Source organism: Vanellus vanellus, assembly GCF_965231255.1.
Source record: "Vanellus vanellus genome assembly, chromosome: 1".
NCBI classification, from domain to species: Eukaryota; Metazoa; Chordata; class Aves; order Charadriiformes; family Charadriidae; genus Vanellus; species Vanellus vanellus.
The window spans coordinates 210,996,966-211,141,144 of record NC_138905.1 but is presented as its reverse complement, the minus strand read 5'-3'; the positions used below and the strand labels follow the sequence as shown (position 1 = coordinate 211,141,144).

Here is a 144,179-nt window from a genome sequence, read left to right as displayed (position 1 = left end):
CATTTGCAGCAGTTGCCTGTAAAAATCCTCCTTTTTCCTGAGAATGTAAGAAAATCGTAAAATTTAAATGTAGACTTAATGTCTTATTTTTCTTGGTATTCTTTAAATAAAGGACAAAAAAAATCCCCTGGTGGTGCATATTCTTCAGCAGGCAATAATGTTCTGGATCTTTCTGATGTAGTGGTATAGAGAAGCATTTCCTTTAAAAAGCCAACAGTTTAGTCCAGTTTAGTTAATTTAGTAATAATTCTGAGAATGTGTCCAACATTTTTAACCAGTCTTGCTTAGTTTGTATACCTAATAAAGTCCATACATAGAGAAAAACATGCTTTTCTTGCCTAGAGAATTACAGGAGTGACTAGTGTATCATAGGTGTGTAAAGAATTAATATTCGATGATTATAAATGAGCACACAAGAAGTTGGAAATTTGTAGAGTCCTCTAACTACTTGCCCTTAAATGTCCCAAGTATTCTGATTTAAAAAGTACTATCTGAAGTACAATCAGCCAGAAAAGAAACAAAAGTACTGAAAAGAAAGTACTGAAAATGATATGCTAAAATTTCTAAAATTCTACGTAACTCCCTAAGTTACGTAGTTAAATTTTATTCCAAAATCAGCTGTTATATTTTTACGCTTTGCAAATCTTGCTTGATCTATTTCTGCTTTGAGAATTAAATGGCATTAATAATTTAATTACATTAAATGGCATTAATAATTTAATTAAATTAAATAATTTAATTAAATAAAAATGACCCTTAGTCTCTTTTACAGCCCATATTTTCTTTGACATCTAATGTGCTCCAAAGGAGCGTCACCATAAGCAGTCTGACCCAAAGTCCCTCAAACACAATGGGAACCTTCCTACAACTTCAGTGAGTTTAGTGTCGGGCCCTAAATAGTGACAAAACCAAAAGACTAAAGTACTAATATGAATGTATCACTTCATTAATGAAGAATTTTATACTAACTTGAGCCCAATAATTTTTATAAATAGATCTATGAGTAAATATATGTAGAACTAATATTGTGAGCCAGTTAATTTAGCAGTAATTTCCTGCATTGCAACTAATGAGATCCCATTGGAATAAATATTATCATAGCTGATCCAAGGCAGAAGCGTAATCAAGCAAGTTTGGGAAAATAACATACTATCATCATAAATGCCAACCAGATTTGTTTAATAAATGATACTCCAGGCAGAGTCCCAAACAAAATATCCTTAGAGCCCAAAGATCCTTGAATCCAGTTTCCACTAATGAACGATCTGTAGCCCCTGCAGTAGTCAAAGGCCAGATCTAGGTCTCAGGACAAGACGCTGTTGGGAAAAAAATTAAGAGCATGTTAAACCATGGTATACTTTCCTTTTTCCACCGAAATCAGCTGTTCTTCTAGAAACTGAGTTCCTTTAGACACTGTGCTACAGTGGTGGCTGTGGTGTGACTGGTGCTGTGCTTGAGACAGAGTTTGAAGCGTTACGGGCAGCGAAGCCCCGGCTTATCTCTGGTAGTAGTTTTGTGTTGAGATTGATTTGAAAATAAAGGAGATCCTCACAGATTTCAGCCAATGAGAGTCTTTAGCGTGATGCCTACGCAAGGATAACACACAGCGATCATCAAGCTCATTTTCACGTCAAGCCCATTGAGTTTATATCCGAACCATACCACTTGTTACATGTTGAAGCCTAAGTGGTACATGATTTTCTAGTGATGATAATGGTTTTGTGCTGATGTGCAGTGTAAATACAGATAAGCAATACTATTGCCATTGAGAAGGAGGAAATATTTCACTGTTATACTCTATTAACCTAACTACCTCTAAACAATTAGCTCCAAAGACTTTTTAACTCCCTTTATGTCTATAAAGGTATTCTGGCCTTTGTCTTTGTCTTGGCTGCATTTTTGATTAATTCACATTACAATCTTGGCAATCACTGGTGGTGTTGACACAGGAGACTACTCTATTTTACCGGCATAAATAGTGAGATGCTCATAGGTCCATTGAGAGGAGTTTGGGAAGAAGATACACTTTCATGGTTTTCGGTTCCATTTTGTATAAGTGAGAAAAAAAAAAAATAACCAAACCAGCATCAGATGTTAAAGCTAGAGATTAGCAGACTGACAAGAAAGCAGAAATCTTGGAAACCTCTAGAAGCTGAGGCTTGGTGGCATTTCAAGTGATCCAGAGTTTGGGTAATATAGTGAAATATATTCCTTATAGAAGTGTGTTTTCCAGAACTGATTTTTATGTGAACTCAGCGTTATTAACTGCTGTTTCCGCTCAGAACCTGAGCGTCAGCTATTTTTCATATTTGTGTAGCATTTTGCAGGAAACCAGACCTCTGTTCCTGAGCACTGGCCCAACATCTTCACAGCCTCAAGTCAAGCTCTGGAAATCAAGTTTAAGTGAGCTCAAGATATCTACATAGACTCCAGATGTAATATAGCACAAGCCTGTGTAAGCAAGCCAGTGAGAAGGAGAAGCCATAAAACACCATTCTGGTTTCTGATGTAGAACAATTATTAAATCCTCTGTAGAGCTGAACCAGCTACTTTTGCTGTGTTGTAGAGATTTAGACTTTATCCATAAAAGATAGGACTTTGTGCCAAAACACAGCTGTCGTCTGTGCTGCTTGCAATTATGTCGTGGCAAACATAGGGTTAATAAGCAGTGTGTGACGAACAATGTCCATGCCCTTCTCGGTGCCTTCCTTCTGCTTGAAAAAGCCTTCTTCGGTTATACACATATTCTGCAAAGAACATCTCTGTATAGGAACTGTACACCTCTGGGTCTTGACCTGCTCCATCTCAAACTCGGGACAGTCAGACCAGTTGATATGGGTAGGCAATTAACCACCCTAATTAGCTGTATCCCTTCTAAAATATTAGAGAGAAATCATACAGAATTCATCATACAGAAAGATCCCTTTGCAACATCCGTGCATATCCATCCAGGTCATTTTAAGCAATGCTGAAAAAAAAACAAATTTTTTAGGCTTTGCCTGATCTTGGAAATAGTTTCCATTCAGCAATGAGTTGTCAGTTAAAACATATAAATGTGTCAGTAGTTATAGCTGTTCTTGGGCTTGTAAGACTTGGTTGTTTTACCATTTAGTAATCAGTAAAAGTGTCTTTATCTATTCCAGTGCATTGCTGGCCACAAAATATGGGGGCACTTATAAGCAGAGAGAAAAAAGCCTAAATTTTCCTAGATAGAGAGCACATGCCTAGATACTGTTTAGACACAGCAGGACAGGATAGTAACAGCACATGCTTTAATAGAAGCCAATAGTGATTCCAAAGCATGTGTTGGGGTACTTTTCTGGAAGACAGTTAGTTGGAGGTTCCAACGGCATTTGAGTGAGTGACGTTTGCTTAAATAAACATGTTTGCATTTATTTTGTGGTTACTAATTGCTTGTACTAATGATCAGCCATGGCTAGGCCAGTTGCTTCAGTGCTGTCTTAATGCTTTTAATCCCTACAGGATAAAGACGTCACCAAACAATAAACAGGGCTGTTTGGTCTTAGCTGCTACGGCTGCTTGGTAATGTTCTGCTCCTTGAGGAGTTCATGGTTAAGGAATAGTGCTAATGAAATACTGTAGTGGCTCCCATTATAGGACTTAAACAGGACAAATTAGAGTAAAATGGCAAAATGTTTCATGTGGAGGAAAACAGCTGCTAAGAGTACGGCTCTGTGGTACCATTCGGTGACAGCAGTAAGGGAATTGCTAAGGGACCGATTCTGTCATCAGTCGGCCCGTGTGATTGCAAGGGCATCATAAGCAGCAGTGCAAGTTTATCCCAAAGTACTAACGTGGTGCAGGTGGTGAACCCTGGCAAAACTGTTCACAAGTCAATAAAAAATGTTCGGTTTTATTTTTGCTGGATTTTTTTTTTTGTTTTTACAGACTACAGGACAGGGGACTCGGGGACATTTGGGCTGCCTGCAGTCATGGGATGGACTTCTCATTTAATGCCATTTGCAAACTCAGTGAGTTCAGTCGTAAACTAGTGAGATTTCTTCTCCTGCTGATTACTCCTGGAGGACTCCCCCCCCCCCCCCCCCCCCCCCCCCCCCCCCCGCTGCTAAGTGGGGAGAGTCAAAGTAATTGAAAGTCTACAGCTGAAACTGTATTTCTTTGATTAGCTTTTTACTGAATGCAGAGCACAGGTACACCAGCATTGCTGGTCCTGAAACACAAAACTAGGGAAACAGCAGGGGGGTATGGAACACTCAGCAACAGCCCCCAGGCAATTCACAGCCCTTGAAAGGCTGAGTCCCACAACACTCTGTTGAGATATTTTGATAGGGCTTTTTTACAGCTAAAGAACATCAGACCTTGGCAGGTCATGTGGTTTGCTCCAGCTCATAGAGTAGTGTTTCATTAAACTGTTGGGAAAGAACAGAGGAAAAAATTGAGTTGTGACATTAGACAACACTTTTTAGGGTAATGTTTTCTCTTCTTATGAAAAAAATGCTTCAGCTACCAAGAAAAAACTTCAGCTACCAAGAAAATCTTACTCTGTGTGGGAGGGCATGGAAGAGTCCCACCATAATTTAAGGATCTTCAGTAAAAGAATCTAATAAGATCCTCAGCTTTTCTGAGGATCTGACCCACAAATAAATAAATCACTGAAAGTAGCTGATCCCATAAGTCAATGACTTCAGCAGAAATAGATAAAGCAACATTATCCACAGTAATATAACAACACCTCATAGAATCATAGAATGGTTTAGGTTGGAATGGACCTTAAAGATCATCTGGTTCAAATCCCCCTGCCATGAGCAAGAACACCTTCCACTAGACCAGGTTGCTCAAAGCCCCATCCAACCTGACCTCGAGCACTTCCAGGGATGGGGCATCCACAGCTTCCATGCACAACCTGGGCCAGCGCCTCACCACCCTCGTAGTGAACAATTTCTCCCTAATATCTATTCTAAATCTCCCCTCTTCCAGTTTGAAGCCATTACCCCTCATCCTACCCCTACATGCACTTGTAAAAAGTCCCTCTCCAACTTTCTTGTAGGCCCTCTTCAGATACTGGAAAGCTGCTATAAGGTATCCCCAGTGTCTTCTCTTCTCCAGGCTGAACAACCCCAACTCTCTCAGCCCGTCATCATAGGAGAGGTGCTCCAGACCTCTGATCATCTTTATGGCCCTCTTCTGGACTCGTTCCAACAGGTCCATGTACTTCTTATGTTGCGGGCTCCAGAGCTGGATGCAATATTCCAGGTGGGGTCTCACCAGAGCAGAGGGGCAGAATCTTTGACCTGCTGACCACGCTTCTTTTGATGCAGCCCAGAATGCAGTTGGCCTTCTGGGCTACAGGCACACATTGCTGGCTCATGTTGAGCTTCTCATCAACCAACACCCTCAAGTCCTTCTCCTCAGGGCTGCTCTCAATCCATTCTCCGGCCAGCCTGTATTTGTGCATGGGATTGCCCCAGCCCACATGCAGGACCTTGCACTTGGCCTTGTTGAACTGCATGAGTTTTGCACAGGCCCACCTCTCCAGCCTGTCCAGGTCCCTCTGGATGGCATCCCTCCCCTACAGCGTGTTGACCATGCCACGCAGCTTGGTTTTGTTGGTAAACTTGCTGAGAGTGCACTCAATCCCAACACCCATGTCACAAAAATAAAATCTTATTGACAAAAGCCAACAGATGGCTAATATGGACGAATGGTGGAAATCAGCCAATAATGGCAATGTAATTTTCTTACCAGCTGTTCTTGGGGGCAATGCTCAAATTATTTCTCTAATTGACCCCCTTCAGAAAAAAAAATAAAAATCTTTTCCTGTCGACTGTTTATTGACCGTATTTGGAATGGGATATAACGAAATTATATTGACATAGGTTAGCCTGTAGGGTTTAATTAACACAGCTGAGGTCTGATGCCCAGAAGGCATAGCTCCTTTCATGTGGTGTGAGCTGGTAGAGCCAAAGCTGAGAGGAGAGCTCAATTGCCGATGATGAATTTTGCATAGGTCAGAGAAGGGCTGGTGGACACCTCCTGGAGTTAATCTGTAGGGTTATCACATGCTCCTTGCCAGAACATACTACATGGCCCACAACCTTGTAGGGTAAAGCATGGTGTTAGGATCAATGTGAAAACAACCAGGCAAGGGAATGTTTGTGAATCTGTTTTTCATCTTCTACAGAGGACAAGGGAGGGACTTCATTGTACATCATATATGCACAGGCTCATGAGAATCATCCATCCTCATCCTTCCTACTGCTTTGTTATCCAATCCCTGACTATAGTCCAAGTAACCCACCCAAGCCCATGGCCTGATTGCCAGCCAAGGACGTGTGAAGAGATAGCCCTGTGAGGTAGAGACGTGTGTGGTGGGTTGTACTGCTCCTTTCTAAGCAAACAAAGAATCGTGGTGGCCAGATCTTTCATTGCAAGAGTTTTGCAGGAGACGTTCAACAAAGTGGTTTCAGGTAAAGCACCAGAAGTGGTTTCAGGTAATAAAAAGAATAGCTGCTCCCTCCCTTCCAGAGATTCTTTCTTACCCTTAAATATTCTTTTTTTTTTTTTTTTTGCTTTCTTTGTCCTCACCTTAGGAGAGTACAAAACAGATGTAACGGGGTAACCTTTCCCCAGAGGTGGGTTACAATAACTGAAATAATACTGACAGCCAGGTGAAATTGCTTAAGCCCTTCCTTTGGAGCCCAGTTCTGACCAAGCCAGCTGAGGTTCCAAAGGCTGTTGAGCAGCCCTGTTTGGGTCTGCAGCAGGCAAAGAAAGCAGAGCAGACAGAGGAGGGACAGCAATGTGCAAGGGAAAAGGAAGAAAGGCTGGAAAAGCCTTGGCCACCAACCAGCACCCCTCGTAAGCTGCCTATAAAGTGTCTCTATGCCCGAGTTAAATTGATTGTGGAGGGTGTAATTTGTGCATGTGTATACTGGAGTGCTACTGTGTGGGAAGTTTTGGGGGTATACATCCCCTTTCTGAAGGAGTAATTTGCCACTGGAAGGCAGATTGCTGGTCTGAACGGAGCCCAAGCAGCACCCTGGTTTGTAAAGCAGGATGCTTACAGCTTATGCAAGGTGGCAAAAAAAAAGCTTCAGAAGAATTAAGGTAACAGTGGCTGAGGTGGATGCAGGTAGACTTTGTGGATATGCAAGTTTTCCAAACGTGATGATGGTGAAACAAGAGGCAAATGCCTCAGAAATTACAAACTGGCCATAGAAAAGAATTGTTAAAACAGCCTTTAAGCAAACTGTAAAAGCTGTATAACATTCCCATGGCCAGCTGGTCTGTGCTGCTGCATGGCCACGCCAGCGCATACAAGATCCACCACTCCTGATCCTATGTACGAAACATCTCCTAACTATCAACTGTCAGCAGAAGATGGCCCTATCTGACCATTTCTCCTTCTGCAGGAGGAGTTTACACTATTTGCAAGTGTCTCACCTATGTAGAGTTTGGTCAATTTTTCAGGAGGAACCACCTAAAGGAGTTTCTAGGATGGCCAGATCTTCCGCCCAGGATGTTAGTCAGCATACTGAAATGCGCTTATTGTGCCTGTGGATTGATCTAGACAAAGCAGGAGATATCACGGGGAATCTCCATGGCTGTTTGAAATTCCCACTTGGAGAGCTCTTGTGGCAATAAGCAAAATGCCACAATGCAGCGCTCCTTCGGCCTTTGGAAAGTGTCACCAGAGTCGTGACGCTGAAAGAACAGTTGGTGAGAGTATATCCCACATGCAGTTCCTTCTGCAGCTGAGGATGCTCTTCATCTTCTGCAGCTGAGGATGCTCTTCTTGTTCTGGTTGGTTAGGCCAGGAGTTCAGTCTCTGGTCCACAGTCTACTTCTTTCCACAGTCAGTCCATTGTCTCATCAATGCAGAGACCAGCTGGGATGCTCTTGGGCCATCCAGGGAGTGAAGGACTTCAGTGTACCATGTGTGTACGCAGGTACACTGCAATTTTTCACTATAGGACAAAGTCGACTTTCATCCTTGTATCTCCCTTGTAATTTAAATTCCATAGCTCTCACCACACTACTGCAACACAATTTTCTGTATTGACAGTAAGACAGAGTGTGGTTCCCCATGGTGGGGAGGCACCTTTCAGGTGTGGCAGTCTCCGTGGGCTCCTCTTGCAGGGGATGGGTACCAGTCCCATCCCCGGGGCTGCCACAAGCCCTGTCCCACCTGGCTGAGCTGGGGCAGCACTGAATCTTCATTTCTTGGTAGCCATGAGCAGCCTGGACTTCAGCCTAGCCCAAGTGGCTGCTGTTCTCTGGAGCCAGGAGCTGAAGGATATGGCTACCCCATATGTGGTGCTGGACATGGTCATCTCTGACTGTGTGCTGGAAGCTGTAAGGAGAGGCAGGAGGGTCAGCAGCACAGGCGGGAGAGGCCAGCGTGGTGCCCCAACCCTCCCAGGGTGGAAATGCTGCCAATCCCCCCATGCACATGCTGGCCATGTCCAGCCCCTGGCTCTAGTCTGGGGGAGCTGGGACCCACTGTGATGCCACAGAGGCACCCAAGGACAAAGGAGTGAGTGATCAGGGACATTGATGACTTACCCTGCTGCTTCTGCCTGCTCCCTGCCTCGTGTGTAATGGCACCAGCTGGTGTCATATTGGCTGTGCCTCTCATGGAGGTCTGTGAGGGCACCACCTGCCTCCCCTGCTGCATTTCTGCAGGTGAAGGAAAGGAAGATCAGGAGCCATAACACAGATCCTGAATCTCCATGCCATTCTGGCCCACCATATTTGTGACACCTGCAGCCTGGGGAAGTGGGTGAGGAAACCAGGAGGCATCACAGTCAGAACTGTGATCAGTTACCGGCTTCTCCGCTGAGGCAGTTCAGTTTCTCATGGCAGAACTGAAGTCCTATCAGCAGTAGTTGCTTCACTTATCAACGTTGACACCAGTTCTTTTGTTCAGATCCTTTGAACATCACAGCTTCTTTTAGCATGTAGCCTCCCACACCAGAGATTATTGCCGGCAGTCCCGTTAGCCTGCTTACCTGTAGCTGTGAAATGTCAGGTAGCTGTTCCACCACCCCACTCAGGGTGGTATCGCTTCCCACAGCCTCTTGCACTCACTGCTGGCTCACAGTCCTCTCTCTTCATCATCAACACGGTGTCAGAGACCTCAAAATAGCACTGCAAACATTTCTGCAAGCAGATAAAAATACCCACATTTATGTAACCAACTAGAAAGAGATTCAAGAGATCATCATGAGCAAAGGACAGATTACATTGAGGAAAAGCACCAACATGGTTATCCTGGTCAGCTTTAGACAAAACTGAATTTGTTTGAGCAAGTCTAATAGTCCAGCCTTACCTAAGGTTAACCATGCCACACATATGCCAAAAAGAAACAAAAATACCAAATATTCCTAGTATTTGTGTAATTATTCCCCATATTATGTCAAAACCCCATCTATAAAAACAAAGGGCATAAATAACGTATTCCTTCAGTAATAAACACGAATAGAATAGAACAGAACAGAACAGAATAGAAATTTCAGTTGGAAGGGACCTGCGATGATCATCTCGTCCAACTGCCTGACCACTTCAGGGCTGATCAGAAGTTAAAGCATGTTGTTAAGGGCATTGCCTAAATGCCCCCTAAACACTGACAGGCCTGGGGCATCGACCACCTCTCTGGGAAAAGAGATAATTCTTATCAGGTATTCAAAAATTCTGAAAGCACAGCAAATTTAATTTTGAATCGGAGACTGCTGGGTTATTTTATCTGAGTGGTTTTGGCAAATTTTCTATTTCAATACACTTCTGTTTAGAAGTATATTTTCCAGTAAATCAATTGAAAATTATTTGTATGCAATTTAGCATCATAAAAGCAAAATCAAAAGCAACACAGAGTCATCCAGTTGTTGTAAAATGGTCCTGGAGTCCTCCTAACTTGTTCTTACGGACTTTGAGTGAATGCAGTTTGCCAGCCCAGTATATTCTAGTGCTTCACCATCCTGACCACTAGAATGCTTCTTTTAATCTTCGATCTGAATCTTCCGTGCTCAAATTGCAAGTTTATTGCTTCTCGTCCTAGCAACCATTCCCTTGTTATTTATACTATACATAAAAAAGCATATTTTTATATGGCCTATACATATACAGTACGTATTTGTATGTATATAGTACATATTATATATGTGCTGTACACAATTTTATATATTATATACTATATTGTACATAATATAGATACCACACACTACAGAGATATATCATCTTGCTATTTGCAACTATCATGGCAAGAAACAGGTAGGAGGCATCTAAGAGCAGCTGAAAACCCAAAATACTTATCTGTGTTTTCAGGCATGTAAGAATCCTTTAAAATACGCATTGAGATTTAGGCTTCTGAACATGTAAAGCCTGTTGGAACCTGGAATTATTATAGGTTATAAAGTAAAGAAACTCTGCATAGCCCAAAAAGTGAAAGAAGTTTTGCTATAGTTTGTTTTTTCACTTGGGTTAGGCGAGGTGGGTCTACTGCTGCTGCTTCAGCAGGATGTCATCCAGGCGTGGACAACCACAAGCAGATATCGGGAATTTGACAGTGCCTAATGAGGGGACATTCCTCACTCAGAGACTGGATTTTGGCAGGTTGTTTGAAATATTGAAGTATTTGGGCCAGGCAGACAACAAAGAGCATTCCTAAGTTAAGGTGACACTACGCACCGAAGTTTTGAAAATTGAAGTGACAAGGTTTTCTTCTTTAAAACTTTTTTTCTTTAAAATTGTTAGCCTTTTTATTCTCCTAATTACCCTGGCAAACAGACTGAGTTTTGTGTTTACTTTTCTATTGAAAATCTTCCAGTATTAGTTCTGAAACAGGGTTAACTTGCAGATTTGTGGTGAAAGGCGTTGCCTGTCTGATTAACTGTGGAATTGGCAATGTGAAAGGAAATAGATGAAGTAATATTTTTCTGTGCAAATTTGCCCGGACCGGGCAAAACTTACTGGACTAAGTAATTAGTAGAAGATAAATGCAACAAAGATAGCTGCAATATTTCCAGATGGAAATGTGTTGTCAACTTAGTACTAAGAATAATAGTAATGAGACTCATCTAATATATAGTGAAGGTGTCTTTTTAATTATCACAGTTCTCTTTCCCTCATTTATTATCCTAACAAAACTGTTTAAGAAACTTCATTTTAAGACTGGAACCAAAACCAATACAGTTAGAAATATCAATTTCAACCTAAACTGAAGTCACTCCATTAGTTAATATAATTAATGGCAATTTTAAAATCAGTTCCCATTAGAATATGGTGGGACCTGACTCTCACAGGATCAATAACCATTTTCTGGTTTTTGGTAACCAGTGACTGGAATAACAAAAGGCAGAGGAAGTAAATAGATGCAGACATGATTTGAGGATTGGGGGTTTGGAATTCCCATAAAACATGTATTTGGATGTCAGAGTGGTCACATTGGGTACATATACCCAACCGGTGCTTTCAAAGCTTTGTACTTGTATGTCACCTTACACAAGGCCAGGCTTTCAAAATAACTTTTTTTATTAGGCGCAAAATACATGGCCAGATATTTTTGGGGTGCATTTCAGGTACTGAGGTTTTTTTGAAACCTTCTTTTCATGCCTTTCTTAGAGCTTGAAGCTTTCAAAGACATGGTTCTGATTATGGGGCTAATCCTGGTCTGCCAAAAACATCTGGAAAAATCCCAGATGGCTCTCTGCAAGGCAATACCCAAGTGTGATCTGGGAAGAGCTCATCCCTGGGACAGCTCCCGAAACATAGTATGAGTGGAGACCTCGGTCTCAGGTTTTGCCTCGGTCCTCCAGTGCTGTTGCAGAAAGACCAAACACCTCCCAGGTGCCCTCATGCCACATGTGAGGCCTGACAACGCGTACCTGCAGTTTCATGCTATGAAGACAACATGCCAGTAGGCTCAGAATCAGCTCTTACAACATTAAAGACACGCCAAAATGTGAATAAACAGGAGAGTAACCTCGTTGAAGGGCTACAGGGGCACCAAAAGGCATCCAGGGGAGACACATGCCCAACTGCAAAGCAGTGTGGATGCAGATAAGCAACTTGCCTTTAGCCATGTGGACTAGGCCAGGGGGTCAAGGAACACACTCGTTTAATCATGTAGACATGACGTCACCATACAGTCTGGATGGTAATGACTTATCCGTCTCAGGACTTCAGCTTTGTTCACAGCCTGAAGACACATTTGAGGTGCACTCTCTAGTTAGTACCAAAACTTGGAAAAATCCTGCAGGAGCAAGATCTGCAACAATTGAATCATAAAGCGTGATAAAACTGCTAAGTTAAGGTTGCGTCTTCAGTTTTGGAGTTTTGTGCAGTTTAACTACTTTTATTTTAAAACTTGCCCCTTGTTTAGATGGTGAAGCTCTCTACAGCAAAGAGAATTATCTTATGTTTGGAGCTCTACCAGGCTGTAAGCCCAGAAGTAATACTACATAATATTTATAGTAATTTTCAGTCAAAAGCTAGGTAGCAATCACCTCTCACCTTGCTTTCGGTTGAATTTAAAGGGTCAGATTCTCTGCCAATGCTACATTCATTCTACTGAAGTAACTGGACATAGTAATTTACACCAGCTGCTGCTTTGATCCATTTATAAAAGTACTGCATTTATTAGACACATCCATGGTCGATGGTACAGTTCTTTTATGAGCTAGCCCAGCTGGTACTATTTCTTCCGTATAACTTCTTATTTTTAGATCAATACAGTAAGTACCATTAAGTATTCTTTAATTTTAGGCTTTTATGCTCCATTATATTACTCTTAAATTGTCAGCCAGATGATATAACAGGTAACATGATGGACACATCCGGCACCAATTAAGACTTAAAAGCTAATAATGGTCTAAAAATATAGATGATTGGAATTACCCGAGAGTAATTTTATCAGAGCATCTTTAGACATGTGTAGGTCTTTTAATCTAGCGGCAAATGATCTTATCCTACGGCTTTCTTGCTCTCCACAGTGCAGCTGGAGATCAGAAGTATATTCCAGTTTTGAAAGTGGCAGAGACCAGCAGAGGGATCCTTGTTCTCTAGCTACAAGTAGGAGAAGAGTCCTTCTCAGCCATGTTAGTTGCACATTGATTGGTGACACTTTATATCACTTCTACAAGTGAAAAAACCCTAGAACTTGGAGCAGGTAGAAAGGAGACTGAGATGCACACTGAGACTTTCATCTTTTATGTCTAGTGGACTAATAAAGTTTAATTCCTCACAGAAAATCCAGACAATGAGGTTAGGACAAGTATCTATGAAGGAAGCCAAGTTTAATTGTGCTACAAAAAGTTTGTGCCAGTGTAAATTACTTCAGTTAAACAACTTCTGACTTACAATGGCGTGTGAGACCTAGATATTCTTGGAAATACATTATTTATATTTGATGTTTGGCTTCCAAACATGCATTTGTTTAACTCATCGGTGTTTTGATTTTTTCCCCATACTGTCTTCTCCAATTATTTTAACTCATGGGAAGGTGGGAAGATAGAAGATTTTTGGTTTGTTGGCCAAAATTTCGGTGGGATAAAGCTGCCTAGGAAGATGTCATCATTTTTTCTGCTTTTTTTTTTCTTTTTCTTTTCTGTAACTTTATGTTCTGTGTACTTGGAAAAGTTTAATTTCCCTCTTGCCAAGCTCTTCTGGTTTTTCTCAATTTAAAAAGTGCAAAAAATAAAACTGAAATCTGTTAAGATTGTTCATGCTATTACATCTAATGCCAGAAGAGGAGAAGAGGAGAAAGAAAATAGTATCCAAGCTATGAAAACTTTTTTTTTTTAAAGTTGAAAGAACAAGAGTTTGTTTCATTTTAAAGATCAATAGTAGTATGAATGAGGAGAGATAAAGCATCCTCAGTTGAAGGAATCCAGCTGAGAAATTAATTTCCATAATAAATTAGGCTGATACAGAGATTCTTTGCAGTAATTTTTTTTTCTCTGACCAGAATAATTTCTGTATTTTTTCTTGCTACTGTTATTCTGTACAGGACATTGCATGAGCAGAAGATACCCAGAAATGACCCAAAGAGTTGGGCATAAAAACCCTATAACAGCTGGATAAAAGAAATTTATCTCTCTCTATCTCTCTCTATTTTAGTCTCCAAAACTTCCAAGCTGTAACATAGGTGTTTCTCATATCTCTGTCACTATAAAGCAACTTCAAAAACTTTTTACTCCTATGAGGTGGAATTGGTAGATAATTAATAGCTCCTACATAGCTATAAGTAAGCGATAAAATAAGCGTTTAAGCTACTTAGGCTATTCCTAAAAAGAAAGGAAAAATAATTCTTTCCAGGAAAAAAGTCTACAGTAAGAGATTTCTCTGTGTCTCTGTGTGTGTGTGTGTGTATGTGTATGAAGAAGACTCTAGTCTGACAAGAAAATTACACACTTGGCAAAGAATGACTTAAAAATATAGGGCTTGCCTTGCTGGGTGGTTCTGAATGGCTGACTGTCATGTGTAATGTTTTGAAAGGTTTGAAATATCTAATTTTGTAAGACAGCGGGGCCTAGATCTTGCCCATCTCTGAGAAAACAGCCTAACAAAGCCCTGGGTTAAGAACTAGCAGTTGCCGTTATTCAGAATAACCCTCAATTTGCCTTGTTCTATCGCAGCAGGCGCTCGCTCCCTGAGCTACTGGGGGTACGGGGTCTGGATTTGGCTATGCATTAGGCAGTGGCGTTTCTGTTGCTGTCTTTACCACCTATTTACAGGTCACACTGAGCAACCGAGGAGGTAGAAAGTCTATCGGCATTTTATTCTAGAGCTGCTCTAGCAGCAAAGCTCAGAGCCCACATCTGACTGATAGTTTAAGATTGCGTCTTTTCTTACGCTATTTAGTACTTGTAATTCCCCAAGAGCAGTTCCTTCAAGTCCTTCCTAATTAAGTGACTAAACTGCACAAAACACTAGAGATAGATTAAGAAGTTTCCTGCCGTTTCATACAGATGTTCGGTGGTGGAGCAGCAGGCATCAGGGCTCATCGTGGTTTGTGGGGGTGGTCGCAATGAGTTGTAGGAACAGCTCTGATTACTCACCAACAAGTACCTGGAGAGTCTTTATACTGCATGTGGCACGAGGAGATGAGCGAAGAGGCTGAGAAGTTGTGCTGAAGCGCCATCATTCCCTGCTCCTGTTCGGCTTTACACTTCTCCATGGGCAAGGCTGTGTCATTCCCCAGGGAATACTTAGGACACCTCCTGCCAAACCAGAAGCAGAGAGAAAGTGAAATGCAGGTGGCTCAGTCCTCATCGCGGGTCTCAAAATAAGCTGCTCCTTAGCATTTGAAACTCATTTCCCAGGTAAAACGTCCCAATTGTGGCACTTGGCATTATTTGCTTCAGAAAACAAGGTGGAAAAATCTATCTCCAAAAGATGACTTATCATTAGGAAAGGGTCTCTGTGAGCAGATTTCCTCCTGTCTCCAGTGGAGGAACCCACATCCGTCTCATGTGGACTCATGAAGAACTCCGGCCGAGAGTCTTTGCCTTTGCTTTGTCACCGGGAAACTCAGCTCGGCAGGTTTTGCTCTCCCGGTGTCGTTCAGCTTTAGCGTTAGGTGAAGCGGGCAGCAAGGAAAGAAAGGTGGGAATGACACTGCAGAAAACACAGTGAGCTCTCATCCAAACCCCTGTGCACATCTCCACGCACCCCAGGCCAAGAAGGACAAATTCAGCTGAAACAGGTGCTTTAAAGGAGGGTTATTTCAGTCGGAGGAAGAGAAAATCTATTTTGTGAGATAGCTGGGATCGCTTAGTCTAACAAATCAAGAGCTGAGACATAGCTGGCTCGGAAAATTAGCAGCGAGCAGAAGAGATACTTAAGGTAAAGAAAAAACATGTAGCTATAACTGGTTATGAACGAGTTTTAGTCTTCAGATTGAAAGAATGTTTTTAAACTCTGACTGAGGTTGGAAAAAGCTTCAAAGAGGATTAATAAGGGAAGGAAAGGAAAATTAGTTTTAAGTTTTGCCAGTAACAAAAAGGATGATGTGTGATGGCTTTCTGTACCATGAGAACCTGGACTCACTGATGCAGAAAAGCCTTTCACAGTTCCTGAACCTCTTTATTTCTCTGCTGAATTTAAAAAAAAAAAAAAAAAACAAAACCAAAAACTCTCAAAATCTCTTGATATATTTTCAAAAATATCAAAAATATAAAGAACAATATGGGGTTCAAAAAACATGAGCGTTGTGGAAAAAAGCCGTTTGTTTTTTAATATTAGCTTTCTTTAGCTATTAGAAAAGTAGCATCTAACTAAAATGCCTTTGCAGATCACTCTCCAATTCATGCCACAATTTCAAACTTTTGTGAGTAAGAGTAATTGAAATCTGTCCACACCACTGGCTGTTACCCTATAATAATATCAAAGATAAATAGATGCCTAAATGAAGATACGGAAGGGTCTAATTAAATTAAAGTTTACAACGTTATATGAGGAGACTTAAAGCAGACTATACTAAGTGACAAAGGAAAGTTTTATTATATCAATCTTTCCATTTGAATAACAATCAAATGATACCCATGAAAAAGCTAAATGCCTTAATGCATAATTAAACATACAAAAATAGATTGATATTCACCAAGAAACAATAAATGTTCAGGTGAGAGCAACACTTTAATATAGCCAGCAGCATTAAATAATTATTTATACATAACAAACTAATCTGGCAAAAGAGCAAAGGAGAAAATAAATGCCTTTTCCAGTTGTTACCCTTTGGAACATGCCACCAATTTTCCTTTAGATCTGATCTTGTCTCACTGGCAATAGTGTTGTGTGTTTGTCAGAAAACTCAGTTGCTGTACAACCAACAGAGCTGCCTGATGAACACTGTATTTTGCGATCTAGAACTAAATTGAATGTTGCCCCATGAGAAGTTTCACAGAAGTTGTTACCAAGAAAGTTCATACTTTAAAAGCTAAATCTGGATCAAAGTTGCCTGCAACGGAGGGCTGTAAATGTTAGTGCGTGTGTAATAAATGTCCTAATAAATGGTTATTTCAGCCAATATAGATTTTTTTTTTTTGTGACTCCCTTAGGTGAACATGTCTTGTCCATGACCAGAAGCTATAAACACTTTTGATGAGCTTGTGCTTGATTTACAACTGTAATATATTTCTAATGATCGATAATGTATTAACCCTTTAATAAACCCTCCATGAGCAGTATCCGAAGACCCAGGCAAGTTTAAAGCTCTGACATTTTTGGCTGTGATAGTTGTGTCAGAGGCTTGTAACATATTCCCTGCATTCCCCAAAGACTAAAGTAAATTGTGATTCATAGAATTTTAAAAATGTGCTATGCACTACAGTCATACAATAATCTTAGGCCAAAAACCAGTGCATGTCAGTGTAGATGGTGGACAGATTTTCTCACACAGACACCACTATTCATAGCTCTGTCTCAAAGCAGTGAATAAGCAATTCAGAGTTAACACTGAGTAGTGCAACAGATACCTGCAGAGTGCAGAAGGTACTAAACCGCAAATATATGCTTCAGTAAATTTAAAAAAAAAAAAAAAGAAAGTAGTGAGACATCTTTGGAAGCAGTAATTTTAAAAAGGTTCAGAGAAAGAAAGCAAGCATCATTCTCTGTGCCTCGGCCCAGTGCGTCTGGCAGCTCCCTTGACCACTATCCCATCCCACATCTCATAAGCTGTCAAAGTCTCCATGAAGTTAGTCCTGCGCAGAACTTGAAGCGGGCAGGAACCCAAACAAAAGGAGAAGACGGAGTGAGATGTCCACTCTGTAGGGTCTTACTTCATTTCCCTGAGCTTTTGTCATGAAAAACAGATGAAGAACCTGAAAGAAAGTAACTCACAGTCTGGAATATTGCTGCTCTTCCTGCTCAGTCCTTCTACGGCCCCTGCAGTACACAAAACACCAGATTTCCAGTCTAAAGGCCTGCAATAAGTAGAGGTAAGACTGGACAAGGGATTGTATGTCCATCTGTTTACCTCTTTAATTCTTGTAAGAAATTCCTTTTTATTACAGCTTTGTTTTTCCAGAGTTTATGTGCTTTTGAAGGGACACGAGATGGTGGAGTGGCATATTGTATCCAGCTTCACAAAAAGCAAACACTTTCAAAAATTTACTTGACAGGGGAAGAGGTAGATGGGCTTTCTGGCAACTTCTGATTTTCTCCATCAGAACTTTTCTGCTCTGCTTTCCAAAAACCAGGCTGAACCAGCTGGCTGCGATTCCTCCAGAATCCATTAAACAGAGACGTCCAATGCAGCTGACATTTTGGCTCTTCAGTTTGCAAAGTGCATTTCTTTACAATGAGGAATAGTTTAAAAACTATTATTTATCCTGGCAGGAAAATGGAAAACAATTAAATAGCAACAGCAAACACTTCCAAGAAGATGAGAATGTTTCAGTCTCATTTTTATACTGGTGTCTCATGTGATTTGAAATATATATATATACACTATTTCTGTTAACGTAACCTTGGAACAAAGACAAAAATGAGAAGAGCAGCCTTCATTCCAGACCTTGCAATATGCCAGAAGAGTTCAACCAACCCCACAGTAAATGACGCAGCCGCCAGGTGACACGTGGCTCCTGAGCTGGAGATAGAGCTGAGAAAAGTTCAATCATCTCCTCGAGTTTACACCAAATAATGCTTGATCAGGCTCTTAGGAAACACCTGCAAATATAGACCTTATTAAAACACTGATTTGCCTACAGAGCAGCTGATTAACTTGCAGAAAATATTCGTTCTGTAACTATATGTCCTTTCTGTGCTTCCCTGTTTATTCTTTGAAATTCTTCTCTTTTAGTTTCTTCTGTGGGCACTTTCCTGAAAACAATAGTAAAGCTGACACCAAAAACTGGCTCAGCCTCAGGAATTACAAACTTCTGGCTGCTTTCTATTCACCACAGCAGACAAATTCAGCAGACAAATTCAGAAATCAGGCAAAATAAACCTAAAATCTGAAATATTTCCCCAAGCCATGTAACTTTTTTAAGAACATGGATTTGAATTAGAGTAAATCCGGTCTCATACGTCGTTTCTGTGGTGGAGATTTCAAGTCTTGAAAAAAAAAAACAAAACAAAAAAACACACTGTATTTGTGCCTCTCAGTTTAGGAAAAAGGCAGGAGGACTCCAGTGCTTGTAAGAGCCAGCCTCATCGCCGTTACATTCACGAACCAAAATATACTGAATATTCATTTCAAAAGCCAGCTTTTTGCTGGCGTCCTTTCCATTCCCCTGTCCATAATAAACGGGAAAACGGCTCACAGACCTGCCCGCGCCCCGTTGCTGTGGGCTCTGCTGCCATCAAGTGGAAACCAGCACAAGCACTAAGGACCCCAACTCAAACCCGGGGGCACTGGTGTATCAACGCCTCCGGTGTCGCCCAGAGGCCCCGGGGATGGACCACCCGCAGCAGAGCTTCAGTGGCAGCCGCCCTTAGTCACTGGTGGCAAAGTCGGCTCCTCCAAAATGCCGCGCTGAGGACTGTGCCTCAGGGCAACCGGTGAAGTAGTTGGGCAAGTCCGCTCTTTGTGAGAAATGAGCATCGCTCATCCTCATGGAAGTGTTCGAGTCAGCAGGGTCATTTCTGATACGTGTACATATATTTAAAACCACCTACAGATTGAGCTGTCCCTCCAGAGTGTTGGGCAGCGGTGGGGTGAGGGCGGGTGAGAGATGGGGGCGGAGGGTGACCATGAGTGCCCTTCCCCACATGGTGGTGTCCCACAGCGCCCAGCCAGAAGAGGAGAGCAGGGACAAGGACGAGGACCGGGGTCCATCACAGCCCAGGGATGGCCAGACCAGCCTGCGGCAATGGGCAGGTCTCCATCTGGTGGGAATTAAGTTCACAATTCTCACCAACCTGAGAAAACAGCACACCTCTAGGCTGGTCCCAGTGATGCCTTCCCATCACCGCTGGTGAAGCTGAGCTGCTTTGCAGGAAAGTGTGCACAAGCACTTGGGCAGCATGATGGGCTCCCCCTACTTCCTCTTCCTCTGGGCACACACCTTTCTCGTACATCATCTTTTTGGTGCAGAGAGCGACTTCTCTGTTTGTGCTATTCACAGCACATGGAGACTTACCTGGCTGGCTTCTGCGTGCTACAACATTTAGAATTACATTCACCCCACAGATGTGAATAAGAAAATACACTAAAAACCAAAATAGTAAAATAATTTCTGCCTTGTATACTTTTGGTGCTAGTAGGTATTGCATATAGCCACTAGTGAGGATGGGACATGTTTTCAAAGACTGAAAATGGTGTAGGAATCTTTTCTAGACATCATCCGAAGAGTGCCAGGAGAGCAGCAAACAGTAGGCGTTTAACTTCTCTGGCAGGAGCGACTCCATTTCCCTTTGACATCATGCACAAGGGTGGTCAGCACTCCAGCACAAATCACGCCATCATCGACAGTGACCATCCAAGCACCCTAAAACCGAAAATCACTGTTCAGCTGTTATCTCTCACAGCGATAATTCTGGGGGACCACCCGTGTCTCTGACAGCAGGTTTTTCCTGGGAGGTAAAGGCAGCTTCTAGGTTTTTTTCCTAAGCCAATTTATGGAAAACGTATCTGCAGACCAAACTACAATTCCAAAAGTTCAGGATTAATGTTGCCCACTGAGAGGTAGTTTGTTTTCAGTTTAGTGTAGACAATTTATATAGCAAAGCTCAACTTTCTTAGGAACGAGATTACATATCAGCTTCTCTGGTTCATGTTTACCCAGGATTCAATCCTCAAGGATTCAGTTCAGCATACAGATACATTTCAGAAAAATATTCATCCGTGCCAGTATTGACATGATGCGTGGCAGCAGTGCTGTGATCCTTTGACACATTTAATGCTGGATTTGTAGGAAATGTTCAGCACTGAGAGAAATGAACCCTTATACTTCTGTAAAGTGCGTATAAGGCACAAAACAGTCACAAAGTTCTGCTGTTTATCTCAGACAACTATATCATATAAATCTTTCATAAACTGATCGGGTTCCATCCTAAACTTACTCTTTTTTATCCTCTTTAGCCTCCATAAATTTGCTTCTCAGCTAAAAATTTTAGAATTTCCTAACTAAATTCTTTCACATGAGGTGGTTTGGGATTTTTTGTCAATTCTGTCTTTCAGTTTAAATCATCTTCACTCAGTGAGTATTTTCTCCTTTCCCTGGCATGTATTTATATGGAGCAGCTATATTTCTTGCTAACCTTTGGTTTGGAAGGTTAAGCAAGCCAAAGTCTTGCCAGATCTTTCTGCATTAGTACTGTCAAATCAGCATGTACTTGCCTTCCATTGCACAAATGTGTACAACCAAGTAAAAGAATGGCAATTGAAAATAAGGCCCAAAAATCTTGGGAGAAAGGGGAAGCCACTCCGAGCCCTGTAAATACGGATGGGAACACGACAGATGTCCCCGTTCCGCAGCCGTACTGAAAAATCACAGCAGTAATTTCGTCTGAATTGAAACATAACAACATTTCTATTCAAATGTTTCTACGAAGTAAATTAGGACAAATAGTTTTGGTTTAACTGGAAATCTCTTATTCAGTTCTAAATGAAGCATTTAATTTGGTTGTCTTTTTGATTATTTGGTCTTTTTGTAGGCCTTGTGCTCCACTTTCTTGTTTAGAAAAGAGGTCCTTTTTAGATGCCATTTAAGAATTCAGAACTTTGTATATTTCAGATAGATAATGTCAAAACAAACATTTCAGCAATACAGAATACTTCATTCTGAAAATGTCAAAATGAAATGTTTTGACATTTTCACAATTTATCCTCCTCTTTTGCAGTCTTAACTATTTATCAGATTTGACGTGACCACACAGTTTGCTTAACTGAAATGTCCGGTTTTGGTGAAATTACTACTCCTCAGAAAAGAAAATGGTCCCTATCTACCTACTGGTCTGCCTCATCTTACTTTTCATCCTGGGAAAAAAGGTGGTTGATAGCAGTATCAGCAAAATGATGAGTAAAACGGAGACGGTGAACAGGATTCAGTTGTGATCTGCTTCTCCCAATACAAAAGCTAAGAAATACCAAATGTAGGCAGCAGGTGACGGGTTGAAAAAAATTATTTTCACTGTAGAATTTCTTTGTACAGTATACTATGGAAACTAAAAAGTTTACATGGGCCGAAGGGATACATTTATGGAAAAGAAGCGTTAAAGGGTGACAAAAACCATAGACAACGCCTCTGGCTCAGGAAGTCGCCAAGCTGCTCTGTTGAAGGCTAAAAGAATACTTTGGTGAACGACTGTCATGTGCTTTCTCTGCTCCCTGTGGATGTACTTCTGGAAATTTTCTGAGGAAGGGTGCTGAGCCAGACAGACCTTTGATCTGACCCACTCTTCTGTTCTGAAGCGCGTTAGTGCAAATAACGCAAAGAACCAGAATTGATGAAAGAACCAAGCTTGGCCGCTCTGCCTGTTGAGCACAGCTGTGTTTCAATGGTACAAACCCTATTAAAAATGTCACATTTGATGTCTGCAACGCTTCTGAGTGCCTACTGAAAAGCGAACAGCTGTCCTTCTGGGAGGCTTTAACAACCCAGATATTATCTGTTTTATTTCCCCATTGGTACACTTACGATAGCTTGTCCTATCAAAGTGTTTACTGTACCATACTAGTCTACTTTATTTCTTCTTGTCTTATGCAGGGATTCAGATCTGTGGAAAACAGCAGTGTCAATAAATAAGCAGAAGGCAACCTGCTAAGATCTTAAAGCAAAAGAAGAGAAGTGGAGAGAGGAAAAAACAACATAACTTCATTTAGATGTTAACTCGATAGCTTTGAGCCCATCAAATACCAACACTTTAGATTTCCCTTCATTCTGCATAAACATTTAGCACAGCCTGGGGGTGAAGCTGTTCCTCAAAACCATCTCTCCCCACTCAATGCCGATTTCATTGCATCCTTCACAGAATGGGCTGGCAGCATTATTCTGCTTTCTCTTCTAAAACGAGCAGAGAGAAAATTAGACTGATTAAACATTTTTTTGAAGCCTCAGTCCTTTAGTTGGGTTCTTAAGCATCATGGTGACAGCTGTTGGTCTCACTTGAGTACATAGCCTTGAAAAAGTACTTGAAAATGCGCTCTGTGATACATAAGCACCACGTGGAAATCACTGTCAGTGGAATCCAAGAGGCAGTGTGTGGAGCACTGTGAGAAGAGTCAGCCTCAGCAGGGGAAATCCCTGTTTTTGTAACACCTGTAACAGGTTTCTCATTAATTGTTACTCAAAAGAATAATTCTTTTTACCACTTTCAGAAGCATACAGTCTTCCCAAAGAAAAATACGATAATGCTATAATAAGTGTTAAAAGTGAAAGAGGTTCTCAAGCCTTGGTTCATGGATCACTTCCTAGAAGTTTGTAGAGGTAAAATACAGTCGGTACCTTCTTCTGATTCCCAGCTGCATTAAAAACTGTAAATATTCAATATTGTCAAACTATTATTTTCTCTGCCAGCAGCTGCTGATTTTGTTACTGGAATGGTGCAATACTGTAATTTGGGAATTTATTGTCCATGAGGGTAAAGGGGGTGACAGAGTTCACAAGAAATTACATTAATTACACAGGAAAAAGCAAGGTAAGGTTGCAAGAGAAACATTATGCAATGACTCATTGCTTAAGGACTATGTTAATTAAATATTAATCAGGGCCTGAAGTGTCATATTGAGAGCTACTGAGCTCACTTAAATTTGAAGCGCAAATTACAGCTGCAAAACACTTGGAAATGTGCCCAATGAGACACAAAGCACACTGCTGAAGTACTTGGGCATCGTTCTTCAACTCAATGCATGCTACCGCATGAAGGGAGGGAAAATAGGAATGAAAATGAAGGTGGAGAAAAATGGTGGAGAATGACATGCAGCCATAAGCAGTTATGCCCCAGAAAGATGCTGCTGTTAGAGGAATAGTGAGAGGCAGTTGCCTCTACCCTAGTGCTCCCATGCAGTGCCAGCCACTTAGGCTGGACATCCCCCAGTAAGGTTGGGATTCGCTTTCATCCGAAAGAAGAGGTCTAAAATAAGTCAGGTGTTGGAGCAGCAACTGGGAAGCCGATCCTGGTGGTTTACTCCGAAGCGGTGGGTCGTACTGACGCAGCAGTGGCTTCCAGGTGGGTGTTCAGAAAGTCCCACCTGGGTCCCTTGTTTCATCAGGTGAAGGTCCCACATTTCATCTCTGTACCTCAACTCTCATTCTGTAAAATGAGAATAGCCGCCCTCCATCCTAAAGAACTTCGTGACAGTAAATAAATGCCTGGATATTCTGAAATGACTGCATGAAATGAAGAGGTATAAAAATCCATGTGGAAAATCTCAGGAGGAAATTAATAACATTTGTTTTCAGAGCAGGTTTTTAAAATTTTACAGCAATGAGGAATGGGGGTCATGCACTGAATGAGGGAAAAGCAAGACATTGTATAGCTGCTGATGAAAGAGGTCCTGCAGAGAAAGAAAAACATGTGGTAATATATGTGATAATTAAAAACTATGTAATAATGCAACTGGACAAGAAGTCTGACTGAGGATTGTGCAGTGTTTCATTTTTTAGTGCTATTTTTGCAATTTTAATAACATTCATTTACTTCTGACTGTGTAACACACATCAGAGAGATCTCAGATCACTAAATGATAGAGCATTCAGTCCTTAATTGATCTAAAATATGCAGCAGTAGGTCTTTGCATACAGTAAGATGCATTTTTTTGAAAGTACCTTTTTGTTGAGGTACTACCGAATACTTCAGAGACTTGTATCTCAGTGAACATATTGGGCATTGATATTACGGGTTGCTTCACTGCAGCTTTGTGCACCAGGTAGCTCACAAGTACAACGGTAGGGTTGATGAATCCAGCTAAGTTTTTCTCATGTGTACACACACATATACAAACAGACACACACAGATGCATGTACTTGCACACACACAGAGACACAAACACACACCCACACACACACCCCACCTCTGTCATTATAACTCTCTCTTTGCCCGAGCCTCTCTCATTGAGGGTATTTTAGAGTTTCGAAAGAACCTCAATGATGTTCTCCTGCACCATATTTCCCTTTAAAAACGTTTTCCTTTGCCATTCCTCCCCAGTTCAGTGGCCTCTGCAAATTTGACAAGAAGGCATACCGTGTCACCTCCTCCAAATTGTTGGCAGAGATGCTGAACGGGACGGGTTCCAGGACAGACCCCTGCGGCATCCTACTTGTTAATGGCCTCCAAGGTAGAGTGATACCCATTAAATGTGACCCTTCAAGCCCAATCATGCAACCAGTTTTTCCCCATTTAGTTTTACTCCCATCCAGATCATAGTGCCCTAACTTGCATCACGCTTTTTGTTATTAATTTTCCTGTACCCAGTCCTATGTAACCAATATCAAAAGTCTTGTGTAACAAAGGTGCATATAGGTGTATATAGGAATTTTTGTTCTTCTAGGGGACAAAGTAAGTTGCATCCTAAAAAATGTCCCTACAATAACAGTACGTAGTCTTATTAATGTGGTGATTTTGAGAGTGCTGCCAGACAGAAAAAAATCCAGGTTCACATGGCACAGGAACACAAGAGGACGACAGTCATTAGCAGAGGCATTGAAAGAAAAGAAGATGACTTAGAAAAAAGACAGTGAATGCTAATTCTCTGCTACCCGTCATTATTTCAGGGAAACTGGACACTTTCCAAAGCCAGGCACTTTGTGCATTGCTATGCTGCAATGAAAGAGCCATCTGGGGTCGGCGGTAACTGTAAAATAAATGGACAGCAAAGGAGTCCCTCATTACTCAGCCTGACTGGAGACAGAAGAATATTTGATGATCACTTTTATATTCTGTCCCTGAAGGTGACCACAATTAAGCCAAGCCAAAATGATGATGACTAATGGGATGCCACTGAGATTCAAACATTAAGTAGAATCCCACGGTATGTGGAGTCAGAGCCAGTAACACATTTCTGTGGTCTAATTAAAAACAATAACAGAAATTTAATGAACACTGTGTTAGTGCAATGGCAGAAATTTGTATTTAAAACGTTGTCCTAACAAGAGAAGATGGAACATTTCAAAGAGCTGAAAAAAAGCCCAACTGGCCAAAGGATCAAAAGGTCAAACATATTTCACTATTGCTTTTAGTTTCCTGTAGGAATTATAAACAGAAGGATCTCAGAGAAACTTGGCGCCAGAAAAATAGCTTTAGCAGCACCTGAAACTATAGTGGGCAAAGGTATTTCAATGGCATTCATTGTAGCCTGAAAGAAGAAATTGCTCACTTCTCCGGGTGAAACATATTAACCTCTAACAGACAGTGAGTCAATAAAAATGACTTAAGACTTCTTTCTGGCCTTAAACTCTGTGAATCTATGAATACGAGATGACACCTGTACAAAGGCGACTGCTTGTCATTCATGCCATGATCTTCTTTATGTTTCCTGAAGTATTAAAAGGACAATGTTCTTCTTCTCTATCTGCCCACTTGCACATCTTAAAAGAGTTTGTGATCATATACCAGAGACTTTGTGAGTTGTTGCTACCCTCTGGATGACCTACTTGGAAGCTGTGAACTTGGGATATGTGCACAGAATTGCAGCTATGCTGCTACCAGCACATGATTAAAGTGGGAATACGAATAGACCCCGGTCCTTTTATTTTTACCAAATCCCTCTTTCCAAATTATGGATTTCACATAAATCCTGTAGCTCTAACAGCTCTGTTGGGACATAAACAGCAACGGTGACTGCAGAACATGAGCCCTGGTTTTACTCCCATCAGAAGACACAGAAGACAAAGGGCATCTTCGAATTAAACAATTCCTCGATCACAAAGTTTTGAGCACATACTAACATGAAAAGATCTCCCATGAGGTAGGGAGCAAAACATAAGTGTCTCTTAGGGAGGATGTAGGAGAAGGAATGGTTTTCCAAAAGCCAAGATGGATGGGAAGGGTGACAGGCAGGGAGAGGGGAGGTTGTTGGGAAGTCCTCTCTCAGTGTTCAGGTACCAGTGTTAGGGAGGACACCCCAGGTCTCTGCCTGACTGTAGAAATCTGGTGCTTCCCGGGAGGGTCAGAGGGGGTTTATTGTGCTGCTGCAGCCCTGATCAGAAGAGTCTGCAAATTGTGCGATGCCAAGGGCTTTCCGTTTGCACCTCTGCTGCTCTTGCCTCGCAACACTGTGGTCTGCCGGTCACTTTTCTGTGAAGCTGTGCACCTTCATACCCCGAGGATGCTGGGGCAGAGTTTCGTACCCCTCTATCCAAAATGCTGTCATACTTCCAGCTTTGCACTCCTAGCTCTGGACTACAGTCATGGCTGTTAAATTAGATTTCTAATGAGAAGCACTTGCTACCACTGTGTGAACCACCCTTTTTGGCTTTCTCTCCCTCTTCACCTTTTGTTTTGTGGCTTTTAGTGTATAACATTGTTAGGGAACATGTAGTACCTAGTAGCTGCCAACAGGAGATAGCAGTGTTTTAAGTAGCCAGCAAGCATTGCCGGGTAACACATTTGCAAAAAGCTGAGGAGCCAGTCAGCACGGGCAAAGCCTGTGTGATCGAAACGCGCTCTGAGCAGTACGATCAGCGTGAAGAATAAGGGTGACTAATAGAGAGGTGGAGCGCATCAGGGTGAAACCATATAGTCACTCTAGGAAGAATATCGGGGAGGGATCACCAGCTGCACTGGAGAGGAAGATCGTCTGGGAATGCCCACCACTGCCGCCAGCACCACCAACACCACTGCTTCACCTCCCAGCTAGCTGCCATGGAAAATTCCCTTTTTCCCATTCCCTTTTTCCTTCTCATACCCCTTTTCTCCTTCCTTTTTTGCTTTCCCATTTCCTTTCCCCTTTTCTCTTTTCCCCTTTCTTAAATTTGTGAGGGTTTTTTAGGCTTTCCTTGAAAATGGCCATTCCCAACAGACCCGATATCCCTCTGTTATAACTTTGTATCACCAGTCATATCCAGAGACACTCTCTGTAAATCATGCATGCGGATGTTGTTGGATAAAACAGCTGGGTAATCAGTCATTTCAGTGATTTATTGCTGGTGCCTGGGGTGCCTAGGGTTTCCACTTTTAAGTTTGTAACGATTTCCTCTGAATTAATGCCTAACGAGCCTAAAAGGTCTTGCTTCTTTTTGTCTGTTCTTTTTTGCATTTAAAAACTCTCATCCACAAAATGCTGTATCTTTCTCTCTGAGCCAAACGCTTCTTTCAAAAAACTGTCCTCTCTGCCTCTCTCACCTCCATCTAACAGCCTGGAAGAATACCTACTGGATAGTTACTGTGTCAGGAGTGCTATTGGTCATCTCTGCAAAACGTTTTATTACCCATAACCTTTTAAGCTTAAGGTTTCAGAATAATTCGTTATAGCAGCTTCCGATGATGAAAAATGTATACTTTTAAAACTTCAATCTTGGCGTTTTTAATATCACCTCAAGATGCTGCTATACTTTACCAAGGCTATTGTGGGAGGCAGCATGCACCAGTAGGCAAGGCAGTGTATTAAGACTCCAGACTGTTGGGTTCTATTCCTGTCTGCATGACTCCCTTTTCTGTGGTTTTTGGCAAGTTATTCCACTTTTGTGCCTTATTTTCTTTATCTGTGGTAAAGAGAGCATTGATACCAGGATCTCAATGTTGTCTGCAAAGTACTTTGACTCTAGAGATGAGACGGGATTTAGATGTCCTCTTGGGTGACTGCAGAAATTTTTTCTGTTATTCCTTAAATTCATGGTTTCACATTTTATGCTGTTGAATTTTTTTCCCATTTCCACTACTTTGAATCTAATCATCTGTTTCTTTCTATTGTGATATCCTGAACCTCCTCTATATTAATCACACAGTGTCATAAGCAAGTTTTGTCGGCACATTCCCACATTAAAATGATGTGAAAATATTTAAGAAATCAGTCACTAGGCTACTCCTTGAGGAGCTCCACTCCTGACTTCGCTTCATTCAGTACATTCCCCTTCAAAAGCACCTACTGCTGTCTCTCCTCTAACTAATTCCTTATTCACCTGAAATTTCTTCCGCTAATTTGCATCTTCTCCGATTTCCCATAAGGTGTGGTAGGCCAGACAGATGACATTGATGGCATTTCTTTGGTCTAGAAAATGAGTTAGCAAAGAAGGATGTCAGGCTATTCAAATGCAATTCACATTCAGTAAACCCAAGCTGCAATTTATCTCATTCTCCATTTTTGAATCGTCTCAGGTTTCTTTTTCCATCAAAATATCTGTCAGGGCCCTGAGGGCACTAATAGGCCTTAATTGCCCTGGCCAGCCTTGCCTGAAGCTTCCACCCACCCCTTCCAGCTCCCCCGGAGCCGCCAGCCTTGGCTGTTCCCTGACAATATGTTTTTAAACTTCGTGTACTTTTGAGATCAGAATAATGGGCCTGTAGTTACATAAATGCCACTTTTAACCATCCCTAAATAACATCACTGCATTTTAATGCTTCCCCAGCCTTGAGATCTCTGTTGGAAGTACTGTTATTAGACCAATCGGTTTGTGTATTCTCAGATCTCTGAGTTACAGAGAAATCTGTAATGGAGATGACACTCTCTCCCTGACCTGAACTCATCGATCTCTCTGACATTTTTGTGTGCACCTCAGTTCTGGTAATTTTTTTTTCTATACTCTTAATCACAGAGCTGTCCCGCCTTTGCCCATATGTTCAGTGTCATCGATTTTACTAACAACTAAGAAGTGCAACGACAATTAATGCTTCATCAGAAAACTTCTTTCCTCATTCAGTTAGGTTGTTAGGTACTTGCCTAATTTAGAGGCCATTGGGAAAATTTGCATGTTTAAACACTTCACTCTATTGGACACTTCCACCCAGATGCCAAGCTTGCTGTCACAAGATTAGTGACAGTCTGCGCTTTAGCTCACAAAGTGTAGTCTTCAGGCATCTCAAGGAGCTGACACAGGTGTCAAAAGACACTTTCCAAGGCTAAATATTGGAGCTTGCATTTTAATAGAGCACATTATTCCAGGCAAATATTCTCACCTAGCAGCCATGCACCATATGGTTATCTAGTTTCAAGCAGATTGCTAACCCCAGACTGCCTTAATGCAAATAAATCATGGCATTCTCTTGGTGTACCGGAGACTGCATCTGTTATCCTGCACCTGTCACTACTGCGGCAACAGAATGATTTATGGTTCTAAACTTCAGCTCATTATGAAATGGCACATGGATAGACACAAGTGCCACCATCAGTTTTGGGGGCAGATGGAAATGTAGCAGTGTCACAAACTTCAGACATTATTTCCTGGTGACATCGAAGCACTCTGATGGACAGTTCTTTTGAGAAACACACCGAGAACCTGGTTACTCACCAACATCTGCATGTTTCTTTGGTAACTGGAGTAATGCTTAACATCTGCTGGTTTAACTTGTCATACATGACATGACATTCATTTAAAACACTTGTCCGCACTGAAGGAATGAAGATGAGTACATAGCTTTAGAGTACACACAAGAAAAGAGTTGTTTGTACTCTAAAGTTTGTACAACTTTTGTACAACAAAAGTTGTTTGCAACTCAATTTAAAAGTGATTTTAAAAGAATTGATTGTGTATACATATATTCAGTTTAGAGAAAACAGACATACTACTTGTTTGAGAACCAGTAATGAAATATATTCCCAACTTGATAAATAAAAAACAACCGCAATCTTGGTTTTAAGTTGCTCTTTCTTAAAGATAGGATTAATTTCACCTAACCTTACCAATCTAATAGCAACATATATCTCTTGTGGCCCTATGGACAATGAAGGGCAATTCCTCCCTTCTTAAAAATAGATCTCAAAGATAACTACCTCTTAAGTAAGTGAAAAATACATATTTTGTAGTATGTGGCAAAATTTAATATCAACCCCAAGACTTTTCTAAGCATTAAGGTTAGGAATTAGCATGGCTTGCTCAGATTAAATTATTAATTCATCCGTTTGCCCTAAATTTTTTCACAAGTTCCTTGCCCTAGCTTCCATCTACCAGTTGATTGTACTATCATATATTCAATATATCATATATTACCAAGAAACTCTTATTGATGTCTGATCTTTTCAAAGTCTTTAAACATAACTGCAAATAATTTCAATTACATACTGTTTGAGATATCACCAAACACCTTGAAGAAATTTAGTTGGGAGAGTCTTGGTTTTTCCTATTCTTCCATTTCAGCTTTCAGAACTACCGCACGGTATGCCTGGAGAGCAGCAGAACATTTTTCTTCCTTATCACATAACACCTTAGACAGCAATATGAGACGGACCAGAAATGCATTTCTGTGTAGTCTTTCTTCTCTTTCATGACCAAATTGGAGCAACCGAATTTCTAGTGCCTAATAATTTTATACATCAGTACAGGCAGACTGTTCTTGATTGTGCTTTTCATTCATACCAAGAATCTGTAAATGACACCAGATCTGGTCAGAAATTTTCTGTAACAAATTGTTGTACTGGAGTCTTTCATTCACATTACTTTTTGATGGATACTCGCTTGGTTTCATGCCAGCTTGCCTGCTTCCTCAACAGCCACCAAGAGACTCAAAAAAACCTTCAGAATCCTCAGCTTTTTAGCTCTGTGACTACAGAGGATTAAACATGACAGTTAAATTCACTGTTTCCTCGGAAAATTGCTGGCTGACTAATGAAAGAGCATGTACTTGAGTAGTTACCTCTACGTTCAGGTTCTTAGGAGCTTCATCCTGTCCCAAACAAGAAAGCTTGTTGGACCTCCAACTCCAAAGCTCTCCGACTCTTTCACAGGCTACCAAGCAGGATATTGTGAAACAACAGCCCTCCAGATCCCTGGATTGTATCTGCAGCTAAATATTGAGGAATTTTGCCTCCATTAAAATTCCTGGGGTACTAACTTCTCATCCCAGTTCTCAAAACTATTTTTCATGGATGTAGAATTTGCTTTCTCAGCAAGCTGTGAACTAGACACCTTGCACTAACAAATGTTACTACACATCTCAGTAGACATCTCCCAGCTCAGTAGAGTTTTTATATTTGTTTGATGCTATGCGGCACGATTTTCAGGGTTTTTAGATGTGCAAAATTGCAGCTGGGGTACTTAACAGGATTTTCAAAAAGGCCTTTAGACACCTAATTCCATTGATTTCAAATGTGCTTTTGTACTCTGTATATTGAAAACAAATGTTTATGAAGTCAGTATTATTGCCTTTGTGGCAAATGCTCTGCAACAGAGGACAATGCTCCTTAGATTACAGTGGTTTATAGTCTGTATATTATGAGAATTATTGATGTTCTAAGGTTGTGCTTTAGAGACTAGAAGGTATTTACAATGCAAAATTATTGTCAAATTGTTAGCAAATGATACTGTTTTCTAAAAAATGCATGTGTGGCTTTCCATACATGAATGCAAACTGGTCTTTGAGAACACACATAAATACACTGTAGGATATCGGACCAAATTCTGCCTTGACATAAAAACACAATAAAATCTCAGTATTTTACTGAGAATTTGTAGATTGTAAATCAAGACAGATTTTGGCCAGTGCTGAGCAACAGAAACGTACCAGCCTTGGAGGAGCTACAAGTCACGGAATCACGGAATCATGGAGTTTCAGAGTTGGAAGGGACCTCTAGAGATCATCTAGTCCAACTCTCCTGCTAAAGCAGGATTGCCTGGAGCACATTACTCAGGACTGCATCCAGGCGGGTCTTGAAAATCTCCAGAGAAGGGCACTCCACACCCTCCCTGGGCAGCCTGTGCCAGTGCTCTGTCACCTGAACCGTAAAGAAGTGTTTCCGTGTATTTGAACGGAACTTCCTATGTTCTAACTTGTGCCCATTGCCCCTCGTCCTGTCACTTGGAACCAATGAAAAGAGCCTGGCTCCATCCTCCTTCAACCCACCCTTTAGATACTTGTATGCCATAATAAGGTCTCCCCTCAGCCTTCTCTTCTCCAGGCTAAAGAGTCCCAGCTCTCTCAGCCTTTCCTCATAAGGCAGATGCTCCAAGCCCTTCATCATCTTAGTTGCCCTTTGCTGGACTCGCTCCAGCACTTCCCTGTCCCTCTTGAACTGGGGAGCCCAAAACTGGACACAGTATTCCAGTTGCAGCCTCACCAGTGCAGAGGGGGAGAATGACCTCCCTCGACCTACTGGCCACACTCTTCCCTATGCAGCCCAGGATTCCATTGGCCTTTTTGGCAACAAGGGCACATTGCTGGGCCATGGATAATTTACTGTCTACTAGGACTCCCAGATCCTTCTCCTCAGAACTACTGCCCAGCAGGTCCGCCCCTAACCTATACTGGTGCTTTACGTTCTTCCTCCCCAGGTGCAGGACCTTGCACTTGCTTTTGTTGAACCTCATTAGGTTCTTCTCTGCCCAGCTCTCCAGCCTGTCCAGGTCACGCTGGATGGCAACACGGCCCTCTGGGGTGTCAGCCACCCCACCCAGTTTGGTATCATCAGCGAACTTGCTGAGGATATACTCTGTCCCCTCATCCAGGTCATTAATTAATATATTGAACAAGATTGGACCAAGTATTGACCCCTGGGGGACACCACTGGTTACAGGCTTCCAACTTGACTCTGTGCCGCTGATCACAACCCTCTGAGTTCTGTCATGCAGCCAACTCTCAATCCACCTCGCTGTTGCCTCATCTAGCCCATACTTCCTCAGCAGACAGTGTCAAAAGCCTTGCTAAAGTCAAGGTAGATGACATCTACAACTCTCCCCTCATCCAGCCAACCAGTTATAACATCATAGAAAGCTATCAGATTGGTCAAGCATGATTTACCCTTGGTAAATCCACATTGACCACTTCCAATAACTTCCTGTTCCTCAATGTGTTTGGAGATGACATCCAGAATGAGTTGCTCCATTACCTTCCCAGGGACGGAGGTGAGACTAACTGGTCTGTAGTTCCCTGGGTCCTCCTTCTTGCCTTTCTTGAAGATCAGAGTGATGTCAGCCTTCCTCCAGTCCTCAGGCACCTCTCCTGTTCTCCATGACCGTTCAAAGACGATGGAGAGCGGTCTAGCAATAACATCTGCCAGCTCTCTCAGCACTCGCGGATGCATGCCATCAGGGCCCATGGACTTGTGAATGTCCAGCTTGGCCAAGTGGTCTCTGACACGGTCCTCCTCAACTGAGGGAAAATCTTCCTCTCCCCAGACCTTCCCCTTTGCCTTCAGAGTATGGGATTCATGAGGGACAGCTTTAGCAGTGAAGACCAAAGAAAAGAAGGCATTCAGTAACTCTGCCTTCTCTGCATCCTCCACCACTAGGGCACCTGTCTCATTCACCAGTGGGCCTACATTTTCCCTAGTCTTCCTTTTTCTATTGATATACTGAAAGAATCTCTTCTTATTGTCTTTAACTGCAGTGGCCAAGCTGAGTTCTGATTGAGCTTTGGCCCTTCTCATTTTCCCCCTACATAGCTTTGTTATATCTTGATAGTCCTCAGAAGTTGCCAACCCCCTTTTCCAGAGAATGTAAGCTTTCCTTTTTTTCCCGAGGTCCAGACAAAGCTCTCTATTTAGCCAGGCTGATCTTCTTCCCTGTCTGCTCGTTTTTCGAGACACGGTCACAAATTTAATTTTTCTATTAAAATTGAGCTGGCTTAGACAAACTGCAATTCTCAGTCAACTGCTTTGCCCATATGAGACACAAAAAGTACTACGCCAACCTTATGCTTTCAAGTGAAAATACATCATCAATGTTATTAGGTGTTTAAGGGTGGATCCAAAGCCTGTGGAAGTCTGCCACTTATTTTAATAGACTTTGGAACAAGTCTTTCAGAATCATAAACAGATTAATAGTAAATAGAAAATACTACAAAAAGCAATCTCAATCATCCTTCATTGGTTTATATCTCCTACAGTTGGAAAACTACCCTATGGAAGTTGCAAACGTATTCTGATGTGTGAAACTGCATATGCAGGCGAATCTGCATACAGAAATAAATATTCTTCATGTTTTATCTTTTGCTTTGTGCATTTTATATATAGGCTATTTGAACTTGAAACACAGCAGCCTGGAAGCAAGTGGGGAAGATGGTAAAAAATGTACCTTATAGTTTCAACATTCTGAATGAAATAGAAAAGACAAAGAAATCATTGCTGTCTGAAACTGTATGACAGAAAGCTATTTTTAGTTGTTTAAAATGTTTCTGTAGATTGCCAACAATTATGTACAAACAGACTTATTTAACAAATCAGTGGCTGTCAGATTGATATTCTTTAGGAAAACAACTAATGTCACCAATTTTCTAAACTTAATCATAAATTTTGTGATATTTAGTGCTTTTCTTGCAGTTCCAGGTTCTTTGAATACAGTAATAATGTAGTAGTTCCAGGCTTCATTGGATGCCAAATTAAGTTTCTAATCCCTAGAGCTAAAGAGAAAGCAGCAAGCCAAGGGACAAAAACCAAAAACAGCTAACAAAGGGATCAATTAAATCTGTAGGGTTTTTTATCCCAAATCATAGTTATTGGAACTACTAGGATTTAGCAGTACTGAACTACTGTTAAGGATACAAAAAGACTAAGCTTGCATCGCTTGGGGTCTTATTATATTCTCATTATATCATCATATGATTATATTCTCATTTATGCCATGTTAATCAATGTAATTTGGGGGCTGTAAGTAGACTTTGGTTTGTGAGGCAATTATTCTTATGTTATTGGCATTCTCTTTATCCCCCTCCTGGTCTCAAAAAAGACTGGAACCCCAGGTAGTACCCCAGGAGGAGTCAGTTTAGCAGAATCACTCAAAAAGAGAGCAGCTGCAATGGTTAGAGATTCAGAAAATATGCCCTGCTCTAAGAAGTTGAAAGAACCAGGATTGTTTAGCCTAGATGAAAGAAAAGAGAGCATGTTTGAATTATTTTATATAAAATGTTGCCAAAAAAGTAGAAAGGACTAATTCGTTCTGCATTCCTGTGATGGGCAGGATGAGAAGTCACAGAATTAAGCTGCAGGAAGGATTATTTATGTTAGATATTAGTAAATGTAATTTGATACGGCTTTATAATAGCCCTTTGACCTGTACCTCACAATCCCCAACGCTGAATGTGTGTTAGGGGAAAAGGGGATTTGTATATAGTACAGTCTTTATATTCTTGGTAACAGAAAAATGAATAAGGCATTCAGGTGTAAATCTTCATAATTACCTAGATTCTTTGATTTGTGGAAAGTGAAAAGATCAAGAAGGCAGAAAAGTGGTGACTTACAGCTGCTTTTTCCGTACTCTTCCAGTGTACTTTTATCATAATGAATCCATCATGCAGAATTTCCTGCATCCTAGAGGAATTAAGCCATCGTTCCCACTCAATTAAAAAAAAAGAAAAATCAGTCTGGTTTTGAACCACACTAATCCAGTCCCTTTGAAGACATTAAGATCTAATTTGCATGCTCAGTCGTAAGTTTTGCATAACCAGTTGCATTACAAGACTTTGATGTAAAGGGGTTATGCCAACCACCAAAATTATAAATTTCTGCCAATTGCAACTTCTCTTTTCGACACAACCTTGAAAAATTTTGTAGTTACATTTATTTACTCCTTTTACCTGGAGGTATCAAAGTGCTTTAAAAACTTGAATTATCCTCACAACAATCCAACAAGGTAGCAAAGTATTAGAGTAACCTATTTAAAACAGAAGCAAATAGAATGACAAAGTCATTTTATTGAGATCATCAAGAAAATAAGTGGCTATCATTAGAGCAGATTAAGTAATTCTTCTTTTCTATTCACTAGATAGTGCTTCCTCTCTAACCACAATAATGTCATCATTGTTTATTTATGGCAGAATTGTGCTGAAGTAATTCCACTGCATTGCAATAACTGATAGAAATAAAATGAGAATCTGGTCCATCAAGTGTGGCATTTCTACTTCTGTTGTCATTTGCCCTTTGTCTCAATTTTAACACACAAATTTGGTGTTTCATAATAGTGTCTGATCAGATAGAGCTTCCAGAGCTTCCAATCTACAGAAGCTGTAAGTGGAATTCCTCACTAGGGAGAACCAGACTCAGTGGAAGCGGTAAAAGGTCAGCTGCAAGATATTTTGCTTTCTAAACTGCATGTGGAAATGATATTATTTGTGCTGTACCATAATAGGGTGGATCTTCATTTGACAAGGTAACAATACAGAAACCTCATTGTGCTAATACCATCTTTCAATAATGCAATTACTTCATTAAATGAGGCACCTGATACTTTAATTAAAATTAAGGAATAGAAAGGATTTTTAAATTATTTAATTGCCATCCACCTGCATGTACTCGGAAGAATAACAATGGATTATCTACGGGTTGAGTAGAAAACTCATTACAGCAAAAGAGTCTTTTCAGAGACAGTGATTTGCAAGTTTGACTTCTTTGGCTGTCTCATCAGATTTCACACGAAAGATAAAACACCACGTTGAATATTTATATTAATGTGCTCAGTTACTACCCAGGATCTTACACCGTCAGTCTAGACATACGAAGCTTTCTGAATGACAGAGTACAAAACAGTTTTCTCAAAACAGTTTTCAGGTTGCTCTCAAATAGGTTTATAGAAATGAAACTGTACCAGCCACAATTTTGATTTGGTGAATCATAGTGAAGCAGTCTTTGCTAAGTTTACATTTAGCTGACTTCAGTATCTTTTTGTCTCTTGAAGAGTTTTAAAACCATATTAGGTTCCTGAATGACTGTTGCTAGACTTCATCCATACCTATTACAGCATAGAAATTAAAGGTTAAATAAAAAGCTTAACATTTCTATTTGTCATTCAATAAGTCTAATTTTCCCTTGTCATTCCAGAGTGATTCTTAGGGGATGTTTCTGAATGCTTTGACAACTCCAGTTCCAAATTACCCTAACAATGAGGGTATACCAACTCTTTGACCAACATTTCACTACAGGAGATATAATTGTTAACATTTTTGCTGAAAGTTGAAGATAGATCTTATAAACTATATCTGAGGTTCCTCAGATTGATCATGATCATGTCCTGTCCCCTGTCTTATCATAGAATCATAGGATAGTTTGGGTTGGAAGGCACCTTTAAAGGTCATCTAGTCCAACCGCCCTGCAATGAGCAGGGACACCTTCAACTAGATCAGGTTGCTCAGAGCCCCGTCCAACCTGACTCTCCTGGTTCCGGCAATGATGGGGTTAATTTCCCCAAGGAGCCGGCAGGGGAGGCAATTATTCCATACCACGTGTCCCATGCCCAGCTATAAGAGGCGCTAGCCGGGGAGCAGGAGTCAGTCGCCACTCGGGGGCGGGCTGCGGTGGTGCGCGTCCGGTCGGTGCGCGGCGGTACTGTCATCGCGTTCTTATATTCCTTTACCGGTGTTATTGTTTTTCTTTCTTCTTCCCTTTGTCTGTTCTGTTAAGTTATAATATTTCAACCCAGGAGTTTTGCCCTTTTCTGCCGATTTTTCCCACGGCTGTGGGAGTCGAGCGAGCGGCTGCGTGGTTCTTTGTTGCTGGCTGAGGCCAAACCACAACACTGACCTTGAATGTTTCCAGGGATGGCGCATCTGCAGCCTCTCTAGGCAACCTGTCCCAGTTTTTCATCACTCAGAATAAAAATATTTCTTCCTTATATCTAGTCTAAATCTTCCCTCTTTTAGTCTAAAGGCATTACCCTTTGTCCTATTGCAACGGGCCCTGCTAAAAGTTTGTCCCCATCTTCCTGTAAGCCCCCTTTAAGTACTGGATGGCCACCATAACATCTCCCGGAGCCTTCTCTTCCCCAGGCTGAACAACCCCAACTCTCTCAGCCTGTCCTCATAGGAGAGGTGTTCCAGCCCTCTGATCATTTTCATGGTCCTCCTCTGGGTCTAACAGGTCCATGTCTTTCTGGGCTCCAGAGTTGGATGCAATATTCCAGGTGGGCTCTCACCAGAGCTGAGTAGAGGGGCAGAATCACCTCCCTTGACCTGCTGGCCACACTTCTTTTGATGCAGCCTAGGATACGGTTGCCTTTCTGGGCTGTGAGCATACATTCTTGGCTCATGTCCAGCTTTTCATCCAGCAGTACACCCAAGTCCTTCTTTTCAGGGCTGCCCTCAATCCCTTCAGTCCCCCAGCCTGTACTGATATTGGGGGTTGCCTTGAACCAGGTGCAGGACCCTGCACTTGGCCTTGTTGAACCTGATGACGTTCATATGGGCCCGCTTTTTGAGTCTGTCCAGGTCCCTCTGGATGGCATCCCATCCCTCGGGTATGTCAACTGCACCACTCAGCTTGGTTTTGTCTGGAATCTTGCCAAGGGTGCACTCAATCCCACTATGTCATTGATGAAGATATTAAACAGTACTGGTCGCAATACCGACCCCCTAGGGACACAGTTTGTCACCAATCTCCATCTGGATATTGAGCCGTTGAACACTACTCTCCGGCTGCAACCACCCAGCCAGTTCTTCATCCACTGAATAGTCCACCCATCAAATACATATCTCTCCAATTTAAAGAGAAGGATGTTGTGGGGGACCGTGTCAAAGACCTTACAGAAGTCCAGATAGATGACATCTGTAGCTCTGCCCTTGTCCACTGATGTAGTCATTCCATCGTAGGCGGCCACCAAGTTGGTGAGGCAGGACCTGCCCTTGGTGAAGCCATGCTGGCTGTCTCACATCACCTCCCTGTCCTCCATGTGCTTTATGTGTCTTGGTGACACTGAATCATTATGCTTCATCCTATGTATTAAGCCTCTGAGATGACTGCAGATGAGAACAGATCTACAGCAGATGGGAACAGACCATTTCCTCAAACAAAAGCTTTTTTTCCACCTAGCAGAATACATGCAGTAGGTTTTGTTCACCTCTGCTTTGCCTCTTCTGACATTATTTAATGTGCAAAGTAGTTCTATGAAGTTATATTAGTAGATCAATGGCTTTCACTGAGTGCTTACCTGGGCACCTCTGCACTGCTTCTCAGAGGTCCACTTAAGATAGTTAAGCAAACATCTCAAATGCCTTAACCTTGCTTCAGTGAAGAGTTTTCATCAGAAAACTGTCATTATTAAATTGGATCCATATATTACTTTGCAAAAGAAAATGTAACAAATCAAACAAGAGAACTGAGTTAGCTCTGTGCAATTTTTCAACAAAAGTATATCTTTAAGCACATAACGGTGTTTGTTATTTCATTTCTGAATTCTTCACAACATCCTTTTGATATTGAGGTGCCCAGAATAGTTCATTGTTGTGAGAGCCTCTAATATCTAACAGCCATTTAACATCTCTGTGCACTCTGTCTCCTGCATCTTTTCACAGTAGGAGCTATATATTCACCCTACCCCAAGGGCACTAACTAGTCTGTAGTTCTTTTTTTCTCTTATTTTGCTTACTTTTTCTAGGAAGACAATATGATTAACATCTCCCTGGAAAATGTCAGGCTGTATTCACTCCACTCTAAGTCAGCTGAACCAGCTCCCTTCTAAATTTATTAAACAAACCAATCCTATTACTACCAGCACTATTATTACTCATTCATTTTACTGCAGGAACACTGCAGTGCCTCAGCTTCACCTTGTTAGGCACTCCAGCAACACATAGCAAAAAATCGAACCTGTTCTCAAGAAAAAAAAGGAGAAAAAACTGATGACAAATAAATGAGAGAAAATGCAAATTGATCATAGAAAATGTTTTATGCCAAATTTATTACAGAGGGGAAAACAGAGACAATGAATGTAATTCTGGTGATGGGTAGGTGAGCTACTCAGTATATATAATTACAAACAAGATGCTCTCTTCTCCAAAATACGAACAGGACATTCTGGAAAAGGCAGTGCATCCTGGAACAAAGGTAGAGTGTGAGTCCTCTTTCTCTTCTGCAGGCTGGAGGGCTTATAGCAAAGCAGACACAGAGCCTTCAAAACATCTGTAGACTCCTTGTACCCTATATTGTGATTTTAGTTACCAGATGTTCATGCACTCCCCGTTCTTCATAACCACCTTGGTATTTGGATTCTGTGATCTCCTTAAGGGCATGAACAGACCCTTGAATCCCTAAAAGTCCCCACTGAAACAGAACTTCACTGGCTTTACTTCTTTTCAGAAATCCACGTTTCTTTTCATATCCAATATCATGTGCCCTCTGGTGCATTCACAGTTCATCTCTGAATTGTGAGTATGGTCATAATGTTTGAAGGGCAGTAATATTCTGAAAACTAATATTCTGAAAAGAAACCTCAAATGGCACTGTATAGATTCACCTTTTATCGTCTCCTTGGTGCCTCTAAATGCAAGCTGTTTACTTTGGCATATTTGAAAGACCACACTGTTATTTTTCCTAAAACTTGCTGCAGATTGATTTGATAATCATGCCAAGTTCTTTCTGTTTCTGATGTCTTCAGTCCTAATAATTCAACTCATTTATCACTGGCGGTAAAGGAATGGAATGCCTCTTGCTGTGCAGCGCTCTCAGAAGTACAAGTGAAAGACCTTTATCAACGTTATGTGTCCAGAAAGCACTATGAAACACTCAGCATGGTTCCTGTATGTTGTACTTCTGAATTCACACAACTGTAACCATTCTGTTTTGTCCACTTTTCTGACTTCCACTGTACTTTCAGAGCAGTCCTTGACACAGATGTGTTCAGCCTGCTGAGGACACAATGCTCTAATGTTCACATTGAAAAGCCGATCACCAGAAACAGAGACATTAGTTTCAATTCTGTTAATTATAAACTTATACTCTGCTTTTAAGAAATTAAACTCGAGGAAGACTCAAAATTATGTGATCTAGTAATCTACATGCACATATTTCCTGCAACATTTAAGCATTTTTTCAGGTGAAATTGTCACAAATGCAAATAAGAAGAGTCAATGGAAAAACTCAGCTCATGGTTACCATTTGCATGCACTTTCAAACCTCGCAGCTCCTTGACGAATTACTCTTTGTATTGCATCTGACACATTCTGAACCATTGTGTGACTCATTTTCCTGTGCTGCAGATCCTGGCATATCACAACACAAGAGCTACTAGTCACAGAGTCAGTATACAGTTAATTTCAAAAAGGAAATCTGGTTGTCATACTGCAAACTTAACATGAGGTGTGAATAAATTCTGAAGAGAGCCTGAAAGAACAAATAGAACAAAGCACTGGACTGAAGAGTGCAGGTGATCTGAAAGAAGCAGTGCAAAACTGAGCCACTAACACTGGAGTTTGCATTCATGGAATTTGATGTTACAAGGACATCATTACTTTTTAAGTTATCATAATGGAAGATAGTTGGTTCAACACATGACAAAATGATGCAGCGAGCAAGGTAGCAAATACACCTCTGTAATTTGGCTACCTTTATATAGGTACTACATTTTACATGCCTGTGTGGCAAGATAATTTCTACTCTGCAGCTGTGGTAAAATCTACAGCAAATTCTTATTTTTTCTTTGTAGCCTCAACAAAACTAAAAAAATGAAAGAAAAAATGTCAGTAAAACATGGATGCATAATTGTCTTTATTTTTTATTCCTTACTTTACCTACTCATCAAATATGGGTAAGGATTTTTTTTCTCTGTACCCTCTAAACCCATATGTTCATGAACCTGGAAACTGGACTCAAGTTTTACAATATTCTTATTTGTATAGTGATTAGTATGCATTTCATCATATACGTATGTTCCTTTTTTCTTTCCAGTTGTACTTCAGTGCTGAACACAGAATGTACTGATACACAGTTTGGTCCGCTATAAACCACAGCGAACAAAGCATTTGGATATCTTGATACTTTTAGGGCTTAGTAAAACTAAAATGTAAATGCATACTAAAGTTGTGGGCTTGATCTTAGATGTTTCAAAGGAAAGGGGAGAAAAGAGGAGCTCTCATGGGCAGCAAAGGACAGCTGTCAAGTACAATGTCCTATAGGATAAAGATCCCCACAGCCCCTGGGTCCTTTGAAGGAATTCTCTTTCTTTACAAGTTCAGATTGTGACTACTAATGCTACAAATGGCCTGTTTCCATGCTTCATGTTGTAGTCTGTTCGTACTCTCTCCTACTGCAACTAAAGAATACCCTGTAATCTGTTTCTTGGACAGAAGCAAAAGCAAAATATTCAAGCCCTGTAATATCTTAGTTTCTTTGATCACAGCTGGGTGGCAATATAGACTAGAGAGACTAATGACTTGTAACGAAGAAATATTCCCCACACATTCAAACACATTTACCTATCATTTTTCCACCTTCCCCGAGAAACATGAAGAAATCCAAACAGCCTTTTTAGAAAATAAGTTTATACAAAAGTGGATGAAACAGGAGCTAAAACCAGCAGACACCAGGTAACCATGATACTAATTAACTGTGATTTTCTTTCAAACCTTTGTCTAACCCACCTATTTAAATTGCGGTGTACCATTAGACTGTCTCTTCTTTCTATGGGTATACTTATATTCCAGGATCTGTAATCCAGTGATAAGAAGAGGTTTGGAAGTCATTTAGTCTTTAAGTCATATAAAATATATAAAGACTCCAACAAGGATCAGGATGTAAGACTCCTTTCCTTTCATCAGGGCATGTCCTCCTCTCACCAGTCTGCAGAGTCCAGCTCTCTTTAATCTTGAATTGGTCTTGAATTGGTCTCATTAATCTTGAATTCTTCTACACACAGTAGCTTGATCAAGTTCCAGTAAAAGTGATAAAAAGTACACCCTACCAGAGATCCTCTAGACTTTGGAAGGGTAAGATCAGTTTTGCAATTTTTTTTTTTTTTCTAAAATTTTCTAACCACAAGGTTGTGGTGAAAGAAATATCCTCCACCGTTACTGTCAAACTCCAACATTTGGTTTCTCTGATTCCTGAAAGACATAGGAATCGGGCACAAAACACACACACTCCGGTAAAGCCAGGTTCCAGCTCAAATACAGCTCTGCATCTTGTGTTTCCTATTGCTTTCTCCAGTTCTGCCCTTCAATGTCATGTGTAAAGTCGGAAGACTGTCAGTGCAATGTAAAGGAGCCATGTTAGAGAATTTTCATGTTAATACTTCTGGCTGTGAAGACAGGAAAATAATAGCAATATTAAATAAACAGTGATAATTTTAAAATAGTTCTAAAATCTTCTAATCATTATATCCATCAGTCTTTTTATACGTAGAATTCCTTCATCAGAAATAGGAGACAAAAACTATAACCAAAAGCTTCAAAATGTAGTAAAAATGTGGCAGGCATTGAACACAAAGATGTGGCAATGGGCCATATCCTATGGGGTATGGCCCTCGAGAGAAGAGGGGTCCACCAGAGCTGGTTAATATTCAAGGATCACCACCTCCATGTTCAAGAAAGATCCATCCCAACGAGTTGGAAATCAAGCAAAGGTGGCAGGAGGCCAGCACAGGTAAGGAAGGAGCTCCTAACTGAACTCAGACATAAGTGTACAAGAGGTGGAAGCAGGAGTGGGTTAGAAAAGCCAAGGCCAACCTGGACCTGAATGTGATGAAGGATACGAAGGGCAACAAGAAAGGTTTCTACAAGTATGTTAGCAACAAAAGGAAAACTAGGGAAAACATGAGCCCACTGCTGAATGGGGCAGGGGAACTGTTGACAAATTACATGGGAAAGGACGAGGTTCTCAATGCCTTCTCTGCCTCAGTCTTTACTGGTAAGCCTGGCCTTCAGGAATCCCAGGCTTCCGAGACCCGAGGGAAAGTCTGAGACCAGAGGGAAGACTAAGATGGCACTGTTCAGCCTGGAGAAGAGATGGCTCAGGAAGATCTCATCAATGTGTATAAATACCTGGTGGGAGGGAATAAAGAAGAGGCAGCCAGACTCATCACAGTATTGCCCACATAGAGGACAAGAGGTAATGGGCACAAATTAAAAACACATGAAATTCCATCTGCTGTTGCCCAACCTGCTTGCGCAGGGGGATTGGACTTCATCTAAAGATCCTTTCCAACCTAAATGATTCTGTGATTTTATGACAGAACAGCAATGAAAAGTCAACTAATTTCTCCAAAAGTGACTGCATTCATGAATTCATTCATAGTAAAACTTGCTGAATGCCTCATTCTCAGGAAATAAAATAGCAATTTGGCCTTACAGAAAACCTAGTATCACAAAGAACTGAAATAAAAGCACAATGTTTCTACAGAAACACTGTGTAACTCTGGAAACCAAAATCCTCTGTAGACTTATGAACATCAGTCATCTTGAATCACATTAGAACATATTATTGTGAGGAAAGATAATAGACTGTTAAATCAAAGGAAATAAAAATTCTGCTCTCTCTTAAAGCCTTGCATTCTCATTTAAGAAAGCCTTAAGAAAGTTCAAAGCTTACAGAAAGTATAACTACTGAAGCAAAAGATATCTAACAGTAACTGCCAGATGAAGATGGTCAGGTTGAACAGTCTGCTAAAAAAGTATAAATTTTTAATATATCATACCTCCTATAATGCTTGTCATAGATAAGCAAAGTAAAAAAAATCTGGGTTTTGAACTAGGAATAAAGTCCATGCCTTCTGATTCAGTTTTCTCTGTTTCTTGATTTAAAGTTGTAGAGCAGGGATCTCCTTCTGTATAATGTCTGATAAATGAGGCTTCAGATCCTGTGTGTATCCTGTAGGAGTCACTACAATGCAAATAAATAAGTATAGCATGGAGGGGACAAGGTGAAAAAGAGATAGAAAAAAGAAATAAGAGAAAGAAAATCGATGTAAGTTAATCACAGACTTTCTAGGTGAAAATAAATTTCGTGAAAAAATGTCTAAAAAATATTACATATCTAAGACAATTAATGACTTACTGTACGGAAGATACACAGCTTTCTCTTCTCTCTATAACACCCTTGCCTCAAGGAAAGTGTGTTATAAAGCACAGTCAGTCTTTCTGGATGGAAAAGGAAAAGGAATGGAAGGCTGGTGCATGAGCTTTGGGGGAGCCATAGCATGCTGGAACATCCATGTAAACCATGGAGCTGTAGAGCCCATAAATCAGAAGGCCAAAGTGTTCTTTTTATCTCATTTCTGAAAGGGCAAAAATCAGTTGGTTCTGTTTGCTGAGGACAAGCAGGGTTTGGGTACCTAAACACTGCTGTCTGGTACTATAGTAGACACCACAATGTAACTGAGCATATGTAACTGCTAGCATATATGAAACATAGAGGAAAATAATAAGGGGCAGAGGAACACATACAGATGAGGAAGAAATCATTTAGTAGCACATACCGTTGCATTATTGGTAGTTACAGAGCTCCACAAAATAACACAAAGTTCCTTAGATTTCAATAAGCAGGGTAGTCACAGAGGAATAACCATCTGAGAAAGCAGCATATACTCACATTAACTTTGTGCCAAAAGTAAAAGCCAATCCATAATATTGTAGAAGATCATGATTGTTCAAGATGTTAGAAAAATGCTCACACATAATATATGGATCCTTGAAAAAGAACCTATGGATTAGGACAGAATTATCTAAGCCACTGATTATTGATATGACTGCAACCTTGGCAAAAGATCTACCAATAATACAACAGAAAGAGAGTAACTTAGTGACCCTACTAGCAAAGTCATTATTGAAAATTCACAAGTAAATACATACCCAGAGCAATGAACTGTAGAACTTTCTGGTGAGTTTGTTTCAATATTTCCTTTCATTAAAAAGTATTCAAAAATTATAAAATAAGAATAAAACCTTCAGCTTCCAAAGTGAAGTATAATGGATAAAAAGCTGAAAGTTTTTTTACTTAAAGAGAATACATGTCTCAGTGTGAACAAAAAAATTCAACAGACAGAGGTCACTGCCCCACTCACAAGTGACTTTTTGGAGGCTAAATGGTATTCTAGAAACACTGATGTCTGAATACGATCCACAGCATCCAAAGCAACCAATACCAAGTTTGCCAGACACTCCACATCTAAGTAGCAACACTTTATGAAAGTATCAGAGTGTGAAAATGATAGAATGTAAAAATACCTCAAAAAAGTCACACAACCCTAACCACAGTAGTATCTTCTTAATCAGAATTAGTTATGTGCAATGCCTCTAAAAAATAACTTCTAAGTGGGGAAACCTTCTCCTTTATTATAGGCTGTTTAGAAACACCCCAATATAAAGTCTTAGATTTCAAAAGGAAAAGTGTAAAAATAAAATGTCAATAATCATCTGGCTTCGGGGTCCTCTGAGAGGTTACAGTCCTCTACAGTTAAACCAAATAAACAATCCTTGAATAATTAACTCTGAGAAATCTCACAAGGTTACTTTTCAAACTGGAATTAGGTAATTATCGCTTCCTCTTCCCCTGCATTCAAAACTGTATTCAAAAGGCAATCTTTAAAACAAAAAAACAGCAACTCAAGGAACCAAAATTCTATTCGATCACATTTTTCACTTTCCGCTACATTGTTTTGACAAGCTTCCCTATATCATTTCATTAGCAGCAGCATTTTTAAAGAAAAGAATGTCACATTAAGTAATAGGACTATATATTCAAACTGCCTGTGCAGTATTTGCTGCTATTCTAATTGCTTTAGATGGTGAAAAGTATCACGTTGATGTGAAAAGTGTTTCCTGAGTTTAAGATTCAGTTCGCTTAGCTTTAGACATATAATACACAGTTTTATATGTGAACTAGGCATCCTAACTTCCTTTTATAGCTATTGGACAGCAACAGGGACTCTGAAGGTAAGTTTCACCAGCCTCATTTTACATCTATACACCAGGAAGAGATGAATCAGGCCTAGAAATGCTTGTCTCTTCTCGTGGACTGTCAAGGGACAGAAAGTCAGAAATTTCAGCTGTAGACAATTACCATGCAGACCTTTATGGTCTTGAGACTTTAACTTCATTTGACCTAGAATAACAGAAAAGAAGCATTATTTATAACCAGATTTTGAGGAATCTCTTGCATACCTAAATGAAATCTAGGTATTTATGTTAATTGTAGTTTTAAAGGGATAGGTACCTTAAACACACATACGTACCAAATATATTTTTATGCAATACATATATTACAAAATTGATATAAGTGAAAAAGTGTACATAGTTTGTCTGTATTCTTCTTTGCTTTCTATATATCACTTATCTTTGATTCAAAAAGACAGTGAAAAATCATAGAACTAACAGCAAGCCTATTATCGCTGCAATCTCTTTTTTCCCTCCTTTATCTATTCTTGGTCTTCTTAAATTATAAAATTTCTCTGGGAGGAATCTCTTACCAGAAACTTCCTCAATTGAGGGTTGAACCAGCTTAAATTACTTCCCATTTATTGCATATCAAGAACGCAAATATGTGAAATTACTATGAACTGGCTGCTAGACAGTAACTTGTGGAAGACCGTACCCAAAACCTACTGCTATAGAAAAGATATTGAATGAAATAATGTAATTGAACCTGACTTGACTGAAATAAAAAATGCTCAAAAAATTGGCTCCAAAGAACTATAAAATAGTTTTAAGATCTATGCTTGGCCTTGTGTAAGTTAAACAGCTACAAAATTAATTTTTCGTGTATCTCATTGCAAGGTATTATTGAGGTACAAAGGGTGATATGGCCTGGGGAAAATCCTTAGTAGCAACAGGCAATCTGTCTTTAGTGAAGCTAATAGCACAGTGTTTATATGTGCAAAATGAAAGATATCAAAAAGAGAATTGTAACAGGGAACCACTTAATAAGGAAATAATGTATTATGAATTGACCAGTGATTCTTTTAGGCATTTTTTCAAATACAGTTCAGTAAAATCCTCTTCTTGATTCAAAGATTTCACCTTAGGCCACTTCACTCCATGTTACACCAACTATGCACACTATACCTTACACAAACTATGCACATACCAAACATATACCAACAATAACTGGCTTTCCAGACAGTGAGAAGGATGCAGAATTATAAGCCTGGGTACACACTACAAGTTATAGAAGATATCTCCAAATCCACCATTTGTACAACAACACATGGCAAGTTTCATAAATATAAAACATAACTTACGAGACCCTGAAAAGATGCAGGAGGCAGAAACAGAAATGTTCACAGATTTGGCTCCATGTGGCAGTAACAGATGACGAGCCATGTGGCTTGGGAGTGCTCTTAAAAAAGAGTAACATTCACTTCCCAAAGCTTAAAGAAAGAAAAGCAATGTTGTGAATCTTTTCAGAAAGCACACTGTAAATTTGCAAATATGGTTACTCTCTATGCACTGATAAAGAATTCAATACCTCAAAAGAACACAAGCTTTTTTTTCCCAAGGTCTGAAGAAATGCAAGGAGAACACAAAAAAATCTTTATCAGCATGACAGTTGATGCTTTGATCTGTGGAATTTTTCCAGCAGAAAACCCTGTGGGAAAAACCCTTTACACTCTATAACAAGAACCATCAAAGCAGCTTAATCTTAAATGGTCGAATCTGGCTGCTTTTTAGCGTAAAGATGCTAAACTGCAACAAAGACCGAAATACAATGTTTCTACACAAATAAACTATTATTTAAATTTTAAAAATTGAAAAACATATTAAAAACCTAATTTCCAGATGTGGTAATGCTTAAAAGCCATAGAAAAATCCCAGCATCCTACTGATTCTGATAATCTGAATGCAATCCCTCTGATTTCAATACACCTTTAACAGCATTTTGTAAAATGATCAATGAAATGTGTTGAACCACACTGGAAAACAGGATGAGAATGCAGAACGCCTTTTTATTACAGTGTATTAACAGAAACATTATTTTGGCTTGGATTTATCTTTCTCTATCAGGCAAGATGAAATTTCGTTAAACTACTTTTGCTGAAGTGAGTAAGAACAATCTGTGAATGAAGAACATATATGAATAATTAATGTCATGGCCACTGAGTTATTGAATCCCAGCCAAGAGAATTATTGGATGTAATGGGAAGAAAGGGTTGCTAAGCATTGGAACAGGCTGCCCAGGGAAGTGGCGGAGTTGCTGTCCTCGGAGGTATTTAAAAGATGGGTAGACGTGGTACTTAGGGACATGGTTTAGTGGTGGTTTTGGCAGTGTTAGGTTGATGGTTGGACTTGATGATCTTAAAGGTCCCTTCCAACCTAGACAATTCTATGATTCTATGACTTGCTAACCAAGCCAAGACTGTTTCCCAAATACTGCATGTACAATAAGTAGGAAATGGTCATTGCTACAACAGCCAACGATAAAGGCTAGATAGACAAATATGAATATAATTAACAGTATATCATTTTTTCATATCTGGAAATTAATCCTAATGGTTTGCTGAAAAGCATATGAGGCCTATGACAAAATTCAGAGTTGAGTCCAGAACTCATGAGTTCACAGAACCACCCTCCTTCTCTGTTTGCTAAATGTTATGATTGTACAGATTTGCCCTTCATAGTTTGTGGGTTTTTTTGCAATGCCCATATACAAGAAATCTTAAAATCCACACATACTGACTGCTTTCAAGTGTTCTCTGACACTCAGGTGATCAGTTATCCTACTGAATAGTTCCATTGACATAAACGCGTGGTTTTGGCATGAAGCATGAAATGCTTCAGCAATATTGCTGAAATGTAGGTGTGGCTGACCCTATCTCACTGCTCTATACATTCATTACGTAGGAAGAGGAATTTTTGGGGTGGGAGAAGTGAAACTAAGTAAAAGAAAAAGTTGGACAAAGACTCAAAAATACTTACACCAGTGAGCTCTATCTGTCTGTTGAAGAAAATCTCCAGAAGACTGCCACTGTTTCAGTCAATAATATCTAGCCTGGATATAAAGATCATTAGAATTGGCTTTTAAAGATCATTATGGCCTTGAGAGAAGTAGGTAACGCAGGAGGTTCTTTATAATACTGGGAATCAAGGGGGGAAAGCTATTTTTAGCCAGCAATTTTATATTTGGTTTTTCAATTTAAACTACTGGGAATGTGGAGAGCTGAAAATATTGCTTTAATATCTCCCCAGTTGTGGACTTTTTCTGATAAGATGGAAAATACTAATATCACTTTATATGTATGCAGCTGCCTTTGTCCCAGAGGATCCTAGGACATCGACAAGCTATTCATAGAGAAAAGTATATTCACTCAATCATAGATTGCAGCAATCAGATATTAGCCAGGAATACAAAACCAGTTAGCACAAGAGAGTAAACAAGGACATTTTGGACACTGATCTCATATGCAAAACCCTGTGCTTACAGCATCTGATTAGACAACCCTTAAAGTCAATAACTTAATTATTCTACAGTTGGATTTGAAAAGTAAGTGGCACCAAAAAGGGAACAAAAGTGGAGCCTTTCCTGAGATAGTAGAGGATGAAGAATACAGCATTTCTAGTCAAAAGTAATTTTTTATCTGAATATTCCTAAAACAAGAATGTGCAAGATAGCTGTGAAGGACTGATAAGGAAGATTTTAAAGAGATGGAACTGGAATGTTTAAGGCAGAGGAAGAATATTCAAGATGGTGTAAGGATCACTGTAGAACCATTCCATGGTGGCTCTCATATTACTAAATAACTGTGTTATTTAGTTATTTAGAAAACAATTAAGTTCTTACTGAACCAAGATCTTCTCTGGAGACCTATGTCCACAGTACATCTGGTTTTCAGAATGCTATGAGAGTAGCTAATGAAGTTCTGAAAACAACAATATTCACCATTCAAACTTTCTCTTTCATACCTGCTACAAAAGTTTGAAAGGAGGACTTTTTCTCCATTTTGCATTTGTGCAGTCCTCTCTTTCAGCTGACCCATAATCTCTCCTGCTCCAGCAGCAATGAAGCCATGAAAAGCAGCATGCTTGCATGCGCTATGGACTCAACAATTACATAACAAAGATACATCATGAAATTAGACCAAAAAGCATAAATGTTGCATTATGGATATAATTTGTCTTTTGAGTGCTCCTTCGCCCAGCACCAGTGTGTGTATAGCTAATAACTAGCATTCCAAACAGCCCCAAATATACAAAGGTGATTTTTGTCTGTACTGGCAGAATCTCATTCCTCTTCACTTTACAGCAAATTACTGTTCTCCCAACTCCCTTCACACGTGTGCCCTTTATCTACCCTGTCTGCACCAGCACTGGTCCCATTCCCCTTATTCATTCATCTACCTAGTCCTTCCTCAGCCTTACTCAGCTCTTCCCTTAATCCTGGTGTTTTTCACACACCACACTCACGTCTGTGAGGGCTGCTGCAGGACCATGTTCTTTCTCAAGTCTTGTGTTTCAGATCAGAAGAAGGAAGCAGAAAATAAATCCCTTTGCTCAAAGGCCAGAGGCAGAAATAAAACCAGGGCTGACTTCTTTCCTACCTTCTTGTCACCGCTTTACAGTAACAGTATCAGCTTCTAAAGTGTGTGCACAAGAGAAAAACAGATCTAATTGCTGTTTCCTAGGAAGGACAATGGAAAAGGCGATTAATCAAAGGCTAAAGTTCTTGAAATTCAGCAGTGATGCTCCTTCTCATGCTATTGAAAAACGGGCTCAAACCCTGGCTAGTTATTCATGAGAAAAACATAAAATTTGACAATGTCCAGGTAAAATCCATCTTTGATACCTTTTGTACCAGTGTGTAAAAACACAGCCCTCAGCCCATGAAGGCTCATCCAAGTTCAGCCAAGAGGTCAGCAAAAGCAGCTACTTTGAGGAGAACGCTAATGCCCCAGAAATGTCCAGCAGCAACTTGGCCAAGCAACCCCAAAGCTACAAAAGGGCAGAGGCCAGAGCCAGCTGCAGTACTTTTCTTACCGCACCTACTGAGTTGGGAGATCAGATGCTTCAAGAGCCCTGCCTCTCCAAGAATCTTTTGCCCTGGCCAGTCAATCACCCAGTACTGGTGTACTACTGCATCTGTAGATTCAGAGTGCACATTGCTGTTCGTATGTGTTTGCATACATGTGCGTGTCTGCGTGTTTCCCCACGGATCCTGCACATTTTTCTTCTCTAATTTCATCAGCTATTGTCAATAAAAAGTAAACTGACTGTGGCTTATAGATGACCAGCTACTCTTTTGGATAACAGCAAAATGCTTACAATAATTAGTGATGTCTGAGATAAAGTGGTAATGTGGTCTTATGAGGTGGTGATGTCCAGACTGGGAGGGAAAGTCAAGAATTAAGGCTCCACCTTTAGAAGTTATCTGGTTCCTCTGTTGAAGATTGGCAGAGCACTCCAACCCTTATTTTCAGCTTTTGGAAAATGTAGAGTATTTCTGTTAGCTCCAATTTGACAGGAAAGCCTTGCTTGCTTTTGCTTTTTCCAGCAAGCTGAAGCACAGTTTCCATTGCTGCTGTTGCTGTTACATATCTGCATGCAGTTGGCCCTGCAGGGACCACTCATACTAACTGAAGTTTCATCACTGTCAACTGTTAAGCAGAACCTGGTGTTAAAGTATTTGCTCAGCCCAAATTCTGCCTTGAGCATGTAAACGATCAAGAGCCTGCAGAAGGCAAAGAAAGTAAGCAAATGTTGTGTTAGTGTTATTTGCACTTTAAATAGAATGACAGCTCTCACGGTCAGAAGGTTGAGTTTAGATGTTGTTAGATTTTTAAAAAGCACTATTTTCTGTTTCTAGAGAAAAGGAAGAGAGGGACATAGCTAGTATCATATCTGCCTGCCTCTGAGTCCCTAACCAGACCAATTACCCCTTTACAGACAAGTTGAATGGGGCTTAACTTTTCCAGACAAGCCGAATAGCTCAGGCCTTATAGTGAACTTCTGTAAAAGGCAACATAGCAACACATTTTATTTGCTCTATCACTGTACCCCGAAACTAATTCTAAAAATAATGACATTCAGCTCATTAGAATACTAAATGGTAAACCTAGAGATAAAAGGAATAAAATTAGTTAGGGCAGAGTACATAGAATCATAGAAATCATAAAACGGCTTAGGTTGGAAGGCACCTTAAAGATCACCTAGTTCCAACCCCCCTGCCATGGGCAGGGACACCTCCCACCAGACCAGGTTGCTCAAAGCCCCATCCAACCTGGTCTTGAACACCTCCAGGAATGGGGCATCCACAGCTTCCCTGGGCAACCTGTTCCAGTGCCTCACCAACCTCAGAGTGAAAAAATTCTTCCTAATATCTCATCTAAATCTACACTCTTTCTGTTTAAAACTGTTACCCCTCGTCCTGTCAGTACACTCCCTGATAAAGAGTCTCTCCCCAAGTACATGATTATCCAAGTATAACCCGAAAAATACCATCTTAATATAACCAATATAGTGTTGAAGTCTATATGAATACATTCTTATGCAAGTGAGTAATGTGAACTCCCATGTCATCTCGTTTGCTGTCTGAAACCCCGAATGACAACTTAAATGTCAGCATTGTTAATTATTTCTCTACGAGTTATTTCAACAGAATGTTCACTTAATGTGCTTGAGTCAAAAAAGTAAATCTTAAATCTACACAAGATTGCAAAAGTGCCAATTATCCACCCTTCAGTTGTCAAACTTAAATGTGACCAAAAGCAGCTGCTACAGTCCTTACTGCATTTTGTGCCACTGAAAACTAAAATTGTAGAGATAATAAAATAATTTAAAGATTAAAAAAAATGCACAATTTGTTTCCTGTAATCCCTTCAGACAGTACAAACTCAAATTTATGCTTTAGAGAGCTTATATTTTTCTATAACTTGCCTATTTTAACTAGAATAATTTTTAATAGATCCTTATGTCAGTGGCACAATATAGCAGCTGAAACTACTGTGGCACAATATATAGCAACAAATGAAATGCACAATATGAAGTTTAACAGAGTTTTTTCTCTTTTTTTAATTGCAGGCAAGATCACAGACAAGAAAATACTTCATTTTATAAGTAAAAACAAGTTAAGCAAGAAATATTGTCTACAGAGCACAAGAAACCATCCCCATGCTGCTAAACCATAAAGTATTATTTCTATGCTGCAGTAGCAATAGCTACAAAGGAAAGACTATGCCATGCTAAAAGATGTTGCAGTAATGCTATATATTATTAGTTTACGAAAAAAAATAAGCAGAAAGCTTTAAAAAAAGATGGGTTTTTTTTATGTGCATACATTATCTGGCATTAGATAGATGAGATTCAACACGGCCAAGTGCCAGGTCCTGCACTTGGGTCACAACAACCCCATGCGGTGCTACAGGTTTGGGGAAGAGTGGCTGGAAAGCTGCCCAGCAGAAAAGGACCTGGAGGGGTACTGGTCAACAGCCAGCCAAATATGAGCCAGCAGTGTGCCCAGGCGGCCAAGAAAGCCAACGGCATCCTGGCCTGTATCAGAAATAGTGTGGCAAGCAGGACTAGGGAAGTGATTGACCCCCTGTACTTGGCACTGGTGGGGTCCCACCTTAAGTACTGTGTTTTGGGCCCTTCACTACAAAAAAGACATTGAAATTCTGGAGCGTGTCCAAAGAAGAGCAACAAAGCTGATGAAGGGTCTAAAGCACAAGCCCTATGAGGAGCGGCTGAGGGAACTGGGGTTGTTTAGCCTGGAGAAAAGGAGGCTGAGGGGAGACCTTATCGCTCTCTATAGCTACCTGAAAGGAGGTTGTATGGGGTGGGGGTCAGTCTCTTCTCCCAAGCAACAAGTGATAGGACAAGAGGAAACAGCCTCAAGTTACACCAGGGGGGGTTTTAGACTGGATATTAGCAAAAATTTCTTCACTGAAAGGGTTATCAAGCACTGTAATGGGCTGCTCAGGGAAATGGTTGAGTCACCATCCCTGGCAGTATTGAAAAGATGTGTAGACATGGTGTTTAGGGACATGCTTTAGTGGTAACTTGGCAGTGCTAGGTTAACAGTTGGACTTGATCTTAAAGGTCCCTTCCAACCTAGACAATTCTATGATTCTATGATTATTTTTTGTCATCATCAAAGAATAAGACAGAAAGATTAACTTGTAATTGTCACAGCAACAGGCCTAATGACACCTTTATCTCCTTTCTGCATTCTCTCAGAGCACTACTCTTAATTTTCAGGTTTCCTATGACAGGATGAATTCTTATAATTCTCCATTTTTAGACTAGGTCCCAGCCTACAGGATGACTTATCAAGTAGTTTACCTGCCAAATCCAACTAAATCCAAGCTCTTTCTTTTCTTCCCTTCAGTGATCTCATAAACTGCTTAAGAGTAGCTTTCCTTTTAAACTAGAAACAAAATATTTAGAAACAGCACTCTGCCTCTATGTCTGTATTATGTTGGGATTTATCACCTCCTGCCAGTAAATTAGTTAGGCACCCTCAGAATCCTCGGGCAGATTTTATGCCTGTCTCATTTTCACAAACAGAAATCCCTCTTGCAAAGGTTCTTTTTCAAATGTCATTCTTCTCTTGTTGCTTATGTGTTAGGGATTTTTTCGTAAGTTTTATTGTCTCCCAGTGACTTCTGCGTATGTGTTGATGGACGGCTTATACTGAGCTGTTCCTTTTCCTTTCTGTCTGTCACTTATAACAGAGCTTCTGTAAATTAAGTTGGTATGTTCATAAACATCCAAACTAACATACAGAATGTAATTATAAAACTACATAAATATCACTAAACCCATGTGATTTCTAAGCTAAAGAAATTAGTGTGTTGCTTATGAGAGCTACACTGAGCCTATTACAACAAAATGTTCCATCAAATTTGTCATCTGAGATTGCAAGGTAAGATGTGAATATCATAGAATCATAGAATGGTTTATGTTGGAAAGGATCTTGAAGATCATCGAGTTCCAACCCCCCTGCCATAGGCAGGAACACCTCTCACTAGACCAGATATATCCTGTAAATAAAAATTATATTTAAATACACAAATGAACTTAGCTTTTACCTACCATTACGTATTACGCTACAAAAATAACACATCTTGAAGAATTCAAGGGATAAATATCTAGGAAGGATACCCAGTAGTTATATAATCATCTATCACTTAAATTACAACTCAATTATGCAACTTCCTTAACACTGCCTCTTTTATTCTGCTCTGGAAATATGCTATATTTAATTGTATTTTATTGATTTATTATTAGAAATGTACCAAATTCTCAGAATGATTATTGGACTAAAAGCATTTTGCTTTACTTAGGACTTCTTTAAAATCTTTTATCACAATTTGGTGGTGGAATGGACATGTTAACATAACTAATGTTTCCTCTCTTTCAGCAAAGCCTGTTAAAATAGCTATGTGCTTCACAAATATTATCAACAAGAGCTCGACAATATCATGTAAAGCCAACACCAGGACAAAAGACATCTTGTACAATGAGACTCACTTTCCATAGTTCTCTCCAAAACAGGAACATTTGTGGTATATACTCTGCTGGTGACAGGATACCTATCAATAATGTGTTGCAATGCAACATAAAAGAGAAAAAGCAGAAAATAAATTCAGAGTTGCAGATATTGAAAGATCAACATTTTTTTACACTACCTCTTCCAGTTTTTCTACTGGCGCTGTTAATCTCACCTTGGTGCATGCATTCCAGGACCAGGCAGAGCAAAGGGCATGCTACTGAAGGTATAGAACACTATACCCCCTGGATCACTGCTTGGCTTTCCCTATACTCTCTTTTTACCAGCTAGTTGTGACAGTGGGTATCTTCCTAGCTAATTCCCCTTGTCTTCATACAAATATCAATGCTGTACCTTGTTTTGTTTGACATTTGGTCATACCCTGTTGTGTCCCTGCCCTGATCTACCTCCTTTTTTTCTGCAGAAATGTGCTTACAGCTTTCCATTAATTTTAATCTATAAACTGATTTGAAAGTAGTTTCCCTTTTTTTCTGGCTATCATAATTTGTAAAGCGTGTGTAAAGCATGCTCTTTAAAGTCAACAAGTAAAAGTTTTGGGTCTCATAAGACAAGCTCTAGTCAAGAGATGATGTGTGCAAAAGCAAATAGAAAATACCAACAATTTGATATGGCATTTTTTTAATACAGCGAATGAGGTATTTAAAGGCACATCAGGGAGTCAGAAACACAACTCTGGCTAATGGCAGTGGGAATTGTCTTTCTAAAAAGCTTTGAAAATGTTGATATGTAATTTTAAAATTATTTTTCTGCATTTTTATAAGTTGCCCCCCCCAATTCTGTTTGGGCATGACAGATGGAAGTTAAATTTCTGAATAACTGATTACCATTGAGAGAGGATGAGACAGGGAGGAAATTAAAATATATGCACTGGGAATTTGCCTGTTGAATATTGCTCTGGATGAACAAATAGAAATTTGCTGGTAGTTACACTAAAAATTCTTTCTAGTACATAATTCTTTAAATCATTCTAAATTTAAGTATTTAAAATAAATCATCCTAAATTTCAGTATTTAAAAAAAAATCTTAAAACTGTTTCAATTAGAAAAAATTATGTTTGAAACATTTCAGGTATCAAAAATCAAATGTTTTGGTGTGATTTCTTCATATTAATTATATCACAGGAAGTAAATAATGAAGAAAAGTATAATTACAGAAGTGTAATAAAGAAAATGTTTTCAGCATCAACCCGCAGCAAGGGGTCTCACAACCTCCTTCCCCCTTCCCTAAGGGTTTGGCTGTCTGTCCTCAAGGCCAGCTCTGACACGGTGCAGCCATAACCTGGGGTCCAGGCTGCTACAAGGCAGAGCTGTGAGATGCTGTGTTGGCAGCCTGCGCCCTCAGCTCAGGAGCAGAATTTCAGCTCAGGGCCATCCCCCTGTGCCCTGTCTGAGCAACGCTGTAGCCATGCCTGTTCTCACCACCACACCTCGCTGCTCCTAATTTTGCTGACTTGCCTTACAGAGTCACCTCAGCTCTGCCCATAGCTGCGGGCTGGTCTGGCCATCCCTTGGCCATGGCAGACCCTGGTCACCATCCTTGTCCCCACTCTGCTCTTCTGGCTGGGTGCTGCGGGACTGTGCTGTGTTGGGACAGCACTGCCCTGTCCCTCACTGTTACCTTTGGCTCTGGGCTCGCCTGCCCTCACCCAGCTGCTGCTCCTGCTGCTGCCTGGCTAACAAAGATCTATAGTGTTCCTGGGATACTCCTGAAATGAAATACAGCCGTGAAAAGAAACGTAAAGCAAAAAAATAAAACCATTTTTAGTAATCTTTAGGAAAACTACTAAGGAAAATTGTCAGTTATTTTCTAGAGCAAGTAAGCAAACTTTATCAGGAACTTTCCCGAAACTCTGCATACACTTTTATTTTAATCTTTCATTTTAAAAAATACTTTTTCATAATTCATAGCTTGAAACAGTACTTCTGCTGACATGACAACCATCTGCCTTTGCACAGCAGGTAAGAACCAAACAAAATACAATATTCCTTAGAACTGATATTAAGAATGCAGTTCACTTGGCTAATTTAAGTACACAGTCTACGCAAAACAAACCAAAAGCTCGAAATTTAGTGTACACAAATAGACTCGCAGCTCCTGAAAACGCTCCGTGCAATTTCAAGACAATAAATACCGTGAATTGTACCGTCCTGGTAGAAAAAGTCCCCGGTGCCTGACAAGATCTATAAACCCTAAGCCTGGAAGCACAAATTACTCCCGTAAAAAGTTGCAATAGCTGTGATTCTTTAAGAGTGTTTTGTTGTCGAATAAGACTGCCCGAAGCCCACAAAAATGTGAAGAGAAGTGGCATCCAAACCTACACCGTCTGCACAATAATCCGGAAATCATTTCAAGCCATTTTAGAAAAGCGTAGATTGTCATTCACAAAGAAAAGGGTAACTTCAGTCTTGTCATTATCTAGGAATAGTAGCTTTTAAAGGGAGGTAAAAAAAAAAAAACCACCAAACCAAAACAAACCAAAACAAAAAAAAACAACCATCCTGCCTACTGATTTCTTAAAATATGTTAAAGCAAAAGCAAATGTTCTTTATCCCGAGCGATGTTTCCCGAGGTGACATTCACTCCAGCTTCCTTCACACAGACAGGGGGGTACCGGAGGGACGCGGGGCCCTCCAAACCACGCGGATGACACCGGGACGCCGGCCCCGCTCCCCCCCGCGCCACACCACCTCCCCGCCGGGCCTCTCCCTCCCTGCCTCCATTCGCGGGCAGCCGCCACAGCCCCGCCGGGCCCTGCCTCAGTCCCGCCGCCCTCCCCTCAGCTCTCCCGCCGTTCCCCGCCGCCCCCTCCCGCACCCAGCGGGGGCCGTTCTCCGCCCCTCGGGCCACCGCCGCGGCCTCGCCCCTCGCCCCGCCACCTTGCCCCGGCGGCCGGCCCGCCCAGCCGGCCTCTCGCCTTCCCGCCTCGCCATGCCGCCCTTCGCGTTACCGCGGCGACGGGAGAAGTCGCCCGGCTCTGTCCGCAACGGCCGCTGGGCGCGGCGGGCAGGGACGGCGACGGGCGGCAGCTGGGGCGGGATGGCCGAGCGGGGGTGACCGGGCTGCCGGGCTCATGCCGCGGCCGCAGCGACATCGGGTGCGAAAGGAACGGCGAGGGGAGCGCGGCAGGTAACGCTCGGGGAGGGGGCGGCCGCGGCACCGCCGCCCTCGCCGTCTGGCCGGCCGCCGAGGGTGCCCCGGTCTCCTCAGGTGTTCGGCACAGCCAAGGCTGCCCCTGTGGCCGTGTCACCTCAGGTATTGGTCCCCTGTGGAGCCACGACTGCCTCTGTGGCCGTGTCACCTCAGGTATTGGTCCCCTGTGGAGCCAAGGGTGGCGGTCCTGTGGCAGTGTAACTTCAGGTATTGGTCCCCTGTGGACCCAGTGGCCCTGTGGCAGTGTCACCTCAGGTGCCTGGTCCTTGTGGAGCCAGTGGTGCAGTGCCATGTGGTGGTGTCCGCACATCTGTATGTACTGGTACCCATGCCCTGGAGAGCCCCAGTGCACACCCCCGCGAAGAATTAGGGCTGTTTCATGCCACCCTGTCACCCATAACACGTCTGGTTCCTGTCCTTGCATGCAGCCAGGCTTGCTCCAAGTCCTTTTGTCCTGCTGGACCCACAGAACCGGACCGGTGCCAGCAACAGCCTTGTTCTGATCTTTCCACTTCTATTATCAGTGCTGAACCAAGTGCAAGAGCTGCTGAGATTACTCCAGAAGTTTTCGTCTTGCCCATTCCAGCCTGTAATTAGAGCTACGTTCCCCTTCCCCTGGTGTTTGCAATGGGAGAATTACAGAAATTGAAAGGAAAGCATAGAACTATCCAGTATGGACTAATTGCTGTGTAAATGCATTCAGTTAAGAACCTGAATTATTTGATTTTTGTTGTTTCAACAGGTTAAAACGATAATCAGTAATATGGAGCAGGACTTAGAAGTCTTTCAGGAACAAGCTGTCGCTAAGTAAGTAATGACTTATTGTCTGGGAATGGAATTTAATTATGTGGGTTTATTAAAAATGTGAAACACAAAATGATTTTAGAAGCATACATGATTCTGAATTTCTGCTGCTTTCTATGCAAACTGGAGAGGTTGCTGATAATTAAGACAACACATCTTATTGCTTTAACTAATAATCTACTGACTATTTCCATTAGTTATTTAAATTTTTTAAATCTCCATACCTGAACAAAAGAGGAAAAAATGAAAGCTATGTGGGTTTTTATTAAGATGTTAAGAAATGTTATTTTAAACTGTTTTAAAAAAATAGTTGAAGTTGCTAGGCTACAGCAGTATAAACTTGCATTTAACAGCTCTTAAAACATTCAAAAATCTTAAAAACAAGGCTGTTAATTGCTAGAGCTCCAGTCTTATTTTGCACAGGTAATAACCACAATCGTTCTTCCCAAGTATTAAGTGCACCTTTCAACACAACCCAATCATCTTTTTTTGACATAATCCAAGTTTAGTTCTTTTAGTGTTAATCTAAAAAAATATTAGTGCAGCACAAAATCTTGCTAAAGAAGTGTGAACATGGGTGAGATTTCATGTAGAGCCTCACCCCATCCAGCCTGCTCAAGAAACACAGCAATATAAAAACTACTTCCCCATATAATGAGCTAAATAGAATATTTATCTATCATAATTTGTAATTAAACTTACTACCTCTTTTTTCCATATAAAACAGTTTCTTCTATCATTATCACCAAGAAGCAGTCCAAGGTAATATGATGCACGTTAAGCGTAAAAGTACTTCTTAAAATAAAAGAAACATGCATATCCTATCACACCTTATTCTGGCCCAAGGAAGTTGTAATAGGATTTTAAAATTGTGCTCTTTGGACTGAAGAATAATGTGTACATTTTTCAGGATAGAAGAAAGATGGCTGCAGTAAATTATTATATTCTGAACAATGTAGCCCATTTTTCCGGCTTTGAGGGGCATTCTTTTTGTTAGTGATATGTTTGGTAAATATAGTCATATAAAAACCTGAATTTTTTAAAAAATCAAAATATTGCTATTCTTTGGATGCTATTTTAACAAATCAGAAGCCTATTCCAAGAGTTCAGATCCTGTCTGGCCTTTGTTGTAATCAACATATGTGAAATTTCAGGCCATTGCAGATGAATCTCGGGAGTAATTTGTCCCATCATAAACCGGGTATTCTCTGTAGCTATGTATTTCCATTAACTATACAAAGGATCTGGAAGTGCAGTTTAAAATACACATCCAAAATAATTTCTGATGAAGGCCTGGAGTTGGTAAAATTTATTATCTGGATTTTGGTTTGTCTAAATTTGGAAACATCTAGATTTTACATGAAGATAAATAGTTATAAGGACAGCAGAAGATGAATCATCTCTATTTTCACCAATATGGAAACAAAGTAAAAGGAGACTAAGAGCTACATCACTTTAAAAATGAGATACCTTTAAATGTTTTGAGCTATTTAAAAGTAAGTTTCTGCAGAGAGGGACCTGGGAGTCATGGTGGGCAAGTTGACCATGAGGCAGCAATGTGCCCTTGTGGCCAAGAAGGCCACTGGTATCCTGGGGTGCATTAAAAAGAGCGTGGCCAGCAGGTCGAGGCAGGTCATCCTCTTTCTCTACTCTGCCCTGGTGGGGCCACATCTGGAGTACTGCATCCAGTTCTGGGCTCCCTGGTTCAAGACAGGCAGGGAACTACTGGAGAGAGCCCAGTGGAGAGCTACAAAGATGATCAAGGGAATGGAGCGCCTCTCTTATGAGGAGAGGCCGAGAGACCTGGGTCTGTTTAGCCTGGAGAAGAGAAGGCTGAGAGGGGATCTCGTCAAGGCTTATCAATATCTAAAGGGCGGGTGTCAAGAGGATGGGGCCAGATTCCTTTCAGTGGAGCCCAGTGACAGGACAAGGGCCAACGGGCACAAGCTGGAACACAGGAAATTCCATCTGAACATGAGGAAAAACTTTACTTTGAGGGTGACAGAGCACTGGCACAGGCTGCCCAGGGAGGGTGTGGAGTCCCCTTCTCTGGAGATTTTCAAGACGCGCCTGGACTCCGTCCTGTGCAACCTGCTGTAGGTGACCCTGCTTTGGCAGGGGGGTTGGACTAGATGATCTCTGAAGGTCCCTTCCAACCCTGACCATTCTGTGATTCTGTGAAATGTAACACCCCCCCAAAAAATAGCTGCCACTTGCTTAAGTACAAGTCATTACTTCCATGTATGAAGAATCCATCTGATGTATGCATTCATCAAAGTGGGCTTGCTCAATGCATATGGGTAAAAAAACATATGTATACTTCTTTGTTTTATAGGAAAAGTTGTTCTTTGTGTGTTTGCTTGATGGCATATTAAACAAAAGATACCAGAGTTTTCCATGGTCCACATCCAGTGGTCAAAATGAATTGTCATGATTGTGATACCATATGATTGGCCGTACTCTGAGGGGAATAGTTAGCACTCTTTTCAAAACATTGAAGGGACTAAAATAGTAATCACAGCAGCTAGTACTCTGTGCTAGTACGTGGGGTTAACTGCCAAATACATCTTTATGCAGATCTGTTTGTAAGCCACAGCCATGATACAGAGTAGTTATGGTAGTAGAACTATCATAGTAATCTAAATCTTCAGCTGCAGCTTTCCTTTTTCAGCTGCAGGTGTACCTAGAGGTAAGGAAGTAGACAGAGAAGGTGCAGATAGACTGAGAAGCTGTTTCAGAAGGGTTTTTTCCTTCAACAGCTCCCTTTTATATGTTGGTGGTTCTAGGTTCAAGAAACATGCAAGAACCGTTGAGAAAATTTTCTAGCAACAGCTGCGGAACTTGGCTTGTGCGGGATGATCTGAAGGAGACAGGTGAGACTTAAGAGAGGAAGATGTCAGCTGTAGTGGGTCTGAAAGCGTAATGTGATGATCCAGGCTAGAGGTTGCATTTGCACTTGCATAACAATATTTAGATGATCCATGTGACATACAATAAAGAAAGTAGCTATTTCTGAAGGCAAAAATCAGGTAGCTGAGTTATTGCTGGTGGTTAACCAAAGTGTTGCCACCTGACAATACATGAGGTGGGAAGGGCACAGCTCCTTATAGCAGTATCAAAGAAAAGGTAGTCATGATGCAACATTGTTTCATCTTCCGTTTTTAAAATCCCATGTTATATTCCACCCAGAGGGAATCCAAGTTTGTTGCATCATTAATGCTATTTTGAGATGAGTTTCAGATACTTGGGGAGAAGGGCATTTTTGGTTTGTGAAATGTACATCACGGTGTACTACTTGCTTGCACTTTGGTTATTATCATTCTCTCACTCATATTGAATTCTAAAATGCCATTACTAACACTTTTAACAGTAAAAAGACATTAAGATTTATATGTATATTTAAAAAGCCATTCCAAGCTTAACATTGATAAAGTTTCAAGCGCTTGTTGATATAAAAAACTTTTCAAGAATTTAACTTTAAAAAATCATGTTAAGTTTTAATTATGATATTGCACATCTAACAAATTTACTCCAATTTCCTGTAATAATTATCAAAACAAGGGATATGCACCATTTAAGCATCAAAAAAAGGATATTCAATGAACACATATCCACGTTAAGGAAGGTTTTTTAGTGTATTGCAGTCAGAAGCTGAGCATACAGCATATGAAACACAGAGTGTGTGGGACCAGCGCTTGACCCAGAGCACAGCCTACAGACAGGGGACTTCAGTATGTCTGCATGAGCAGACATTCGGAGAGCACAGCTGAAGAGCTGGGATGTGAAAGATCACCAGAAAAGAAAGGAAGCATTTTCATGCTAGCATTCACACAAGATGGTGGTATCAGCTACCAGGAGTAAAAGCATCTGCTTACATTAAGACTTGGTTTGCACAGTCACTTGCGGTAGAGGACCATGTTAGTCAGCTTAGTGTTCTTCCGCGCTGTGCTGGCAGCACACTCAGCAGTTGAAGGCTCACTGACAATAGGGATATTACCTCTTAGGGCATGATGCAGTTAGTGTTTGGTAAAGAGCAGTTCTGCTCGAGTAGAGTTCCTAATTGTTTGGCACATTCTCGGTTGCAATGTGCCCCAAAAACATATGCCAAATTGTAGTGTTTGTGACACAAAATTACATTCTCTGCTAATTTTAGGTATTGAAATCCTCTCCAACACTTCCTAGGATGGAGCAGTTAGAGGTATACTACTGTGCTTTTTATCATTAACCCTTTTGTAGGTTGCTAGTACATTATTCAGATGCTGCGCTATCTTTTGTCTCTGTATGACTGTCTCTATGGCAATTATTTCATAAAATAATAGCTATGCTCATTTTAAGGAAATAGCTATGCTCATTTTAACAAACCATCATGCCATAGAGATATTAAAATGACTGCAAACCAATTAGCGATCTTAAAGGCACTTTATGTGCACACAGAAGTGCACACAGAGCTACGTACCATCAGCAGTCAAGAGCAAATACAGCTTTTAAATTTTTATAAATTAAAGAACCAATTAAATTATAACCAGTGGCTATCACTTTTACTTTTGGGGAAAAAGTCAGTCAGATAAGTAATATTAAAAGGAAAATGGAACATGTCACAGCATTCTTAGATTATTTTAAGTGAAGAAACTTGTTTATCAGAAGGCTAAATTTATTATCATAGAAGTAATAGGTTACAATACATTTTTTCTCATAAGTTTATAACAAATATATGAAAGAATACAATTGCTGGTTTTATCGACAGGAAGTTCAATACAGGCTTCTAATCAAAACAAAAAAAAAAAAAGAAGAGACTTGAAAATTATGCAACAGTATGAGGAAAGGGAAATTAAATGCAGATTAAACTTCCATTGTACAATGACTAGTTGCTATGACAGATGGAAAAAGTGAAGAGAAAGCAGTTGTTCCGCTGTTTACTAACAGTATACCTGGTTGACAGTGGAGAAGAAACATTGGCTTTATTTGTACCTTCATTTAGATATGGCAGTAATTGGATACAGTAATCTCTAAATCATTGCAGAAGGAAAAGGTATAAGAAAAGTTCTAAGAAAGAAGTGGAAAAGAAGTAGAAAAGTTTATCAACAGTTAACGCATATGAGAACAGGATATGCAGATAACAGATGCCACTAAAAAATTGTGTGGAAAGTGAATGCTTACAGAAAGTGAAATGAAAGAGATACTACTCCTCAAAAGTTTAAAAATGCAACACATTATTCCACTGACTAAAAACAGTCAGTGAAAGGTTTTCATAGAATCATAGAATCACAGGGTTGGAAGGGACCTCTGGAGATCATCTAGTCCAACCCCCCTGCCAGAGCAGGGTCACCTTAGAGCAGGTTGCACAGGAACGCGTCCAGGCGGGTTTTGAATGTCTCCAGAGATGGAGACTCCACCACCTCCCTGGGCAGCCTGTTCCAGTGCTCTACCACCCTCAAGGTAAAGAAGTTCCTCCTCATGTTTAGGTGGAACTTCCTATACTCAAGTTTGTGCCCGTTACCTCTTGTCCTGTCACTGCGCACCACCAAAAAGAGCCTGGCCCCATCCTCCTGGCACCCACCCTTTAAGTATTTATAAGCATGGATCAGGTCCCCCCTCAACCGTCTTTTTTCCAGACTAAAGAGGCCCAATTGCCTCAGTCAGTCTTTCTTCATAAGAGAGGTGTTCCAGTCCCCTAATCATCTTGGTAGCCCTATGCTGCACCCTCTCCAGCAGTTCCCTGTCCTTCTTGAGCTAGAGAGCCCAGAACTGGACACAGTACTCCAGGTGTGGCCTTACCAAGGCAGAGTAGAGGGGGAGGATGACCTCCCTTGACCTGCTGGCCACACTCTTCTTGATGCACCCCAGGATGCCATTGGCCTTCTTGGCCACCAGGGCACATTTCTGGCTCATGGTCATCCTGTTGTCCACCAGGACTCCCAGGTCTGTTTCTACAGAGCTGCTCTCCAGCAGGTCAGCCCCCAACCTGTACTGCTGCATGGGGTTATTCCTCCCCAGGTGCAGCACCCTACACTTGCCCTTATTGAATTTCGTAAGATTCCTCTCCGCCCAACTCTCCAGCCTGTCCAGGTCTCTCTGTATGGCAGCACAGCCTTCTGGTGTGTCAGCCACTCCTCCCAGCTTTGTATCATCAGCAAACTTGCTGAGGGTGCACTCTATCCCCTCATCCAAGTCATTGATGAATATATTGAACAGGACTGGACCCAGTACTGACCCCTGGGGAACACCACTCCTCACTGACCTCCAACTAGACTCTGCGCCCCTAACCACAACCCTCTGAGCTCTGTCTTGCAACCAGCTTTCTATCCACCTTACTGTCCATTCATCTAACCCACTCTTCCTAAGCTTCCCTATGAGGATGCTGTGGGAGACCGTGTCGAACGCCTTGCTGAAGTCAAGGTAGACCACATCTACCACTCTTCCCTCATCCATCCATCCAGTCACACCATCATAGAAGACTATTAGTCAGGCATGATTTCCCCTTGGTGAATTCATGCTGAGTACTTCTGATAGCCTTCTCTTCCTCCACGTGCCTTGATGGAGGTGAAGCTGACTGGCCTGTAGTTCCCCGGGTCCTCCTTCTTGCCCTTTTTTAAGACCGGAGTGACATTGGCTTTCCTCCAGTCCTCAGGCACCTGACCTGTTCTCCAGGACCTTTCAAAGATGGTGGAGAGTGGCCCAGCAATGACCTCTGCCAGCTCCCTCAGCACTCTCGGGTGCATCCCATCAGGGCCCATAGACTTGTGAATATCTAATTGACCTAACTGGTCACTCGCTTGATCCTACTCAACCCAGGGGAAGTCTTCCTCTTTCCCCGTTACTTTCTCCAAGGCCTGGGACTCCTGAGGGCTCGGCCGGGTAGTAAAGACCGACGCAAAGAAGGCTTTCAGTAACTCCGCCTTCTCCGCAGCCACCGTCACCATGGCTCCTGTCTCATTCAACAGTGGGCCCACAGCTTCTCTGGTCTTCCTTTTGCCTGCAATATACTTGAAGAAGCCCTTCCTGTTGAGCTTGACATCCCTTGCCAGGTTTAGTTCCAAGGCGGCCTTGGCTTTCCTTGTTTCATCCCTGCACACTCTGGCAGCATTCTTGTAATCTTCCCAAGGGGTTAGGTCATTCTTCCACTGAGTATAAAATTCCTTCTTCCACTTGAGCTTGTTCAGAAGCTCCCTGCTCAACCAGGCAGCCCTCCTGCGTCCCTTGGCCGATTTCTTGCTCTTCAGGATGCACCGATCCTGAGCTTGGAGGAAGTGGTCTTTGAATACCAACCAGCTTTCTTGAGCCCCTTTGCCTTCCAGAGCCCTAGTCCACGGGATCTCCCCAAGCAGTTTCTTGAAGAGATCAAAGTTAGCTCTCCTGCTGGAGTTTTCCTTCACTCCAGTGAGGTACATGCCCCTTTTGGTACTTAGTATGAAAATACCTACATCCAACATTCTATGAGCTCTAAACACACTAAAAATGCTTAGAAGTTGTGGTATTTAAAAAAAAAAAATGAAGTCGATGATAAAAATAATTAAGCACACAGTCCCCACAAAAGACAAGTTCTTTTTGAAAATGCACTCACTTCTGTGCTTCCCACTAGCATAAAAGGTTGCTATTATTATACAAGTTGCCTTGTTATTTAAGTCCATTTTCCACAAACAGAATGGGAAAACAGAGTGTAAAAGTTGAACTAGCAGTTAAGAATTGTGGCTCACTTTCAAGCCAGCTGTTTAATAACTTTCGCCAACAAACTCTGCATCTGTCATTAGTGCGAAGTCCTGCGCCCATAAGCAACTTCATATTCAGCTTCTCCTACTCTCATCCATTGAAGTTTGGGCCTGGATAAGCTTGGCTTATATGCTCATTTGACAGTTCATCCCTGACAGAGTGAGAGGATATCAAACAGCATTTAAGCTAGGCAGAAAGTCCATGCTGAATACTCTGATTTTGACTTCAGGCAAATTAAAGATAGGTGAAGTGAGATTCCACCTATATCTCAAGGCATCATTTAGCTTTCCCATTTCTTTCTTTCTGGTGTTGAAAAGTGGTTCTTTCCATCAGAATTAAAATAAAATCTTAGCAATGTAAATAAAAATTTGGTTTCTCCCTTATTCTTTATATGAAAAAAGTCTCTTTTTTTATATTATCAGAGTTTCTCCATGTGAAGCTGAACTTCAGGAATTAGTGCATCAAATTAGCATCATGGTAAACAGCAAGAAAGTGGAATGGGAAAGGAAGATGAAAGCTTTAGAAGCAAAGATGGATATCCAGGAGCAAGAATTAGCAAGCGCCCAAAGCAAACTGGATCAAAAAGGTCAAGAGGTATTTAAGAATATCACATTCTATAAAGAAAGTGTTTATTCTGGGAGTTAGTTAATAGTGTGCTCTAAATGCTCTATAAGAAGACCTGTTTGTTCTATCATGTAAAAATACCAAACACCTTTTAAAGGTCACTAATTATCCTTAGTGTTTTGTTTTAAAGTGTGCTTCTCTTCTGAAAAAGTGCTTGTAAAAATGGAATTGAAAGTCTCATATTTCTTCTATTTCCCTAAAGTCTAAATTGAATATTCTCAGTTTATCTGTAAAAAGATAATTTGATGTTTTTTCTAAATGCCAACACTTCTGCTTTCATCAGAAATTTTAAATGCAGATGTGCAGTTGAAAAAGTTTCACAAAATTGTCTCTGTAATTCCTGTCTGTACCTGATTTCTATCATTTTACATGATATACTGTCTTTGTATCATAATTTTAGTATTAATAGTGTAGATTTGCATTGTATTACGACTTAGACTTGCATATCAAACTGAAAGCTCCAGTGTACCTGATATTGTCTGTACTTCACACACAGTCTTGTCTGCTGAATATTTATTCAGAAGCATCAGTAGATCCTAGCACAGCATTCAGCTGTAGTTCAAGACCTCTGAAGTTAGGTGTTTACATGTGGGCATCCTTGTGTGAACTAGGTGTCTAAACTGCCAGTGGGAGCTTTGAAAATGAAATAACTCTCCCTAATGAGCAATTAGGAACTTGCCCTTAGTAATTGCAGTCAGAGGAGCCAAGAGAATAATTCAGCTAGCCAGTCCTTAAAGCAGCAATTTATTTGCCTGTACAGAAATGTTATCTGAAATATTGTAGCATATTCCACCTCGCTTCCAGATGCGCCTCCAGGAAAATCATAGGTGTCATGTACGCTCTTTGTCATATTTCTCAGACCTCTGTGAAACTCTCAGGTAATTCAAGATAGCTCAAATGGCACTGTACTTAGGGAGCTGAAATGAGTCTACAGTGTCTCCTGATAATTTTACATAAGTAGTTGAAAGTCATTTATATGATTATATAAGCCATTTAAGCAAAATTTTCACAATGGGGCACAGCAGTTCAATCGTATAGTTGGGTCAGAAACTCTTTCATTAAATGGTCTTTCATGGCAGACTCATACAGTATTATCATTAAATCATAACAGAAGCATACAATGAGATTTTTTACTATAAAATCCCTAACTTGCTGCTGACACCATCTGGGTTTGTCATGTCCAGTTTTATTATTAAGTTACTGAATGAATTTATATTTTTAATATCTATCTTTCAAGGAATGGTCTTTTTTCAAAGTTTCAAACGACTACTCCAAAAACGACCTATTTTGGAACACTTCAGAGAAGGTAAATTTGAATGCTTATTCTAACTGTAGGTAGGACTACTTCGACAGAAACTGGAAGACTTACAGAAAACTAAATATGAAATGGCTCAGAATTATGAAACTCAGCTTCAAACACTGAAATCTCAAGTAAGAAAAATGTCTATTTCATTATTTTATGATTGCAGTATAAAGAGCTCATACATGCCTAATGGTATAGATGTACCTTTATGGATTTGGTAAAGATCAGTCATGTCACACAAATGATGATGACCTCAGCTTCCTACCAGGCTCCATTATCATTTCTGTACTGACATGTCCAAACTCTTTGGGTGGATTTTGATGTGATTGTGACATCTGTTATGAAGACATATACTTGATCTCCTGATTTTGGATTAATAACCTAAAACCTTGGTGAATGAATAAAATAGATAATTACATTCATGCTAATAAGACTCTGATGCACGTTAGGAATTTTAAGACTTAAACTGTCCTTGTCATGTCTTTGCTATAATTTTTTTCTGGTTTTAGTTTGCCTGATTGACAGGGATTATTAAAGTGGTCTGGTAGCTTTCCATAAGGGAATATAATATCAAAACTAGAGTAACCTGGATTATTGACATTGGGAATTTGTTTTGGGTTTATTTATTTCAGTGTGTGCTTACAGCCCAGAAAGCCAACCGTATCCTGGGCTGCATCAAAAGAAACATGGCCAGCAATTTGAGGGAGATATTTTCCCCCTCTACTCTGCTCTGGTGAGACCCCACCTGGAGTACTGTGTCCAGCTCTGGGGTCCCCAGTACAAGAAAGACATGGACCTGTTAGAGTGAGTCCAGAGGAGGGCCATGAAAATGGTCAGGGGGCTGGAGCACCTCTCTTACAAAGACAGGCTGGGTTTGTTCAGCCTGGAGAAGAGAAGGCTCTGGTAAGACTCTATAGCAGCCTTTCAGAACTTAAAGGAGGCTTATAAGAAAGACAGAGAGACTTTTTACCAGGGCATGTAGTGACAGGAGAAGGGGCAATGGTTTTAAACTGAAAGAGGGTAGATTTAGATTGGATATAAGGAAGAATTCTCTTTTCAGTGAGGGTTTTGAGACCCTGCCCACGGCAGGGTGGTTGGACTAGATGATCTTTAAAGGTCCCTTGCAACCCAAACCATTCTATGGTTCTATGATTCTATGATTCTGTGGTTCTATTTGGCTGTGTTTGCTCTGTGCCTGTATTTTTGTTTCTTCATTATTTTCCACTTCAGTCATGAATGTAAATTCTTAGGAAACCTCAGCGTACTCTGTTTCTCAGATTTTAACAAGTCAACAGACACAATTCGGCATTGATTTTCCTGCTGTTCTACTGTTTCGTTCACTGGATTCTCCTACCAGAGATTTAGTGTTACGATTAAAAATTTCAAATCATCACACTTACTGTAGAATCATCTTGGATTGCATAAATTAGATCTCATTATTTTCATTTAAAAGTGATAACACTTACTGCCCAAATCCATCAAACCAATAAAGGTATAGCTTATTTTTAAGGTTATGTTGTCTTTAATTTATTTCTTTTTTTTATATATGGAAATTGATTTGGCAAACAGTTCTGTGAGTAAACAGAGAAGGTTTTGGTTGTTATGTAATTAACACTTTTAAACATTTTGGAAAGTAGCTAGAAACAAAAGCTGTTTTATAATTGATACAAATTACAGAAAAATAAACATCTTAGCATGATTATTTCATCACACAATGAAATAAGGTGTGACTTTTTGTTGTAAGGTATGTCTAGCAATGCAGAACTAACCCCCAAAATACAGCAGATCTCTTTTCTCAGCCTTTTTCACATTTTCTGCAATATTTTTTTTTTTTTGATTTTTTTATCACATGTTGTTGCTAAGAACTTCACTGAAATTGAACTTTCTGAAATTGGAACTCCAGGTCATTTTTCATAAAGCTTTTGATTTTTAAATTATTTACCCTACAAATCCTTTCCATGGGCAAATATAATCTGTTTTCTCTTTCTGTTTTTTCAAAGAATCTGACACTTCCTAACCTACAAGCTTCTCTCTGTACACCTGGTAATACTTCTTGCCAAGATTCTCCTTTTTAGTTAACACTCAGACCATCTAACTCTCAAAGTGTCTTGATTGCTCCTTCTTTTATCTTTATGCAAGAAGTTCTGATTCTAGCTCTTAAGAGTAGACATCACTTTCCCAGTCTATGCCTCCAAACATTTGCTTCTCTCTCAGTCATCCTTTTTATTTTACCAGAGGTTCCAGCACTGATGCCATTTGCATTTTATTTTCCGATTCCCGTTCCTTCCCTTTCACCAAAACATATGTCTTCATGAAATAACCATCCAGTACACATTCACCGAAGAAGGAAACTGTTAAGTGCCAAAGTTAAGAGGCCTGCCTAGTTTCTCTAGGTGATAAACAGAAAGTTTGACTGCCAGAACAATTCCAAGCACCTATGCTAGACAGTAAGACTATCCCACTCTGCTCCTCTAGCTTTTACCATGTCTCCTCATTGAGTTTTTCTTAAATTACAGTGCTTTACAGTGTCTACAATAGAATGACTTTAATGTCCCTGATTCTCAGCTGCACAAACTCATGTCTAAAATATAGAGCTTCCTTGACAATATTAATCATTGCTCCATCTCCTTTGTCTCCCTTCTTTTGGTTCTTATCTTCACTTGAAAGCTATACCTCCTCCTACACCATATAATCTTAAGAGCCACAATTTAGTTTTGCACAAATGGTGTGAGTGTTACTATTTACCAGTTCCTTCTTAATGGTGTGAGTGTTACTATTTACCAGTTCCTTCTTAATCTTGTTAGACATAGAAAGGATCACTTTTTCTAGCTCTAAGAATGCTAGGCTATTCAGATCAAATTTCTCTATGATGTGCTGCTTCTGTGGTCCTCAGTGCTTTTTACCCCTGCTATTGATAAAAGCAGCTATTTAATGAGCAACTTTCCCACTGAATTGATTGTGGGCCTGTCCAATGCAGGAAAACCTGTATTTTTCTTATATTAGGGAAATAATTCCTGATATGTAACCTGTAACTCTTAGGCCACACTGCTGCACTCATTCAAGTGTACAACATTTTGTCATAATTACTTTAGGGTTTCGTCTTTATTAATTTCATCATTTTTTTTTCTCTGTTTATGTTTAGTAGTTATTCTCATTTTGAAAATGACAGAAGTCCCTCAGCAAATGAGTAAGAATCCATTCTTGCTCTAAGCAATTTAGCAACTAATTGCCTCACTTAGACATTTAGAAGCTAGATGGCTACATCTAAGCTACCTCAGGCTCCCTTTAGAATCAATGGAGGGAAATGGACACCCTTAGAATATAATTCATGTCAGTGTATGATGAGAATTTAAGATAGATGAAATGACTAAGCCTTTGGAGCCAGCTTTTTCTGAGGCAGAGTATCTCAGGCTTGGATGTCTAACTTTCAGAAATCTAAACTTCGATGATTTCTACCCCAAAACTCACTGAAGTGCCTCTTTTTTTTTTTCACTTGTACACCGTGCAAATAGAACAACTTAGATCTTATTTTGAAAGCAAATATCTAGCATTAAATGGAAAGATTCTTGGCTTTTATTCTAGTTTCTGGGCATGATAACATCCAGACTATAATCTGTCTGAAATATCCTACTTTCATTGAATAAATCTAATATTCAAACTACATTTTCGCATTTTGCCATTCTGTTCCCTTTTAGACTCATTTGCTGAAGTGTTGGATCCTATATTTCCTATCCTTTTTAGCATTAACAGTTTAATACCGGTCTTCATCTGAGTTTGATCTTCCCAAGCAGTTCACATATGCCATAATACATTCAAGAGCAAATCTCCTGTTATTTGAAAAAGGATCTCTTTCTTCCAAAGGCAATGAGTTCCATGTTGTTTGAGCCTGGGTACTCTGACCCGTTTTAAATGTTTTATCTTAACTGTGTTCTCTGGCAAGGTCAATTTCAAATGTAGGCAGCTTCTCTGCAAGACTTCTGGTTTTGTTTTGAAGGTGATATCTCAGCTCTGTAAGTCCATGTTGCAGGATTTCTGTTCAGAAGTTCAAAGTTGGTCAAGTCTATCTCTGGACCTCCCAATTTCATGAAACTTGCTAGCCTAGGACAATCTATCTTCTGGTCATCTTCTCAATTCTCTTTTGCTGTTCCATATTATGAGTTCCCCAAATTATCTCAAATGTCTCTAGGAAGTTTCCAGATGATTCTTTAACTCCAGTTTCTGTTCTGTGTCTTTTCTGGACTTCTGGACTTCTTTGGCCATCTTTGTTATAAACCAGGTTGGTTCAATAGAATTCCATTCCATTTCCAATTACTTCCTTGTAAGGAATTTCTTTTCCAGACAGTAGTTTACGTGAGCAGTTAACAAAAATATGAGATTTTATGGATTTTCTTTGGTTAGACAAAGAATTTTATGTTAAGAGTCAGATTTTAAGTCATATATACCTTAATTTAAAGGAACGAAACAACAAGAGACATGATCACTATTCATAGTCGTAAGCTTCTTTTCTACTCAACATTCTTCGCAAAGTTCTCTCACTCGGCTTTCCTCAGGACCATATTTTTGGTGTTTCTTTTGTCAATATCCTTAGTTTTCCTTTTTTTTTTTTCTAAACCAGATGTACATATCTCTACCAGATAATGTCAGTTTGCTGTATCAAACCTGTTAATGGCCACTACCCCCTTTGCTTGTGTAGTATAGCTGACTGTTGATCAGACTGATATCCATTTTTGTGAATGAAGAGGCTGGTACTTCTACTGGTACCTTTCCTTCTCTGCCTCTGACTCCTTTGCCTCTGACCCCTAAGCCATGCTTTCGTGGTAAGATCAACAGGCAGAACGGTATTAAGCGTCTAATTCTCATAGGCAGTCTTTGGTACTTAATGATTCCAGAAGAATGCAATCATCACACACATAACATTTCAACAATTTTCATGATAAAAAAGAAACATGCAAGTTTAAATTACGCTAATGATAATCCTTCATTCGGGCTAGCGAAGCACCCTTTAAAAACGTCAACACAAGATGGCAGTAAACAAGTATAGAACATTTCATATGAACACTGTAGAGGAAATGACACTATGGGTAAAAGTACCATAAAGAACTTCAGCAGAATTAGGTAGCTATCAAATGAACCCGTTTGAACAGTTAGTTAACATTTATATGAGAGCTTAGTCTTGTTCATCTCTAGTAAATTATTTTTATTAATTGATTCTTTGTTACATTGATTAAATATTTAGAATGCTGAAGCTGCAGTTGGTGATTCTAGTGTAAAGAAAACTTTGTCCATGTGGTCATCTTTGATAGATTCTGCCTGTTCAACTCTGATTTCATTTTTAGTTTTCAAAGCTGACACATAGTTATGAAAAGCTACAGTCACATAAGTTAAAAGAGAAAAAGGTTGAAAGTAGAGAAGAATGTGAGGAAAGCCTAGAGACACCATCTGAACTGAGCAATTTATACAAGAAACTGGAGGTAAGAACACTTTGTTATTATATTCTAATTTTAATATGCCTTTAGAACTAATTTGTGGTTTAGAGTTATAAAAGTTAATTTCCTGATAACTCTACAAAAAATATAATTTTTTTTTGCTCTGGCAAGGAAAGGTGCATAGTTTAGTATTCAGGTTTTGTTCTTTTATGCAAGTTTTATTAGTGTTTTTAGTAGTTCTATGAGTTTCTTCATAAGTTTAACTATAAAAAAATTTTACTTTTTTCCTGATTATAATATGTGGATAATATAGTCTCTTGAGGCCTGAGACCTTTTACATATGCAGGATACTGTCACATAATACCTACTATTAATTTAAGTTTTATAGACCTCAGGACAACTTTGACTGTGTAGGGCTAGAGAGAAAAAGGATTTAGGATTGGAAAACTGCTTGTTACACACATATCTTGTCAGCACCCATGTGCCTGAGGCAATGCTTGACCTCTGTGCCTAGTTTTCCTAGGAAACGCATTAGAAAGGATTAGGCACTTAAAAATACATTCCACAGAATCCAGCATACTGAGTGGGGGACTGGATAATATGAGATGCTGAGGACGGGATTCAGTTATATTCCCAATCCCTCCGGACACAGAATGGATTTTAGCTGACATTCTTGGATAACAGGAAAATACTGATTTCTGTTGATAATTCCTGGCCTTGACTTCTCAGAGTTAGAAGTTACTTTATGATATGTGAAATAATCAGATATTTATTGGACGAACAGGAGAGTTAGCCAGCACAGAGAACTGACATATAGAGACTCTGCCTCCAAGCGGTGGCTTCTTCCCAGATACTCTTCTGGCTGCATTCACTGGTGCAGAAACTGATATCCAGTCTCATTTCTTATAACTGAGCAATATAATCTCTGGCTGTGCTCACCTTTGCTTCTTCTTTTGTAATTATCCAATAAATTTGCTGGTATCCTGTGCAAAGCGAAACAACCTCTAAAGGAAGAATTCCAGAGCCTGTTGAAAAATAACATTTGTTTGATAGGTAGAAAATTAACATGGGAAGATTCTGGTTCAGATTCTGTCTGGACAGAAGATTATTAAACTGAGTCTTCCACGCGTGGGGAGAACTGTCTAACCACTAGTCTGATGAAGCATGGGAGGATCACAAAAAAATTTACATTTTCTCTGGCCATCCTTTGAAAAGAGCATAATAAAGTAGTATGTGCTTCGAGTGTTTACTAAACTGGGTCCTGTAGGGAAAGTAAGCAGAGGAAAACCAGTTGAAAGTGTGAGCTAGTTGCCTAGTTGCTAAGCTTTGTGAAGACTTACAGGCTTATGATATCAATTTATGTAGATTTATTATATAGATTATTTAGACACTTGGAGAACTTTACAATCAAAAATTTAAGAACTAATAGATTTTAAGTACTTTCATTCTTAAGCCTCAATTAAGCAGGGTTTTAGGATCTTTATTTTGGACTTGCTTATCTTCGATGTTATTCTATAAGATATAGGAATAACTTCTGCAACCTTCAGGTGACTATATCTACATAACAGGACATATCCTAGATATATCCTAGATCTACAAAATGTTGCTGTTCCTTCACGCGGAAGAGTCCTTACCATCAGAAAAGCTACTATGCTTTGGACTGCAGCATAGCTGCCAACATCTGCTACTACAAGAATAATCAATGGGTTGTACATCTATCGTTTGACTAAATATATCACTACTGTGAAACTGTCTGATCCAGCTAATTTGAGAATGACCTTATTCAAGATTAAAATGTGAAAATAATGTAACACAATGCTATAATTTGATTAATTATGCAGTATGAAAAATGAGTGCTTGGAATGCATTCAGCAAATTCTGGTATTCAGGAAATAATGACTGTGTTGAAAATCCACTAAGCTCAGCAGTGCTTTAGTAAGGCCTTGAACCTGCAGTCTTCAATATGTAGTCTGAAACTCCATTTGTATCACATTTTGTAAAATGGGAAGATGTTTATTGGTTTAAAATGCCAGAGTGAATATTAGGAAGGGTATAATAGAGAAGATTTGTATTAATAATCTGTTTTGGAAAGCATTCAATTTTGTTTCAGTAGCAAATAACATCTTATTTTTTAAAATTTGGGGAATATGCCAGTTTAGGATAATTATAAAAAAATCATCTATCTTTTTGGAACCAACATTTCCATTGTGAAAAAGGAAGTTCTCATAACAGCTTATAAGTATTATAGTTTTCACAGTATAAAACAGTATACTGTTACTTTGCTAATTCTTAACTAAAAGAGCAACAGCTGTAGTCACTGGAGTTCTACTTGTTTTGTAGGATAATGCCTGTAAAGTCTAGTTGTGAACACATAAGATCTGTTATGATTTACGAGCAAATTCAAATACTCTTTAAATAGGAATAGAAGTGCAAATACAAAAATAGTATTTGATAAATCTGATACAATAGAATTTGTTACATAAGTTTTTGTTTAAACTAGGTGAACTTGGAACCAGAAGCAGCAATTGTAAAGACAGCAAGAAGTAAAATTTATTCACAGTAGCTGCTGTCCTATTTGTTAAAAAAAAAAGAAAAAAGCAAGCACTCAAAACATTTGCCTGAATATTAAGAGTTTGATTCCCTGCTGATTACTCTACTTGACACTGATATAGCTTTAAAGTCACAGGAACTACCCTCCAATAAAACAGGTGTATTATAGTCATAACACTAAGATCTACAGCAATGGAAGTGATTTAAAATATTTTATCATTTTTATTCAATGACTATGCTTACCAACCATTTTTTTTTTGATTAACAGCCCTTAAGATGGCTGGATGGCTGATTTATATCATTGCTTTTTTTTCCTTCTTTCCAAAATTAAGGAGATATTATGTATTAATTTAAAAACTAGATTTTTCTTAGAACTGTACAAATTACAATGTTATTTAGATTAAGGAAAAAAGTTATTTGCCCTGTGTTTACTAGCCTTGTTTGTCTGTCTTTCAGGAATTTAAGGCAAAATCAAGAGAACGGGATAAGACGGGGACAATCTGCCAAAACTATCTTGTTTATTTAGATGCTCAGCAAAAATTATTGTCCGAGAAATGTAGTTTATTTCAGGTAAAATTCCCACTTTCCTACTTAAGGGAGAAAATGAGCTGTTAGCTCAGCTGGAGTTATTTTAAATTAATTTTTAAAAAAATCCAAACACCGCTAAGCTTACAGTAAATCTGACAATACCATGGGCCCCTCACTACAAGAAGGACATTGAGGTGTTGGAGCGTGTCCAGAGAAGGGCTACAAAGCTGGTGAAGGGTCTGGAGGACAAACCTTATGAGGAACGACTGAGGGATCTGGGGTTGTTTAGCCTGGAGAAGAGGAGGCTGAGGGGAGACCTTATCACCCTCTACAACTACCTGAAAGGAGGTTTTAGAGCGATGGGAGCTGACCTCTTCTCCCTGGCGACAAGTGATAGGACAAGAGGAAATGGGTTCAAGTTATGTCAGGGCAGGTTTAGATTGGATATTAGGAAGCATTTTTTCACTGAAAGGGTTATTAAACATTGGAATAAGCTGCCCAGAGAGGTGGTGGATTCACCATCCCTGGAGGTGTTTAAGAAAAGGGTAGATGAGGTGCTTAGGGACATGGTTTAGGAGTGGTGGTGTTTTTATCGGGGTAGGTTAATGGTTGGACTTGATGATCTTAAAGGTCCCTTCCAACCTCACTGATTCTATGATTCTATGATTCTATGATTCTATGAATATATTGGTCGTGAATACATTGCTTTTAGGTAAGGCAGACCCATACTGAAAGATCTAATGATACATACAGTTATTTTAATTTTATTTTTCTCATGAAAACGAGAAAATGAACAAGTATCATGATGAAAGTTACAATATTTCTGATTTTTAAAAAACTGCAAAAAGCAGTGCATATTCCTTTTTACTTTTGTCAGTATATTGTAGAGATACTTTTATCTTCTATGTTCTTTACTAATACACAATTAATTGTGATGACACTTTATTGAAAAATATCTTATGAAGTAAGTAGTATATGCCATTACTATGTTTACTCAAATACTAAGTTCACTCATATCTAAGATAGCCCTCACTTTTTTGAAGACCATAAATATACGTTAGTATAATTTATGCAGAAAGATGAATTTCTATATGCTACCCCAAAATCAGATTTGGAGTTGTTTGTTGGATGACCTATCCCTTTTTTATCATATTTTTCAGTTTCAAGTTACCATTCAGTCCTTGCTTGACTTTGTGATCCTTTTTTACTTGCCAATTTGCTTACTACTTTTTTTATATAGCCTATTGATCTAGCATATTTTTATTTTTTTAATTCCTTCCAATTCAGAACAAAATATCGATATGATGATGTCTTGATGACCTATCCTGCTCTAAAAAAAAATTAGAAAATAACTTACAAATTAACTGGGCCACAAGACAGCTTGAAAATTAAGTAAGGGGAAGCCAATTACATTGCTAACTGGTAATCCCCTTTTCCACTGTTACTAAACTCATTAGATCTTAATCTAGTGAAGCACTTTCTTAAGAGTTCCTATGAGACTCTTTAACCACATCCAGAGTTTCCAAGGGTGACAGTTAACTTTTGGGTTTAAGACGCTGAAAGCATTCTGTTGCAACTATTGAACTTCCATACAAATGCGTTAAAAAAGCAAGGTTTTGACTGGACAAAACTACTGACTGATGCATGTTGATTATATAGTTAGACAAGTCAAAATGGAGTACTCAAGGTGATCTTCCACATTTTTTTATTGAGGCTTACATCACTGCGATAAGTGAACTTTCTTTGAAGATAGTTTTCTTCACCAACTAGTTTATTAAATAGAAGTCTGATGAACTATTAGCCCTTAACTGTATCAAAAAGCTTTGATTCGTCCTGTGTCTTTGTCTCAAATTCCTCTTTTGTGAGGTCTTTGATTTCCAGCTGGAGTCTTGCACTATATTTTTCACAGTATGCTTTGACATTATGATATGTCAGACTCCATAACTTAGATGTCAGGAGAACCTTAATTTATTATCTATAGAAACTAAACTTACCTTATACACAGCCAGTGGTCAGTTCTGCTTAGGTGTTCATCCAACACAAAGTACGGGAACATGGTCAATGACATCAATAGCTGTCTAAAGATTTTTGCAGGGCTCATCAATGAAATATGATATTTGTAACCCTATGTATTTTTGATATACGTTTTCTTGCTCAACTTGATCTCTGCACATGGTATATGGTTTCCAGGTTATATTTTATTGTCATTTTTCAGCTAATTCTCAGTTTTCTGAAAGATTACTGCTGCATGTTAATCTCCCAGTAGAGGGACGATGTGGATAATTTTTTGAACAGCAAAAACAGTTACCATAGTAATTATGCTTCTTCACGATGCCTGTGAATTCACAAATACTGGCAATACCGATTTTCTGAAGTATTGGTTTTAGGATTTTAATTAGTACAAGAAACTGAATGGAGTGTGGGACTCTGCAGAATGTGCGAATGATTCTTCCCCAAGTTTAAAGATAATGACATCAAAGAAGTACAGTTACTGTAGTAACTGAGCTGTTTATACATGAACTATGTAACGCTAGTCCTCTAGTCAAAGGTTAATATCTATCCTGAGGCGCACACACACACAAGTCCTACTAAGTTCAGTGAATCACAGAGGAACATTTCTCTCAAATTATTTTTTGTAGGTAACTGCTTTGAGTAGGTCATCATAATCACCTTTTTCACATTTGGGGCTAATTAACATCAAGTGCTAGGGAAATACACAGCAGAGGAGAAAAATCCTTGAAAAAATTCTGTGCCCTTGAAAGTTTCTGAAGCATTTTTCTTACCGAGGGCAAAGAACTTCAGACAAAACCAAGGAAGTATCCTTTAGAGAAGTAATGCAAATTGTTCCAATTGTGCCATCTTTTCTAAGCAAATACTGGTGAAAATGGAAATGGCTTTATGATTTTAAGTAGTAATGGTTTATCCTAACAGTTTACGTGTAATTACTGAATTTAATTTAAAAGATTTTCTTGTTTTATAGAAGCAGACTCAGAATTATCAATTCCAAAGAAGCAATAAGAAACAAAACCAAGAAGAGGTAATTACCTATGGACAGCCTGAAAGTGAAAAGGATGAGTTGATTATTGAAAAGCTAAAGGCAACTGTGAATGAAATTGCAATAAACAAGACTAAACTAGAAACGGAAAATCTGAAACTCCGGGAGGATTTAAAAATGTACCAAAACCAGTGCCAGGTAGTAATAATTTTTCTTTTTCCTTTTCCTGATGACTGTGGAATTAATGTTGGAGAATTAATTACTTAGGAGTATACTTTAACACAGAACACAGACTGAGCTGTGAACAGTACAATTTGTTGAGTAACACTTGAAGAGAAAACAGAAATATGTTTGATATGTAGTAGTATATTTTATTCTTGTCTGTTTATCTGGGGTTTTATAACTTTCCTATATCCACAGCATCTAGAGGAACGTAGCCTAGTTCGCTTGGTTCCTTGTATATAAATGACTTCTGTGAAATCTCTTTATCTGGTTTACACCTTGTTGTACACTGTGCCATATAACTAGTAAATAAGTGTATAGAAAAGTGTATGGTATACTTTCTTCGAGAAGATTTTGCAGTCAATGAACTTTTAAGTTTCCGGCCATGTGAAGAACCATCGCTGTTTATCTTTTTTCCAGTTTACCGTTTTACAACGTAGCACTGATCTATGAAGACAGTCATTTGAGCCTCTTGTTTTGGTCATGATATGTGAGTTCTGACAAGATTGAGATAATACAAGATCTTTACAGCCTTTTTTATTAGCTATGTTTGAAACAGATCAGGAATGAGATTCTCGCTGCTATTTTTTTCTGGTAACTTACATAAATTATGCTTTTGCTTATTTATTGAAGCACTTCAAGGTTCAGAAATATATTGAGTGGCCTCTAGTAACGTCGACTCTTTCTGGAGAAAGATAATCTATTTCTGTTTATAGACAACCTTGCAGAGTTATAACTTCATATCCAATATACTTTATAGGACTTAATATATATGTGGTGGAGGTTAATTGCAGGTGTCGTCAGAACAGCCACGTTTAGCGCATGTGGTGTTTATACATGTCATTTGCACATTAGTTCATGGAGTCATTTGCCTGTATACGAGCTATTGGTATGCAAGCAAAAAAACTCTGTTTAGGGGCCTGCTAAAAGGCTGCCATCAAAAGCAGTGGGACTAAGATACAGAGTGGAACAAATCACGGCCGTTGGAGCAGGTGTATAGATGCTGTACGACAGAGAAAGGAGATATCATTGTCCTGTAGCCTTTGAGAAAATCTTCAAGCAGGAGCCTTGTTGGAATCATGTGAATAGAATACAGGAGCTGCAGGAAGCACTGAAGGCATGGAGCTAGATGTACACAACATTATCGGCTAAAGGGCAGAAGGTTATGGAATAACTGTGCTGGTGATGTGGAATGCTGCTGTGTTAGTTAGAAAAGCCGCATTTGTAAATAGCTGCAGAAGGGAAGCACTGATGTAAAGTCAATGTATGTTGAAAATGTGGCACTCAGATAATTTTTTAGGAATGACTGTATGAGAAAGAAGGAAGTGCAAGGCCTGTCATCAGCCAGAAGGAGTAAGCAAGTTTGCGTGAAGGAGTGCTAGGTGGAGGATGGGAATAGTTGGACCTGATGCAGGAAAGGAGGGAGGAGTAAATAGGAATCTCGGTGGGGAGAAGGCTGATGGCAGTAACAGCAAGTCTAGAATTATGCCTCATATATCTTCTATGCCTATGACCATTTCCTGTGTGCTTCTAAATATTTCTCTCATACTATTAATTAGCAAGGAAACAGTGATAAAGTGAAATGACCAGTGAAAAGACCAGTTTGGTTGGGTGTACAGAAAAGATCCAAACTGAGACTGCAGCCTATTTCTCTACCTTATGAATTGTCTGACAAACTTAATTGCAGCCATGCATGAAAGGCAGCCTGAAAACATCACACAGGAGGTTTGGTTCTTGGAAAGTCTGCATGAAGTCAGCTGCTGGACACTAATAGAGCGTATAATTGTATTAAAAAGGTTGAACAGGTTTGAGCCGAATTAGAAGAGGAGCGGATCAGGAATTTTTTGAGACTCCCTTTTGATATCAAACATGGCAAGCTAGTTGAAGCAAAACTTTTCACAGAAGAAAAGAGAGGACTTTCTAATTTTTTCAGCTTGAAACAGACTCTTAAAAAGCTATATTTCATTAGATATTTTCTAGTTTCTGGTTCAAAATTAATTTTCATTTTAGTGTTTTAATTATATGCAATAGATATTTCCTAAGATAATAAGTGGTACATCTCTAAATGACTTTTTTGAAGTGATCTGTGAAACCCTTGACCTGAAATTCTGTTTCAATTATTATTGTGACTGCTGCTGTGGCTGCGGTTGTTCGTGCTATTATTATAACTCACAGAAAAAAATACAATTTATGTAAATATGTATGATGACTGCAGTCTGCCACAGATGATATGACTTCCACCACAAAATTGTGCAGCATTCATTGCCCTTATCCACCCCAGAATGAAATCAGAAGGGTAACCCTCCCCCAAATTCATATATTATAAAATAATTGTGGCTATTTCTTGAATGTTGAAGTCATGAAGATGATCACAAGCAAGTCTTGCAGACAATTTTAACAAATCATTAAGCTTTATTTCACTTGAATGTGCCCAGACTTGCATTTCAGAATTTAAAAAAGCTTTCTCAGCCTTAATTTAACAAAGGATAAGATGAATGAATCTGTATATTCAGTCTCTGTAAAAAAACGTAAAAGCGCTTCATATCTGTCTTCAGCAGCCCTTTCAGCCAGAGGAAAACCACAAGCTTCTCGGAAGGAAGGTCATTCTCATATAAAGCTCTAAGGGAAACAGGCCTTTGAAGTTCCTTGCATGTGGTGTCATTTCTGGGTTCCAGTTGTCTTTTGAAAGTTTAAAGGCTTTATTTTTGTTTTTAAACATGGAAACTGTATTAAAATAAAATGAAGAAATTATGAAAAATACCAGTGTTTTTAGTGTAATCGTTTTAAAGGCAAAGGATCAACATCCTTGGAAAATCCTTTAATTTTTTTAATCTGGAACATGCTTTTGGATCTTGGGTGAAAGGAAGTAAGTATTCTCTGGATGTTATTATTGCAAGAATCTGATTATTATTGCTACTTTTGTTATTTGTGGGTTATATTTCCAAGTTCTTATCTTTAGTATGTTTTCAGTATATTTTGGGAGAATACTGGTTTTATTTTTAATTCAGCTTTTATGATGCCAAATATAACATGTATCTTCAGGTTTCCTATCACATTATCAATCAGAAATTAAAGGTAAAGTAGAGACAAGATTTGTGGAGCCCTGAAGAAAAATCTTTCTGTGATTGTTTAAAATTTTGTGATGTTCATCTAAATAAGCAATTAGGTCCATGCAGATAGAAGTAGTTTTGGAGATGACTGAGCACACACCTTATCTAGGTACTTAAGTGTAGATGTATCTGCTCCAAGCTTCCAGGCAACGTTTAATAAAGACATGCACCTAATCCTGCCTTTCTATAGCCTTGTAGTTTTCAAGCTTATAAATTTGGAAATGCTGCTAGGAAAATCGAAGATGCAAGTTACTTATGGCACTGATTCATGCATGTGAAGCATGTTCTATGGGGCAGAACCTGCTGAAACAAGCAGACAATGTATTTTCGATGAATTTAGTACAATAAAGAACTTCTGAATGATGTTTCCTATGATAGTTCCAGAGACAGATGCATTGGAACACTGCAAGAGCTAAAGAATATTCAGCATCTTATCTTTTAGATGACATTTCTGGAGAAAGGGACTGACATGAAAGTAATGCCTTTTTCAGAAATGAAACTCAAAATAAAAGCATGTATGTACGTTCACACAAATTATACAGCTATTGAAAATTATGTGTTAAAATACAGCATTTTGAGCTACTACTGTCTCATTTTATTTAACTATTTACGTATTTGCTTGTTTCTTTAGCACATGGAGGCAGACTTTTCAGAAATGAGAAATGAGCTGCAGTCATGGGATGCTCTCTGGAGAAGGATACAACTGGAATGCAAACAGTTGCATGCAGAATTATTGAAAATCAGAGGGTATGAAGACATGCAGGAAATCCAAATAAAGTATGTATGTTGAAGATAATATTTAAATTAACAAGTACTTCTGAACTAATAACTTTTCTTACATTCGATTTAAATTTAGTCGGTTTAAAAAGATACTCTGGATTCAAATGTCAGAGTCTAAACAATTTTAGAATAAACATTTTCATTAGCAATTATATATGACAAGATTGCAGGGAATAGATGCAGGCTCTGTTAAGAGGCTTTAATGCTGCCTAGATCTTTACAAATCAAGGCATTTCATTTATTTTTATTTATATGTTTACAGTGCCATTCATTTTCTTGGCATTAAAACACTTTGGAAGTAGTGCAGTTAAGGTTCTCCCTAGCCTCCTTTGAGTAAAATGTTCATCTTTTTATGGTTTATCTAATATACCATAGCTATTTGAGATTGTCTGAAATACTAATCTACAAGGCATTTTAGGATTCATTCTTCATGCACTTGCATTGTCCTTAATCTCTAGATATCTTCCAAGACCAAACCTGATTTAGGCCAAATCTTTTTGTTGTTTGGTTTTTTCCATCAGTGAGCAGGTCTTCCACAGTTTTACACTGAGGAGAGGATACTGTAAGGTAAAGGTTATTGAATGTTTTCTGCTTGTTTCGTGTTTTGTTTATTTCTTATTTAAAGGCATCAATCATCTTGTGTGCAACTTACTGAGAAACTAGAAAATAAAAACACTAAGTTGTTGCTATTGGCACAAAGTCAAGAACACCAACAAGAAGAGCTAAACAAGGTATTTCATATTGTTAAGTATTTCCAGGTCTTAAGTGCAATATGTGATTTTAAAAAGAGAGCAGAGTACTGACCTTGGGTATGTGCATACGCAGAAGAGATCAGGAGAATAAATTGTGGCTTTAGGAGAGTATGAAGTTTTCTTATACGAAAACGTTTTCATATATGGCTGCATTGCTGGAGGTATTGTATAGCTGTACAACTGATATTTGGATTTGTTCACTAGCAACACAGCTAGCTACTTCATTGAAATAATGGAAGAGAGCATGCGTAAACATATTCAGATAATACCTGGCAAGTAATAAACCCTCCAAGGCTATGAGTAATTCATAGGCGATAGGAGGTAAGTAGTAGTTTGTAGGTGGTGTCAGATCACGGAATCACGGAATATTCAGAGTTGGAAGGGACCTCTAGAGATCATCTAGTCCAACTCCCCTGCCAAAGCAGGATTGCCTGGAGCACATTACTCAGGACTGCATCCAGGTGGGTCTTGAAAATCTCCAGAGAAGGGGACTCCACACCCTCCCTGGGCAGCCTGTGCCAGTGCTCTGTCACCCTCACCGTAAAGTTTTTCCGTGTATTTGAACGGAACTTCCTGTGTTCTAACTTGTGCCCATTGCCCCTCGTCCTGTCACTGGGAACCATTGAAAAGAGCCTGGCTCCATCCTCCTTCAACCCACCCTTTAGGTACTTGTATGCCAGATGTAAGGTATGCTAACAGATCCACTGATACAAGTCGCTATGGCGGGTACCCACACAAGGCTAAGCTTAATCGGTCACCTGCTGCATGGTCTAGGGCAGTGCTCTTTTGTTTGAACCGTGCATCGCATTGAATTGCATATTTCAGAAGCACTGTGTGCAAGCAGTAGTGGCATGGCACTGTGGCATGGCGTATGGCTTGGCAGGCCAAACCACTTTGGGAGCAGAGGGTTCTCAGAACTCATTTTACAGGCATGTTGTGGTTTTGCTGAGTAGCAATGTAAGCAGGAATATTCCTAATTGGATGCAGCTGACTTGGATGCAGCAGTTCTGGCATGATAGTCATGATCTAGCTCTTAGATTTTTTGCATCTACATCTATTTGTTTACAATTCTAGAATTTCTGTGTAGTTTGCATAAATAAAAATGAAATGCCATCTGCTACTGATTGTGTACAGTACTGTGAGGATTATTAAAATGGGTTCAAAGGTTGTTATACTGGCTTTTGTAGTTTTGTTTCTTACGTAACACAAAAATCTGTCGGTACTAAATTGTTGGTTAGTAGAAAGATTATGAAAACAATCTTTGTGTTGATTCTTTGGAGAACTCTACACAGGGGATAGTGCAGAAAGTTTGACTTTAAATTTTATATATAATGGTGGGAAAGAGTCTCATAAAGTGATTTACCACATATACTCTTTATTTCTAACATAGTTTCTCATTAAAGAGTCTCTAGATTGATTTATTTATATTGGTCCAAAGTTAATTTAGGCTGCATTAAACTCATTTTAAACCTAAATTAACTTAGGAGCAGTATAAATAAATCATACTTAGGTTTATTGAATGGATATTTCCTTGGATATTCTTTGCTGTAAATTCCAATTCTTAAAATTTAGATCATTTTTATTACATTATTTTTAAATGTTAATTTAAATGCCTTGGATTTCATTCATTTCTAATACTAAATAGGCAAATGAAAACACAGGGGAAGGATTGAAAAAAAGATGTAGAAATAAAGTTGTGTGCACTGACTCACGAAGACATTTTATTATAAAATCTCAAAAATCTCTGATTTGGTTAGAAGAGTTGATATCTTGGAAGAAATGGCAAAAAAAGTCGCTAGTAGGTAGTAACTGATGCAATCATATTTATTGCACAACATTTTTTCTTTTTGAAACATATTTGCTACAGATAAGAAACCATCTTTATCGAGAGGAGCAGTCCCATCGCTCTGAGCAGGAAAGAATGAAGACAGAAATCTCTGACCTGACAGAAGAGCTTCATCAGAAGGAGATCACTATAGCAACTATCATGGAGAAAGCTAGTCTTCTGAAAAGACAGTTAAAAATGGAGTTAGAGATAAAAGACAAATTGTTAGCAAAACAACAGGTAAGCAAGCAGGCAAAACCAGCCTAGATCATTTTATTCCACACTATTGATAATGACATACGTTATCTGTGAAAAAAAGACATTACATTTCTTGCTGTAGCTTTCATCAGCAGTGCTGTAATAGCTGTGAAATATTACTAAAGCAGCCAAATTGATACTGGAACAAGAAAACATCAGTATATGTCAACTGTACATCAGAGTTGCGATTCATTCTGACCATCAAACGTAGTTACCATTTTAACATGCAAAAGATCTTGAAAACATCCAGTTTGTAGTTATTGTATGTGCTTTGTCATTAGAACCGTTTTTTTACATTATCTAGAATGTTTCCTAGTTTTTAAAGTTTTTTTAAAGCTTTTTGAAGAGTGTTACGAATCTGGTTAGAAAAGTTTGGTAATTTTAAAGCTGAAAACTGTAAGATACCAGTGTTTTAATAGCTAATTTCAGTTTTAAAAACAAATATGTTATCTTCATTACTTAGTTTTGTAAACTATCATATTTAGAGGTTTCTGGGTATCTCTGGGTTTCCTGAGAGGGTCGCTGCATATTGAAAATTGCGATTAATGTAATACTTGACTTTTGGCAATAGGAAAGTTAGTGTTTGGGGAAATGAGAGATGTCTCCCGCTTTGTAGCACTCTTTACTAGGCCATATTCCCTATCATATCACTAAAAGAGTGGATGTCGTTTGTAGGCTTCATGACTAGGAAAACACTTTCAGTGGCCTGCAAAATCTGTCCATCTGTATCTCCTAACTGCATGTGAGCTCCCTTATTTTCCTAAGTCATTACTTCTTTCAAAAAGGTAAATAAAATTAGAGGCATTGCATTTGTATACCTTTTATAGATGGTTTAAGACTTTTTTCTGCTTTAGTATTGCTGTATTTAAAGAAGAATTATTGTAGTTATTTTCATAATTCTTTATATTTACTTTGTAAAATTAAAGTTACATATATCTATACTCAATGTTATTTCACTTTAGCAGTAATATTCTTGCATTTAACTAAGAAATTAATCTTTTCCTAGTTGTTGGATTTCCGATACAAAGTCATCCAATCTGAGAACACACATCTAAAAGAGATGGTGGAAAACCAGGAATGTAAAAGTTGCATGGTAATTTTTTTTGAATCTATGGAGTATGCAGAACAGTTACTTATATTTATTGTAAGTGTAGACTGAGATCATGGCAGATTTAGAGATTTCTGGCTTGCATAAAATAAATACATGAAAAGAAAGTGTATCACATAATCAAAACCAAGTGATATCCACACACAGCTTGAAGATGGGTATAGCTAGGAATAATTTTGACCTTAGCTGTAGTAAACTACAAGCAAGCTAAATTTTTCAGCAACTATCTAGACACTAAAAAGTTTCTGGGATCTCTGATCATTTTCATAGCCCTATATGTCTATCAGTGATACATTACCTATATATACATATACAATATTATGGAAGGCCAAGTGCAAGGTCCTACATCTGGGTCGGGGCAATCCCAAGCACAAATACAGGCTCGGCGGGGAATGGCTGGAGAGCAGCCCTGAGGAGAAGGACCTGGGGGTACTGATTGATGAGAAGCTCAACATGAGCCAGCAGCGTGCGATTGCAGCCCAGAAGGCCAACCATATTCTGGGCTGCATCAGAAGTGTGGCCAGCAGGTCACAGGAGGTGACTCTGCCCCTCTACTCCACTCTTGTGAGACCCCACCTGGAGTACTGCATCCAGCTCTGGAGTCCCCAGCAGAAGAAGGACATGGACCTGCTGGAGCATGTCCAGAGGAGAGCCACGAGGATGATCTGAGGGCAGGAGCACCTCTCCTATGAGGAGAGGCTGAAAGAGTTGGGGCTGTTCAGCCTGGAGAAGAGAAGGCTCCAGGGAGATCTTATCGTGGCCTTCCAGTACCTAAAGGGAGCCTACAGGAGAGCTGGGGAAGGACTTTTTACATGGGCATGTAGCGATAGGATGAGGGGGAATGGCTTTAAACTGGAAGAGGGCAGGTTTAGATTAAACATCAGGAAGACATTTTTTACTTTGAGGGTGGTCAGGCACTGGAACAGGTTGCCCAGAGAGGTTGTTGAGGCCCCATCCCTCAACACCTGCTGAGGAGGTGTTCGAGGTCAGGCTGGATGTGGCCTTGGGCAACCTGGTCTAGTGGGAAGTGTCCCTGCCTATGGCAGTGGGGTTGGATAATCTTCAAGGTCCTTTCCAACTCTAAACCATTCTTTGATTCTATATATTATTGTGGAAACATAGATGGATGTGTGTATGCATATCTAGCTCTTCTCTACAGCGATATTCTTCATGAAGTTTGAGTAGAGCTGTCTGACAGCTATTGTAGATATCACGTTTGTTAAATTTTATTGGTCAAATCCATTTACTAGATACTCCACGTATCAATGCATTTGTGATCTTAATAATGATTTCCTACTTTACTAGTGTATTGTGAGGATCTAAACACTAAAGATTGTGAGGTATTCAGATATTAAGACTGCAGGGACTGGAGAGATTTTTATGGATGTGTTTGTACAGTAGAGTAGATCACTACACAGACCCCTCAAACTAGTGCCAGCCTAAGTCAGTATGGTGTAGCGCGTCATCAGGCAGGGTTACTTGTTGAGATCTCAAAAGCAATGTAGCTGTGCCAGCTCAGTTTTGGGGTTCATGCCATTATAACTGTACTGCTGATTCTAGAACTATTAGTGGTGGGGTGACATAGTGCTCTCCTTCCTCTCTTCTGCCACTTCTCTCTAATTGGGAGACATAGCTGAGTGCCTGCCCCCTATCCTTGTACAAAATATTAAATCTTCTTATGCTTTCTGGCACTTCCATGCCAGCTTGGATCATAAATTTCCCCTAAAAATAGCTAAGCAAGGCAAGGTTTACAGGAAGAGAAGACATCAGACCAGTTAGTGCAAGGGATAGACAAGCTCATGGGCAAGAGCCCAGTTGTGCTAGCAGTATACTAAGAACCCAATTCTTAATACTCATGAGTTAGTGGGTTCCCAGAGAATAAGGTAAACATAGAAATATATGGAAGCACAACTTAATAAAACATACGGGTTTTTAGTCTTTTGTAATCTGATAAATCTTTTGAGAATTTTCTGTTGATGGCAGTATACTGTTATTGCAAATGTATTTACACAGTGCAATGCAGTATACTGCAGAGAGGTAGTTCCAAATTAGCTAGCTAAGCATGCAGCATAGGCTTCATGGAATAGAGAGAGGACAAAAAAGGAATGGAGTATGCTGGCCAGCCAACTTCCAGAACTACTCTGCATCTTCCACTCTTGATACTCTAGTCGATGGGCCTCTTTAGCTCCTGGTTGCCGTGCTCATGTTGCTTGCACTTTCAGTATTTTGACTTTTATGCCAGCTGAGAAGCAGTGTTTAGCAACGCAGATGGAGAGCACTGTGCTAATGTGGCTTTACTGCTTCTGAAACTGAAGGTGACTGTATCTCAACACAGATATTAAATTGTGCCTGTAGTCATAGCCTGTATGTGGTATAGTAATGAACTTCTATAATTTTTCTTGCTATTTTTGGTGTATTTGTTACTGGAGGGAGTGATACAGTCTGCAGCTATAGCTGTTATGATTGCTTTTATGTCATAGGTTTTACAAAGCAAGCAATGAATTTACAACAATAATATTTTGAATGCATGTTTGTTGAGAAATTTTAATTTGTTTTATTGTGTTACAGAGGCTGTTATGCCTTCTTTCCCATTTATCTAGTGTCTTTTTCTGGAGGCAATTTTCTTGGTTTGCTCTAAGTGTTGCGTGATTATGTATGGTAGCTAGGTCTTTCCTTAGCATAGATCATTGTTTTGTGTTTGCTTGTTAAAAATACTAACATTTATTGTGGAAAAAATGTAACTATTTAATGATGTGTTTATCTCCTTTCACAGAGTATAGATTTATCTGACAAAGAACATGGAAATTTCACAGCTTCCATTAACAAACTGGAACATGAGAAAGTAAGATTACAAAATAGTCTTGTTAAACTACAAAATGACACAGAAACGTCAATGCTAGGTCACATGGATACATATGGAGAAACAGAACACAGCTACCAAACCCATTCAAAGATGCAAGAAAAGGAAGAGAGGTAATATTTAGATTGTACAAATATGTGAAACTTCCTGTAAGTTTTTTGGAAGCATCTAACTAGGCCAAACTGTTAAGCTTTTTTTCTGTTTCTGTTCATTCAGAACTCCCACCAACATAAATATCAGACCTAGTTAGTCTATTTGTAAGAATTTCCTACATTTTTCTGGATGGCTAACTGAATTTGGCAATAAATGAAGGCCCAGAAATGTTTGATCATTATTGTAATATTTGTCACATGAAACAACTTAAAAAACTTTTTATGCGCTGCTTAAGTTATTCTTAGCTCCAGGTTTTGCGAAACAGGACAGAATGTATTTTTACTGCCAAATAAAAACAAGACAAGGAAAGGATATAAAAACCAACATGAGAGGTAAACTGCTCTGCAGGAGGTTATCTTAATAAGCAGTTTGAACTACAGCTCCTGCTGAAAAGCTTTGTGTCCTGCCAGTTTCATTTGTTGGAAGTTTCGTTAAATGTATTTTAATGCCTTGTCTAGTTTTGGTGTTCTTGGTTGACCTGATTTTTAAAAGAAACATAATTCCAGATGCCTTGAATAAATCATTGCTACAATAATCTCCTTGTTAGGGAAAAATAATGAGATTAAGGATATTCAGACTCATAGAGAACATACTGTAGTGATGACTTCCTTCTTAATTCCCTGTATTCAGTGGAACTCCGAATTACCTTAAAACATGTTATAATCATGATGTTACAGTAATAAAAAGAAAATGAAACTCCTTGCTAAACAATATTTCACAGTATAGGAGAGTAAAAATTAATGAAGAGCTAAATATTTTTGATTGTTTGTAATTAATAAATAACTTGATAGCACTAATGTAAAACAGTTCTGTGAAGTAAGGTTTCAATAATTGGAGCCAAAATTGTACAAGATTTCAAAGTCATACATTCAGTCTTTTGCAAAGTTTAAAGTGATTTTTGTGCTGCAAAATAGAAAGGCGTCCCATTATATGTAGCTATATTCTCGCCTAAAATTTCCTTTTAAAGATGATGTTTACTGTTGGATGTAGTATTCATGTGTATGTAAATATATAAATTATATGTTGTATGTACACATTTATATATATGCATATACATGATACACACACACACAGATAGATACGGCGTTTCAAATTATGTTGAAGGTTTTGCTGAAACAAATGTTTACAAACCAGGATACAGACCATTCTGCACCTGTAGGTCTCATAATTTCCCCCAAAATTGGTCAATGCAATTTTTGCTCATGCTTCCAGTCTTCTTAAGTGAGAAAAAATAAGGGTTTTCCCCCATTTTCTCAGGAATTACACTTGCTGTACATGAGGAATTGTGAAATTTCATTCATGAGAATTTATCACAACACAGATCTCAACCATGCTACTGAACACAACTTAAATTATGACTGTAATTAATCTGATGAAACAGATATACTGAGCCTGGTTTGCAGGATCTAAAACATGCATTTGATTTCCTAAATGAAAAGCTATTTAGGTAAATAAATACATACATAGATTTCAAAAAATGTGCAAATTCCGTGTGTACTGTATATACAGATCAGCCAGCCAGTCTTCTTAACATTTGGCCCTCTCTATACTGTCAGTTCTCTGTTCCCAAACAGGGAACTACCTCAAGATTTTCTCAGAAAACTAAAATTAAATTTTCAACTGTCAAATGTATGCAGATAAACCAGGCAATTGATGTTGGTTGAGTTAAACTCTGGGGTATGTTTTATTTTATTGTGAGCATAAACCTTGTTATTTCTGTTTTAATTTGCAGTTCTGTTTCCATGGTAATTATGGCACTGGAGAAAGGGCAAAAAGACTTTTTTTACATAGTAAAAAAATAGAAAACACAGTGTTTGTGCAAGAGGTGTATGTTTGTGTTTTAAATAGTAATTTCAGAAGCCATACTTTTTGGTTTTCCTGTTCATTCAGAAACCTGGGAAGTTTTGCACAATGAAAAAAAATGTCTTCAAGTATATTCTATAATATTTTTCAGGCACGTCTCACAATATGTACTGGAATCCTAAACATGGACACAGTCATTAGTTAGATAGGAGACCTCTAGAGAAAATACAGGAAATTGCAGGAAGTTATACTGACGATTTAGAAAGAGGCATGATTTCTTCTTTTTTGCAGTATATAGTGAATTTCTAAATATTACAAAGTAAGATATGCAGGAGTAGCATCTTTTTGATAAAAACTACTGTGGGCACATCCTACCTATAACCCCTTAAATATGATAATTTACTTCTAATTGCCATTTACATAAGCTTTCTCCACCCTCAAGATTTCAATCCTTTATTTAGACCTTGGCCACAAGCAGTTGATTTAAATTTTGGCATGGTTGAAGAGGGCTTTCTCTGATGAAGCTGATGTGTATAGACTGTTTCTTCCAAAATTAAAACATACATGTGAGTTTCCAAATGAAAGGCTCCTTACTTACCATAAAAATATACACAAAATAGGTTAACTGGTCAAGCCAAAGTGCACTTTCATCATGTGGCAGAAGTGAGGGATAAAGGCTGGGAATGAATGCCTACTAAGGTAGCTGTGGATCTCTTAAAGGATCTGTGTTGACAGTGGCACGTCTGTCTCAAGGAGGTTTTCACTACCCTTTGGAGGTCACACAGTCTTAGTCGTACTCACCACTGGATCGGTTATGGCAATAGATAAACTGGAAGCAGTGAGAAAAAATCTCTTCAGGAAAGTACTTTTTAACCACTTTTAAAATCAAGCTAGCAGTTACACTTGCAAGGTAATAGCAACAACGCAAATTCTGAAGACATTCTGTTCATTAAAGACCTGTTGTTTTCTTTCTCAAGAGTAGGTATGTCACCCAGCACAAGCTGCGTAAGGAATTTGTTTTGCACCACTGAAGTCATTGATCGCATAGGGACCAGGCTGATTTTATACATGAGTCTGGAAAAATTGATCCTGTCTGTATAAATTCCCTTTGTGAGGACCTTCACTTCTTGTCCCAGGTGTTGCCATGTCAACAGTGATATTATTTTTGCGAAGTGTGTGTATATGTTAAATACTCTAAGACAGTAAACCCACTGAAAGCATAAGTTATTCAACTGCAGGTATAGTGTATTTGCATTGCCAGTGTTGACAAATGGACAGCTTTTTAAAAGTTTGCAGATATTTGCCTACCTTTACATTTGTATTCAAAGTAGAACTCTGTTCTTAGGTATTATTTTGCACAGAACTGGCAGAAATTTAAACCCCAACTGTGAAATCTGTCTGAAGTGAAGGCGTAGTATCCATATCAAAGCACCTAAATATAGGTGTCATGTTTTTTTTCCAAGATAGCAAACGCCCCCAGCAATCCTATGGATTACAGTAGGAAGTGGAGTTCCTGTAAAAAAATCAGTCCTTTGCAGGGGGGGAGAGTGTATCTGGTTTTGCTATCTAAAAGCTACCATAACTGTAGGCACCCAAGTCTGAAAATTCTGGTCTTAGTGAAGTAAGCTATAACATAACGGTAATAACTGTTATTAAATGCATAGAGAAGCAGTTCTGGTGGGGGGAAAAGAACACAGATCACATAGACTTTTCTGTGCGTTTACAGAGGAAATTACTTCCAAAAAGGTCAGAACACAAGATGAAAAAAAAATCTGTGATTTTATTATTCATGCCATCTATCTTCAGCTGTGGCAGTTTTTTTCATTGTGCCCTTCATCCAAACAATAGATGGAATGGACTTTAAAATAAGGGGGAAAGAAAGAAAAAAAAAAAAAAGGTATTCTCCTGTGCCCAAAGAGCAGAGTGTATTTATTTAAAGAGAAGCATGAAAGAAAGGAGAAAAGTCAGCTTTCATAAAAGTTAACATTTTAGGTGATTTAGAAAACTGGAAGGTTTGGTGAATATTCTCAGACAGTTTTATGTTAGAATCTGTAATAATAATATTATAGTAATAATAATATTGTAGCATCATGCTTATAATTTGCTTTCCTGTAGCATCCAGAGTATCTTAATCACTATTTCTTTTATAATCAGAGAAAAATGTGTTCTTCATTAGTTCTCTGAGTTGTTTTGCACAGTCCATCTATGGAGTACTCAGTTTCAGGGCTTATGTGCAAGCAGGATCCATTAAGACTGCACAGCCACACTCTCCCAACACCAAATAATTAAATTAAGATTAGAAAATGATGTTGTGATCTTTCTGCAGGAAACACTGTCCATTCCCTGTGCTTGGCAAATTCTTCTTTTTTATTTAAAAAAAAAAAAAAAAAAAAGAAGCTCTTTTCCTTGGATCTTAGCAGCACTGCATACTCTTGGATAGTTATGATAATTATATTTTAGTGGCAGAGAATTTGATCTTTAAAAGCTTTTATAGCTGCATTTCAAATTAGTAAAGTGTTTTAGGATTTTTGCAATGATAGGATCTTTTCAAACAACTATCATGTTTAAATATAGTACTTACCTCCCAAGACTAAAATTTCAATTTTATCATAAGCATAGACCTCAGTACAATGGAAATTTTTACCTCAGTCAGAAATATTGTAACAGAAATGTAATAAAATCTGAAAAAAATAAATTTTGTTGTATGTTTTGGTATATAATGCAAGTAAAGATGCAATTGAAAATTAGTCTAATTCAGCAGATATTTGGGCACGCTAGTCTCAAAATTCTCTGCTTTTATCAATATAGTCTAAGAATTGTTCAGTTCACTAGAGAAAAGAAGACTGAGGGGGGATCTTATTAATGCTTATCAATACTTAAAGGGAGGGTGCCAGGGGGATGGGAACAGCCTTTTTTCAGTGGTGCCCAGTGATAGGACAAGAGGTAACAGGCACAAACTTGAACATAGGAAGTTCCATCTTAACATGAGGAGGAACTTCTTTGCTTTGAGGGTGGCAGAGCACTGGCACAGGCTGCCCAGAGAGGTGGTGGAGTCTCCCACTCTGGAGACATTCCAAACCCACCTGGACACTGTCCTGTGCAACCTGCTGTAGGTGACCCTGCTCTGGCAGAGGGGTTGGACTAGATGGTCTCCAGAGGTCCCTTCCAACCCTGACCGTTCTGTGATTCTGTGAACTGCCAGGAAAAGAAGATATTTTGAATAGGAAAAAAATAGCTTGCTTTTTTTTTTTTTTTTTAAGTTGCTGTTAACCATTATAGGTTTTGCTTTACAGAACTACAACTGAATACAAATATATGCTTTCACATGCATTCTGATCACTGTAAGAGCTATGGAACATCATAATAAAATGCTTAAAAAATCTTTTGTAAGCTTAAAGATTTCACTTATTGTTACAAAAGCATGTTTGTGTAAAAATTTTTAAAAGTGTATTTTAAAAATTTAGAAATAGTAAAAGCGTATTTAAAAGTGTACTTTAAAAAACTTGCTAAGTAATCAAAATTGTACAAACAAATAAAATAAAAAAAATTGGCTTTGCTGTAATAGCTTTTAACTGGTTTTCATTCTTTGATTTTTTTTTTTTCTCTTTTAGAACTTTCCAAAAGAAAGATGCATGGGAAATGGAACATCAACAGACTTCTTTGTTCACAGCCAGTGGCTACCACAGAAACTGTAGTCCTGTTTTATATGGCCAAGGCAATATCACTGGTTCAAAAAGTGATAGCACTTTATCTTCTCATACGCTTCACAGAGGTCATGAGGAGAAAATAAATGATAAATCTCCATCAGCACCAATGGGGTATCCTTTGGGCTTTGGTGGGCCGTTTCCTGAAAAGGGCAGAACAGGCAGCTTACGGAGCGCTGCTTACAATGCAGAAGAAAGCAAATTATCAGTAAGTAACTATTTTCCTGTAACGTATATTTTCAAAGATCCATCTGTGGACCAAATGCAGCCTTGGAGGAGCCAAAAATTAATCACCCCTGTTGTCATTATTATTTATACAGCGCCAGCCCAGCAAAAATGGAAATGCCTTATCCTAACATAAGTGCCGTTTTTCTGGAGATTAAGCATCCCCTACTGGGCCATACCTCTGTTCTAATAACGATGGTGATAATTACCTGCCATTATGTGATTGTGAGAGAGATTTCTACATTTTAGCTCATTGCCTTCTATATTGTGGCACTCTGCTTCATATTGCCTTCTGTAAGAGCACTCTGCTTTAAGTGGCTTTCTATAATGCCTGCAAACTTACTGCCATAAGTGCTGTCAGACAAATAAAGTTTCTACATCATTTGTTTGATGGATGAAATTAGAGGAATTGCAGCAACTATTTTCTATGTGTTAGCTATTGTATTTGAAAAGGAACAGAAACGATAACTGCTGTAATCCTCATTTTTCTTGAAATGAAAGAGTAATAGTGCAGCATTATTTCTTTCGGTCTTCATAGGCTGGAGATTACCAACCTCCATGACAAGGGGGATAAATCCCACTTTGCCTAGGGCAACTTCTTAGGAAAAACTTTCCATGCTTCTTTGACTTTAGATCTCTCTTTAAATTTGAGCTTATCATCTTTCTTAGTATCTTCTATTCTTCCGTAGGCCTCCACTACAGGCCACAGTTGAAAACTTAGCACTTATTTTCCAGACCTCAAACCATGCAACCACACCATCATTAAATAACGGAACTAACAGATTAGAGAGGAATGGACTGTAGCCATCTCTCTGTCCAGCTGATTGGTGCATCTTTGTACCCAGGAGACCCTGAACTGCAGGTGTGTGGCTGAGCCTGTCAAGAGAGAAGAGGGAAGACTTCAGCATTTACTGGGGGGAACCACTCGGCAATTTTCTTGCTACTCGTCACCTGGAGTAGAAGCGAAGAGGCATGATGACACCAACAATCATCTTCAAGCAGTTTGTGGTGGTCCCCAGTTCTGCTGGGGTTTCTCATGGCTTGAGAGTTTTTCTCTTTAAACTGCTAATCGTGAAATGAATTGTTTGGACTTTTTCAGGAGAGTCTGATAAACACCAGTTTTCCTCCTGTCTTCTGTCAGAAGTGTCAGACGGTGACACCAGACCACAAAGCTTCTGTTTCTGGCCAGCCCAAGGAAAATATCCATTGTGAGACATTTATGCAAGCTGCAGGGAAACTATTTCCCAGCTGGCACTCAGGACAGGGTCGATGCCAAGACAGTTGACCAGATTATAAGGAAAACACTTTCCAGCTGGTGTGTGGGCAAAGTACATAATGAACCTATTAAGCAAGGGATATTTCTCGTACAGTGTCTAAGTCCAAATCAGTGGCATTGAAGCAGGTACAAGTTCAGAAGATGGCCAAAATTAAACCATCACTCAAACTGACGTTGGATACCACAGCTTTAGTACAGAGATGATTCAGTGGTCTATTACTCTCGAGCTCTATGTTCAAATGGAAAGCCATTGCATCAAGGAGAAAGAGGGAAAAACATACAATATGTTGTATGTTCTTCGATGGAGTTTTCAGGACTGATGTTTCACCTAAGTGAAATCTCCAGTATGTTCAAAATTTCTGAAGATACTATAAGGGACCATTTTTCTCAAGGATATTTGTAGCGCCAATTGAAAACACCAGAATTGCAGGTGATGTCCTGATATGTACCAAAATTACCCTGTTGGTATTTAGGGAAGAGAGAAAATAGTCTCTAGGGCTTTAGACAAAGACTTACATCTCTCCTCCCAGTAGAGAGTCTTCAGTAAACCTTAGTAAATGTTCCCTTTTACATTCCTACTTATAGGTTACATGTGTAGAGAAAGTCACTCCTGCCTTTGAGTAAACTAGGAAGCTCGGCTGGGATTCACTGGAAAGTCCCATAACCCCCCAAATTCTTGTTTCAAGACTTTCCAAATCTGGGGAAATACTTTGTCTCTGAACAGTGCTTTGGGGTGTGCTCTTTTCAGAAAATAGGTACCTGATCCATTCCTAGTCTCTGGGAAGACTATTCTATAGAACAGTCCAATGTCCATCTTCAAGTTTAATCTTTCCCACAGAAAAGAAATAAATAAATAGGTAACTGAATAGGCAATGAGATTATTCGCCCCTCCAGAATGGGACATTTCTATGCAATTTCTCCATTTCAGGTGGAGCAAGCAGTTACGTACATTCTACTTCCCAATCTGGATCCTTTACTTGTAGTCAGAAATACTTTCTCATGTTTCTCTTCAGATGATGGACAGACATTGTCTGTTCTCGCTTTGAAGACTTGGAAAGAGAAGAAAAAGTTAAGCTTTAACAAGGAAAATTTAAATTAAGCATCAGGAAGCTTTCTAACGTTAAGGATGGAAATTGCTTAATAAATAGATTGCAATGGAAAGTTGTGGAAATTCTACCGCTGGACATTATTAGGAATGATTTTGACAGTCTTGAGCCTACCCTGAGGCACGCCATGGTCCATGCTTTTCACTCGTAGGTGAGTACCTAGCTGGTTAGGTACCTAGGCCCTCTAAAATCCTTTCTCTATGGCTTAGCCATTTCCTAGGCTTCTCAGTTTTGATTCATATATGAGCAGAAGCATGTTGAAGACAGGCATCTGTACCTGCTGCCTAAGTGTTGTGGTGTAAGGTTAGAGGAAACTACCCCCAAACCCCCCCCCCAAATTTAGTCACAGAGAGACTAAAATTAGCCAGGCCAATTTCTAGTCTTGGTGTTACAAGAACTTTCCTGGAAAGTAGAAAGGGCTAAACATGAGCAGACTTTAACACTCTGGGATTTGACCACTCATGATTTGACCACTAAATGTTAGAATATCCCAAGTGTTAAAGCCTTCCTGCTGCCCTGCTGAAGCTGCATCCAAGAATGCTGGGAGAGCTCATGGGGCAAAGAAAGAGATAACTCTAGGCAAATTAATTAGGCAGTTTGCGAGAGAGAGTAGACGTAGCTTCCTGAAGTGCTTCTCCCCAGCAATCCAGAGTGAATTCATAAGCACTTTGGGTTGTTCTTGCTTAAGGAGAAGACTTATTTAGCACATACTTCATATGTGGAAATATGCATCTCTATCAGCTGCACTCCTTCATTTCCAGCAAACGATGAGGCAAAAGGTGATTCTCATTACTGGTTTACCCCAAAGAAACACAGGATCAGCTGACACCATAGAAATTAAAAAGTAGAGTTCTTGTTGCCGAACTACCCAAAAAGTGGGTTGAAAGCTTACTAATGAACCTATTTCTGTCCAGCTCCAGTTAGAAAACCGAAAGACATAAAAGTGTTATCTGAGGAAAAGAAATTCAAAACTAGGGACCATGAGTCTCATCTGAGACATGGATTAAAGGAGTTATTTTATGTTTTTTCTTCCTCAGGCACTGAAAGTAAAGACAATAAAGAACATAGTGAAAGAACAGACCAGAGGCTTGAAAGCAAAGCTTAGTTGCTAACAAGAAATGTTGCCTTTTAGACCTGTTTAGGTACAACCTTCTCTCAAAGTGCATAAAAACCAGTGCATTAGGGACCTATCTAAAATGATAGTGATGTCTGACCCTCAGGTAAGGAGCTGTAGGGAACCACTATCTGCTTATTCTAAGTGATAAACATTCTTCTCTCAACTCTGAGGAAATTCAGAAATGTCTCATTTGCAGTTTACAGTGTATTTCAAGAAAAAAATACATCAAAGTAAGTACCAGTTGAAGAGAAGGACGCTAGCATTTTAGGAAAATAGCTTGATCATGAGGCCAATGTGCTTCTAATCAGAAGTCATCAATTGCAAACATTGTTATAATGAATCTCTGAGAATCTCTCATAACTTGATATATCATTTCTGAAGTCTAGCACTCATGTCAATCTGCTGTTCTTATGGAGAAGCCTGACATGACTTTTCTGTAGGTGATGACACCTATTAAATTCATAGTTCAGATTTACATCTTCCCAGTTTCTTACGCTTCTCACTGGAAGTATTTTATTTGCTCAGTGATTTCAGAGCTGGTATTCAGTAAGCAAAACACATGGTGATTCTTTAAGTAAAGCCTCCAAAGCCAATCTTTTTCATAATACAAAAAACATCTTCAAATACTTCAAAATAGTACTGCCAACTCTATCATTGAATCCAAACCTCACAAGGAGACATTTTTGTGGCCTAGCCCATGAAGGAATAAATGGGCGTGTAGCCATGGCATCCAAAATCTCAGGAACAACTTTTCAACAAGACCAGGTTGGATGGGGCTTTGAGTAACCTGGTCTCATGGGAGGCATCACTGCCCATGGGAGGGGGATTGGAACTAGATGATCTTTAAGGTCCCTTCCAACCCAAACTATTCGATGATTCTATGATTCATAGAGAAAACAATGATGATTTATCAGTGGGAAATCGTGCATGTGTTTATGAGGATGGTGATCTCCCTCCACAGTTTCTCAAACATTGGAAGATTAACATTCTTTCTTATCCCTGCTAGTGCAGGGATTGGTAGAAGAGTGTTTTGGCACAAAGTGATCCAATACCTTTGGGTTCCTTAATCCTACATGGCAAATTACATCACTTTTTCTTCCCTGCCCTGTTAAAACACTAATTTGGAGGGACTGAAAAGGAAGATTCTGCTTTATTTGTGAATTTCATTTTAGGAGCCCTATCCTAGAAAGCCTGTCTCATTCTGGAAGGATGGTATTACATTCAGAATTTATTTCCGCCGATCGCTTACCTGCTGTACTTCAAAAAGAAAAGGGGTTTCCTATAGGAAATCTCTAAATTTCATCTCAAGGTCTGCAGCAAAGAGTTTGAATAGAATAGTGTTTTAAAGCATTTCTCTAGTTATTATCTTTTGGTCTGAAAAACTGCTAAAGGGCAGTTTTAAACCAGGCTGAAAGCAAAGACCGAATCTGCCTCTAGTTGCCGTGGAAATAGGGAATACCCCATTCTGATACAATGGAGCCTAGAATAAAAATTTACAGGTGTAATAGAATTGGCCTTTTCCACAAAACATTTGAATATTTAAATCATTTGAAGCCATTCCTATTTGATGTACTGACAGATAAACTCTGCTTTTTACATTCTAGGAAAAACAAAACCAGAGATTCTAATAATCGGTTATTAAAACTATTTAACATATATTTTAATTAAGATAAAAAATTTAAATCATCTTTCTCAATATGTGATCATATAAAGAGAGAAAATAACCTTTCTTTTACTCAGTATTACAGCTCCTAAGTTTTTTCTCCGTTGACTATTAAAAATTCTTGTCATAAAATTGTGTGTATCTATAAAAATAAACATTGAATTTATTTAAACAAGCATAATATCTTTAGACAAAGACAAATTATTTCATATTTCTTTTGATAAAGACATTCCAATGAAAGCATGCTAAGTATTAGCAAAAAGAATTAACAAAAATTGCTGCTTAAAAATTTAGAACTTGTTCCAGCAAAGACTCACTCATGTCCTTTGCTTTATACAACTCTGCATCCCATGACAACCATTTTAAGACCGATTTCGTTATGGTTTATGTCTCAGTCTACTAAATGCTTATTAAATGGAAAGAAGATTTTTCAGTGAACTACTGCAGCGAATAAAATTTAGTACATTCTTCAGAATATCAGGGCTTGAAGTTGATAGTACTGAAATGAGCGTAGGTTTTCTTCCTTTTCTCAGAAAGCATCACATCACAGAAGCAGAGAGCTAAAATTACAGGAGGCAATCAGCAGTACCCAACGAGTTATATTCTGTAATTCCAAAAAACAGATTATTGTCCTCCGTCCTGGTCTAAATTATAGAAGTGACAAACAGAACCTTTAGGTGATCCAAAGACTTTGGAGGTTGTGAAGCAGTTGAATTCTGTCTAATGGGATATTTAAATTTTTAATGGCAAATCTACATCCTAATGCTGTGAATATCACAGGTATTCAAACATCATGCTCACATTATGTCACTTAGGTACCTGAATGCCTTTAAAAATGTATGCCCAGATTCATGTTTTTCTTGGGGGGTATAAAGCATTATAGCACTATAAGCTGCTATAGGTTAAGATGCATTTCAAATCTAAAATTTGATAATGCAAACGTGTCATAGGTACTTGCTGGTTTCTACTAACTTTGATTTTCTGTTCATTGCTCAGTATCCCCCTGAGATGTCCTTCCTTGCAACAACAGAGAAGTTCCTTCAAGAGGAAGAGAAACATACAAGAGAGTTTGAAGAACGTTTAAATTCACACCTTGAAGAACTGCAAAGACATTCTGAAAATACTCTAAAAAAATATGCTGGGATACAGCAAAGCAGGCATACTTAAGCCAGTCACACAACTAAGAAAATAAAACCAAGTAGTCACCCATGAGTTTCTTAGAACTAAAATCTGCAACTAGTCGTTTAACGTATTTAGGCCCATTGCCAATAACATGTATTTTTAACAGCGAGGTTTCAGTGAGATGATCATTATCCTACAGATTTAGGAATATTGTAAGTTGACTATAAAATATTGTACTCTAAACATATTCTAAAATATACAGGTTGGTTTTGCATAGTTAAATTGTGTGCAGCAGAGACCCTGTTGCAGCACTGTAAATTAAGTAAGATACTTTCAATTCTGTGATGTACAGAGGGCTAATAACTGGAATTATTCCCTTGAAAATATAATCACCCAAGAGAAATTCTCTGGATTGCACAGGACAAGAATAATAGGTGCCTTTAGCCATGTCATAGATCCTAGCATAAAGAGCTTATCTATGCTTTGGTTATTCTCGGCTGTAGAAACAGCTCTTGGGACTCCTGAAATGAGGCGTTTGAGCTCGCTCTTTCTTACGCCGTAAGCCACCCTGGTCTGCGAGGGGAACGTGAATAGGCAAAGCACATATTTTGGAGCCACCCGTATTGCCTCTTTTGCCAGACCTGTTGGACTCCACCTGGGGCAGAGTCTGATCTCAGGTGCTTTATACGCTTTACATTAATACTTTACAAGTTTTAAATTCAGTCTTCGAAAGCGCCTGTTTTGGTATTGATGTTTAGGTGCTATGCCGGCTCATTGTTTAACTACGTTGGAATAGGGGAAAAACCTTTAACTTCAGAGAACTTGTTTTAGGTAAGGGCCTAAATTCTTTATATTTTTCTACAACACAGGAAAACATTATAAAACCAAGCAGAGTTAATTCAACTCCATGTGCCGAAAAACTGCATAATGTTGAGATTCCTTTTATTTGCAATTCATACTGAATTCTATTGCTGTGCAAGCGAAACAGAAATTACAGACAGTGTTGATGAACCACCAGTTTCAGTGAAAGAGATCCTGAAGAACTGCTTTCCAGCATATACTGTTGCCAACTTCCTGGAAAAATCTGGATAAAAATAATACCAGACTGTCAAACAGCTCCAGTTTGTGAGTAAATGAAGTCTCATTGATATTCAAGACCGCAGCAAAAATGTAAATTGTTTTCGGAAGCTGTATTTCCATTAAGACAAAATACACTGCACCACACTTACATGAAATAACAAGATTTTAAATACCAGTTTGGCTTGGTTTGCAATAAAATGAGTAATGAAAATGAGGAAATCAGAGAACCTTTTACAGGAAAATTCAGGAAAATTACTAGACTCAGCTGGAGGAACGAGGACTGAATAAAAAGATGAAGGAAGGACATCTGAACAAACTAAATATATATGCATCATCAATTAAGGGGAGATGCATCTGGGAGTTTTAAAAGAACTAATGAAGAAATGGAGGAACGTCTGGAAATCAGGCTAAATTTTAAGCCGGGAAAGATCTGTAGAAGCAAAAAGACAACAAAATGGGCAAGAGAAAAAAAAGCATGGGATATTAGCCAGTTAGCCAGATTCTTTTGCCATTGTAAGATTTAAACATACAACAAGACAGTGTGCACCAGTTCTTCAAAGAAATGTTGTGTCTGAATCCAGTCCAGGCCTGAAGATCCCTCTCATGATACAGATCTGTGTCACGATACAGAATGAATGAATGAAATTATCAAAAACTTTATAAGATTTTTTTTCTAAAGCATTTGAAGATCTGGCCAAGCTACTGACTTTGGCTAATGAAATAACAGAGTTAGTTTGAGCCTGGCTTTTGTGTAACGCCATATAATAAACTCCCCACGAAAAGCACTGAAAACTGCAAAGTACCTGTATCTGAACAGCCTGCTTGTTTACTGCGATTTCCTGCTCAGAGCATATTATGCCACAAATGTGCTGAGACAGTATGGATCCAAGCGCCATTTCTTTAAACACATACTTACGTGAAAGGTCGCCCTTCTCTCTGGAGCCAAAATCAGCAAAGGTTCCTCATCTGACAGTCCCCAATTCAAACAAGAGCCCATTGCTGCCAGAGTACAGCCAGAGCCACGCCGCTGGTTCTCAATACTTCAACTGTATTAAATAGTCAAAACTTGATTAAACTGGTGAGGTTTCAGAAGGAAAATACATATTCCGGATGTTATCATGCCAAAAATAGCGTGTACAGCATGTACCACATTTCAAGTTATTCAGACAACTTTTTAAAAGAATGACGGACAGCAGAAATAAGAAAGACTGAGAAATTATATACCCTACGAACAGGGACTGGAGATGTATGTATGTTGTCAAAAAAGGAATAATCAGAAGGATCCAAGGTTATAAATGTCTGAAAGAATTAATAAAAATGAAAAAAATGAATTATTAATGATAGGTTCATTTGACAGGACAAGGCGCAATGCTCGAGAGCTGTGGATTACCCAAAACATACAAAAAAAATTCTATTCTACTCTGTGAATAGCTGGGCAATGGAAAATTCTTGTAAGCTGCTGGACTACTTCTATGATTTGTCAAAGCTTTACTGAAAAGCCTTTTTTTTGGCTCCCAGTTGAAAGAGTTGTTGTTTTAAATAAAAAGAACAATGGTTTGGGCTGCCACCAGCTTTTTTTGCTGAAGGAAAAACAGAGGTCATGTACACACAGCCGCCAACGTGTTTCATCGAGATATAATTTTGAAATAGTTGGTGGTAAAAGAGCTGCCAGACCATTGCTGTCCAGTTCACTTCCCAAAACTTACTCTGATGGGGCGGTTGGTGAAACAACAGTAACTGAACAGAAACGTTTAAAAGCGGCTCACGTGAAAGTTGGGTATTCTGTGCATTTTCTTCCTACTGTTTCTTCCTCTCATCTTTTTTGTATGGGAAATTTACGAGTATAAGAACGGGAGAGTGTCAGATGGTGGGTACCCCGATCCATGCAGAGAGGAGTGCAAACAGCAGCAGCAAAACACAGTGCCAAACGAACACAAAAATGGACAAACGTTTTGAAAAATCCCAGGCACGGCTTTCCTGCTTTTCTGATGGGTCGACGTGAACAATGACTTTAGCTTACCCGGTCAAAGGCTAACAAATCTCTGCTGGGATGAGATACTACAGAAAGCGCCTAAGCCCCCCAGTCTCACTGTTCTGGGTTTATCACAGTGGTTACAATTCCTGATTTAAGTGGTACCATAGGTATAGAACCACTTAATGATTCAAAACTAGACTAAACACCACCAGTGGGGATGAGAAAGAAGTCATCGACAGAGACTGTCTAACGAGATGAACCCCAGGTGACTGGACAGCCATGCTATGTCAGCAAAGTTTTATTTGGAGAGGCGACGGAGGTCTGCGCGGCACTGCAGCCCGCCCCGCCGCTCGCTGCCCGCGGGTCTCCCAGGGCCCAGACGGCTGGCAGGGGGCAGGGGGCACTGGGGGAAGGTCCTTACCCTGCGTCACGTGGACGATGGGATTATGTTTGGGTCTGGCTTCACAACCTACAGCAGCCAATGATGTCCTTTGCATTCACTTTTTTAATTTAATTCCATGCAAAATAGCTATATGCTAGATTTTACACCAACTGCCTTGTGCTAGGGAAGTTGGTTTTTTTCTCCTCAGACACAGCAGTGAGAAAACGCCGGGATAAAAATTGTTCATAGCGGAGCTCGTTTGAATGGGCCAAACTGATGTGGGAACTGTGTGTTGTTTTTTCCTCACTGTAGGGTTCAGATCTCAAAGTTCACTGTGTCTGAGTTACTATTTAATCACATGGACACCCTCAAAACCACAAATAGGCTGTAATTTAATGTGCTGCATCTAATTTGCCACTAGTGGGTTGAGCAGTGCCCCATGACGCTGATACACTGCGCTCATCTCCCTTCCTAAACCAACAAACCAATCAGTTTGTTCCTCTGATCTACTCTGAACCAAACTGTGAGCAGCTTTGCAACAGGTCGATCAAGAATGCGTTTGCTCAGTTACCTTACAAGGCACAGAGCAGTCCTAAACCGTCCCGTCACTGAACTTCCTGCGACAGAAGTAGGATTTTTTTGACTAGACCTGAACCCTGGGACAATCCCAGATGAAGCAAGAAATCCTACAGAAGTTCTAGTCCTCCGTATCCCATGTAAGCACCGTAACAAGAATTTTTTTGGTTCAAGCCTGTACACGTACCATCCGGGCACCAAACCTAAATAGTCTGAAAAAAGAACAATGCATTTTCTCTGCCGTGTGTATTTAAAAGTGCTGTTCTCTGAGCATCAGGATGTGAATAAGTAAACATTTTCATGTAGATGGATTGAAACAGAAGACCGAGAGACAATTTGGCTGAGTTCTGAAAATACTTATCGTTCTTCGTTCAGAGCACGGTCCGCCTCGCTGGCTTCTCCCACTCGGTTTTGGGGAGCTGGGGCCGTTTACAACACACACGGGCATTTACCCATCACGAGAATACTCAACAACATTTCTTTATTTTCCTAGCACTTCGAAAACATTTATAAAACTCCATTCAAACCTCAATCTTTAAGTATTTGACTCAGATTTGACTTATGCTTTGAAAAACTGGTTTTAAAAAATTGCTTCTATGACTTGATTTATCAGAAGGCAATGGCAGGTTTTTAATGACTTCACCTGATAATGAGCACTCTTGGAAACCATATCATAAGACACTGCTGAAGACTTACCTCAGCATGAGTTTTCTGGTAAAATGCTTGTAATAAATCATTCAATTTTGCCCACAAGCTACTGTATGCTGGGAAAAGATTTGAAACCCTATTTCTAAAACATTTTTGAAGGCAACTGACAGTTGGCGTAATACAGTCAAAAAAACAGAGACACAGTTACACCTTCGGCTGAGAAGTTCACAGGAGTTGACATTTGGGCAACTGCCATTAATTTACTTCCCGATTGCTTCCCAGTGATTTTTGACACCTTCTGTCTACAGACACTTCATACCATTTTCCCAAATGCACATTCTCACATCCAATACACATAAAAGGGAATTTGGTAGAAAACGTCAGAATCCAACTTCATTGTTTACTAGAGAATTTTTTTTTTTTTTTTGAGAGTCAAACTGTGAAATCAATGGGACTATCCCTGTGCTTCTGTGTAAGGAACAATTCAGAACGTGTAACACTATTTTCCTCTCAATTAGCACTCAGTAAAATTGCTCATTTCAGGGAATTGAAATACATAATGTGTCTTATTAGCATTACGCTATAGGTGCATATTAACAAACATTTGTCTCTGGAAAGATTATTGTGACCTGAAGAATTTTCAGATGACAAGACACAAAGGGAGCATAAGAAAAAGCAGCAGAAACGAAACATCTCATTAGAGAAGTAATCTTATCTAACCCAACCGACCTTTTACCTATTTAGTTGTTATCAGCCAGTTAATTGCTCTTACGTGGCACAGACTCAACTTTTGCAGAAAATGAAGGGGGGAAAAAAAATCATGTAAGGACTCTGAACAGTTTCAGGGAAGTCTTTCCAAATTATGAAATTATTGCTTGGGCTGATGAAAAAGCCCTGCAGGTGGAATGGACTGAAATAAACCTGGTACTCGGAGACAGGGAAGTCACAGGGAATTTGTCAGAGCCGTCAGAAAGGATCACGGAACGAGCAGGGCCAGGACAACCTCAGTTAGGAGTCTTTGGAAGACGAAGATGAGGAAGAGGAATCTGTGGAAGAGATTAGCGGGTTTGCTTCTGTTCCAGACACTCAAGACGCTGAGTCCCCTGCAGAAGGCACATATTTAAACTACGCACACTTTTATTCACTTCCTCAGGCACAAATTTTATTTAAGCTGAACACCCCCTCTCAAAAAAGGGCAAACTAGGAGAGCTCCAGTGCAGCCATCCCTGACTGAGGATAAAATAAAAATAAGACAAAAATGATTTGGTGCCTGGGAGAACAGGAACAGCTGGGAGATGACACAGACTAAGCAATTACTTTCACAGATGCATCATTTCGGATCTCTCCAGCTGAAGGAAGCAGTTCCCAATACCAAAGCAGAGATAATTTCCAGTCCCAGCACGTGGCTCGGTGAGCACAGGGGCTCCGCAGCAGCCTTCCCGCTGGTCACCCGCTGGGTAAACACTCTTCTGGGCATACCGTGACGCCCACCTTGTCTGCGTGGTTTGCTGTGCGCATATCCCAACTACGCTGCAGGCTGGGGACGGGGGGGAACCAACCTATCCGTTCAGCCAAACTCTTCCTTTTAGTTTTTAGCAATTTTTGTATTTCAAAACATCTTAGTTGGCAGGGCCCATTTAATTCTAGGCACTACTGACAGCAGTGGCACAGCAGGCGTCACTAGCTGTGGCCATCCCAGCATCACAGGGTATGCAACTCACTCTGAACAGGGTTAGTTTATAGCTGGCCACAGACTCATCCCGCTCTGGGGACACGTCCCTTAGGGCAAAGTCTGCTGCAGGGGAATTGCATTTGCTTGCCTACGTTATTTTTCCTGCAATGCAACTTTGGTTGGCAGTAGCGTTCTGCACAGGAGCAATACACAGGGTTAACGCAGGAAGCAAGGCACAGCCTTTGGCTGGCACATGTACCAACAGTCCCACTGGCTTCGCTGGGACTATCCCTGTGCCGAAAGACAGCATGTGAAGTAAAGATTCAAGGGGGGCTTTGACTGTCGGCGCAGAAATATTTCCTGCTACGCTTCAGTGCACTGCAGCATCACGTTCTTCCTTGCTTGGCCTGTATTTAAGCAGCAGTCGAGAGTTCTCAAACTCCCTCCCCAGTCTTCTGAAGGTTAGTTCTTAGCGAGCACCTTGTAATATCCGGATGAGAGAGGGCTGTAGAAGAATACAGGATTATTGAAGCATTTTGATCAGAATTTATAGCTTGATTTCCTAGAATAAAACTGCCTAAACTGTGCTCACAGCTTCCTTTAAGTGAGGGGGAGAGGGGAATGGCACAGGACAGCAGCTCACTTCAGCAAATAGATTAGAGACCTATGTTATACTAATGTTACTTTTGCTTCCCTTAAAAAAATAAAAAAGAAATCAAGGGCTGTATCCAAAATCACCTTTTAATTGCCACTTTTATGCAGTTTTAAATATTTAACATCACATAAACAACTATCCGTGTTTACGTAGTTTGTTATCACCTCACCATAAACCGGTAGAATCTCCCTTTCCAAGCTCCATAGGATTCCTTCCGGCAGATCCTGAAGTGTTCACTCGGCGTGTTGGCATCTCACAGCAAAAAGCAGTTCCTTTTCAGTGAACTATATATAGTGTTTAATGAAAAAATTATTACACAATGGAGGCTTTCACAATAAGTCACATTTTTTGCAAAATAATTTGAAGATTCCAAGTAAGACTTCTCTCTTTTATTCAAAAAATAAATATATCCTTTCTGAATCAAAGCACTTCATATGACATTAAGTACAAAGAAGAACTGTACTTCTTTGGAAGTTCTGAAATAGACATACAGGAGCTCATGGGAGCAACATTATCCATAACAGCGATAAAAGCTGGAAGCTGATTTTTTTTACAAATTTATAGCAGAACATGATTTTCTTTTACAATATAGAGCTTCAAACAGATTTAAGAAAAACACCATTTTAAAATTCTGAAAGGCACATGAACTGGAGCATAAAACGTACTGGCACACTCACTAATACGTTTTATGTTACATTCCTAAAGAGAATCTGCGGGACCCTAACCAAGAGAAAGACTGACAATACCAGCAAGTTCCTTTGTAAAGTACTAAAAGAGTGGCAGAGAGTTCCTTTTGGCTCTTGATAAAATTATTAATACCCCAAAGCTAGAAAGTCTGAAAAGCTGCATCATTCAGTTGTATTTGGACGAGTCGCGACATAAACAAACACAACAATCAGCAATACTACAACAGCCAGCGTGGGAAGCACGACGGTGGTGATTTGTTGCCGGGCCTCTTGCATTGCCTGTTTTCTCTCCTTTTTATCTTTGGAGGTCTCTTTTTTGGGTTTTCCTCTTAGCTGCCTCATCCTCCTTTTCGGATCTTTTGTTCACCAAAACAGGTAAGCGAAGGGAGTTGAGCAGCGGAAAATAGACCAAGGTCTTTTGAAACAAAAGGGTCGAAGAATTCCTTCTCCTTCAAGTAGTTGGCTGTGCAAGAAACTGCAAGAGAAGGAAATAAACAATTCTTTTGAGCAAGATCTACACATATTCTAGTTATTAAAACCATTTGCAGTTCCACTTGGTAAATCTTTTATCCAACCGGCACCAATATCTATGCAGCTTCTTTAAAGTAAACGGAATCGCAGGGCACTCATTCAGCTCATCAGTAACGCTTTCCCCATAAACACTACAGCAGTTCATCACGGTGCGTGTATTTGTCCGAGAGCACTGGACTTGCGCTCTGTTAAGCCAGAACCAAAGCCCAGCACCATACATTTTACCCTCTAAGGCAAACAAGATAACGTGGCTAAAGACTTAATGAAAATAATATGAATTAGTCTTGCGTCAACACAGAGCACCAGCTGCCCCTTCTCCTAGCAGCAGCAGGCTCCCAACTAAAGCTCTGTGGCTCCCCACAAACCTACAGAAGGAGGAAGGGCAAGCACGCACCCTGCCATAAGGAAGAGCATTAAGCATTTATCACCCTCACCAGGCATTTATTGGAATAAGGTGTATTCTAACAGGAAGAAACATGGGGAAAGAGCTGCTTAACTTACATTTCTGGCTCTGCTGCCACAGAACAAAGTCTAAATCATAACACGACTCAGTGCTGTCATTCTTATTACAGCTGTCATTTTTATAAGAAAAAGATCCCAAACAGTAACCAGCCTGCTTACAAATCACTGGGGTAGACAAGCAGCCATTAATAAGGCAGCTGCTCTGAAGCACCTACTAGACCAATTTTTAAAAGCAGAAGTATCTATAAAGTCAGATTAACAAAACCACCGCACAGTATGAAAGCCTCTCTGAAATAAGGAGAATTAGTAGGTGCTTAATATTTTCACACCGTTAAGTTTTCTGCCCCTAAGCTGCCTACAGCTGTGTAATTCACTGACCGCACAGGGAGGAGGGAGGATGCCAACTTTTTGGCATTTGGCTGTTTTCCTCTTTGCCACATCCCCATTTCTGCAGGGGCACAGTAGCTGGATACAGACCAGACATATCTAAACACAAACTTGGAGGCTAACAGTTACTGGTGTCAAAGATGGAGCTGAATTGGAAGTAAACTATGAACTGATGTTTTTCCATCGCTCCCTTACGTACTCAGAAGAAAACATAGGAAGAAATTAGTGGGTTAATGTAACTGCCTCTTTTCTTTCCTCCTTCTTTATATCAAAATATGAAGATGACTTTAGCATTCTACTGTAGGAGTGGAGCATGTGTCAACAAGCAAAGCTGCAAAGCTCACTTGGTTCACCACAAACGATTTCCTCTTGATGTGTCATCTCTGGTCCATGTTACACGTTGTTTTATGATTACGTTTTAAAAACAGAGTAGTGGTTTTCACTGAAGGTGGGATGCTTTCTGTTGGTGTTGGCACTCAATCTTATTTGTCAGCCTGACCACAGAAACAAAACTGAACTAAAATGCTCATGTACAAAACAAGAATCCCCACCTATAGGCTACATGCAACTACAAAGGAGTTTTCATCCTTTCTCATAACAGCAGCAACCTGTCTACTGTGAATCTCACACAGCCAGTAAGGTTGGTGAGATAGTGCATCAATTAGGGTAAAATGTTTAATAAGTCTACTCAAACTTATGGAAGTGATCAGACTATCTGAGCGACCATATGATACAGGGAAACCATGAGCAAATCAATGGGTCAGTATTACTGTCTTTATATGGTCCTTCCTGGATACAATCTAAAAAAAACACCACCAACAAAACCCTATCAAGGGTGACAGGATCTCTGTGTTCAGCTGGATTCACAGATGCTGCATCCCATGCACACACACCTTTCATGCAGTTTCTTCTGATTATAAACTTTGCCAATTCAACCTGGACTCTGGGGCAAATGCTTCATTTCAGCTTCGATAAAGCATAAAAGGGAAATTTTGGCAATTGGGAAGATTTTCAAAAGAGCTAACTTCAAGTCTTAGAAAGAACCAATTCCTTTTGCAAGCTGCAGCATTAGAATCAAAACACGTGACAGATTTAGAAAGACCAGAAGTGGTCAGTAAACTTCATCATGGGGAGGGAAATAGGAATTGCATGGAGCCACTGCACATGATACCCTGTTTCAGTCTTTAATCAAATGGGACTACTTAATTTCTAAACTTCCGTAACTGTTTCTTCTCAGCAAATCCCCAGCTGTCTTCCTGATTATTTGGTAGAGTCTTTGGTAGGTATTCCACCCTCTGCAAGCTATGGGTTTCTGGTTTGGTTTTGTTGTTTACTGCTTCTCTAACTCACTCTTGAATTTCATAGAATCCTAGAATCGTTTAGGTTGGAAAAGACCTTTAAGATTATCAGATTAATCGAGTCCAACCATAAACCTAGCACTGATAAGTCTACCACTAAACCATGTGCTTAAGTGCCACATCTTTTAAATACCTCCAGGGATGGTGACTCAACCACTTCCCTGGGCAGGCTGTTCTAATGCTTGACAACCCTTTTGGTGAAGAAGTTTCCTCTGGGGCAAAAGACATCTTTGTTTTACCCCTTCCATTTCCATTTCATTGTCCTCCTCCTCTGGTCACAAGCTTGTTACCAAACTCTAGAAGAACTACTATGCAAAATAAAGTTTTGCATTTGCCGTTTGGGGTAACTAGACAACCAGAGCATTTGGGCTACAGTATTTTCCTATTGTTTTCTGTCTCCACCGCAAATGTACGTCAGTGGGTTTTGTATCTGGATTACTCACAAGACCCAAGAAGTGATGGACAGTAAAAGCCTTTGGGACTTTCTGTGTACCATAGTAACAAACAGGAGTTGCCATGAAACCAATCTCTCTAACAATAAATGTATGCCTTGCTCTACGCAGCATCACTTGCTACCCAGACATTAAAAACAACAGGATGTTTTTTAAGTCTCTTTTGAATGAATATTTCATTCTGAAGCAAAATTATACCAAGTTAATTACATACACTAGCTAACATCTGACGGCTTAGAACAGAAATCCTTCCCGCAAATGTCAGCACCACTTGAATTGCAAGCTGATGCTCTCCAGTTTGGGGATCTGGCATCAATCTCCAAATACGTTTCCAGTAGAATGGGTTACTTGGCTTTGCTACTGGCAGAGATGGACTTGCACAGAAACTGGCCCACAGTTTGCAGAGAGATGAGCCTTAGGGTTCATCTTAACTGAACCATAAAATGGAAGCAGTGAATGTCTGCAAGTTGCTGCCAGGCCACTGCCGCCGCTAGAGCCTGGACGCGACTGCCAGTATTAGACCATTGCTGCAAGAGACAACGCTCCCCCACAGGAAAGGTCCAGAATGTTGTACATTCACACTGGTATGAAACAGCACTTAAAATCTAGCGCTCAGCTGCATAAGATGAAAATTCTGCAGCCCATGTTGTGCAAGTGGAGTAAGAGAGCCACAGCTACCCCCTTCCACTGCCACCCCCTTCCACTGCCAAGCCTCTTACTGGCCACCCACAGACTTCACTAGAAGGCAGGTGACTACTGACAATTATGGAAAGGAAGAAACAGATACAGAATGTCCAGCAAATCAGGGCCACGGCTGGAATTACAACATTAGGGTCTTGTTCCCTCTGGCATATGAGAACAAATTATCTCACATTACTGAGCTAGGTCCTTCTTCATCCAGTGATTACCCTGCTTGCGCACTGGGAAGGCAAAACTCAAGCAAAGAGGAAGGAAATCATATAGCATCAGGATGGGTGTAATCAACAGTCTAGTTAGCACTGCCCATTTGAAATGTCTCAGAGTGAGAAGCTATCAGAAGGGCAATGAGAAAGTGATGTCCCACAAGTACTTCCGTCTTGTGGGAACTGAAACCTTAGAGATCAGCTAACCTCACAGTGCAGAAGTACTGGAAACTCACCTTTTCTCCTCAAACGGAAGCCAAGAGTCTTCTTTCCTTTCCTAGTCTCCCCAAAAAGGAGAGGGCTCACTGGCACAGACTGTGTGCATCCCCCTAAGGATAATAAATGCTAGTAACTGCTCGACCTGGCCCAAGTACCTACCAAGGTTGGAAATGATCATCAAAATAGTTCAGCTACTGCTTTTACTGGTAAGTCAGAGACTCCCTCAACTGGGACATTTAGAAGAATAGCACAGAAGGGACTAACAGACTTTAGCAAAAGTAGAATATCTGTAGCCCACAGCAGCATGACAGGAGTCTGGTACTAGCCAGAGGCTGTAACTTCACCTTCCTTTTATGAATTTTTCAATTTAAAATTTGGTAATAAAATTGCATAGGGTGGTGAGATTATTTAAGTTCACTGTAGCAAATTTTCCCCCAAAAGCAGGCATCTGCTGGCTAGAAAGAAACCACCTCGATTGCCAAGTCAAGAAATTAAGTGTTGGCTTGGTACAGCTGTTTGAAACATACATTTCACAGAGACCACCTCTTCTCTCTGACACTGCAGTGCTCCAACCTGACACCGAAAAGCGAAGGTTTCAAGCAGAACAAAACATTTAAATGTTCGAGCTACTGAAGATAAACCTAAAGACATCACTCTTCAATATAATAAAAACTCACCAATTTAGTACCCTGGCTTGACATCTACAGCAATTACATTCCTCCTTGCCCATCATCCAATTTGCTTTTTATATACAAAAGCGCTCTTCATTCTACCTTCTGGGTTAAGTTACTCTGAACCGTTTTGCAGAGCCAACCTCAAAACCTAAGAGGATGAATGCTGAAGTCACTCACACCAATGCCAAAGTATTTGCCAGCATCTTAAAGCAAGTCAGCTACAGTTAAGCAGGGGTAATTTTGTACCAGAAAGCTGTAGTGAAACTTGTGGGGACTGGTATCCTTTAAAACGTATCAACAATCTTCCACCCAGAATGTATGACAATTGGCCGCCTCTTTTTTTTTTTTTTGTTAAAATTAACCCTGACCATTAGTAATCAGCAATTAAAAGCTCCTCACACTACACACTACTACTACAGGAACGGCAGCCCTGACTCCGGCCTACCCCAGCGCTTGCCGAGTACTGCAATGCTGCATCTCCTTCTACATGCAACACATGCACAAAAGATTTTGTTTATCTGCATGTAGTGTAATCGCACGTCTAGACTTCTAAAGAACTTATTATCACCAACCTTACAGCATGAATGTATTAGCCATGTTAAGCTGAATAATTTTTCTCCAAATCCCAAATTACAAGTGTTTGCAAGCTGATTTGGATTAACCTGGTCTAACCTGCTACCAATACTGTAACACTTCTGGAACAGCAACACATCTTGAAATTCAAACAATCTGACAAGAATTAATTTTTATCATTTAAATTTTCCCCTAGGGCCATGGATGTTACTCACATATTAAAAAAAACAAACAAACAAAAAACCAGACAACAAACCAGCAGACAATCAGGACACACTGCATTTCAATTGCCTGCCAGCAGTGGGGGGAAAAAGGACATGACACCTAAGCAGATAATACTCTTCAGATTATTTTAGCATTAAAAAGCCTCCAAACCCAGTTCCCAAACACCGAGACACAGCAGCATCAGTCAAGAAAAACTAAAACCAACAATCTTATCAGCTTGTTACTTATTTCTGCTACTGGACTGATTACTTTACAGCCAGAGCTGCTGTACAGAGGCTGGAGGAAAAGTTGAGTTGAAGGGATGAAGAGAAGAGGAGGTGAGGACCCCAGGGCCAAGAGGAAGCCTGGTTAGCAGGGAACCAGTGCTCAGCACTGAGCACTCATTGAAACAAGAGCACTCCCCGGCCTTGTGATAAAGACCACACTTCTTCCCACCCAGTGCTGCCAAAGCCCCAGGCCACAGAGCGCTCTGCTTGCATGGTCCCAGCAGAACAGACACAGTGGCTCTGGGCAGGCAGGAGAGGCTGTGCAGGGTCTCCAACACACCAGGCTTTAATCCCCCCTTACCTCATGCAACTTCAGCTTCACTGCAGCTGAGCTGGTGGCCACTGCAAGGAGGTGACAGCTCCTGACAGAGCAGGAGGAAACTTGTGCTGCCCCAGCCAGCACGGGGAGCCCAGGACCAATGAGATGGCTGAGGTAACACTGTTCTCGCTTCTAACCTTAATTAAAGTGGCATCTAAGCAACAGATACACGTTATTTCCTACCTTTGAAACCATGCAAGCATTCTGTTCTTTTTTTAATAAATGACTGAACTGCATGTAATACTGTCACACAAGCCCTGGGTACTATTTAATAAAGAACAAGACTTGTTTCAGACTACCCCATGGAACAGCAATTTAATTTTTTTTAATCATTACTCCATAACTGATTTTACCTCGAAGTGAAATACCACATTTTCTTTCCTGCAGCTGTAAGGTGGAGCCATTGCCAGAGTAGCATCAGCAAGGTCACCAATTTCTAAGGTGATTTGGACAGCTTTGGGAATTTAAAACATATTTTAGTAGGAGCTTGGGAAAGAGTTACAAACAGGAATACTTGTGTATAGAGCTCTAGAGGGGGTCTCCAGAGACCTCTGTTCTGCACGCAGCCTTTCCGTCCACACAGATCCAACTCACTTGTTTTTTCTTTGTCTTTCAGTTTTGGCAGGTGTAGAGAGAGAAAAATATCAATCCTCACATCTTTTATGAAGAACGCCTTCATCCCTTTGGATGGCTGCTACCTGAGTAGGATTTACACAAGCACTTAGACCAGTTAGCACCCAACTCCCATGCCAAGACAGAAGGTGAATCTGCTCCTGAATTTGGGTCAGACACATTAGGCACTTAATGCCTTGCAAACCTGGCTGTGAGCAGGGGCCTTTTTTTTTTTAAAAAAAAAAAAGCTTGATTGTAACAGTAGTGATTGTCCAGCACTATTTCCATCACGTTCAAGCACAATTATTACACTCCGTTTTAAACACTAAATGTAAAATGATACTTTTAAAAATCTTCATTGTTTGAAAGGCTCTAAAGGAGCAAAATGTTCTGTGTAATCACTTGTGTGGGTGACAAAGATGGATAGAGCAGAGATTTGCCAATTTGATGAAGAGAGCTGAAACCTAAAGAGCAAGCCTGCCCAGAGGATTAACAAAACACTTTAATCCCAGTCACATCCTCCCTCCCTCCCTCCCCAAAACCTCCCCAGCCAACCCACTTCCAGCAACACAAGAGCGGCCCAATAATGAAATGAATCAGCGGCACACGATGAAGTTGCAGGACAGTTCCTTTCAGTACCAAAACACAGCTCTGTGCAACCACTAATACGGGGAAATGATTCCAACCTGCTTAAAAAAGAAACTTTTTATTTGTACAAGGCGTCCCCCTAACAAAACAAGAACAAGCTAACCGAGCAAGGACTCTGCAGGAACAGCCACACAAATAACTCTGGCTTCTGCACTGTCAAATGCTCGGGTCACCCAGTTCATTTATTTTAAACAGATGCTGCCCAGCAGAACTGGTGCATAGCTGAAGATAATGCTCACAATGCTAAACTGGAGATTGTCATGTTTCAGTGACACTATCCGTCATGATTTCAAAGTGTGCTAAAAATGAAGAAAAGCATTAAGAGAAAAATTTTTTGTTCTGTGAAAAATGGATTTTCATGTTACAGCATGAGGCCAATTCTCAATATCATAAAAATTTACCTCGGTCTATTTGACTGTAGCAAGGAAATATGATTAGCAAATCAAAACAACCCTGTTTTCAAGGGTAAACGCTTTAATTACACACATAACAATACAGAACTATTAAGATGCTGTTTGAAGTCAGTTTAACATTATTTTTTAGTGAGGGGTGGTGGCTTTTTTTCCAAATTACAGACCTAAATCTGAATTGACCCATCATTACTGCAACATCACATTTACTGTAAATGTAGCTTTGAGAGTCTCCAAACTACTCACGGCATTTGGAAAATAAAAGCCAGCACTGAATGCTGCCAGAAAGTCAGAGAGAGCAAGGCCACCAAAGCAGAAAGCTATTTCAATACGATTTTCACAATTCTGAGGACTTGGATATAGCGAGTAATCTGTATTAGAAACAAAAAGCCACAGATCTCTGCATCTGGGAAGGCATTGTTAAACAGAGACGAGGTGCCGGTATTTTTGGCGCATACGGCATTGCAGTGCAATCCTATCTGCCCTGAATGTAGCAAAGAAACAGAACAGAATTCAATTAAAAAAATAAATAAAAAGGCAAGCCTTTTTGCTCCATGAAGAGGTGGATAAATAACCTGTATTCTTCTTTGTAGATAAAGAACCAGCATCAAGACAACTTTTGCAACAAGCAGCCCAATGAGGAAATAAGACTAATGTTTGCTGAAAACACAAGAAAAACAAAGACGTAATTTTTGTCACTGCATGAATTCAATTCCTAGGGGAGGCTGTAAGAGAAGAGCTTGCCATTCTCCATCTAAAGAGCTACAGATGATCTTGCACGTAAATGCAGTAAACCACTACACCTAGCATATGACTTGACAATATGTGTTTGCTCAGCTGTTTTCTTAAAAAGTAATTTTCTCAGCTGTTCCTGACAAGACTCCTTTGGATACAAAACATTTATCTTTCCAGTGTATTTACAGAAATTCAGTCCCTTTCTAAATAGCAGTGCTAAATAAATAAATAAAAACAAATGAGTCACTGGTGTCAGAGCTCCTCAAAATTTATGTGCTGCTCTCCCAGACTAACCCCAAGTGTTTTGGCATCGGCAAGAAGGTGCAGCAATACGAAACTGGCATGAAAATAACATTTGTGTTTTCCAGTACAGCTGCACCAGGGTCACAAGCCCACTGAGACCTGGACCATCGCTGCTAACTCACACCACAAGCTGAACTGTCACCAGAGGGTAGCAGCGCTCATCCTCTGAGCTGATGATGACCTAGATGGGAAACACACTTTTCCTATGATCCAGCACACAGTCTGGTTGTTACTTCTCCTGTTCAAACTACCGGGTTCCCACCACAGTCACTTCGTGAGACAGCATCACTATAAACGTGTTTGAAACAGATCCCTGAGACGCATGCCAGGCAGAATGCCAGCAAGTCCAAAGCCTGATGTTACAGTTTTGTAATGCAAACAGGAGAGCTGAGGGACTGTCACTGCTTTTCATTATAATTCTACTGTCATTAAAACTTTGGCACTGAAAATTCAGTCCAGGCTATAACTTGGCAGGCAAAAAATCCATGCCCACAGCAAGAAAGAATTGTTAAATCTAAACCCACAAAAACCATAAAGGCAAGGGATGAGCCTGGGGCAGCAGGGGTGTGCGTGTACGTGCATGTGTGTGCACCGGAGAGGGGAATAATGGATGGAGAGTGACCGACAGAAGAGAAAAGCTGAAAGAACAGCTCCTAAGGCACCAGGGCAACATCTAGAAACACCACTTGTACTTCCTGACCACAAGATAATCTGTGTATGCTGGACTCAAACTATTTGTGAAACACTTTGTTTCTTCAGCAGGCACAAAGGGAAATCTCCCTCTTCTATACAGAACTATCTGCTATAAGAAAAGACAAGACGGATGTGTCCATGGACTCCTGAAACCCTCCTGAGACAGTCCTGCAGGGGAAAATGGACAGTACCGCACCAACAGTGGCACTTACCATTTTATTTTATGAAGTAACTTGGAGGTACTCACAGGTTTAAAGACAGCTGGATGCAATGTCAGAGCACACTGAACGAGGGGTTCAGATCTCAAACTCACCCCCTTCAGAGCTTGTCTGAAGTTCTGGTTTTTCAAGCTTTTCTTAGCATGAATGGTTTTACAGTAGGAGGCTGTGGAAAGACTGCTGGCACCATGCCTGTCTCTCCCTGCTTGTACACGTGCCAGGGGAGGACTGCATGACACTAGAGAGTAACTAAATCACACAGAAATCAACCCAAACACAATCGTTGAAGTGGGTGCCTGTGTTACTCCCTTACTTACTTGCTTTCCAAGCAAGGCAGGTGTTTTAGAGCTTGTGCAGTGCTGCTGTTTGGCAGATTTCATTCCCACCTCTTACCTTCTACACGCTCTCTTCTGATCTGGATAATCAAGTGATCAATGAATGAAATAAAAACCTTCACCTTACATCAGAACAGCATCACAGGTTTAAGCTAGAGCTCTACCTCCAGCAGCCAGAAATCTGTGCCTTTCCCAAATTCCTTTCAAATTAAAGAAACATTCTCAACATCAGTGTGACAACAATGCAATCAGGACACCTTTTTTTGGGGTAGAAGGGAAGATAAGAACTGAGACTTGCGACACAGGATGGGTGGGGAGACTTTTTTCTTCCTATCGCTGGTCTCATTAAAATCTCATGCTGTTTACTTCCCAGCTTAAACCTGAAGTCTTATTACATTTCACTAAACAATCCCACATTATAATAAAGCAGCAGGCTTTCCTGCCATGATTGATACTCTCTGTTTGCAATTATTTAAGGAGAAGGCATATAATTACATACAGCTGGATTAGGCTGATCAAATCCCTGTTAGTGTCTGTCAATATACACATAATAAGACAGCGTGACATTAATGTAAACTAATTTAAATGCAGAAAGTTTAATTAAGACTTAATAAAATTATAGGGACAGAAAGAAAGTTTTGCATGGTCCAACCCAAGGGGAGTTTCCCAGCAAAGCAACCCTCTAAACACAAGCCTGGTTTTGCCTAATCAGTTCTGCAACACTGGTTCTTGCACCACCTATTTATGTTCTCCTATTTACAGTCCTACCACCAGGACTTTCCACCAGCTCAGAAACTCAGAAGCAAAGCAAACGTTATGCACATGGCTCCATAACAAAGTCCATTACAAGCAAGCTCAGGTAGTCAGAGAAGGATGTCTCAGAAGTTCCTCTACAACATTCAGCAAACAGCTATCGATCAGTACCGTAGTTCAACCACCGTGAAGTACAAGTGACCTTCTTTCAAAGCACTTAAGAAGAACAAAACATTACATCCCCCTACATAACAGTATTCATATCTTCCCTTCTCATTTATTCCTGCACAGCCTCCCCTTCCACTCAGGTTGTTTTTAAAGCAATCTGCTATAGTTACAGTGTTCTCAGAGAGTCACTGATGATACGCAAGCATGCATTATCCCCAATAAGCTCACCACAAAATACCAGCTTCATTCCCTGCTGAAGAGCTCCAAACTTTTCCAAGGGTAGTCATGCTCATGCACGAAGTCATCTTTTTCATGCAACTCATAAGCATATGGATGCAACTGAATTCCTAACTACAGGAAAAATCCATTAAATGGTTAGTATGGCATACAAGCCACTTCAGCTTGTGTAAGCCCATGCATGCAGTGCCAGGGAGATCTGGGCATGGATGCCAGGAGTCCTGTTGTCTGTACGCATTCCCTCTCCCCCTTCACTCTGCGATAATGACTGTACTCGTTCTGCGTGTGTATGTGTGTTATCACCATTTCTAACCTAGAGGCCTTCACTGTTTGCACACCAGGTATTTTCCAAGAGAGTAACTGAGACGAGAAGGGTGCAGGAGCACCACTGTGCCACTGCAGACCTCCTCTCCACCAGCAAGCGTGCTTGTGTTTCGCTACATTAAAAAGCAGGATCTCAGCTTTCACACAGAGCAATTCACTGCTCCCCAAAGCACCGATTTTCCCACGCTACAATTTCCTAGGATGTTCCCTGCCAAATTAAATCAATTTGAGTATCTCATTAAAGAAAAAACAACATTGCAGATTTTGATTCATTTTTAATAGTCTCCCTGCCAGTTGAGCGTGCTGCTCTGATCTGGTTTACTTGACGATTTGTTACCTGCTCTGCTCAGCCACTTCTCTGTGGAGGCCCTACAGAGTTTCAAGAATTTTAGAAAATGTTGAAGAACATACAGGATCCTCACCAGAGCGTTATCCAAAAAGGCAGCAAAAATTTTGAATGAGTCCATTTCCCAAACATGAACATTTCCCAAAGAATTAGTTTTTGTCAGCTGGGGGAAGGGGAAAAGGGAAACAAGGAAAAACTTGATAAATGTAAGTGCTAGGAAAGGATTACAGTGCAATCTCCTGGAAAATATATTAAAATTCAATACTACATTAAAACCATCCAAAAAAATTAAGCCCTCCCCTGTTCAATCACATCCCTCCAAAGCTCTCGGCCAATCTCTCCATGCTAGGGACAAATCACTGTTAGATAACCTTTTCAGAACAAGTCTATCACTTATTCTAGTTTATGTTCCGTTTCCTTTGGCAGCACAGCTATTTAAGTCACCCTTCTAAGCCAGAGCCTCTGGTAATTTTTCTTTTCTGTTCCACTGCAATTCTTCAAAGCATCATAAAGGCAAATTTAATAAGCACCTCAATTTGTATTGCTTTCTATTTATAATACTGCAAGCACCTGCTGCTGCTGAGATCTAAGCAGGTATCTTTCTTACTTTGTACAAATTAATTCAGATTAATCTTAATAAATTCATGTTGTAGAGCAATTTCAAGAAACATTGCTCCAAGCTGTTAGGTGGGTTGTTTAGGGTTTTTTTTTGGTCTTTGGGTTTTTTTTTTTGTCTTTAGGGTTTTTTTTGTTGATTTTGTGGTATGGTTGGTTCTTCCCCAACCCCCATTTTTATGAAGATGCTGCTGACCAGCTCTTAAAAATACGACTCATTTTGCTTCATTGTTCACATCACCCACATTCAGCAGCATGTCTTCCAGAGTATTCAGTAGGTGCCTCTTGTCAACACAACACCAGGCACTCAACAATCAAGCCACTTCAAGTTGTACCCTGAACCTGTTGGGGCCCACAGACGGTTTGGGAACTGTGGGTGGGCAGGAAATGGGCATTTAAAGGCACCTGCCCATGATCCTGTAGACACAGGGTTTGGATCACGTATTATTCGATCTTCTCTCAAACTGGGAATATATTAGTTTTTAATCTTATCTAAGTGCCTGTGAATACCAAGTGACAGCTAAGGCTGCACAGTACAGAAATTAAGTCCTACATCTGACCTTTCAGAGGGGCTGAGGAATCATGTCCTTAAGCATCTCTTTGGAGCTTATGGACAGAATATTAATGGCTGCACCCGGCACTCTGGACATCTTGGTATCTGCAACATCAACACCAACCGCTCTTGCTGTTTTTTCATTTAACAAGACCAGATAGAAGTTTAGGGGGGGGGGGGGGGGGGGGGGGGAGGAATAATAATTGTGATGCATGCAGCACAAGTGAGTGAGATATGAAGTCCAGACAGAAAGAGCAGGAAAGCTCCCTTAGTGTGCAAGAAAAGAGAAACCACCGCATGGAAGAAAAGCTGCGTGGAAGTAAAATAAAGACTAAAAGAAGCGGATTGAAGAGTCACTCCACCAGAGAAGACTGACATCAATTATCATACTCATCTCTGCACTGTGTTTATTTACCCTCAGTGGCTGACAAGCGAGGTTTGTACTTCTCGTTCATCTCCTACCTATGTATTTAGGTGTGATATAGCAAACTCCTCCACAACCTGCCAGGAGATCTCACAGAAGACTTCACAGGACTTTCTGAGGACAATTTCATCTCAAGAGTAGCTCTCGATTCCTCTGACTCCTACTCCAGAGGGATGCTGTGCTATTTGCCTCTTGGCAACATTTAATATAGGCCTTAAAGCAGTGGGATTTTAAGTGCTCCCATTAAAAACACACATCTTTCTCAACAGAAGAAAGTCCCATTGCTGTTTTTATTCAGCCCAATCTTGCCAAGGTTCTTGTTAACTCCATGAGAAAAGCACGCTCATAAATGCATGAAATGAAGTTTCTGAAACTGTTTTTAAGTGCATTTGTTAAAAAATTAAGCCAATGAAAAGGCTTGGAGACACAGGAAAAAAACATTGTAGGTACTCAGTATTACGCCCTCCTCTTACTTAGTTATCAACAACAAAAGCTCAATACAGCCATTATTTTGGGAATCCATAGATTTTTAACTTTCTATTAACATGAGGGAGATGATACAGACTTCCTCAGAAAATAAATGAGGCACAGAGACCTTGCATGTAATTTAAAAAGTGGAGATGCCATATATCTTTTCAGCCTCTGGCTGCAGCTTCCAAATTACTGTCCCAAAACATCTGTAACCTTCATGTGTTCTCATCCTCTTCCACAATTACTTCTTATCACATGGGGAGGTTTTGAACTTTTGCAACAGCTATATTGAGCAATTCAGCTATAAACAGACATGCTATAGATGCTCCAAGCCGACAGCTAATCGTGACTTTTAGTCTTTTGAGCGAATAGGACAACTTAAAATGGCAAACATTGCTGTATCTACCCATCCATAAATTAGGAGTGACAATAGCAGATTATTACTCATTCACTCAGAGCGTTTGTTTGGCCCTGAGAGAACTGGATTTATTCCAAGAGCTGGCAAACATTTGTTAATATACATGTAAATGTTTTATTTCTCTCAGAGTAGGCAATTTCACAAAATGAAATACCGAATTAAAGACGACCCTAGTTTTTCTGCTGATGCCTGTCTCAGATGCAGTGCTGCTGAAAGCCTTTGCAAGCTTTTTCACACCAAGTCAACAGGGAAAAAGCCACCTTTTCTTTTGAGAGTGAGATAATTTTACTGTGGAAACATGAAAGCTTTTATATAAATATTAATCATCAAAGTTGTCCTGGAGTTAAGTGGATGGAGGCTGGCTTATATAAGGTTGGAGTACTGACTTGGTAATAGTGAGATATACTCAAATAGTTTTGCAAACACTGCTCCAAACAGGCTGTTCCTCAATACAAGCGCAGCGGTGCCAGAAGTAGATTCAGCGACCTCAATGTTTAATCTGAGGATACTATAAAATAGCACTTCACTCCTAAGAGTGAAGAAGGGGCATTTTGTCCTTTGAATTTCTAGTGCAGGTATAAAGGAAAAAGAAAATTTTATTTTCCTCCAAAACTGCTGCTAATTTGAACTGGGAGGAAGAGGGGAGACTAAGAAAAGGGATAGAAATTCAACATAGAGAGGCAAATAAACCAAATATCTGGACAGAAAAGCAGGCAGTGGTTTAACAGAGCCTCTTACTAACCAGTCCAGAACTTGAATATTCTAAACAAAACCAAGTGTAATGCACCTATACTCTTGAGCACAGGCTCTCCAAAAACCAAGAAAATCAACAAGCACATTCTGTGCGTTTGGAGGCGAGGACAGTACACACCACCTCCAGCAGGACTCTAAGAACCATCTCTTTCCTACAAAGGGCTAGAGGTATCAAAAGATACCTAGATTTACTTACTCTTCCTATGATACAGGCCATCGACCATTGCTTACCCATCTGTCCAACAGAGAAGTTAGACGACTTTTTAGTGAATTAACCAAGCCTTGAAACTAGAATTACAACCACAAAGCAGATTTTTGGGAAGGGGAAGGGAGAAGCATAGCCTTTTATCTGCTGTACTGTACCATTAAGTATCATCTCACTTTCCTTGAGGGAATGCTAAAGTGTCACTCAACTGGGGATGCTAGCAACAGGTCAAAATTGTTCATAAACCTCCAGACAGAAATGACATAATATTAATATATTGCAGAATAGGAGGTTTAGAATAACAGAATCATAGACTGGTTGAGGTTGGAAAAGACCTTAAAAATCATCTAGTTCCAACACCCCTGCCATGGGCAAGGACACCTCCCACCACACCAGGTTGCTCAAAGCCCCATCCAACCTGGCCTTAAACACTTCCAGGGATGGGGAATCTACAGCTTCCCTGGGCAACCTGTGCCAGTGCCTCACCACCCTCAGAGTGAAAAATTTCTACCTAATATCTCATCTAAATCTCCCCTCTTTATGTTTAAAACCATTACCCCTCATCCTATGACTACATGCCCTTGTAAAAAGTCCCTTCTCCAGCTTTCTTGTAGGTGCCTTTCAAGACACTGGAAAGCTGCTAAAAAGTGTCCCCAGAGCCTTCTCTTCTCCAGGCTGAACAACCCCAACTGGCTCAGCCTGTCTTCATAGGAAAGGTGCTCCAGCCCTCTGATCAGCTTCGTGGCCCTCCTCTGGACTCGCTCCAACAAGTCCATGTCCTTCTTATGTTGGGGGATCCAGAGCTGGGCACAATATTCGAGGTGGGATCTCACCAGAGCAGAGTAGAGGGGCAGAATCACCTCCCTCGAACTGCTGGCCACACTTCTGATGCGTTTTCTGGGCTGCGAGCGCACATTGACGGCTCACGTTGAGCCACTCATCAACCAACATCCCCAAGTCATTCTCCTCAGGGCTGCTCCCAATCTCATTCTCTTTAAATGAAATACAAAATAAGGTAGAAAGCACTGGCTAAGATCACAGTAACTTATTGGAACCCAAGAAGAAAAAGCATACAGCACTTAAAAAAACATCCATTAGGACAGCTGCAGTCAAAATTCACCTCCTTCAAGTGAAAAGAAAGCTGGAAGATGAACAAACACTGATGGGAAGCATCAACTACCAACACAAGACACCTTCAAAAATACAGGACTATGTACATGCGGCAAGAGCTGATGAGAAGTTCAGTTCCCATCTGCAACTTACCTCAGTTGCTACCACAGTGCTCCACAGGTTTCAGCCAGGTCTCTCCATGGATATGACTATGGATATGGAACGGACAGCAAATCTGTATTTTATGGAGATAAATACATCAAAGACTGCTGGCATTAGAATTGCTCTTCCTTGCATTCTCCATTTTAACAGGAAAAACAGGTAGACTTTACATGCTACCACTTTAACTAAAGCTGCTTTTGAAACCTTTCTCATATTTACTTCCCAGAATTATATGGATTTTTTTTTAACCTGCAGAAAATTAGAGATGATTACTGCTAGAGCAAGCACACTGTCTAGTACTTGACAATACTTTGCTTTGAACCTTGAACCTAATGCTGCACTTTTCAGTGCTGCTATCACACAAAGCATACTCTCCCTCCTCTTGTGCGCTACTGCTTACATGACACTTTTACATCTCACAAGGAAATCTGCTGAATGGAAGGTTGACACAGCAGAACAAGACAGTGCCAGGTTCGGCACTGAAGAGGATTTTAAAATTTATTACAGGGTATCACTTCGATGCTCAATGTTATACGTGGCTGAAATGAATACACATGCCTGGCAGAACTGCAAAAGAAGGTGCCTCCTCTATAAAAGGCGACAGCACTATTACCAGATAAGCTACCAGTTAGACATCACTGATTACCACACTGGACAGAGATTTTAACTCATCTAGAGAGCAGACAGCTAATCGGATTTCTTAATGGGCTTCTCTGAGTTTCACTGGTGCTGATGCATACTGCATAGGGGATTTAGAAAGAGATTTTTCCCCAAATAGCACATACCACTCTACTACAGCACTTTGTTATCATCTTGGCTTATGCTTATATAAAGTACCAGATGGAAAGCCAGAAGTTACATGAACAGCCACAAAGAGGTTAATCATTAAATTTCAAGCTATGCCAGGGAAGCAACAAAGCTGACCTCCTGAATAAATTGAGCTTGGATAAGGTAGCATTGATTTTCCTAAAGAGGTTTCATTACTTAACTCTAGATTTGTGATTTCTTTTGAGAGTATGAAATTAAGAGTTAATCCAAATTTACTATTTCTATTCTACCCAAACAGAAACCAACCCATTTAAAATGTAGAGAATATGATAGACCTCCTTCCCTTAGATTGTTCTCTCCCCTCCGAAGAAACTGAACTTCACAGGACTTCAGGGAAAAAAAAAAAAAAAACCAACACAAAAACCAGTAAAACAAAAAAACTTAAAAAACCCAGCTCATCTTTATTCTACAAGCTTTTCTTCCAGCACTGAAAATCCAATGCATATTTTCTCCCAACTACTTTTATCTCTTCATTGCTCTTAATGCTTTCCTACAAAGGAGTTTCTTTAACACACAAGTGAAAATCTTTAATTTGATGAAGGGTCAAGGGACCCTTTGAAACCTAGTCAGTGAAAGGACACGAGGTAAACATTTGGATACCTTACATGACCCCATGTCTTTCTGCCATATTTTCTACTTTACAATTCTGATCTTCCCCTTTTAATTTTTAAAAAGTTATTTACATAAGCATCAACCAGCCAACTATTACTAGCTATGCCATTAAACAGAAGAGTTACTTCTTTACCTCCTTCAAGTATGAGAAGGACCATCCATAAAAGCAAAGCGATCCGAGTTTCCAATTTCCCCCAGGTACTCTAAAATATTTACTGAACCATAGCAATTATGCCTGTGACAAACAGGGTATCTTACGGACTCAGGGCTTTCCTAACTTTCTGAAATTACTGTTTTGACTCACATCTCTGGGAACATGAAACTCACTTAGGTAAGGTCTAAGAAAAAGCGAGGAAGGTTAGAGAGATTAAGTTAATCATAAAAAAAAGAAAAATAGAAAAAAAAACCAACTACATATCTTTTACTAGAAAAGGGATATAATTTCTTACTCTCCTATTTTGAAAGCCTTGCCTTTTTCACTGTTAAGCAAAGTTTCCCCAAAGAAGCCGTCACTGATTGCATTCATTTGGAATTTTTATGTAAACAAGTGTTGGAATATGAAATGGAAAGCCAAAAAAGGATATTATATCACAGGATATATACAGCCCCGAACCTTGTATGTACCTCTTTGGAGACCAGGAACAACAACAAAAAAAAATTTGACATGAAAAAAATAAAAGTAGACAAGAACGTGGAACCCAAAGGGCTTTTTGCTTAAAGTCCCTAATGTCTTAAGAAATTATTAAAAAGATGATGTTAGAGCACCTGAATTTCAGAGAATTACTTCAGAGATGGCTCCTGTTGCAGCAGTTTCTGCTGGAATATTTTACTCTGGCTGCCAGCCAAATCTTTGCTATGCTGATGCCAAATAAATTATACCCAATTTCAACGACAGATGCTGTTGTGTTGACACATAATTGATACGTTTATATTCAGGGCTCCCTGGAATTCTATAACAGCAACACTTTATTCACAAGAAATACAACTGACAGCAGAATTCAAAGGGACTTGCACATAGCTGATGCCTCTACACTGCTGGTATTGCGAGTCTGGAGGGAAGAGATCACTATCTATCCAGGGTGGTCAGGAACAGTGGAGACCACAAATTTTCGAGGGCAATGAAGAATATGGAGAGATGGCCCAGCAGTAAAAGTTAACTGGCTCAGCTAGAAAACAGCTTGCTCAGAGAAACAGGAAGCCTGAAAAGTTTTCAACGCAAGTCGCATATCCCTTTCCTGCAGTTTATAACTGCATAGGAGATGGAAGTCATAGAAACGCCACAGCATTGAAGATATGTCCATAATCTCCTTCTCTCTTTGACTTCCTTGGTTTCCTAGGCAGGAAACAGATTAGAAACCTTTAAAAATATATTTAGCAAAGGTATGTTCCAAAGAAAACATTATATACCCCCTCCTTGCATGTTCACTCTCCTGTACGTAACTTGAAATGAACTTTCATAAATAGTATTTATTTTGCAAAGCAACGATATCCCTCCCCAAGCTTAACAAACCTTCAGCATCTACTGCAATTCTTAAAGGAAAGAAAAGCAGATGACATTACAATACATGCCTACAACCTAAATTTCCTTTATTTTTAGTAACACAGCATATTATTTTCACACAATGCATAAAAACATTCACAGAACAAAAATATTCAGAGAAAAATTCATACCCATTCATTTCACAAAAAAAAAAAAACAACCCACCCAGCAACAACTAAAATTTGGCACAGAAGACAGCAGCAAATAAACGCCATATAGCACAGTTTTCAGTCATTTATCCAGGTAGTATATGTTGTTCAGCCAACATGCAATGTGGAATACCCTGACACAATGCCTCTTTTTAATTAAAATAAAGTTAAGCTTAAAAATACTTTTGAATTGCACTATATGGGGATTATCAAATACATTTGAAGCTTACAGATGAAAAGGCATCACTACCTGGAAGTCTTTTCAACCCCTGGAAAACATGTTTTGTTGACTATTTCTTAAACTGTATTTTAGAACACTGATCACGGCCCAGAAAGCTTCTGCACTGTAATATGCTTCTGCTGCTTGGGGGGCCTTATCTGGCTCTCAAATATTCTCTGTGCTTTTCTGCTAGTACCATGGGAAAGATTTCTTCCTCCAGTCACCTCTTTCCTTACATTACATGAAAAAGGGACTGAAAATACTGATGTTAATTCTTCAGACTCTGCACACTGCAGCTCTTTCCTTTAATTCTTCCTCTCCTGCGCTTCTAAGGGTTGCTAAGGCCAAAACTGTCAGAAGACCTCTCTTCACACTGAATTTCTCCTTCAGGAGTGCCCAGCACAGAGTATAAAGTTATACAGAAAAAAAATATGCATTTATCATCAAAGCTCGTACCTCTCAAAACCCCAAAATTGTAATTTAGTTCAGCAACATGAGATATGTAAAATATCTGGGATTATATTGCTGCAAAAGCACAAAGTGGTTGAAAAGGTCAAGGAAGTGCATTAAATAGAAAAGCTTTAGGGGCCAGTGGGTTCTTTTCACTGTTGCAAGAGGCACTGGAAAACCAATCTTTGCCAAGAAAACACATCCAGATATTAAAAATTTAAGCATAGACTGCACAGGCACCTTCTTCCAAAAACCCCCTAAAGCCCCAAACCAAACCACCACCAACAAAAAAAACCTACCAAAATCCCAAATAACCACCGCACCAAAAAAAAAAAAAAAACCACAGAAGTTTTTCAAAGTCACAAAGGACACCTGAAACTAACCTCCCACTGGCAGTTGGGCATCTCAGGAGCATACACAGAGAACGAGGAAGGGAACATGAAAAAACAGCTAGGCCAGCTGTCAACAGCTTTGATTTACCAGAACCAGTCACGGGGCATGACAGGGTGGTACACCACAGGCAGAGCCAGTCTTCCTCACTCCTGTTCAAAGATCAGATGCAAACCAGCTCCAGTTCAAAAGCTGCAGTGATTTGTTAGACTGGTGCTGTGTCTAAGCTAAAAAAGCCCAGTCACTCAGCACTGCATTTTAAATTGAGCACAGCACTGAAATAACAAAGCTAGATGGCTTACAGAGAAGATCCAACTCCTGTCTAATTATCTGAGTGTGGGCACAGAGGTGTAGGTCAGTCTGCCAGGCATTGTATAGCTACACCCTATTTGTGTTAGGAGGGGCATAATTAGTCCAGGAGGAAATCAATGTTAAGACATACAGACCAGCTTGAATACTTCTGCTTGTTACTGAATTTGCTCCAAAGATTTATTCCTATCGGTTTCTTAGGGTGTTTGGAACTCCCCTTGCTTTGCCTTAAGCGCACACTAAATTTAATATTTTTTTTAAAAAAATCATCATGTTCAATAGTAATAACCCATCCTGTTATTAACAAAGGCAAGGATTTGAAAAGTCAAATTGATTCTCACTCCCTACTTCTACTATTGGCTTCTGTATTTTGTTCTGTTTGGACACAGAACAGAAAGGTCTCACTTTCTCCCACTCAGGAAGGCAGTGCTATAGCTGGGAAGACATGGAAAAAACAATAAAATGATTGTACACAAGTATTTCCATTTCTCTTCCCCAATTTATAGTGTCATTTAAAGAAAAGCAAAAGCGTATTTGTTGGAAATTACCGTACAGTGAGTTAACATGCTAAATAAATTAGCAACAGAAAAAAGTAAGTCAGCTTCAACTTTTAGAAAAGTAAGACTTAGAAATAGTTCAGGCAATCAGATTTCAGAGCAAATCTTACTTTTACAGACAGTTTCCTATCCTGTTAAATATTTCTTTTACCACTGTGGGAAAGACTTAAAACAATGGAAGGAAACTGGCTAAGGCTTGCTCTGCAGACTGAAATATACTCAATTCAGCAGCAAGAACCAACATCAAGACCTCTTGAATAATGGTATCAAACCCAAACATTTAGGTAAGAAGTTGACATGCACCCCTTTCCTCCATGCTGAAGTCCCTCACCACAACAAGTCTCCAAGCCTTCAAACATACTTCACAGGTTATAACAAGCCACTCCTTTAAACAGCATCAGTTCAGTAAACTTGAGATTTTTCTCATGCTACAAGCATCGCCACTTAAACCCCTCAAGTCATTTAAGACAGATGTCTATCCTTTAGTTTCTGTCCTAAACTATGCCAAAGTTTACTGTATGTTCTCCCATGCAAAGCTGGCTGCACCGTGATGGTGCATGCGGTGGGTTAATCATAGAATGGTTTAGGTTGGAAAGGACCTTGAAGATCATCGAGTTCCAACCCCCCTGCCATAGTTCTTTATCCAGCCAGGTCTTTATCCCCTGAGCGGTCCATTTGTCAAATCCACGTCTCTGCAATTTAGAGACCAGGATATCATTTGGGACAGTATCAAACGCTTTACACAAGTCCAAGTAGATGATGTCAGTTGATCTTCCCTTGTCCACTGCCGCTGTAACCCCTTCATAGAAGGCCACCAAATTTGTCAGGCATATAATGGCAAGATGCAGTACAGTAAGTGTATTCTTTTCTAAGCAGACATAATTTTGCAAACACAAACAACTACAGGTGAATTCTCTGAGCCTTTTTGTGGCACAGCTGCAGGCTCAGAGCCATATTTTATACTGGCACCAGTAAGTTCTAATAAAAGGCTCTAGGATCTTGAATCTTACTTGTACCATGACAGCCACATACCTAAGCTGTGTTTGAGGGTGCACTTTTATAATTAAAAGCTGCATCCTGCAGCTTCACATGAACGATTCCTTATTTTTGTTATCCTTCTAGTTGGGTGTCAAATTCAAGCACAAGATCTTTCATGATGCAACAATGCTATATAAAGTGTAAGATGCTGCTGACGTCTAATTAGCGGTAAGCAGCCATGCTAGGAACAAACATTTTGGAGGCAAAGCACTTCAGTGAGGTTTAATAACAGATTTATACAGCACATCTTCTCCAGACCTCATACTAAGCGCTGTACCATGGTCAGAGAACTCCTCTTCAAATATACAAACAAAGCCAAGGTGTCAAACAAAAAAAACCTGACATTGGGTGAAAAAGCAGTGAGACCAATTTATGAAGAGAAAGCTGTCTAAGAAGAAGACAACACCACTGAGACAAAACCACTGAGGTTTGGAACATCCAAATCATGATTATCCGTACCTTTAGCACGATACAAAGCCCAAAATCAACATCACCTGAACACAAGGTTTTTATATTTAGCAATTAATAAGGCTCAAGGAGCCTTATTAAAGACCTTTATCAACAAGCCTATCTGAAGGCAGTTAGTACCTCGAGCATTAAAGCCCCCCCCAGCCACCTGCTCCAATTTAATTTTTTTCCAAGTTTACCATCATGCTTACCCCACCCCACCAGCTCATTTCAGCCTGGAGAAGTCATTTATGCCTGCAGCAGGGCAGGCCACGTTTCTGCTCTTCATGTGACAAAGACACAAACACATTGGTTTAGGCAGAAGCAGCTTTTGCACTGATGCTGCTCTGTATTTTCCACTCTTTTTGTGAAATACAGAGACAATTTCTGAGCAAAGCCTTTGGGGAAAGAGCTTTACTCAAAATCACTAGTCCTCTGTCTAGCACAATAAGAGCAGAGAATGCAAATTAGTTTCAATAAAAGCAGCTGGCAATCAATAAGAAAGGGCTGGTCTCCAAGAGTAAAACTGGTTCCTCTAAGGATAAAAGTTAAAAGGAGAAAAATATAAGATGATGAAAAAAGGATAGAGCAAATGTAAACAACATGAGGGGGGTGCACAGAAGGAGAAAAATCTAACGATGCAATTAAAAAAAAAACAATCAACCTGACAAACACCAGCTGGGGGTAAAAAGGAAAGAAAAATACAGATAACTATAGTGAAAAGAAGAGGATCATTAGAAAAATCGAAAATATGCAATCCAAACAAGATAAAAGAAAAATCATGAAAGGAAGCAGGTAAGAGTCTAGCTGGCACTAAGGCTTAAGGCACCAGTCACAAGTTCACATTCTAGCCTGGTTCACAGGCGTTGGTAAGTCCAATAACGAGTTTCAGCATTCCTGCTACCACACATCTGTCCATTTCACAAAAACTTGTACACTCATCTCCTCTGACCTTCCGCCATAACGCAGAAAGTCAATACCCACCTGAGTGGGCCAAAATCCACCCACTCTGCATGCAGTCAGACTCCTTTTCTGTGTCCCTTCACCTCAGGAAGTCTACAGGCACCTGCAAAAGACTGAGAAAAGTCCAGCACTGTTGTTACCACCTGTTTAAAGAAAAAAAAGAATTCCTCAAGACAGACACTTTCACTGAATCTCCCCATTATTGTATATATTTTTTTAAGTCAATGAGAGAGAATATATGGTCACAGAAGAAGCCTTGCCTTGCAGCTGTTACAGCTAAGACTTTCTATAAAATGGAAAATACAAGTATTTTGGCACAGTTAACCACCTCTGCTCAAGCGACACCTAAAAATCAAGTGTGCCACATTCTGCAAGTCAGTGTCACAAATCACTCACCCTCTGCCTTGCATCTGCAAACACAGCTCCGGTTTCTGGTTTTGTCAACATCCTCCACCAAACGCTTGGTTAACACGGAACTAAGGTCACTGTCTTACACGTACCTTTAATATTGCATATTAGCAAACAGGAATGCAAGCAGTCAATGCAAGCTTTGCTCAGAAGCTCTTCAGCGCCAAGAATCTCACCAGCAAACTCACCAGCATTGTAACTCCTTTGATCCCAAAAACGTAGCTTCCATCTTTATTAAAGTAGCCGCTTACATGGCATACATTAATTATACGGGGTGGAAAGTGGCGTTTTCTACACTCATATGAAACTGCAGGGCAAAGTACTATCACTGCACACTATTTATTTAGATTAAGTTTTGACCAGCATATTGATGGACTACACAGAGACGTCTCTGCCAAGTTGCTAATATACTTAAAATTATGTTTATACTTTCAGAACCTGAACACAGAGTAAATCAATTGGGGCATGCCCTACGCTTCAAGAAATTCTGTAAGACTTCAAATGACAAAAGTGGTCAGAAACTTCTAGCCACGTTGATATCAAAAAGCACAGAGCTCACATTTTAAAAAGCGAAGTGACTAACTTTGCAACTAAAAACGGCATACAAGAAATCAAATGAAGCAGGATGGAGAAGACAAAAAAAAACCCTGAAACTAAACTAGTTGTAGGGCAAAAGACAACAAAGGGAATATTATCACACATTCTCATCCCCTCAAGATACACCTGTGCCTAAAGGGCTCACAAATATCTGATGTCTGGCTGTTTGCCACATTCAACATACAAAGCCTGCTTCCTCTATTGCCTAGAGCAATTATTTTAGGGTTTGTCTTAACAAGTAAAAATCTCTTTCAAAAAAGAGGGGGAGGAGGCCTGCACTGTTGCAAAGGTTTACATCGACAACTTCATGGCCTGCCACTACTGCTAAGACAATTACAGCATTTTAACAGCACATTTCCCTAAGGTAGCAAGCAGTTAAGACCTTTATATACTGAAAGAGATGCTCTTCCACATTAGCATGGCCTATTAGCCACAAACAGGATTAAGAGCTCAGCAAATCCTCACAGAGCCCACATCTGTCAACATAACTCTCTCCCATAATGGGCAGAAAGGAAGGTAACTTCTCAGCTTCACAGAGCACTTACTGGCAAGCTGATACTGCAATAATTAAAAACAACAAAACAAAAAGGGAGCACCACAGAACAGCACAATCATGGAGACCCCTCAGGATCTACCTTGTGAAAAAAACTGCCACCTGTTACAGAATTTGTGGTGAGCAGCCCAACTGTTGCTCTGGTGGCCACATACAGTAATCAACCTTGGGTGATCTCCAGAGAAGACAACAGGCAAGATCTTTTTGCAGGACATTCCTCCAAGCATAAGATTTCCACAGCCAGTCAAAACACAGAGACGTTGATTGGCATGCAACAAGAAATTGCTATTGGAAATCATAGCACCTCTCCTACAAGGACAGGCTGAGACAGTTGGGGTTGTTCAGCCTGGAGAAGGCTCCAGGAAGACCTTATAGCCCCTTCAGTACCTAAAGGGGGCCTACAGGAAAGATGGGGAGGGACTCTATCAGGGAGTGTAGTGATAGGACGAGGGGTAACAGTTTTAAACTGAAAGAGGGGAGATTTAGATTACATATTAGGAAGAAATTCTTTACTCTGAGCATGGTGAGGCACTGGCACAGGTTGCCCAGGGAAGCTGTGGATGCCCGATCCCTGCAAGTGTTCAAGACCAGGCTGGATGGGGCTTTGAGCAACCTGGCAGCGGGATGTCTATGATTCTATCATGGACATCAATCCACCCATAGACAACTTCTTGCAGTGCATGATGGAGGGACAGAGATCATTTTATTCTGGAGCACCTGGACCAAAGTAGTTGAATCAAGAAATGCCAGATCCATTCTCAAAGGGCGAAGATGGCTTTGGGAGTAGCTGTGGCACAGCTCTAACAGTAAAAGCAAAACTCAGCCCAATTCAGCAGAGAGAATTAGCGTTCAGTTCTATCAAACTCTAATCAATGTATTTGTCTCTGAGGGCAGACCCCATGACAGCAGTGCTACCTGCTGAACCAGGGCAGGTCTCCCGTGACTCTTCATGGAGAAATTCTTTCAGCTTCTCTACACTACTGCTTCTTGCTAGTGCACACACCATTGGGACAAGCCTTGTTGGGCTTCAAAGTAACAGGCAAAGCAGAAAAATGATGGAGGAGGAAAACTGGTAACAAAAATAAACAAGGAAATTGCATTACATCACGCATTAAGGGCCATGGCCAAGAGGTTTAGTGTATAGTCCATCTACCATCCCATAAGCCAGTTCATATCACCTAATCAGCATGTATATCTTATATATATGCAAAAGCATTTAACTGTTTATTTAATGCATGGAAAAACACACTCAGATTTAAAAAAAAAAAAAAAAAGATATTATTTTGCTAGCATACAGCAGCGACCAGCGAGGAAACAGTCCACTCTCTCACTATTGCTGTACACACCTCCAAACAAGCAGCAACGAACCAGTGGTCAGATACAGAGTGCGACTGAGGGCTGTCACCTCACAAAGGGGAATTTCCAGGCAAGTCTGACACCCTAAGGTAGCTTCAAAGCTCTGGTAGTGTTCCACAGACAGGAGGTAAGGGCTTGCTGCCACTTCGGAGTATCTTGTGTCTCACACAAAGTGGTACAATCGGTCTGTGAACACCAACCACATCCCAAAAGGGTTAAGAGTGCTAAGGACTCCTTAGAAGGAGAGCTTTCCAATGTCCACCCTGGCAGTGTCTGGAGATGTCTGGCTCTGTAAATGCTTGTCTTTATCTCTGTATGGCTGCCAGTTCTGTCCATGCTTTTCTGGATCACCCTGCATTTGTGGTCAATAGCTCTGCCAAAACCCTCTCGAGGAGCAGAACAAGAGACCTGTGCAAGTCCACGCTAGAAAAAGCACTGAAGAAACAGGTAGTCCCCAGAGTTACCTATGTGATAAGGTGTATTTGACAGCTGAAGCCAAAATTCCTGTTGCTAGATGTCCCTTCTCAGTTTCCCATAAAGCATGAGGGGAAAGCAGCTGCTAAAATCGCTGTGACAAGGAACAGTTCATTTATGTAACAAAGATCAGTGAAATTTCTACCTACAAAGCTTGAGAACAGTCTTAAATCAGCTTTCTTCTTAACTTCAGTCTACGAGGTCTGTATGTTATAAATAGGCCACTAAAAGGCATTTAAGAGAGAGCGAGCAAAAAGTTATTAAAAATGTACTAATGAGAAAATTATTTCACTTTTTTTTAACAGGGCTTCAGGGAATTCCTACAAGACTTCTGGTTCATTTAAAGGAGGAAATTTTTAACAAAGATAAAAATAACCGGCAATCACATTTTCAAAATAGAGAGAAACATGGAAGCCCCAGGAGGTCCCAGCCCAGGATGGTACCATACAGACCGATAAAAACAGCTCGTACAAATTTCCAGCAGGATCGGGACTCCAGAATGGAAATCTCTGTGACACGAGAACATTTATTTTCTCTGCTGCTTTAAAAGAAGGTTTGAACCATAACCGGTTTAGAAACATACAGAAAATAAATTATTATTTCTTTTAGGTAACCGACAATAAGAAGAACCAAAAAGCTACGAAACGAACTCACGTCAGCACATTGGAGGGGAAAAAACACGCACGAACGAAGACACGGTGCTTAAAAAAAAAAAAAGCCAAAAGCCACATTTTGACATTCAGAACAGATTATGTTCATTTTTTCCCACGTTATCTTTTAACGCTTTCCTGAGATTTTATTTTTTTTCAACAGGCTGCTGAAACACAGGTCTCGGTCGTTTCTAAGCATGACTGGACTCGCGACTGGGGAACCGAAATTAAGAAGAAAAAAAGATTAAAAAAAAAAAAAAAAGAATCCAGCCCACAAAACCTGAAAGTCTTCTGCGAGTCTTTTAAAGAGTTATGTTCCTGGTGAATCCCTCAGCAGCGCTGCTCGGGGGCTGCCATTCCCCCCACCGCCGCGGCCCCGGGGCGCGCCTCCCGCCCGCCTCAGCCGCCGCCGCACCTGAGCTCTCCGCTCGCAGCGGCGGGGACGCCGCCGCCCCCGGTCCGGTCCCCCCGTCCGTCCCCCCCCACACCCTCTCAGCGCGGCGGGGTCTCGACCCGGGGCGGTTTCCTTCCCGGGCTAGCAGCCAGCCGCCACCGGGCCGCCCCGCGGAGAGAGGCCGGGAGGGCGCCTCGGGCCGTCCGTGTCCCTCCCTTCGCCACACACGCTGAGGCAGCGGCTCTCCGCCGCCGAGCCACGCTTCGCCGGCCGGCTCTGCGCCGCGGCACCCAGCCCGCACACTGGCTTTTAAAACTTTCCGGTTTTACCCGCGGCCGCCGGACCCCCGGGCCGCTCCCGCTGCCCCGGGAATGAGCGCTCGGAGCCAAAGTCCGCAGGAAGTTGGCCCGCCCGGGAGCCCAGCCCGCCGCCCCCCCCCCCCCCGGGGATACCGGCTCGACCCTCAGCGCTCCCCGCCGCCGTCTTCACAACCCCTCCAGCCGCCCGCACCGGCCTCACCCCGGGACAGCGGGCGGGAACGGGCCGCCGCCCGCCCCTGACTTGGAGTTGCGCTTACCCGAGGGACGGGAAAGGACGGGCAGCGACGGGAGAGGGGCAGAGTCCGAGGTGGCCGCCGGCAACTTCCCCGCTCCGCCACACGTGGGGCTGAGGCGCGGGCTGCCTTCCCTCGCCGCTCTGCGCAGAGGACGTGGCAGCTCCCTCCCTCTCCTCGCTCTTCCCCGGCCGCGCCGCGCCGCGCCGGAGGCTCCTCCCGGCCCCGCTCTGGCGGAATGCGGGGCGCCCTCTGCCGCACGCCCAGGCACCCGCTGCCCCCGAGCCTCGCCCCGGTACCCCCAGCCGCGGCTGCGCTGCCGCCGACGCCGAGGGACCGCAGCCCGCCCCCCTGCCGTGGCGGCGCGGGGAGCTGAGGAGCGGGAAGCTGAGGGATGAGGCTCGGGGCGCCGAGAGGAACTCCGCCGTCAGGGCGGGAAGCTGAGGGACGAGGCTCGGGGCGCCGAGGGGAGCTCCGCCGTCAGGGCGGGAAGCTGAGGAACGAGGCGCTGAGGGGAATCGCCGGCGCCCCTCAGCGCCCGCCGCAACGGGAGGGAGCCGGTGGCGCGCAGGGGGTCGGGCAGCGCCCAGCTGAAGGGAACCGCCGTGTGGCTGTGAAATTGGGTGACTTACAACCGACCTTCCCCTCCATCCGCCTGGGCCCCCTCGGGTGCCGTCCTGCCGGCTGTGGGGGGCAGGTGCGACAGAGCGGGTGGGAGAGGGGAGTGTGGAAATCATGGTCAGTCCAAGTGGAAATGTCATGGGGGGCCGCACGGAACGCGTGAGTGGCAAGTCGTGTGATCTTGTGTTTATTGGTGAATTAAAAAGGGGAGTGCCAAAATAGGTGAAATCACAACAGCAGTTGCTTTCTTGCGTGTCAGCAGGATGGAAGCGCTTGTTGAGTTCATCAAACTCTGTAATAATGGGCCTAAAATCAAAACAGAGAGCGTTCATCTGGGAACAGGGGCTGACTGGGGACAGCGGGAGGCCTGACTGTGCAGAGGGGCCCTGTGTCACCCAGCCCCAACTGCTGTTACCTCTGTACCAACAAGGAGCCCAAAACACCCGTAGCCGCTTCCCAGCCTCCATGGTTTAGGCTGGCTCCACCACGGAGATACTCTTCTTCCTTCCTGAGGAGGAGAGACCTCTCACCATGTTCCTAAACAGACAGTAGCTGTAACTGGTAGAAAATAAAAGACTTCAGACATCTATTTGCATTTTCTTCTTTTCAGGGTTACACATATTGAAAATAAAAGACATTACCTGGGCTTCACGGTTGCAGAGCACCTGACACAGAGGTTTTTGCTGAAAAGGTCAGTTGGGAGGAATCTCACCCTTCTTCCAGGTTAATAACAGTTACGAAAGTCTTCCCAAGTGTAATGGTGTCATTGTTTTCCTCATGCCTTTCTTAAAGGGTTTCCTGTAAGAGCGTTCATGTCAGGCACCTTAGTGTAACCTTAATATACCTTCTAATTGAGTGATATTAGACTGTCATGTTGTTACCTTATATTGCTCTTCTTGCTGCTGAAAACATCCATTTCTTCCAGTACTGGGCAGGTTTTTAATCTCGAGGTGCACTGCCAATTTGAGATTAGAATCTGACTTTGAAGTTGTAAAGAAGTGCTGTTGCTGATGTTCAAATAACGCTGAACTGCTTAGGGCTAAAGCAGAGAAGAAATAAAATTGTGTTTTTCTAAAACATCTCTCGCACTGTGGTTATCTCAAAGGGCTTTATGAAGTAATGTCAAGTAAAGGAGCAACTTTAAGCATGGCAGCTGTTCTGTGCACAAGTACCTTTGAATGTAGAAATTTTTGGCATTAGAGTTATCTATACTCATTTAGTG

At 40.2% G+C, this 144,179-nt stretch overlaps 2 protein-coding genes across 4 annotated transcripts; one reads left to right on the top strand and one right to left on the bottom strand.

Moving 5' to 3' along the window:
* Positions 1-61,055: 61,055 nt before the first annotated feature.
* DEUP1 (deuterosome assembly protein 1) lies at positions 61,056-105,358 on the top strand (the record flags this gene model as incomplete). The annotated part of the gene is made up of 13 exons (XM_082482945.1): positions 61,056-61,099; positions 69,226-69,397; positions 70,763-70,858; positions 76,067-76,201; positions 79,163-79,276; positions 82,215-82,427; positions 86,193-86,338; positions 86,967-87,072; positions 88,961-89,158; positions 90,183-90,269; positions 93,058-93,257; positions 98,712-99,012; positions 105,188-105,358. 13 exons carry the CDS (start codon positions 61,056-61,058, stop codon positions 105,356-105,358), a joined length of 1,983 nt encoding a protein of 660 aa, XP_082339071.1.
* Positions 105,359-112,413: 7,055 nt separating this feature from the next.
* On the bottom strand, positions 112,414-142,514 carry SMCO4 (single-pass membrane protein with coiled-coil domains 4). Of its 3 annotated transcripts, none has more exons than XM_082492952.1 (3): positions 142,361-142,514; positions 129,840-129,921; positions 112,414-113,462 (listed from the first exon to the last, which is right to left on the bottom strand). In XM_082492952.1, the coding sequence occupies exon 3, from the start codon at positions 113,327-113,329 to the stop codon at positions 113,150-113,152; it is 180 nt and encodes a 59-aa protein (XP_082349078.1). In that variant the 5' UTR covers positions 113,330-113,462; positions 129,840-129,921; positions 142,361-142,514; the 3' UTR covers positions 112,414-113,149. The 3 variants fall into 3 exon arrangements, 2 of the variants coding, with proteins under 2 accessions (XP_082349078.1, XP_082349077.1); XR_014269837.1 differs by lacking the exon at positions 112,414-113,462 and adding an exon at positions 137,373-137,464 and having other exon boundaries at positions 129,845-129,921; XM_082492951.1 differs by lacking the exon at positions 129,840-129,921.
* Positions 142,515-144,179: the final 1,665 nt, after the last annotated feature.

Excerpts from the sequence above, each read along its gene's own strand:
- SMCO4 (XM_082492952.1), bottom strand. The coding sequence starts at position 113,329 with ATGAGGCAGCTAAGAGGAAAACCCAAAAAAGAGACCTCCAAAGATAAA.